At 48.8% G+C, this 142,603-nt stretch overlaps 1 protein-coding gene across 4 annotated transcripts; it reads left to right on the top strand.

Annotated features, from left to right (window-relative positions):
- The first annotated feature begins 30,856 nt into the window (after positions 1-30,856).
- Positions 30,857-140,923, top strand: CNIH3 (cornichon family AMPA receptor auxiliary protein 3). 4 transcript variants are annotated; one of them, XM_008528622.2, is made up of 6 exons: positions 30,857-31,792; positions 79,575-79,643; positions 85,007-85,054; positions 127,797-127,909; positions 132,068-132,211; positions 136,679-140,923. In XM_008528622.2, the coding sequence occupies exons 1-6, from the start codon at positions 31,712-31,714 to the stop codon at positions 136,704-136,706; spliced, it is 483 nt and encodes a 160-aa protein (XP_008526844.1). In that variant the 5' UTR covers positions 30,857-31,711; the 3' UTR covers positions 136,707-140,923. The 4 variants fall into 4 exon arrangements, with proteins under 4 accessions (XP_008526844.1, XP_008526846.1, XP_008526845.1 ...); XM_008528623.2 differs by lacking the exon at positions 30,857-31,792 and adding an exon at positions 76,670-77,245; XM_008528624.2 differs by lacking the exon at positions 85,007-85,054 and having other exon boundaries at positions 30,863-31,792.
- Positions 140,924-142,603: the final 1,680 nt, after the last annotated feature.

The following is a 142,603-nucleotide window of genomic DNA, read 5'->3' as shown; positions in this document are numbered from 1 at the left end:
TGTATTATTTTCTAAAAGCTTTTTGTGTTTTTAATTTGTCTTTTTTTGTTCTTTCATATTTTTTCTTTCATGTTTAGTTCTAAAATCCACCTGGAACTGATTTTTGTGAATGTTGTGAGAGGAAATCAAGTTTCAGGTTTTTTTCCTTATGTATATTCAATTGACCCAGTACCTTTATTGAGAAGATTATCTTCTCCCCATTACTATGATGTTTATGCTGAGGCCATGCTGTGCCCTGTTAATGACTGAAGACAGCGAGGGTACTGAAGCCAGACCATTTCTGCCCCATGTGGGCCTCCTATAGCGGGGACCTCTGCTTGGAGAGTACCCATCAGTCAACTGAGACTTTCTCAGAACTGCACTGTGGTCTGAGGCTCTTCCCGCCCAGTCTTCCTGCCTCCTCTCACAGGCGTCAGACCTGCACTGTGGTCTGAGGCTCTCCCTGCCTCCCCCACTCCCTCCCTTTTTACCCTTCACATGCATCTCCCCAGTCAATATCTTGCATGCCTAATCCCATCTTGGCATCTGCTTCTTGGAGGACCCAAACTGACATAGAGTAGGTAGATCCTAGAGTAAGAGAGTCATACTTCAGTGTCAAAGTCACAGAGGGCTGGGCTGAGTTCAGGGCAAAAGAGAATGTATAAGGAGAACGGACTGAAGGGCTCTCTGAAAGAAGAGTGAATGGAAATGTGTGCCTGACAATGTGGAGGGCAAGGAAGGGGATGGAGTTGAAGATGACTTCAAGACTGAGACTGAATCACTATGTCACGGAGCTGGAGCTCATTTGAGGGAACCAATTAAGGGATTTTTGTGAAAAAAAATTAATAGCAATGTTAAGTTACATTTGTATTGGGCTTGAACAGTTTGCTGAGTGCATTTGCACATTATCTCATTTACTCTTTAAAAGGGCTGTTGAATAGGGGAGAAAAGGGAACCAATTAAGGGAGGTCCTATTTGTCTCTTATTTCCCGTGGTCTTTACCGCCAACCCTCCCATCCCAGGCTGTCTTTCCTCACTTTTGTTTCCAAGGGCAGAAGATTCAGCTGAAGAAATTGATCAGGTTAGGTCAATTCTAGGCAAGGTAGAAGGTCAAGGTAGTGTCAGCACGTGGCAAACCTATGTGTGCTGAGAGAGATCCAACTATGCGATGGTTGGAAATGGGGATTTGGGGAGGAGGTTCTGTGATATACATTGATTTGGCTGGCTGACACCATGTTTCATAATACTGAGGGGTGGTCATTTCACACAGTGGGATGAAATGTTGAGTTTTAGGGGTCACAGATAAATTGTATCACTGCCAGAGAAACGGAAAGAGAGACAATAGAAAGTGGAGAGGTGTAGGTCCGTGAGAAGGAAAGTCCATTAGGGATGGGTTGGCGGAGGACAATAATACGTTGAAACATTTTAGATAGGGGTACATACAGTGTGTGTGTGTGCGTGTACATGTGTGTGTGTGTTCCAGCCTCAGGTAGGGTGTAAAAAAAAATTTGGTGGAGGGAAGAGAAGAGAGAAAGATATGCTGGAGTCAGGAAGATTCCAAAGAACGTTAAGATCCTCAAGATTGGTAGCCGTTAATGTAGGCGCAGTCAGCTAGTCCATATTGAACATCTCCGGTGGCTGTGGGGCACTGTTGATGGTACAGATGTTGTGTTTGAGGAGGGAGCTAGAGTTCCAGGGTTTTTTTTTTTTTCTATTCTAGGATTGGACAGACAGGTATTTATTTAAAAGAGCCAGATGGTTCAAGGGAGTTTCTAACTTTATACTGTTGGGTACCAGGTTTCAGTCTAAATTTGGGCTCTGGCTTCCAGCTTTCCTGTTGGCCCTGAATTGAGAATAGCCTCTCGTTTACCAGCCATCTGGTCCCTCCAAGTGCCTGCTGCTGAGCGGCGTCTCCAAATGTCTTCCCACAGAGAGGACAGAATCTCAACAAAATCTATAGGGTGAATATGTATTTTTCTAATAGGGGATCCCCAGGTGGCATCTCGAAGAGGGATAGGTCCTCACATTGAAAGGTTCCATGCGATACAAGTCCTATTTATAGGTGATTCAATAGAGTGAGCTCCCTTGAGCAGTCGCATGTTGAGGTGTGCCCTGTATGGGGAACAGAATTTGCCACCCCGAAACATGTCTCTTTGTCATAGGGATTAATTTAGGCTGTTTATTTTTTAAGAAATAGCAGACATTCAGGGAGGAGCTCTGAAAACCAAGTGGAAGTTACCCTTTATAAAAGACATTTACATGTAGAAGGGAAATCTCCGTTTATAAGGGTGTCTCCCTCGCTGTACTGGAAGAGGAGGATATTTGGACCTCTGGAAACTATCATCAGTGAAGAAGGCATGGACTTGAATCTGCATGACAACCTCATCCTTGTTTACTGTGCTTCTCTTGGTAACTTCTCATAACTGACTCCCCACACCCAACGTCTTCTTTTGTTTTTCCTGAAGGTGGTATTTAAGATGACAGTGTCAGCCATTTTGGCAAGTTACTCAGTTTCCCTGGGTCTCTCCCATGTATACAGGAGGTGTACATGTTATTAAACATTAATTTGTTTTTCTCCTCTTAATCTGTCTTATGTCAATTTGATTATTAGACTAGTCAGAAGAACCTCGAAGGGTAGAAGGAAATTTTTCCTCCCCAACAGCCCACACAGGGTAGCCCACGCCTGTGCTTCTGTCTTGGTTTCTTGAAACTTCCTTTTCTAAATAAGCAGACTCTGGAGCTGATTTATGCATCATCTAGCATCAATAGATGTTTATAAATACCTGCTATGTGCAAGGCACTGGTGGCATAAATTGGTAGAAGAAACAGTCACTACCAGTTTGGAACATATCTCTGGTTTTCTGGGATGACAAAAATACAGAATGATTTAGCTTTAACCATAACATTAATTATTTTTAGGAAAATAATCCATTATGTTTTCCATCAGGACCGTGTCTGGACAGAACAGGTAAGACTGTCAGCAGGGCTTGTTGAGACCTCAGGACAAATCACGCTATTAACTTTCTCTCCTTCCCACTCTCGACCTCTGTTTCTGACAACCCATCATTTTTATCCTGGTGAGATCAGGTCAAAATGAATGTCAAGGGCTAATTGGAAGAGGATGATAAGTCACAAAATGGACCCATGTGACCAGAGGGGCTGAATAGGATTGAATGGAGGTGTTACCACTTGGTTTGTTTTGGGAAGTCTGGAGTTTATGGGCTTGGGGTGGATGTGTGAATCTCAGGCCCTTCCTTCTAAGCCCCAAATGGCAGAGCCACCTCACTGCACTCTGCCTGCTGCCTGGTCCACGCACCTGGGTGAGATTGCCCTGCTCTGTCTTACACCAGGATGCCTCTGTCAACATGAAGGAATAATTATAGTTGAAACAAATGTCTGACAATACCTGGATGGATATAGCCCTGTTGGTTCCTCCCGACAGGTCTCTGGCTAGGAGAGCCTGCAGCAGCTGTGGTGCTGGACAGGGAGGGTGGGATAGCTCAGGACTAAACAAGCAGACTTTGCTCACACATTCTAGTCCTCTTTGGTCTCACATTACTAATGCCCTAAGGCTATGTTTGAGCAGATCTGAAAATGAAAAGTCTAGGTGAGTCAATTCATCAGAGGTTTTCTCAGTAACAATGGGTTGGCTATAAAACAGGTAATCATTCCCCAAAATAGATATTGCAATGCTTGGAGTCTCCTCTTAATATATAACAGGGATGGGAGAGAGGCATGGGGGAGTTCTGGGGGTAGTAGACCTGAGTGTGTGTATGTGTGTGGTGGGGGACTCACTGCAAATGGTTTTTCTTGCAAAAATTTTAAACAAGGCTTGTAATTGTGGTCTAAGTTTGTATTGTCCAACTGCCTACCCTGAGTCACTGTCATGTCACAGCTGTACCTCCCAGACTACATCATACCCACAGCCCAGTGTGTTATTGTTGCAAGAATACAAGACACAGTAGAAAGTACAGTGAAGTGTGCGAATCATGAAGTTCTGCTCTTAAGGGATAAGGCTGTACATTTTCCAGGCTTGTCCAGTGGGCCTGAAACCGTGGAGAGCATGAACCCAGCACTGCCCTTCCTGCATTCTTTGCTCCAGGTCTCCTGGTCTAGTTATCCTTCTCCTGTGCACTGTGCCCACTTGCTGAGCCTCCACACCTGCCGTTCTCCAGCTTGGGGCTTTCTGCCCCTTGCTTCCTACCCCTGCCCCCATCCCATTATGTCAGGCTAACTCCTACTCCTCTTTGAGTCTAAGGTTAGTGTTGCTTCCCCTGGGAAGGCTTTCTGAGCCCCCAGGCCTGGTGCCGCGTGCTCCTGTGGCAGCCCCTGCCTCTCCTGTCATGCCATTTATCACCCATCTGCTTCTCTCTTTCCCCTACTAAGCTGTATTTTCCACAAAGCAGGGACTGTGTTTGTTTTTCCCAGCACAGAGCCTGGCATACACAGCAGGTGCTCAGTGATTGAATGTGTAGGGGAGAAAAAAATTTTCCTCTACCCTTCTAGGTCCTTCTGGCTGTCTAAGAATTAAATTGACATGAGAAGCAATAATGGGAGAAAATCAAGCAGAGTTTAATAACATGTATACATGGGAGAAACCCAGGGAAGCTGAGTAACTCACCAGAATGGCCAAAGTTGCCACCGTAAATACCATCTTCAGTTAAAGACAAAGGAGGATGTTGGGGGTAGTGGTTTGGGTCTTCAAAGGGGAGGAAGGCAATTCACATGGAGACAGAAAAGCAAATGTTTGGTAAACAAATGTTTGCCATGCCTTGCAAAGACAATGGGACATGGGGAGGACTTTGATCAAATGGGCCTTGCTGGGTTCCTCCCTGTCTACCACACTTGGTTCATGTTATACTATAGTTATCCATGGTGATGGTGCCTTCCTGGGACAGGCCTATTGTATATTCTTTTAGGCCGTTAGGGGGAAGGTCAAAGTTTCTTCCTCAGTCTTTTGTTCTTAAAAATAAGCAAGCCAAAGAGACACATTTTGGGGTGGCAAATTCCGCTCTTCCCACACGTGAATGAATGAACTGTCTCAGTTGTCATTTTCTTCCCTCCCACTGCGGAGGTCTGGCCAGCTCATCATCCTTTTCTCGTCTTCCTTGTTTGCTTACTCTGTCTTTCAGTCCACCAGGGAAAATGCAGTCCTCGTCTGGCCTGTTTTTTTTCTGCTCCTGGTTTTAATTACCTCAGAAATTCTACTGTTTGTCTCTATAGCATACCTGCCACTTCTCTGAAGTCTGTTTGGATGAAATAATGAAACCTTGTATGTGTTTGGGGTTTTTTTCAAGCTGCTTCATGGTTATGAAAGGAGAAAAGCAAAATTGTAGGGAGAAGACCAACATTAGAGCCGTTATTGCTGAAATGTCAATATTAGCTGCAACTCTCTTTGATTTGGGGCTCTTGTGTGTGACAGATGACTTCAAATTGATTTAGGGATTTGTAAACTTTGGGCCAGAAGGTAATCCAAGGGCAGGCATTGAGCAAGCCATTATCTTTACTCCTTTTCTGCGTGTTATATATCATGTAATGATGCAGAGCATCAGGATGAGACAGAGTGTGCTGGCTTGCACGTGTCCTCTGTGCCTCTATTTTTCTTTCTTTCACCATGAGGCTGTGGCTTCAAAAATGGGCAAAGGACTTGAATAGGCATTTCTCTAAAGAAAACATACAAATGGCCACTAAGCACATGAAAAATGCTCAACATCACTAGTCATTAGGGAAATGCAAATCGAAGCCACGAGATACCACTTTACACTCATTAGAGTGGCTACTATCAATAAAACAGAAAATAACAAACATTGGCAAAATGTGGAAAAATTGGAACCCTCATGCATTGCTGGTGGTAATGGTGTAGCTGCTGTGGAAAACAGTTTGACAGTTCCTCAAAAACCTAAACATAGAATTACCACACGATCCAGCAATTCCACTTCTGAGTGTATACCCCAAAGAACTGAGAACAGGGACTCACATACTTGTACACCTATGTTCATGGCAGCATTATTACAAATTGCCAAAAGGTGGAAACAACCCAAGTGTCTAAAATAGGCAAATTCAGAGAGAAAGTAGAACTGTGGCTCCTGATGTTGGGGGAAAATCTTTCAGCCTTTCACCCTTTAGTGTGATGTTAGCTGTGGATTTTTCATATATGACCTCTATCATATTGAGGAAGTTCCCTTCTACTCCTATTTTTTTGAGTATTTTTAGCATGAAAAGGTGTTGAATTTTCTAAAATGCTTTTTCTGCATCAATTCAGGTGATCACGTGTTTTTTTCCCCTTCATTCTGTTAATATGATGTATTGTATTACATTGACAGATTTTCATGTTGAAACATTCTTTCATTCGGGGAATAAATCTCACTTGGTCATGGTGTATAATCCTTTTAACATGTTTGCCGGTAGTTTGCTAAGGAATTTTGTATCAATATTCATAAAGGATATTGGTCTGTCGTTTTCTTTACTTGTAGTGTCTTTGACTTTGGTGTCAGGGTGATGCTGGCCTCAGAGAACAAGTTAGGAAGTGTTCCTTCCTCTTCAAGTTTTTGGCAGAGTTTGAGAAGGATTGGTATTAATTCTTCTTTAAATGTTTGGTAGAATTCACCAGTGAAGCCATGTGGTCCTGGGCTTTTCTTTGTTGGGAGTTTTTTGATTACTGATTCAATCTCCTTACTAGTTAAAAGTCTATTTAGACTTTCTATTTCCTCATTAGTCAGTTTTGATAAATTGTGTGTTTCTAGGAATTTGTTCATTTCATCTAGGTTATCCAATGTGTTGGCGTACAATTGTTCATAGTACTCTTTTATAATTCTTTTTGCTTCTGTAAAATCAGTAGTAATGTCTCTCCTTTCCTTTCAGATTTAGTAATTTGAGTCTTCTCTCTTTTTTTCTCAGTCAGTCTAGCTAAAGGCTTATTAATTTTGTTGATCTTTTTGAAGAACCAACTTTTGGTTATTGACTTTCTCTATTGTTTTTCTATCTCTGTTTTATTTATCTCCACTCTGTCTTCCTTTTCTATTTGCTGCTTGCTGCAAGGAATAGAGTGGGCAGAATTGGGAGCTTAAAGCACAAGCCATAAGGTACAGCGTTGGAGAATGGCCGGACATTCACTTGGTTGGGGGCAGAGGAGAGACAGTGCAGCCCCTGCCTGGGCTGTAAGATCTAAGCTGGAAGGGAGGTGGCGTGTTACTGGGAGTTCCTCAAAGGGCCCGAAGCTCTGGACACCTTATCAACGAGAGAGAGCACGCGGAAAGTCCTCCCCTAAGGCAAAATTAGGAAAACTAGAATGAAATTAAATGGAAATAGGTGATAGTTTAGCAAATTAACCCAGGATCAGAGGTTCAGCAGAGCATTTTATGTGAAAATACAACACTCCGGATCAGAGCTCAGGCTCCCGGATTCCAGGCAGATGTTTATCTTTTTCCATGTTTCCTATCGGAAGGAAGCATTCTCCCACCAGGGGTAGGAAATGGGTGATGAAAAAGGTAAAGAAGAGGTGGCTACAAGTAAGGTCTTGTTAACAGGAAGGTAATTCATTTTTTGTATATGCTTGCATTTCCTTAAATTTTTTTTTGTAAATGGTATTTGTCTTTTTAATATGTTCTAAGTAGAAAATACATAATTCATTTTAGACATTTTAATAGTATATTTGTATGTAAAAAGCATACAGACTAGACCATATGCTAATTTAGTCTCTCTAGGTATCCATGGTTGGGAAAAGCCAGGCTGGTGGGTCCCTGTGGCCACAAGAGGAACCACTGCTTCAGGTCAAGTACCTACAAGAAAACAAGCAACCTCTCACCCGATGGCTTTGCAAATATTAAGTGGCCTCACTGTCAGAGTAATACCATCTTTTTCTTGATTAGACAAGGTATTCCTTCAAAACAGAACTATTTTAAGTCACTTAAAGAGTTACTGAGGCAAAATTATGAAGATCTAAAAGTTTGGAGGAAAGTAGAACGGCCTTTGGACTAGTTTCAAATCTTGGCTCTATCATTTACCAAACTAGTGCCTATAAAAGGGACCTTATTAAAAATGTATGCATCTCACAGAATCCAAGGGACAAGTGAACAACCAGGCCCGTTCTTAACACCATTTGTAGGAAACCGAGGTTGTTTCTCAACTGCTGAAGCCAGTGGGGAGCAGATCCATGGGGTACTGAGCCCTGCCTAGGGATGAACCAATTCCATCATTTGTACTTACATAAAGCTACTATTTTTCCAATGTATGTAAATGCTACTCTGATTAAGGAAGTTCAAATGTATTTTAAAATGTTGTTTTATTGGTAGTAGCTTTTATTGTGTTCTTTCTCCATCGATTGGCATTAAATGTGCATGGGGACATCTATAAAATTTCTTTTCATTTTAAAAAATAGTTTTAAGAAAAATTATATGTGTACATAGTTTAAAGAGTCAAACAGTAAAAGGGAGAAGCTGGATCAGTATCCTTCCACTCCAATTCCTCCTCCTGTTTTCTGCTCTTCAGAAGTAAGTATAGTCATGCCTAGCTTAACGACGGGGATCTGTTCTGAGAACGTCCTTGGGAGATTTTGTGGTTGTGTGAGCATCTTAGAGTGCACGTACACAAACCTAGAGGTATTGTCTCCTCCACACCTAGACTATATGGTCCTAATCTTATGGAACCACAGTCATATGTGTGGCTCGTTGTTGACCAAAATGTTGTTATGCGGCACATGACTGTACAATACAATCCTTTGGTATTTACCTCCATATCTCTAAATAACGCATTTTTCTTGCTCTTTCTTGATTTTTGTTGTTAGGAATAATCTGCTTATTTCCCATTAAGGAAGAAAGGAATTTAGTTTTCTTCACATACGACCCTCCCGTTCTATTGCACATGTGATTAGATCAATAGTCAATGTTTGCATTCTTGTGACTTGAGTAAATGCGGTTCGCAACCGAGCCATGTTGTGTACTGTAGTTACTTTTTCCTTCCTTCAAAACTTTTTGTTTTTCCTGAAGATAATGTTTGCATCTGTTTGGTTGGTTAGCTTTCTTTGTACATACCACTAATTCGTTCTCCCAACTTGCTCCCAGTGTATAAATCTGCTCTCAGTACTTAACTACATTAGGTATTTCTCTCAATTTCATCTTCTTGATGATTCCAGAGCCTCCTTTCCTGCTCCAGGCTGGGCGAGTTGTGCTCTGTGCCTACTGCACAGCTGCCATATTCAGGGCTTTCTTCACCATCATCCCAGAAATTTCCTTTGCCTTTCTTTTGTGTTTCATTCTGTTTCTTGGATCCAATATCTTCCTCTTTCTTAGTTTATTTCCCCATTTTGGTGGAACGTGTCATCTACTACCTCCCCGAAAAAGGATGCATGGGAAGCAAGTGTTTGTAGATCTTGCATGTCTAAAACTATCTTTATTCTATCCACACACTTAATTGTAGTTAGATTGTATACAATTTTGGATTGGGAAACATTTCCCCTGCTTCCTTATCTTCTCATTTCCAGTATTGCTGTTGAGAAACCCAACATCTTTTTGATTCTCTACAGTTTTGTTGAACCCCCCTCCCCCTGCCCTTTTTCCTTTCTCTGAAAGCTTGTAGAATTTTCTCTTATCTTCAGTGGTCTAAAATTTCACAGTGGATGTTTCTATTTTCATCTGTTGTGCTGGGCGCTCAGCTGGCCCTTTCAGTCTGGAAACTCATGTCCTTCCATCCTGGGAAATCTCAATTATTTCTTTGCTACTTTCTTCTTTTCCATGTAGAAAGTAAAGAACAACTATTCGAAATCCTTTTTTTGAGATGTTGGACCCCTTAACGGGTCCTCTTTTCATATACTTATTATTTTTTTCTTCTCTTATTTTCCATCTCTTTGCCTTTGGCTCTATTTCTGAAAGATTCTTCATTTTTAACTTCTTACCCTTCTATTGGGATTTTCATTTCTGTCACATTTTTAATTTCTAAGAATATAGTATTTTTTGGAATTTCTTCTTTTTTCTCTTTATAAGCTCTGTTTCCTCCTAGTTGCTTTTTTCTGCTTGCTTGTTTTGGCCTCTCTTTCGTCTTACACATTTCCCTCAAATGCCCAGTGAGCCTAGGCCCTTGTTTATATTCATGAGTGGGACCTCCACAAAGCCCATTGGGAATCGTGTGCATGTTGGGTGGGGCTTGTCACATCTGGGCTTCTTTATGGCGATCTGGCTGGAACATTTCCCTGGGGAATCTCTTGATGTTGGTATCTCCTAGGCCAATTTTTTATTGGGATCAGATTCTATAGGGAAAGCTCTTCTAGTCTCCTGTCTAAGGGGTAAAAGTCTGAGCAACAGTGTCTAGGAACTGAGTGGAAGTTGGCCTGAAGTGGGGGAGGTAGTGGTGTCTCAAAATTCAGTCTGTACTCCTTCAACTCATCCCCCTTCATGTTTTTAATAAGGTATCCCAACCCTCAGCTGTGCCAAGTGTCCTGGTTTATTACCCCTTGCAGAGAGAAAGCCTTTGGTCTTCAGCCAAGGTGGTGCTGACGGAATGAGGGTGTGGGGTTCTAACTGTATTCTAAAGAGACCTTCAGACCCCTCAGTTTAGCCCTGCTTCATCTCTACTCCAAAGGCGTCTGGAGCTGCATTAGGATTCAGCTTTCTTGGGTTTTCTAAGTCAGTCACTGCTCATCCATCTCCTTTGCAGTTTCCGTTGTTGTGTTGCTCTTGTCTTTGTCCTGTTCTCTTTGTCCTGGGGGTTTTGCCTTATCACAAGTCTCTTTACTGTTCTTGTGGGATTTTCAGAGGGAGCGGAGGCTAATGAGTGTGTTTAGTCTGCCATTTTTAACCAGAGCCCCAAAATTTCTTGAAGTAGAAAAGGCATCCTGGTAGGGAAGAGATTGGAAATCATTGCTCCAGTTCTTTTGTTCCTTTCTACCCCTCGTTTAAAAACCTTTCACTTTTGTGTCCCAGTTTCACAGGTCTCTACTATCTGCTAGTTAATTTGACTATGTATTTTGACTAATTGGTACAAATAATAATCAGACACATGACAAATTACTCATTGCTCTTGAGACTATAATATGAAGAGGCCAAAGCATGTTGATTACTCCCCAATACGAGAAAGTAGGAGAGGTAAATTGTACTACTCCTTTGAAAGCAGTGCTACTGCATGTGGTTTGCGTCATGGGGAAAAAAAGAATTGTCATTCTTATGAGCCCATTATTTTGTTGTTGATTGAGTGGCTTTTTAAAGATGACGGGCATCATTTTTCTTTTCTTGGAAGATGATTTGTTAAGGTCATAGTTAGCTCATCTGCTTTGCTAAGGATCTTTAGGATAACATTTGAGTCACTCTAAGCCTGGAATTTGAGAGACAGACTGTTCATATCCAAATGACAATGGGATAAGGAGGACTCTGGGAAGCCTGGAGAGGAGGTCGCTGGAGCTGTGTGTCCTGTATGCCTTTTCACATCTCTGGAATCAACTGGGTAGGAGAGATTGTGACGTTAAACATTCATCCATACAGATGATGGGGCAGATGGGCACAAAAAAGGAATGAAGACCGATGACAAAAATTGGCCCAGAGGATGTGAGAGGACTGGGGGCTCCCGATGATCTTTGCATTTGCATTCATAAAGTTAGCATACTATTTGGCTTTGATAAGCTACAGGCCTGGGGTTTCCTTTACCCTCTCTGTGCCTCCTCCAGCTGTTCCTGTGTTTCTTTATTTCTTTTAACTGCTATTTATAGTTGACAGATAGCCATAGATGGCCAGGCCTTAAAGTGTGTTAGTGTGTTAACCTAAAGTTTTAGAGGCAAATGTTTTCTTATTATGGTATGGACAGATGTGGCTGGCTTTTTTTTTTTTGTAGGGTTTGGCAGTGACAAGTATGTCACGTAAAAACAGAAAAGAACAAAACGTTTAATTTTTTCTCCCTCCTGTAGCTACTGATCTAAAATAGTGGTGATGGATCTTGAAATCTCTGGGGCGGTGTCCTGTGGATGACATGTCTGGCTGAACCACTGCAGAATTTCCTTCTTACAGATGGAGGTAATGAGACGGAAGAAACTTTATTCACCCAGATTCCTCTTGGAGAGAGGGAGTATGTGTTTGGAAGGAATATTTTGAGGAGCCTGATGAGGTCAGGGTTGGGGACCCCAAATGACATGCTCAGGAATCAGAAGGGGTTCCAAATGCCTTCTAAGAATGGGGAGTCCTGCTAACCAGAGGACTTTGTCTTTCTGAATATGGAAATGGTCAGGTCTGTGAGGTTGGAGGTTAGAAGTTCATTATTTCAAACAGCTTTGAATCCTTTTTCTCTGTTACTCCACCATGTGACTTCAACTGATGTATTCCTCGGGGTACACGGCACGTGCCTGGGGTAACAGAAGCTTCAGAATAAACATGGCACATCTTTCTGAGGGATTGATGGTCTCTATAATAGATTGTGGAGAATTCAAAACTTGCATGCATTTTAAAAACATTAACTTTAAAGAAATTGCTCTGGGACACTTGAGTCTGTGCTCCTAGACACCCCCATTCCCACTATATTATGTACTTACGTTCCCCAGGCACACACAAAGTGCTGTAAGAATTCCCAGGACAGAGAGAACATTTCTGGCCGTGGACAGAGTCCTGAGTGACCACGGCAGGCTTTATGGAGGTGGGACTCGAGGTGAGTCTCAAAGGATAGGGAGTGTTTGTAAGGGAGGGGTTGATAGATGTGTTTGGGGTGGATGGGGCCATGCCAGGTGAGAGGAGGCGTGAGTCTCAGCTCAGCGGTGGAAATGCCAGGCAGAGAGTGGTCCGGTTTGGCCAAGTTGTGGAAGAGTGAGGAATAATACCTAAATTGTATATGGGGGTCAGTGGGTGAGAGCCAACAATTGACTGTCCTTTCATTATTGGGAATTTCTGATGCTTTTGGATATCATCAAAGGGAGGCTTTAGGGAGGTTAACTGGGGGAGGGGACGCAATGGTGGAGGGTGAGTTTAGAGACCAGGTTGTTTAGTTTAGTGATTCCTAATCAGAGATGCACCTCAGAATTACCTGGGAGCATTTTTAATTACCCATGCTGGGACCCCCACCATTGGACATTCTGATTCAGGAAGTCTGGTGTGGAGCCCAAGAAATCTGTATTTGGAAAAAGCTCTTCCGTGAATGTTGTTGCATCCCCTAGTTAAAAAACCCTGAAATAGGAAATAATTGCAATAGCCTACTTTTAATATAATGGTACCTGGATTTAGGGCAGTGACAATGGAGATGGAAAAGAAGGGTTCAATTTGAAAGACTTTGCGAAGGAATAAGGAGGACATGAATTGGTATTCGGCCACTCCCTGCCCCAATATGCGTGATGTTCGGAACCGTACCCGACTGGATCCTCCAAATTAACACGTGCCGGCTTCCCCAGCTCGCTTGCGATTGTGTTAGCCTCACTCATAACCCCTTCCTGGGACATAACCCCACAGAATACATAGTTCTGTGAGATCTTTGTGGACAATTTTTAAAAAGCATATTTCTGCACATTGTATTGCTGACATTACCATCATTATTAATGTTCTGAAAGCTATTTTATTATAATTTCCAGCTTCAGTTTTGTCTAATTCTCTCCTTTAAAAGAAAGTTATTATATACACAGAGGAAAGGCATTAGAAAAAAATCCTCAAGTTTCTGTTGCATAAAGGTTCACAATCCCCATAAACACTGCGTGTCTAATTTGTCCCTGAACATCCTTAGAATATGGGGAGACTCAAAGACAATGTCATGCCTGGCGATATTTAAGATAGCAAGGTACTTCTTGGTCTTGAACAAACTGGATTCGTCTTGTTTGGGGACTAGAAAGAAATAACTGGTTCCATCACAAACCCGTTATGCCAGAATAGACAATGTTTCATTAAAAGGCAGAGGAAAAAGTGCTGATGTTGAACCTTCCTTTTTGAGAAGCTGATCCTTTTTGTCTTGGAACAAAGGCTGGTAAAAATATTCACATTGCATTCATCAGGACTGCAAAACTTGAATTTGATGAACAAACGTATTTATCATTTGAGATATATATATTTTCTTGGCTACATCATTCAGCATTTTGATTTTCATTGACCATTTGGAAAAAATGAAGCTTCTCTTGGTCATGAAATTTGTTTCTTTGGGATATTTCTACTTTGTGGTGTAGTTGACTGTGTGGTGTTTTCAGCCATAGTCTAAGATAAGAATGTGGGAATCTCAGAAACGTCAATGTGGGTTGGCCAGCATTGAGTCTATGAGGAGAGGACGAAGGGGCATGTTTAGGAATGGAGAGGACACAGCTACATCTGCTGACATCAGTCTCAAAAGGCCAGGGGAGAACCCCCTGTAATGCTCTGCTGGCCTCCCCAGTAATCTGGTACAGACCAATAAAGCATTGGAAGCACACGCCATTTTTAGCCTGCGTCAGCTCCCTCCATTTCCTTCCCATTGAAATCCCAACTATGCAGCTTGTCATTCAAGTCGTTTAGTGTTTGCCTCAGTGTCCCTTTCAGTCTCGTATCCCACGACCCGCCTATCAGGCTGGGCTGCTCACCATTCCTGAACATGCCACTCTCTCCGATGCCTCCATGTCTTTGTGCTTTTGCCCTTTCTGCCCATTTCCCTCGATCAAAATCCTACTCATTTATTTTTCAAGGCCTGACTCAATGTCGCCTCTATCATGAAGCCTTCCAGACCCCTTCAACACACGCATAATGAGCATCTCCCATATGCCAGGCCTGTGGCTGGTGTTGTAAATAAAGATGGCTAAGACACAGTCCCTGCAGCGGATCACATCTGTGCTTCCACAGGCCACACAGCAGATGTGCCAGGTGCTGTACTGGTGATGTTAAACCACAGTGCAGTTCTTTTCTTCCAAAAAGGCCTGGAGCTGCGCACTCACTGAACCAGTGGCTCAAGAGAGGGTGGAAATAACCCAGAACAGAAGGATCATGGTTCAGTTTTAAATTTCAAATTAGATTTTTTTTTAATCTATAGCCAGGCAATAGTCTTGAAAGCCAGACTTTGTTGAAAGAGAAAAGGACTTTCTAGAGACTCAGATCATCCCCGAGAGCAGATCTGGGCCTACGCAGGTGATGGACATTTTACTGTGAGTGTAGAGAGAACTCAGGATACGACATAGGGAAGATATCTCACACAAAAAAGGCAAGTCCCCCCTCCCCCAGTGCTGAGGGGAGAAATGGGGTGGTGTGATACTGTAATTTATAATAAGAAATATGTATTTGGTCTTCATCCACTGCTTCTGGCTCACAGCTCCCGAAACCCTTGGCATTTCCTAAGCAATAAGAGCAATGGGAGCACCTTTTGTTATAATATTTGTTTATTTGTCCTTAGTTCCTGAAATAGCTTCAGAGCCATAAAGGTGAAATAGATGTCTTATTATTTATAATAAGTCCCTTTCAAGCACACCTGAATTATATTAATGAGGTGACATTTGGGAAGCCCCTAGGTAACCTAAGGATGAGGGCTGGTTTCCAGGAGAATGGACCACGACTAGTGGGCTGGGACTTTTAGCCCTCTTTCCTCACCTCTGGAGATGGGAGCGGGGCTGGAGATTGAGTTCCATCATCAATGGCCAATGATATAATCAATCACAGCTGTGTAACGAAGCCTCCACAAGAATCCAAAGGGATGAGGTTTACAGACCTTCCAGATTGGTGTGTGCCGGGAGGGTGGTGTACCCCAAATTCCGTGGAGACAGAAGCTCCTGTGTTCAGGACCCTTCTAGACCTCGCCCTATGCATCCATGCCGGATGCCATCAGGATAGGAAGTTTCCCCTGCACCCCAGCGCCATCTTGAGAAGGAAGCGGGAGTGTGGCCCGAGCTCCTTTGGAAAGGGGAAGCAGACCTGACAGGGAGTTTGAACCGGGAAAGTGAGTAAATGTCTACCTGAAAGGAATGAAGAGCCTAGAGGAACCCAAGTTATTTTTTACTGGAAAATTTAAGATTTGTGTATGTATATTGTCATTGGGGATTGAGCACAAGCTAAGAATAGTTATAGGAAATATATTTAAAGTTTTTGCATATTTGAATTTTAGTATATAAATGTTAACCTCAATTCCTCTCCACCCCTAAATATTTACCATATTCTGTGTTTTTCCCCTGCTGTTTGTTTTCTCCACTGAACTGTGAACTCCTTTTGGGCAGAGATGATGCGAGACATCTTTGAATATACCTTTGAAGATCTGTGTCCCCAAGACCTAATGGGACAATCGTGACACATAGTATGTTCTCATTCAATATTTGTTGAATGAATTAAAAAATTCAAAATGTGTAATATTTCCTTTTATTTTTCCTCAATATCTTTCTTTCAAGTTGTATTTTTTATCATGTTTTTCTGGTTTTATTGAGATGTAATTGACATATAACATTGTATTAGCCCAAAGTGTACAGTATAACAATTTGATATATGTATATGTTGTGAAATGATTACCACAATAACATCCATCATCTCACATAGTTACAAATTTCTTTTTTCTTGTGATGAGAGCTTTTAAAATATAATCTCTTGGGAACTTTCTTTTTTTTTTTTTTTTTAAGATTGGCACCTGGGCTAACAACTGTTGCCAATCATTTTTTTTTCTTTTTCTGCTTTATCTCCCCAACCCCCCCCCCCCCCCGCGTACACGGTTGTACATCTGAGTTGCATGTCCTTCTAGTTGTGGGACGTGGGACGCCGCCTCAACGTGGCCTGACGAGCGGTACCATGTCTGCGCCCAGGATCCAAACCCTGGGCCACCGCAGCGGAGTGCGCGAACCCAACCACTTGGCCACGGAGCCGGCTCCAGTCTTGGGAACTTTCAAATACACAATAAAGTGTTGTTAACTATAGTCACCATGCTGTATATTACATCCCAGGGACTTTGTCTTATAACTGGAAGTTTGTACCTTTTGACCACTTTCACACACTTTTTCAAATTTTAAAGAGTGTCCAGATTTTCTTAGGGCCTTCCTCTTGGACCTGGATGCTACAAGATTGTGAGGTCTGGGGAGCAGGCACAGGGTCTAGGAAGACCCAGGCCGATGGCAGTGGTCCCAGTGATGATGTCTGAGTGAGAATTTTTGAGAATTTCTGTCTAGATCTCTCCAACACAAAAGTCACGGCCCTCTGGCAGGGTCTCCTGCATCTATGAATAAATCAGAGATGGAGAAGAGGAATTTTTCAGAAACAGCAATTTCTGGTAGGATCTTTGCTGCTCTTTAAAAAAAAAAGTATTTCAAACTCCCACAGTGTAAATTAATTCAGATGTAAATAACCATTCAGACAACCAGGAATTTGACAAGCAGAGGTGTCTGCCAACATGTCCTGAGTAATTAACTAGATTTTTGCACTTTTTTCATTTTGCTGGCAGCACCAGACAACACTTACTAATTTCTCAGCTCTGACTTGATGGTGCTGATCCTAGGAGTTAAAAAATGGTTCTGGATTTTGGTAGCTGGCTTCTTAGGCTGTGGCACCTGCTGTGAGAGTAAAGGATGGCCCTGGAAACTTCTGTTCTCAATTTTGAAGTTGATTTAACATTAAGCCTTGGGCCAAGCCACTAGCTTCTCCCTGACCCTTTTTTTCTTTTTCTGGAGCAGGTTTACCAGGGATTGTAATATCTATCAACTTTCCAGACCTTTCTCAGAATCGATTAAAGAGCCTGAGCTCTGGAGATGAAAGTGGCTAAGTGAGCACAGCTATGGCTGTTCAGAAAACCTGAAAATGCACGAGTCGAAACTTCCTTTTCTAAGTTTGGATCCGCTTTTCCTCACCTTTGCCTGGATGTTAGGGCAGCAGAATAATTCTCCAGAGCAGAAGCTTGGTGCGTCGCTGTTCACAGGCTCTGCCACAGAAGGTCTCTGAATTCCAGCATCTCCCAGCTCGCTTCCTGCTCAGGGGCACTTGGAGAGTCTAACCCATCCTTGTTAGTATAAATCTATATTCTGAATCAAAGTAACGGTCTGGTCTCCTCAGAGGAGATGGAATGTCTGGGGTTACATGAAAAATAAGTTGCATACCTTTCCCTGTGCAGGCAAGCTGAGTTTGTCCTGGGTGAGCTGCAGGCTGCAGCCTCTTTTCAAAGCTGACTCTTGGAGGGTTTGGTGGGAGCTGTTTTTTGTGTGAATTGTTTGTCGACATTTGGACGCTTTTCTCTCTGATGGCTGCTCTGTAGCTTAAAGTGATATTTCTGCCCTAAACTCGAGTTCCAGGGCGGGAAAGACTTCTAACCCAGAGTACATGTCCTAGCCGCCCAGCCCCAGGGAAGGACTCCCTGGGCTGAGTGAGAGCTCTCCTGTGCATCTCTAAGACTCTGGTAGCCTCCTCCAGCCCGGACTGAGCCTGGAGAAGTGCAGCCCTGGGGCCGGGAGGCGGCTTTCCAGGAACTCCCAAGTGGAGCCTTGCCAGTGGGACCTTACCGTTTGGCCTGGAGGTTTCAGAATTATCAGTCTATCAGCAGACTCGCTTTTAAATACCAGCACAGTACTCAGCATACTGTAGACCATGACTATTGTTTGTTGAATAAATGGAGAAATAATTGAAGCCCACATTCCACCATATGATCTCAGGAAAGATTTTTGGGTTATTGGTCCCTTTGGGTTGTTTTCCTGCTATGACTTGCTGCCCTCTCGCTGTGACTGCTCTGCATCTGCCCTGCGAGCATGTGTGTCCCCGAGGATGGCCCTGCCCTCCACCTCCCTCCCAGGTGACGGGTCCTGGCTGCATTTGTGACAGCTGTGTCTGGAGCCTGGTGGGACTTCTGGGGCTTCATTTACGGCTACATTTTCCTGTGAGATTTAGGGGGATCTTGCTGCAGAAACAGGTCCTTCCCTAAAGTTATGTGTTTGGAACACGATGTGGGAGGCGATTGGAAAAGGTAGACCCTGAGTTCTCTTGGCGCTGTTTTGGTTTAATCCAGGTTGGCATTCAAGGCCACCAAGCCTGCGCTTCTAATTCTACTTCCTATCTCCCTCCTCTGTTAGCTCCTGGCCAAACAGGTCTGTTCAGCGGCACCCTGCACCCTGTCACTTCCTTCAGTCCTACCTGCTCTTCCCCGTGTGGCTGAAGGGCCACCCCCTCGGTGCCAGCTGCCATTCTCTCTGTGCTGTGAAGTCACCTTAGATCTGCACTATTCGGAGCAGTTAGTCCAGGCCCTTTGTGAAGTGCGGGGTTTGGGAACCAGCTCTGCGGTCCCAAATTGCCAGATTGCCTGGGTTTGAATCCTGACCTCTCCTTGTCCCAGCTCTGTGTCCTTGGCAAAGTTACCTAACTTCTCTGTACCTCTGGGCCTTACAAATGGCATATGGGAGGAGCTCGGTCTCACTGGGGAGATTGGTTTCTTAGAGGCCCGTTTCAAAGGATCAGGAGAGCCCACAGACTATCAGGCCCGACTCTCTTGGCATCTGCTCCCTGTCCTGCACATCAGGACATAAAGGTTGGCATGGTCCCAACTGGAGAGTTTCGTTTTTGTAGATCCCAGATACCGAACTGTAAAACTGCCCATTTGTGCTCTCAGAGGCTTAGCTGCTAGGTTTTTTTGATCTCTATCCAGGGAGTCAGCATCCAAGGCCTCGACCACTGGGCTACAGTGAGTGCGGTTTAGAGCTCAGACTTTAGAGTCACAGAGATTTGGGCATGAATCTTAGCCGACCCTGCTATTTTGTGTGACCTTAGGCAAGTGCCTGACCTCTCTGAGCCTTAGTTTTCTCATTGGTAAAATGGAGCTGATAATACCCACATTGCAGAGTGTGAGAATTAAAGGAGACAGTTAATGGCAAATGCTTGCCCAGGATCTGGCACCCAGTAAGCAATCAACATTGATTGTTAATAACCACCCCTCATCAACTATTTTCACAGAACACATACACAGTTGCTGTCATTATCTGGGGGTCACTGTGACATCCAGTGTTCATTCAAATGAAGCTTAGAGGACTTCTTTTGTCCAAATAGGACAGAGCTTATTTCATTCCAAGTGTGCGCGTGTGTGTGCATTGTGTGTCTGTGTACGCACATGCATGTATGTATACAGATGCTCTGATCTTTATAATGGTTTCAGACATCCTGCACGTGAACTGAGAAATGGAATAATTAAGTGACTCCCAGCTTTTAAAAGCTGAAATTCTGGTAGAGCACAGAGGGGTGGAAGACGAGGCGAGAAGAGAAGAGACAGTCAGGGCCTGGGAGGGGTCCAGAGGAGAAAAGAAAGTGTGGCAGTAATAGTCAGACTCCATAAAATTAGATCCAACATTCATCTTGGGAGTTACAGACTCATGAGCTGAGGGGCTAGACTGAGCAGCCTCCGATTTTCTGCAGGCCACCTGAAGTTGTTGTCAAGAACGCCACACCGGCTCACGGCACGTGGAGGCAGGGGGAGATATTTCGCATCTGATGGGAAAGCTCAGGCCCCCTCCAGTTTCCTGTCTGAATTAGCAAACAGAAAAAATTAGGCACCACGGAGTGGTCACGTTAATAACAATGCCAGCCCTGGCCATTAAGGCATTCACTACCAGAGCTTCAGCAGCAGAGAGAGTCACACGGGGGAGGGCGGTTTCCGGCAGAGAGCGTGTGGGCATTTCGGATCCGCAGCACACACCATTAAGCTCCTCCCGAAAGCTCTGCAGTTTCTGAGTCAGACAATCCCTCCTGACACGACAGCTGCCTCTTGAGCAGTGTTGTTCAAGTAGATGATGCATTTCCAGGTGTGGAAGGAGCCAGGGCCCAGAACTAAATGTGGGGTTTCTCACCAAGCCCTGTTGTTTGCGATCTGTTTACAGTGCTTGTTTGACGGTGCTAATAATAGGAAGATCACTTAATTTCCACAGAAGGCAGTATGGGTGGGAAGATGACATTTAGACAAGTTCGGACGCGAGCAGGAAGCTGCCTCCCGTTGCTCTGCCTCCCTGACCCAAGGACGCTCTGAAATTGTCGGTTCTGGGGTTGGAGGCCTTCCTCTGCCCTCCCCTGCCTCTCTCCCCACCACTTCTTTGTTGAAAACGTAGCTTCTGCCTTTGCTGAGTCCTGTCTGCACAGGCCAAGCTGGCTTCCACCTGGTTCTCATGGCAGAACCGATACACATCTGTGGGGCCTGGAGAGATGACGTAACTTGCTAAAGTCACACAGCTGGAGAGTGGGAATTTAAACTCAAAGCTAGCCAACTAGCTTCTTATCTGATTCAATTCAGTGAAAAATACGTCTACTGAACATACTCTGTGTCCAAAGCCTTGTGCTAGGTGCCTCCACGGACATTTGTGCTCCTCTGTTGAGGTTCCTATCAGTCAGAGATGGCTCTGCTTCTCTGTTAGATTTTGAGGTCCTTACAGGCACAGGTTGTGCCCTGTTTATTGTGCCTGCAGGGTGGAAAGTGCTCTTAGGTACACGAGTGAAAAGTAGACACAGTCCCTGCCTGCATGTTGCCCAGCATTTAGTGGGGCAGACTTGTTTAAGTCAGCACGATATCAGTCAGACTGTGGTAGCTGCATCCATCCATCCATCCATCCATCCGTCCATCCATTCACCCATCCACCCATCCATCCATCCATCCATCCATCATCCATCCATCCATCCGTCCACCTATTTATTGAACACTTACTGGACATCTATGATATGCCAGACACTGGGAGGGGTAATGGGGATTCAAAGATCAATAAGAAAGAGTCTCTAATGTCAAGGACCTCCCAGTTTATAGAGGGAGGTAGATAGAGATTCAATGTATAAAGAGTTGAATTATAAGACAGTATGGTATTCCACTTATATGAAATATTGAGAATAGTCAAATTCATAGAGACAGAAAGTAGAGGGTGGTTGCCAGGGGCTGGGGGCAGGGGAGAATGGGGAGTTAGTGTTTAATGGCTATGGAGTTTCAGTTTGGGAAGATGAAAAAGTTCTGGAGATAAATGGTGGTGATGGTTGCACAACAATGTGAATGTTGTGTCGCAGAACTGAACACTTAAAAATGGTTAAAATGGTAAATCGTATGTTATATATATTTTACTGGGCAAAAAACCTCCAAACAAAGAGGGTGGTAGTAGTCTTCAGCCCGAGGACAAGAGACCCCTGGGGCCTAAGCCTGGCCCAGGTGGCCTGGACGCTGCACCCTGGCCCAGACCCCAGAGCCTTTGTGCGCCTGCTCGTCTGGAAGGGGGCTTGGGCAGCTGTTGGAATCAGAGCAAAAGGAGGCGCATCTTATCTAAGCTATAGGGTTGTTTCCTTCATTCTATACTTGTCCTTTCCAGAAGCTGTGAGTTCTGTGCACAGTGGGCACCAGATTAAAAAAGTCACTTGGTGAATAAAGAAGATTTTCAGTTATCTATCACTGTGTAACAAACAACGCCCAAACTTAGTTGCTTAAAACCACAGCCCCCTTTCTTTGCTCAGGACACAGCTCCGGGCTGGGCTCAGCTGGGCGCTATCTCGGCTGCAGGTGGGGTCGGCTGCACTTACCTATGGGTTTGGGACTGGAAAAGCCAAGAGGGCCTCCCCACACGTGTGGCCCCCCCAGCTGCGTGATTGGGAGAGCTGGGGCTGGCCGGGCCTCTCTTTCCTCGTGGAATATCATATTTAATGAGTCAGATTGATTTGTATTCTGTTTTCATCACCTTCAATCTGTGGAGCTTTGCAAACATCATTTGGCAAAGTTGCAGCATTTAATAAATAGAAACAACTTAAAAATTCCTTATGCTTCTTACTTTTGTCATCAGTCGTTTTGCATAATTTGCTAGATATTCCAATAGCTTTCTTAGAATTTATAATTTGTTTCATTTCAAGTGCTAATCATGTTTCTTTGTTTCTCTATAGTTTCTTTTGCGTATCCTTATATGCTTAATTACTTTTATTGATTGTTGAATTAAATTGATTTGATAGAAACTTATTTCTTGTAAACCATAGAAAGTATAGATATCACTGTTAGAATATCGTTTATTAAGGCTAATTCTCTAAACTCTTCTTTTGTTTTCAAAGTGTTCCCATTCTATGAGTTACATTAAATGAAGACAAAATTTCTAAATTCTTTTTGCATTACGGCATCATAGGCCACCCACCGAGGTGCAGACATCCTTTCAGTGTTTAATCTCCATTCCCAGGTCACGAGAGAGATTATTTCTCTTTGTGTATTTGACGTCTGGAGTTGTGGACTCAACTGTGTCCCCCCAAATTCAGAAGTTGAAGCCCTAGCCTACAATGTGACTATGTTTGGAGACAGAAATATAAGGAGGTAATAACATTTCAGTGGGGTCACAAGGTGAGGCCTTAATTGGACAGGACTGGTGTCCTTCTAGGAAGGGGAAGGGACACCAGGCCGCTCCCCTGCTCTGTCTCCCTGTGTGTGCACGGAAGAAAGGCCGTGAAGACAGTGAGAAGGCGACGTTCTGCAAGCCAGGAAGACAGTCCTCACCAGAAACTAAATTTCCCACCACCTTGATCTTGGCCTTCCATCCTCCAGAACTGTGAGGAAATAAATTTCTGTTGTGTGAGCCACCTGGTCTGTGGCATTTTGTGATGGCAGCCGGAGCAGACTAATACAGTAATAAACACAAAGCTTATCAAGAAAAAATTCAAAGTGATTTATTGAATTTACATCTTTCGTTACATCATCCAGGGATAATTTAATACAGGGACTTAGTGCCAAATTAAAAACATTTAGAAACGTTTCTAAAATTTTGGCTGAAATGCCAGATTTTCTCCCCAACATATAGGCACCAGCACTGTCTGAACAGAAAGTTTCCATGGAAATATTTTTCACTGGTACCATTTTTCTCAAGAATTGACAATAAAGTTTGGTCATTATTTCAAGTATTATTCCTTCCAACTCCACAAGATCAACAAAATTTTAAACTTCTCAATTTAAAATAGATTATTAATATGCCTTTATGTGAAACAGTTGAAGTTTCATAGAAAATGAATATTTTACTGTCTTGATTTATAAATTTTCAAATAAGTTGTTTTCTCTTTTCAGTAGATATATGTTTTCCAACAAGTGGGATCATAAATCTAGAATGCAATGTATGTGTATATATATATTATTCTTTTTTTAATGGCTGTTGAATATTTCATGTTTGGAAATGTTTCCAAATATTTCATGTTGGGAAATGCTTAAGTCCATGCTTGCCAGTGTTAACATTTTTAAGGGTACTTTCTTAAAATTTTTTTTTGCTGAGGAAGACTCACCCTGAGCTAACATCTGTGCCCGTCTTCCTCTGCTTTCTATGTGGGTCGCCACCACAGTGTGGCCGCCGCCAATAAGTGGTGTAGGTCTGTGCCCGGGAACTGAACCTGGGCTGCCGAAGTGGAGCACACCCAACTTAACAACTAGGCAATGGGACCAGCCCCACTTTCTTAATATTTTTAATCATTTTATCAACATTTTGTTACATTTAGAAGATTTTGTTCTTTCAAATGCATTATTGTGTGAAACTGATCTTTTGATTGTTTTTCTTATATAATTTTTTTTTTTAATTGAACCATGAGTTTTGGCAGAATGTGACTGCCATTCTGATGAATATCTAAGTCTTTTAACAATCAACTCTGGGCACCATCTGTATCTCAGATTTGCATCCCTACCACTGAGGAGACACTCATAGTTTTGTCGAAGTAATCTAATTATTTTGTATTAAAGAAATAAAAAGTATCATGTGATTCTGTACCGATTCTTGCACACGTAAAAGATGTTCAGGTTGTCTGGATTTCTGTGTGGTAACAGAAGGTGCTCTAGGCTGCTCATCATTATTAATATCACTGCTTGTTCTCTGCAGACTCCAAAGATTGAGGCGGATGATATTTAAATGGGACATTAATAAATGGATCCACACTTGGTGGTCTCTATTCTGCAAGCTCGTTTTTAACATTTCATTTATAAATTCTTACGTTTATCAATATTGAAACACTCCCTTTACCACTTACACAAGAATTACAATGCACAAATACAACTAAAGCAACAACTATTTAGGATCAGTGGCAGCCACACGATTTCAGTATGGTGATAAACTGGGGTGTAAATTGCACAGTATGCTTTGTGGGAGAGGCTCGTTTATCGATGGTCCTTGTGACATCCAATGACGATCAGCCTGAATGAATGAGTTTAATTTAGAATTTTAAATTATTTATTAATTTTACTGTTTGCTGCAATAACTATTGTAGTATTTGCCAATCAGAACAGAAATCTTTCGATATTATTATCACGATCACTGCAGTTATACTCATGAATATTGGCTAAATAAATGGAGAGGTGGAAAGTAGATCTTTGAAGTTAAAGCTTCTTTCTGGTTTTGGAGAGATTCTGGGAGATGTCCCTGAGACGGAGAGAGGAGAGAAAATGGCTTTGCCAACAGCAGGAGGGAAGCAGGGAGCAATTTCCTGCAGACTGGAAAGAGGCTGAAGTTGGGGTTCTGGAGGGAGGGGACCCCTACACTGCTTCGTGCCAGCGACTTGTGGGGGAGGCAAGACCTCAGAGACATGGCCCTGTGGTGCCCAGGGAGGCTGCAGGCAGACAGAGGGGTTCCCAGGCAGTCCAGCTAGAGAGGGCAGAAGGCCGGAGTTGGACGGACCCAGGACCATCCAGCCAGCACGTCTCAGCAGGAACCAGTATGGACCGATGACCAACGGCAGAGCGGGGAGCTGCAGGGTGCTTCAGCGCTCTGTAAGCCCCCCAGAAGCTCTGCCTGATCTCACGGGGAGCCCCCTTAAAGGCTGATACTGAATTTCTTGCTAGTCCTACAAGCACGAAGAGGGCACAAGTCAGATTTAAGTGATTTTAAAGCAAATGAAGAGGTGATTTATCCAGCACTTGTGAGTCTACAGTTCACGGCGAGCTTCTCCACACACGTGAATGTGTGGCGGGCAAGCAAACATATTCCCAAGGCAGACGACACCAGCTTAGACATAGGAGGGCACACAGAACGACAAACACTGGCCACCAGTGAAAGAAGTCGCTGTGCTCAGCACAGAGCCGTCAATGGCAGGCATTCAACTTAAAAAAAAAAATTATTGAATAAATTATATGCAAGAAAAAGGTTACAATGTCTTGAGGCATGAGGACTGAAGGGAGAATCTGAAGATCCCGGTTTGAACAAACCAGCTGTAAAATACCATTTGGGGACACAGGAAGCATGCATGGCGAAATGGAAACAGTGGCTGAATCTGGGTGATTCTTCAGTGAATGTGCACGATACTCTTTCCTCTACTGTTCTATCTGCTTGAAAATTTTATAATAAACAGTCATTTAAAAACCCCCACTTCTCAGGACATTCTAATTTCCAAATCCACCAAAGAGAGAAACAGAGAGTCTCCGGGGAGGTGGACTGGCTGGACATAGTCTCTTTCTGGCAGGATTTGTGGGAGCGTTTGGATGGTGGTGAGGGCAGACTCGGTGGACTGGCTTTACCCTGGAGGACGGGGAAAGCCTGCCAGGATTCCGACACACTTGGCTGGGAAGCAAGGGAGGGACTGGACCCACCATGTGGCACTGAAAAGCTCACGGTGTTCGTTTATGGGGGAGAGTGCCAGTGAGGAGCTGCTCCTGAATTCTGTGCTAAATAAACGAAGCGTCTGGTCAGATTCTGCCGTGGGTGGGACGGGGCTGGGGGTGGGCTGGAAGGAGCGCATGGACCACTTCACCACCCTTCCCAAGGTTGACGGGTGCCGTTCCATGGGCACCGTGCCAGGTGCCTGCGGGCCAGGTGGGGACGGGGTGGAGGGGAGGGCGGATGGAATTTGCCTAAAGTTGTCACCTTGTCTATGACCCCCACCCCTGCACCCCAATCATACCACCCCCAAAGCTGTCCCTTGTCTTATACAGCGCTGTCAGCACCACTGTGACACCCGGAAACTGTCTCAGGCTGCTGGGAACAGGAAACCCCACTACAGCTGTATGGAAGAAAGGTGGATATTCAAAGCCACTCAAAACCCTTTTCTCTTTGCCTTCCTATTTTATAAAGGCCAGGAGGAGAAAAGATTCATCTCCTCAGACTCACTTTCAATGAGGTAGAGGTGACCAAGTGTCAGAGTTCAGGCCAGTGAGATGCACGACATCCATGGTGAGGGCTTCCTTTACTCTCCCCAAAAGACATGCTGAAACCTTTTGGCTCTTTTCTTTCTTCCTGCCTGCAACATGGACATGATGCCTGGAGGTGCAGCAGCCTTCTTGTGACCGTGAGAACTAAATCCACATGGAAAGGACAGCAAGCCAGGAAGGTAAAGAGCTGGGGACAGTCATGGTGACATGGAGCTGCTACACCAGCCTGAATATCCCCATTTCATGTCATATCAGGAAAACAGCCCCCACCCCCCCATTAAACCATGGTATCAGTTAAGAATTGTGTTCACCTGTAAGTAACAGAATTCCATACTTTCATGGCTTAAAAAAGTGGGAAGTTTTTTGGTCTCATTCAATAAGAAGTCAGGGAATAGGAAGTTCAGGGCCAGTGGGGTGGCTCAATTATGTTGTCAATGGTTCTTGCTCTCTCTTTTTAGTTTTTTCATTCTTAATGTTTGATTTCCTTCTCATTGTCACAAAATGGCTGCTGTACCTCCAGGCATCAGGTCTGAACTTCAGGCAAAAAGAAGTATATATCTCATGGGTTCAAACTGTGTCACATGGCCACTCCTAGCTGCATGGTGGCTAGGAAAAATCAAGTAATTGGCTTTTCAATGTCTATAGTAGGTGAAACAATGTAGGTTGGTCTCTCAACATGCATTCTTTTTTTTCTTTTGGTGAGGAAGATTGGCCCTAAGCTAACATCTGTTGCCAATCTTCCTCTTTTTTGCTTGAGGAAGATTGTCGCTGAGCTAACATCTGTGTCAATATTCCTCTTTTTTTTTTAATTTTATTTTTTTAATTATTTATTTTTTACAAAGATTAACCCTGAACTAACATCTGCCACCAATTCTCCTCTTTTTGCTGAGGAAGACTGGGCCTGAGCTTACATCCATGTGCATCTTCTTCTCTTTTATGTGGGATGTTGCCACAGTATGGCTTGATGAGTGGTGTGTAGGTCTGTACCTGGGATCTAAACCCATAAACCCTGGGCTGCCGAAGCAGAGCACATGAACTCAATCACTATGCCACCAGGCTGTCCCCTCAACATCCATTCTTAATCACTTTCTCCCTTGCCTTCCTCTACTGTGTCACAGGCTCTTTTTTTTTTTAAACACTGCCTTGTGACGATCTTTGTTACCTCCCTAATTAGACCCGGAACCTTGTGGATCTCTGACAGTGTACACCACGTATAGGTACTAAGTAATGTTTGTTAAAGTAATAAACAATGACTGTTTGGGGTCCTTATTTTCTGAAACTCTATTATTGCAGTCACCTTTACTGAGATACCATTCTGTACCTGATAAAACAAGATAAGGTGGGGTGGGGCAAGGGAAGCCATTTTTCTGTGATATGGGTGGAGACTTGAAAGGCAGAGTGGCGGATGATGGATTCGTTTTTTTCCTATGAAATTTTCTTCTGATGTAGAGACTCCTGATTCTGGTAACACTGGGCTAGATAATTCAGATCAATTCTCCCACTGAAAACAATTTAAAAAGCTGAATGAAATATACAAACATCTTCCTAAAGGCATCAAAGACTTAAGAGAGTAAGCAATTATTGGGGCCAACTTCTGATGGTGTTTGGGAACCCAGAGAGGTCAGCCTAGCTTGGGGCCAATTGTACTCTAGGGCCATGTGCTAGTCTGGAGGAGGTGGCTGAGAGGCTCAGTTGAGGTTTTCCTGCTTTGTAGGGCTGGGAGCAAAAGTCAGAGTCCAGGGACCACCAGGGCATGGGACTTCATAACCTGCCTGCTTTGGCCTGGGATCCACAAGGATTGTTCCATGTGAATGAGGGGGAACCTGACATAAACCAGCCTTCTTACAGACCAGAGTCATCTGGTTAGCCCAGAAAATCTCACCCTGAATACGGATCAAGGTAATTCTTGAGTGCTGGTTTCCCCCAGACACCTGGCAAAAGAAGTAGAAAATCCTCCTTGCAGAAACATAACATCATCTTAGACGTCAAATTCCTGCAAAGAACTTTTCAAAACAATGTTTGACATACACTAAAAAATTACTAGACACACAAGGAGCTGGGTCTCCATGAACAAAACCCAGCAGAAACAAAAGACAGCAGATCAGCCCTAAAGGGCCTCGAAATATTTGAATTATCAAATTTTCCTTGATATTATCTCATTGTTTTGGTGCCACAAAAATTTATACAGCATAATTAACAACTATTACAAGAAATGATTGACGTGAAATAAAAAGCAAAAAACAGAGATAGAAGGAAATATTACCACTATTGTGCTGGCTGGCAGTGTCTGAGAATGGCACACTATGGTGTTTGTTTCATCTTAGTCATTTCTGCATTTTCCAAATTTTCTTCAATGAGAATTTAAATTAGAAGGCATACTTAAGTAAAAGAGAAAGTGATAAAGAAAATAACAGAGAGCACAGCTGGATTCACAGGTGTGCAACCTCTGCAGTTGCCCAGGGTCCTGTGGTCAGGAGGCCCTCATGCTTGGTTTAATGCTCTGCTGTTGCTATTTTGAAATTCTTAATAATTTTTTAACAAGAAGCCCCACATTTTCATTTTACACTTGGCCCTGCAAAGTATGCAGCCAGTCCTGACCCAGAGGCAGCTAAATGCTGATCTGTTGACCACTCCGTCAACAACCACTGGACTTGCTCTAGTTTCCCCACTTCCCATCAAAAGGCTTCCAGATTGGAGGTGCAGCCAAACCTCTGCAAGAATGTTGGGGTGTAGTGGAAAAAGCGCCGGATTAGGAGTCTGCAGACCTGATTCTAGTTCCATCACTGGCTAGTGGTATGACTAGCTCTCTGTAACTCCTTTCTTCCAGCTCTAAAGCCTTTGCAATCCTATTTGTTTACAGGGCAGCTAGCCCACCAGGGTTAGAATACCCCAACAGCTATTTATTCAGCACGCACTCTGTGCAAGATACCAGGTGCTCTGAGACTCACTCCAAACCATGATGTGGATCTGCCAATCATTTTTCAGGATATCTCACCTTGCTTTCTGGACTCACTGCCTTATCCGAAACCCAAGTTCTATCTGGAATGATTGGCGCCTCCTTCACAGCTGTATCAGAAATCCCTTACGAAGGAAGGCATTGTGCTTCCAAGACGTTGGGCCACTGGGGCCAAATGTGCACATAACATTCCCTACCCTTTACTGAATGTGCACCAAGTGCCAGGCTTTCGGCTACGTTCTTTATTTATGTTCCCACTTAATCCCCTAAAATGGATCGGTAGTACTCTTATTCCTATTTTTCAGATAAAGAAACCAAGGTTTAAAGAGGTTAAGAAACTTGCAGCTTCTAAGGGGTCTGACTCCAAATGCACACGCTCTCGACAGTTCCACTAGACCCACACCAATTGCACAGGGCCATTGCTGCCGCCTCTTCAGCCCAGAACAGACCACAAAGTCTAGTTCCCAGTTCCAAGGTCAGACGGTGGGGGAGGGTGCAGGAGGCGAGGGAAACGGAGAATTTTGCAGGGGCTGGGAGCAGCGCCGCAAACACAGCTCGGAGCCTTCAGGGCGCTACAAGTTAGGAACCGCCCCCCGCCCCCCGCCAAGGAATCCCGGGGGCCAAGGGCTTGTCCGTATCCGCAACCATCACAGCACTCAGCCCCCACGGCTCCCACTCAGCTGGAGAAACTGCGAGAACCGGAGGGGCGGCTGCCGCCGTCGCGCGAGGTACACGCCATACCCTTCCGCGGCGTCCCACCTCCTCCCGACGCACGTGTTTAAAGAGTCCCCGCTCCGCCCCGCGCGCCCCGCTCGCCGCGGCCGCAAGTTTCCTGCGAGCGGCCGGCGCGCCCACGGCCGCCGCAGCGCCTCGCCGCCCGCCCGTCCCCGGCCCCCGCCGCCGCAGCTCCGCCCGCCCGCCCACCGGAGCCGGGGGCGCCGGGAGGGAGGGGACCCCGGGCGCGCCGCTCCCGTGCTCGCAGTGCCAGACGCGGCGGCAGCAGCAGCAGGTGGAGCGCGCTTGGCGGCGAGCAGCTCTTGGCCTGAAACCCGCCGCTCCTGCCGCCCGGGTGGGAGCGGGCCCGCGGGGCTGGAGGCCGGGCCCACCCCGCGCCCATCCCTAGGCTCCGGGGAACTTGGATTACCGAGGCCGGGGCCCGGCGCGCACAGGAGCGCACAGCAGCCCTGGAAGCCGCGTCCGGGGCGCAGGACCACGGGGACCTGGTCCTTCCCGGCCACCTAAAGACCTGTTCCCCCGGGAAGGCGCCGGCGGCGGCTCTGGGATTCGGGAGGAGCTCGCCGTCCGCCCGGGCCCCGCGCTGGGCGCTCTCCGTTTGCGCCCCGGCGGCGCAGGGGGTCCTGAGCGGCGCGTTCGCCTCTGCTCTGGGGCTGGGGCGCGGAGAGCGGAGGGCTCTTCCCTGGGGTTCCGGGGGCCCCGAGCCGCTCACGCGGTCCTCCCTGGAGTCCTCGCGCCCCTCGCCGTGCTGGTCTCGAGAGGCTCCCTGGCGTGCAGTCATCTGAGGAGTTCTCCACTGCTTTGGTTTCTTCTCTGATTTGGGGACAGTTCCCGCCAACGACGCTTGACGCGCCTTTTCCTTTTTTCGCGGGCGGGCTGGCATCCCGTGTCGCCGGAGCCTGCGGGAATCCTGTCTCTGTTCGCTGACCCTTAAGGCTCTCTCCGCTTGGCGTGCCTCCTCCTAGCCACTCGCCTCGAGGGCAGGGTGCAGGCGTGGCTCCTTTTTGCCCCTCTTTTGAGGGAGTGCGGTCGCCGAGGGGGACACCAGCCTCCTAGGGGCTCTTTGTGCGTGGCGGGATCGGACCACCGGCCATGGCCTTCACTTTCGCTGCTTTCTGCTACATGCTGTCCCTGGTGCTGTGCGCTGCGCTCATCTTCTTCGCTATCTGGCACGTGAGTAACTGGCCCAGCCGCTTCTAACTCTTTTCTTTGCCCCAAACGCGCCCCTGTCCACCTCCTTCCCCAGTTCCACTAAAATGCCACCTCACTTTCTCCGCATTGCGAGCGTGGGCGCACCGGGAGGCCAGCCGCGGCGCCTCCTGGGGTTGGCCCCCCTGGGGTTGCCCCCCGGCCGCTCCCGTGTCCCGGGCAGGAGACGGTGCGCGGCATCCAGAGGCCCGGCGTGCCTTCCGTGCCCAGGCTACAGGCTGGAGGCGGAGGGACCGCCGGTTCCCAGGCAAGGCACCCTTGCCAGGGCCTAGCCTTGAGTCCCGGGCCCCGGGGAGTGGCGGCTACAGCCCCGTACCCCCCACCTCGCCTGCCCCCTTCTCTCCTGCTCGCGGGAGGCGAGGGAGAAGCGCCGCTGTCGGGCCCGGCAATTAGTCAAGTAACTATAACAACTAAACATTTAAAATGTCAAAATCTGTGGTGGGTTGCGGTTAGACATATTGGAGACAAAGTGGAAACACGACAGGAGTGCCTTGTAAGAGGAAGTGGGGAGAGGCCCGGGGAGGGGAGCGGAGGGGACCCAGGTGATGGGGGTTGACTTGGGAGCTGCGGAACGGCAAGGGAGAGAGAGAAGCGAGAAGACGAGGGGGCCGGGGCAAAGCCAGGGATGAATGGGGCCTTGGAGGAAAGTCGAGGAGAGCGAGTTTCGTCCTTTGCTCTCCTGGGGCCCCAGCTGTCCCACTCCTGAAAGACTCCGGGGCTGCAGGTGGCAGACCTCCTTTCCCAGGCCCTCAGCATCCCCAGCGGGCACAAGCTTTCCTGCCCCCTTCCCAGGGCGACGCCAGGTGGAGGGCAGCGTGGTGGGTCCCAGTTCTGCAGGTGTGGTATGGGAATGGGGGAGCGAATGCTTCTGAATAGAAGTAGGAAGAAAGGGAGGGAGCCGGCCGGGGGAAGGCTCGTCTTCTCGTAGAGAGCGTGCCCGATGTGGGAGTCGATTGTACTGGAATTCCTCCTCTGAGGTTGTTTAGGTTCCCTCCCCTCACCATCAGAGGGCTGGCAGGGAGAATGTGTAAGGTCAAGCCTTTGAGAAGGAGCTCGGTAGTGCGTAGTCTCCCCCCATTAACAGCCTTGCCCTGCCGGGCAAGTCCGGGTGACTGGCAACTGCCCTGAGATGCATTCCTGGAGGCGTGGTCCGGGCGCCCCTTCGAGAGCGGAGCGCCCTGGGAGAGGACCCCGAATAAAGCCCGAAGGAAACTGCAGGGCGGGTGAGATGCAGGTGTTTTGTATAAGTGGTTACTGGAGTGAGAGGGTTTATCTTAAAATAGAACTAAGCAGCTAGAGCTGCTCCTGTGACAAGGCTCTCTGGCAGGGAGGACAGGGAGCCCCCCACCCCCACCCCAGGAGCGCTTTTAATCATGTCACCTTAGGAAAGTCGCTAGCTGGGCTTCCTTCCACATCTCCCAAGTGAGGAGGTGGACCCGGATGATCTCCAAGCTTCCCCTTCTGTCTAACATGGTGTGAAGTCCGGGAATCAGTTGATTTCGGCATCTGGGGGTGAGACAGAAGGAATTCAGACACAGGGCTCTTGGAACTGTTCAGAAATCCTGCGGGTGAGAAGCGGTGGGATTTCACAGCCTCTCCTCCTCTGCCCTGGAAGGCTGGGTCTCATCTGTGGTAGGGAGTTGAGCCTTGAAGTTGTCGACAGTTGTTAAGGGAAAAGGAAACTTTACCTAATTTAGAACAAAAAAGGATGCAGAACACGTCACGCCCAGACAGTGCCGCTGACCCCTGCTAATGTGTTTTAGAGGAGTTTTTCTCTGCTTTTTTGGATTTGGGGAGTTGTTTGCATTCTAGAAGGCTAACTACTCCCTTTTTCCAGAAATACTTCATTTGCTGTTTCTGTATGTTTTTGCCTTGACCAGAGGGTGGCAGGAACCAGAGCTCCCTCGAACTGTCAGGCTTGGAGTTCTCTGAACCAGCCCCTGAAGCAGAGCAGGTAACCAGAAAGAGTGATTTTTCTCTCCCTCAGGGGTAGATGATAAATAATTCAGGAGCAGTTAATTAAATGGACAGTTGGTGCTGCTGGATGACTAATAGATGTTTGCATCACAACCAGGCATTGCTCTGATCCGGTATTGGCCTCCGCTCTCCGGGGTCCCAGTGCTTACCCCCCTGTGCAGGGGAGCTAAATGCCATCAGATTCCTAGTCTGGCTCAGGTCCTGACCTGAATCCCAGTGGCAATGGCAAGATTCCAGTTTCTAGTAATAAAAGGATTTGTACTCTTTGAATTCAAGTTACGATAACAATTCCCCAGTCTCAGCCCTCTTCCTTTCCTAGTCTTTTCCTCCTCCCATTTTCCAAATCAAACCACCCAAAGCCCCACCACATTGATTAGGTTCCGAAGCATCGAAAGGGGAAATCTGAGACCGTCGATTGCAGCGCACACATTGTATGTGTGGGAGTTGAGTATATGGCCGTAATTATTTCCACCAAAACTTAGGAGAGTTAGTTTTGTATTAGATTCTGTGTTTGCTTGCTTTCCAGCTTCGTATATTCCTCGTCTGTTTCTTGATATGACGAGCCATATTGATTGCGTAGATGTAATGACACCCCAAATAATGAATTGGGCACTTAACACAGAGCGGTTAGAAAGCCAGCCTCATCGCCATCCCCAGGCCGAGAGATAGGAAGAGGGCGTGTTTTCCTTATTTAATTGTACATTCCTACTCAGGGGTAAGGATAGTAGCTACTGCTCGGTGAGTGTCTACGGTAGGCCAGTTGTTGCCACTATGGACGCCCTTTCAGGTGTTCCTCCAATTGTTTACCTCTTTCTTCCCACTGGAGGCCTGGGAGCGGGGATGCATGTGGCCAGCCATAGGCACGACATTTCTTGCAAGTCTTGTCTTTTTACTTTGAACATGTATCTCCATTTGTTTTCAAATGAAAATGTTTCGAATTACCAATTTGTTTTATATCAGCCCCTATCTTTGAGTACATTTGTCACCTTTGGACGATGCGGAATAAAACTGAGGGGTTTTTGTGGCTTTGCATACCTTCGGGCACGGGGCTTCTTACTGCCCAGGAAGCCATTTAGTCCTCACAACTGACACTTTACAGATGATGAAACTGTGGATCAGAGAGGTTATGAAATTTGCCTGGGGTTACACAGCTGGTATGTATTGGAGCTGGGATTTGAGCCGAGTCTGAGACTCTTAGGCCCATGACTTTTTTCTAACCCTAGTTACTGTGTTTGGCTTAACTTTGATGAGAGTGGATAACATTTCTATCCAAGGAATTACGTTCCTCTGTATAAATAAAATACTCAGGGTTGGAATTTCTGATGGAACAAGAAGACACCAAACACACTATTGTATCCTTTTTAAAAAGAGGAAATTCTACTTCATTTTTTTTAAAATTAGTTTTTCTGTTTATAAAATGATGCAGGTTCATTGCCAAAAATTTTGAAAATACAGGGACATGTAGTGGAACAAAATCACCACTAATCTTATCATCCAGAGCAGATTTGGGTGTGTCTTCTTCCAATCATTGTGTATGTGTGTATTTTTAAAAGTTGCGTATGGATGTTTAGAAGGAAAAAAAAATGCTCTGTGGGGTTTCACCTGGGAAGTGATATCTCTTTGCAGCCTGTATAAAATGAACCATGTTTCCTCACAAGAGCCCTTTTGGCTCCAGCTTGGTTGAGCCTGTTTGCAGACGGTCTCATTTATATAAACACAGACAAAACCACTCTTTGAAAAGATCAAACATTCGTTACTAGTTATTTCAGGTTTTTAGCTTTTAAAATTTCTTCTATCTAGGGTTATTTTTAAAAACTCTGAGTTTTGACAACATACAAATGAAGTTAATTCTTAATAATATTTTTTTGGATTCGTAGCAGCAGTTGCTATTGGAGAGTTTTAATGGGCCCTAACAGATGATAACAAATACAAATTTACGGCGAGGCAGTTTTAGTAGGCGAAATGTCTTGATGGCTGAACGTTTTAGCCAGTTCCACCGGCACAGACTCAGCCACTGGGGACCGAGTAAACTTTGCAGTTTCTCAAATTATCCATCTGGAAACAAGAAGTGGGTTTATGTAAAGTGGTTGGATGCTTGGGGTTGACAGTGGCCTGCCCTTTGAAGACCTTCCTTGTGCTACCCAGGTGGGTCTGCCGAGCTCTTAGCCGTGCCTAACCTGTCTCCACTTTTGGTTCTGTCTGGGACGTCTCCGTCCCCTCTGGTCTCTCCCTTTTGGATTTGATGTCTGCACCTCCAGCCCCCCTGCTCCCTCCTCTCTCGTCCCCACCTCGTTCTCCGTTGCCTCCTGGCTAGCCTAGAAGGAAGCTGCCTGAGAGCATGTTCCCTTTCTGCCTTACCGTTGTTTCTCGAGGCTAGAACAGTGCCTGGCATGTAGGAGGGGCTTGGTCATAGAATAATTTCTTGTTCCCTTCTGGCTGATGCGGCAACTCACTTCTGGTCTGGCTTCTGGCTGCTTCTCAGTGCCTGCTCCCCAGGCAGTATGGACACGTGCATTTTCTGCTGAACCCCGTTACTTGAAACCTTGGAAGCTGTAGTTGTTACAAAAGAAGACTGGCCGTCACTGGCGTGCCGTCTTGAGGACAGTGGAGCTAGTTACCCCACAGCGGATGGCGTGGGAGCGGTGCCAGCCGTACCTGGAAAGCGCGCCTCCCTTAGGTGTGATGTCTGTGCTAACTCGTGCTGCTTACCCTTGCTGGCCTTGAGGCAGTGGCTGGCGATTTTCGGTAACTACCCCTGGAAGAGAAGGCTTATGCATCATTGTATTTCTGCCACAGTCAGCTGGAGAGAGAGGAGAGGAGGATGCTGAATTCAGAGACCAGCTAAAAGGAGCGGCCGCTGGCCCGTCACCCCGCCTGGGGAGGTTCAGGGTGGGGCTGGGGTCAGCTGTTGCAGGGGCACTGGAACCTTTGACTTTGACGTTACAGTTGCTGAACAAGCATTAAAGGCAGTGGCTGTTGCCAGGTCTCTGCCAGGTGCTTGGGGTGTGCGCCTCTGTTGGCCCTGAGGCCATGCCTGGGCGGAGTTCCCTCCTGAATCGTGAGGTCTGATGACTTCACTTGGCTCATCCAGGCCCTTTGCCCTTTGGCCAGCTGGCCCGTTCTCTCCTTGCATACACCTGGCTCTGTGCTGTCTCCTCTGGGCTTGTGTTCTGTTGCCGCTCTCCCAGCCGCAGAAAGTCTGCAAATACATTCCTCTCCTGTAGACGGCTGTCTGGGGAGGGCCCTCGCCAGGCTTCCTGGTCGCCATCATCTGGCTCCTGTCGGCCGTTCCTCCAGGGATGCAACAGAGAACTGGCATCTGGTCACAGTCATGTCCGCATCCTGCGTCACCCGTTGGGTGCTGTCACTGATCTGACCTCACCTCCAGTCGCCACTGGTCACCTCCAGTGACCACATCCATCCCTTCAGCCACACACCCTGGCTCTGCCTGTCCAGGGCGAGCCCTGGGCTCTCTCGCTCCCGGCCGTTTCCTCTCGCCCTCTCCGCGGTCCCCCCGTCGTTGAGGAGGAGAGGGTTCAGTTCCTGCTCTGTGCCATCCAACCTCATCATCCTCCACCTGGCTCTTACGCTGCTCTCAGCTGCTGGGTCCTGTGTCCCATCGCTCTCACCTGGAAGCCCTTGGTCTCCGAGGAATCCACTCATTTCCCCCTCTGCTCTCACCCGGGTGCCTGGGGGCTGCTGGGGCTGACATCACTATTGCCTCAGAAGTCATCAGCGTCATCCCGGTCCGTTCTCTCAGCTCCGACAATACTGTTCTAGATCTTTGGCATTTTCTCAGAGCCCCATGAAGCTCCGCAAAGCCCCCCTACCATCTCCTCTCAGCAGATGACGTCACCTCCAACTCACAGAGAAGATGGAGGTCATCAGACAGGGACACCTCCATTCCTGCCCGGCCCCCGAGCTGCTCTGATTCTGCCCGTGCGATTTCTCCTTCCTTCCCAGACTCCGAAGGAGCAGAGTCTTTCCTCCTGTCTGAGGCCGATGCCCCCCTGCCTGCTCCCCAGGGACGTTGCTCCATCCCTTATCCCCGCTTCCTGTGTCCTCGGCCACTGCCCCTTGCTGGTCCTCACCCCTGGCAGATGTGGCGTCTCTGAGCTTGCAGACAAGCCTCTTTATCCCCTCGTCAGGCCACCCAGCCTCTCTTCCCTCGCAGACAGCTTTTGCCTCCCCACATCCTGCCTCCCGTTCCCTCTTTTTATTCTTACATCAAACATACAGAAAAGTAGAGACTCATGAAACCTTCTTCTGCATCCTCCACCAAGAATTAGCAGATGTTAGCATTTTGCCACTTTTGCTTCCTTTCTGTCTTTTTAAGGCATTCGTTTCCTCCTTGGCCACTGCCTTGTGTCCCCACCTCTTCTCAGCCCTGCTCTTGGCAGTGGCAGCACTGGTCTCCCACTGGCCAGTCTCTGAGTACCATTTAGTGCTTATTGGAACCTCTCTGGTTCTGACACGGTCCACGACCTCCTTGTGGCTCTCTCTGCACGCTGCATCTGTGTTCCTCCCCTTCACCTGACCATTTCTCCCTGTCTCCTCTCTGGGCTCCTCCTCCTCTGCCTTCATTTACCTGTTGGTGGTTCTCCGCCCCAAGATACCGATGCTTCCCGGACCTGTCCTCCGACGCAGACTGTCTATCGGGCTGCCTACCCGGCGTCCCCCAGTCGGTTCCAAACTGAATGCATCCACGTGCCCTCCTGAGCCCTCACGGCCTCAGTGGACCCAGTACCCACCAGTGCCTCGCCACTCCTGTCCATTCTTTCTTCGCTTCCTGGTCATATCCATCCCCTGTTCTCCCTGCATGTGGCCCTGCCTTGGTTCAGGCTCTCGTCTGCTCCTTCTCAGAGCGTTGTGGTCCCTTCCAAAATGGCCTCCTTGGTTAAACTCTCACCTGAATGAACTCACCCCACCGCTGCCGAGAGTGGTCTTTCTTGGCAGGATCTCTTCCATACTAACCATTTCTCTGGCTTCTTTCGCCTGCTAGATCTGGCTGTTTGACTGTCGCCAACCCAAGCTTGACAAACTCTTGCTCAGGGAATGGTTTCCCAGATGCACCTGGTTATAGCGGTCATTGGATGCCTGTTAAAAACACAGTTCCTGGGCTCCACTGGAGGCCCGGAGTCCCAGGTGCGGTGGGAGGATGCCGGAGCCCAGTCCAGCATTGCTGGGTTGAGGGGAGACCCCAGATGACACAGGTCAGGCTGGTTGAAGGTGCGGAGGGCTCTGCTGGGCTGAGGTGCTGAACAGCGGGCGTCAGAGAGGAAGTGCTGTCCTTGGAATAGGCTGTCAGACAGTGACCACATCCCACATGGTTGTCCCGGGGCAGAGATTGATGTCCAGGCTGGCTCAGGCTGTGTTGATTTTCTGCTTCAAGGTAATGGCCCCACGGTATCTTGTGGCTCCCGTTTTTGATTGAGGATGATTATGAAATACACCATTCTCCCATCCTTTGATGACCAGGTGTAGATAGTCCCCTCGTAGCTTAGATAAGGCAGATATTAAATTCCAGGCTGATGTGTTTGCCCGTCGTCTTGTTTCCTCTTCTTGTAGATAGAGAGTCCTAAGAAACAAAATGCCCTGTTAGTTTAGAGAAGAGGCGTTAAGTGAGTCCTGTACAAACACTGAGGTCGTGCACGTGACGACAGACTCCACGCTGAGGGGTGGATGAAGGAGTGCTCCAGGAGTGACTGGGACTTGCCCGCCCTGCTTCTAATGGCACTCGGAATCTGACTAATTCCCACGAAGGTCACCGAAAACTCCAAGTGCACGATTAAATCCTGAATTGGTCTCGAATACCAGTCCAGAACTTAATGATGAGTCTGGCAAATATTTTTCGTTTGGCATAGAAAGTGAGGCAAACATGAGACAGTCTTATGCTAAAATAAAGCCAAAATATAAAACACTAAAAAAGATACCTAAATCAAGATCAAGCTGGTAGGCCATAACGGAGCCACCAACATCTCTGTGTGCACAGGTATTAAGACTGCAGAATCTTGGTTGGGACAGTCCCTGCTACAGGACTTGGGGATTGAAGACAGGGATCTCATAGGATAAAGTCTACATATGTTTGGCGTTGGAGGCCCATTACAATGAGTGTCTCCCTGCCTTTGCAGGCAATCTCCCACTCGCCCACTTCTCACTGCCCCAACTCCACAGGTAGACTTTTTTTTTTTTTGCTGAGGAAGATTCACCCTGAGCCAAGATGCCCTGCCAATCTTCCCCCTTTTTTTTTTGTATGTGAGCCACCACCACAGCAGGGCTACCAACAGACAAGGGGGGTAGGTCTGTGGCTGGGAACCGAACCCAGGCTTCCGAAGCAGAGTGTGCCGAACTTAACCACTAGGCCACCAGGGCTGGCCCACACAGGTAGATGTTACTGCCTGCTAGATATGTGTATTTATTCTTCCCACGAGGAAAGACTTTCTCCCTCTTGCATCTAAATTCTGCACATTGTTTCACTGTCTGGCTCAAGTGCCACCATTATCAACTCTGCTCCCTCCCGCCTACCACAGATTCCTAAAAGCTCGTGTGGCTTGTTTGCTCCTGTGCGCATACGGCCTTGTGGCAGTACACACTTTCTCGTGTGTCCGCCAGCTCTCTAAGTGAAGTAGAAGCTGATGGCAGGCAGGGCCCTGCTGTCCACGTCTTGCATTCACAGAACTTAGGAGGACACACGAACCTGTGTGGAGCCCATGGCTGGTTGTTGTGACTCTCAGACTGGTGGCGAGAGGAATGCGAGTCACCTCTTAGGCAGTCTTGTGTGGCTCGTGAACCCAGAAGCTTGCAAGTCTCATCTCTTCAAAGAAAAGCAGGAGCCTGTGGCTTTGGGGACGGCGGTGGCCGGCTGGGGGGCAGCGCCCAGGTTTCGGCCCTGCCATGGTGGGCTGTCTGGCAGTGTGCCGGGGCTCCTGTCCACCTGGGCAGAACTCCCAGGTACGAGAGCTGCTCCTGCTGTCAGCCCTGGGCCTGGGCTCGGCAGGGAGAGTCAGCGCAGTGCGGTTTCCAGGACCCACCCGTCAGTACGGGTTGGGCGCCGTTGTTAGAGGGGACTGCCTCACCCTCCAGGGGTGCCCCGCGCCACCGGCCTTGGTACTGCCGTCTGTGACGGGGCTCCGAGAACAGAACCTTCCATCACCACCTGACTCTGAGGCCATTGTCGTAAGTGAACAGTTACTCAATTACTCCAGCTGAAGGACTGATAAGGGCCTCAGTTACACACAGGCATGTGGAGGGCCGGGGCTCGCTCTTAACCTCTGTCTCAGCAGGGCTGTGTAGACACTAATTATGTGTGTGTTCAATTGGACCGGGAGAGAGAGAGAGAGAGAGAGAAAGGGATCTCACGTAGCCCTGAGTTTCTACTTTGGGCTCTGTCTGGCTCCTGTAACTTTTTGATTTTATCTTTTTGTTGTGGAAAAATATACATAACAAAATTTACTATTTTTAACCATTTTTAAGTGTGTAGTTCAGTGGCATTAAGTACGTTCACATTGTTGTGCAACCATCACCACCATCCATCTCCAGAACTTTCTCGTCTTCCCAAACTGAAGCTCTATACCCATTAAATACTGACTCCGGTTCCCCCTCCCCCAGCCTCTGGTGACCACCACTCTGCTTACTGTCTCTGTGAGTTGGTCTCTTCTATGTACCTTATATGAGTGGAATCATACAATATTTGTCCTTCTGTGTCTGGCTTATTTCAGTAGCGTAATGTCCTCAGTGTTCATCCATGTTGTAGCATGTGTCAGAATTCATTATTTTTTAAGGATGAAGAATATTCTAGTGTATGTCTAGCCCACGTTTTGTTTATCCATTCTTCTGCTGGGTCCACCTTTTGGCTATCATTGTCAATAGTGCTGACACGAATGTGGGTGTACAAATATCTCTTCGATACCCTGTTGTGCATTCTTTGGTGTATATACCCAAACGTGGAAATGCAGGGTCACATGGTAATTCTACGTTTAATTTTTTGTGGCTCCTCTAATGTTACAAGCAGAAACTCTCTTGCTCCTTAGTCCTTGGTGCACCAACCCTCTGACTTTTCGTGACCCTTTGGCTCCTGTTGGTTGCCTCCCTCTTGGATGGACCAATGGCAGTGCCCCACACATCCCAGGTCTACTTGTTCGCCCAAATATCTGGTCCGTTTTATTACATTACTCTGGAATGCTCAAGTCCTTTAGGTGAATAAAATAGTGATAGCATCTTTCTTCAAGTCTTAGCATTGCCTCCTATTTGTCAGGAGTTATAAATGCTCCTTAAACAGATTTTACTGGAGGCAACACTTGGGCTCTGCCAGGCAGATGGCCCCATGACCACAGCTCTTCCTTCCAGGGGTTTTCATCAGGAAGAGACATCAGTGTTTCCGGAGATTTTAGGCCTGAGAAGGTTTTGTGTGTGTGAGAGAACTGAGAAACGCACCTGATGTTAAGAACAAAGGGATCTTGTGAAAAATTTTGTTGTTGTCGTTCATTAAAACTTTATTTGCATTTTTGTAAGTGCAGATATTCATGGTGGCTGCATGGGGCGGACGGGCAGCCTCACGCGGGCTGCAGAGGAGCCGAACACCCTCTGTTTGTTCCTGCCCCTCTGCTGGGGACTGCTGGGGCCCGGAAGTGAAGCAGGCTGTCAGTGCGCTGGGAAATGCCTGGAGCATGACTTCATTTTCTCGTTTCTTTAAGCTGCCTTCAGTCACAAAAGTGGTTTAAAAAACCAAACTAGATTTGTCAAAATGTAATTTCACACACACATACACATGCAGTTAGCACCACAACAAAAAATATTCCGCAGCATTGCAGATCCCACCCTTTCCTGGCCATAAGTTTTGGGAGGGTGGGATTTGCTTTTCTCCGTCCTCCTGGGTAAGAGTGGGTGGTGGGCTGGTGCAGGAGCTAGGGAATGGCTGCCTGCATGGTCCAGCCTTGAGTGCCACGGACACCTGGAACTGCGCATGGGGGGTTGGGTTTCTGTGATGCTGTCTGACCAGAACGTCGCTATAACTTCTGGTCCTTTGCAGTGTCTGTAAAAGCTGCAGATGTGTGCCCAGGACACGTTTCTGACTGAACGACACACTGATTTCGTTTCTCTGGACACCCTTCCTCCTAGCGAGGGGGGAGCCGCAGGGCAGGCCACTGGGAATCCACGGTACGTCCCCCTCTGCATTCCTCAGCTTTTCCATTCACGTTCTTTGGTTTCCCACTTTTATTGTTTCCTCTCTCTGGCCAGTGCTGTACCCAGAGCTCAGCTCCCCAGCCCTGCCCAGCAGGTAGACCTGCTGCCTGGCTGGTTCAGGAGAAGTCTGCGGTTGTTGAGTCTCTGACATTGCAGACTCCCAGGCCTTGACTGCTCTCTCTCTCTCCTTTCTTCTCGTCTGTCTCCATTACCTCCTTTTATTCCTTCCCCTGTGCGTATATCTTAGATCTGCCAGAGGCTGCACAATGTTACTTAGCCCAGCTGGAGGGCCCAGGGGCTGGGAAGTTAGTTGACACCCCTCCCTTCCCCAAGGTCTCTAGAACCATGGGCTGACATTTCCAGATACCATCCTCCTTAGGTGTCTTTTCTGCTTTTGTGTTCCCATGGTCCGTTTTGACTACGGGATACAGTTCTCCTGCTGGGAAAAAATGCAGGGGAGGAAAGCAGAGTCTTGGAGCTGACTTCCTTTTTTTTTTCTTATGGCAGCTGATTCATGAACCCTAAAAAAAGAGTTGAGAGCACATAGCCAGCTAGCTGTAGCAGCCCAGATGGCCCCCTATATAATAGAGACATTTGTACCTTCGATAAAAAGTATTTAGGTGTGTGCTGTGAACCTTATTGAGAGAAGGAGTTAGCACCTGCATTTGAGGGGTGTGGGTATGGAAATAGCCAGATGATTCTAGTCGCCCAGAGCACAAAGATTAAGAAACAGGAGTTGGGAGGTCTGAGGCCCGGATATGGGGGAATCCTGTGAGGGGAGGTGGATTCTGAGGGCACTGACCTGCTCTGTCCACAGGCCTGAGGTGTCCCACTCTCGGGTGTGTCACAGGCAGAGGCAGAGGGGTCCGGCCTGGATGTCTGTACCTGTGGAGATGGACTGCACGTCCAGCTTGTGTGTCCACCTGAGGTCCTGCCGGCTGGGGAGGCGTCACAGCAGCTGTAGGCAGACCAGGGCCAAAGAGAACAAATTTGTGCCAACTATTTCTAAATTCCACACTGAATAGATGCCCAGATCATCCTGTTTCCCTTCTCCTTCCTTTTTCTGTTCATTGGGAAAGGGTACCGGCCCAGCGAATCCCATGGCCCTGCCTGAAATCTTTATAGGACTCGTTCTCATTGTCGTATATCCTAAGTGGGCCATTGGGTGGGGCTTGGAAGTCTGTCTGAGAGGGATTCTGAATTGAGGTGGCATCAAGCTGATGCTGGCCACTTTGCGAGGATGGAGGGGGAGGTGACGCTGGGAAAAGAGGAGTGACAGCCCCCCGAGCTGGAGCGGTTTGGGGGAGAGATGGCCCCTGAGGGCATGTGGAGTCATCTGGAGTTGGGAATCGGAACCAGATGCAGCAGAACTTGAAGTCACTTCATCATTACTGGACCGTGACTTATCCTGGAATCATTTTTCTTGGAGGTTCTGGAGAGTGATGAGGGACCTGAGCCGAGGCCAGCAAAGCATATGTGCTGACTGTAGAAAAATGACTGGAGGAAAATGTGTTCGGTCTTGACATCCTTTTCTCTCATTGGTTGGCAGTTTTAGAACTCAAAGTGATGCCCTGGAAAGGGGCTGGCAGCTAATGGGGCTGCTGCTGCTGCTGAGTGGCGCTCTCGGCAGACTGCTCTGTGGCTTTAGACACATCCCGGCATCTCCCTGGGCGTTTTGTTTTTTGTGGGTATAAAATGAAGGAGCGGGGGCCGGCCCCGTGGCCGAGTGGTTAAGTTCCCGCCTCTGCTGCGGCGGCCCAGGATTTCACTGTTTCAGATCCTGGGCGCGGACATGGCACCACTCATCAGGCCACGGTGAGGTGGTCTCCCACATGCCACAGCTAGAAGGACCCACAACTGAAAATACACAACTGTGTGCTGGGGGATTTGGGGAGAAAAAAGCAGAAAAAAACAAAGGAGCGGAACAAAGCCACCTCTGAGCTCCTGTCCAGCTCCAGGATTCTGTGGTTCTGCTGCTCGCTACATGCTTCTCGTTCTTTTTCCTGTCTCCTGTTGTGGTTTTTCTTTTCTGATGGTCTTCCCAGCATTCAGTGTCAGCTTTCTGTGAAGGGAATGTATTAGTTAAGGTTCTTAGAAGTCAGTTCTGGCCACCTTAATCAAAAAAGGAATTTATGGAAGTGGAATTGGAGTGTGCATAGAATGGATGGAAAGTCCAGAAATCAAGACTTGAAGCAACAGAATAACCTAGACTTAAAGGGCACTCCCTCTCCTGTCCTTGGTGCGCCTTCTAAGGATGGAGTCTTGTAGGCTGAGCTTGCGTTGGTGCCCCCTGCTGGCCGTACTGAGTGGTGTGTAGAAGGATGACAGTGATCCCCAGGGACCCTTTGGTCTCCCCAGTGGAAGGGCGGGCACGTGGATTTACCCTCCCACCGGGAATGCACTCAAAGGGAGAGAGGCAATTCCCCAGAGGAAATCAGACCTGTGTAGGAAGTGGGCAGAGGTGTTGGGTGACCCCGACATGGCAGGTGTTCTCTATCTGAGCTCCTCAGTTTAGCTGTCACCTCACCTGTATTCAGAGAAGGCAGAATTTTTCCCAAAGGTTGACTTCTTGCTGTCACAGCCCCTGTGATGTGTTAGCCCGTGTGAGCTACAGAAAAAGATCTTATTTCTCTTCATCCTCAGCTTGATGAGGAGCAGCTGTGCTCTGGCCAGGAGGTTGGTCTGACTGGGCTGGTGGCCCTGAACGTGTTTCTCTGAGTGATGACTGCCCGCTTACTCAAGTCTCCATTGTCTCGTTGTTAAAACGTTCCGTGGAGCAGTGTGACGTGCTTCCGTGGACACGTCTTTCCTTCTGAGCCTGCAGCTTATACAGAGTCCACTCGGATGCCAGCTTTGCAGGAATTTAGCAAAGCACATGCTCACCAGTTATGTGAATAAGAAAAACAATGTCTTGCCTGTTTGGTGTCTCCCAGCCTGTTTAGCCCCAAATTCTAAAGGAAAGAGGTAAAAATGAAACCCAGCTCTTCCTTTTCCTGTTGCAAAATCTACCCCTCACCCCCAGATTCCCTCCCCTTCCTGAGAAATTCCCCATGACCCCACATCCAGACTCTGCTGAGCAGATGTGCCCAATTTTGGTTCCAGGAGCCTCCCCACAAAGCCCTGTCTGTACCACTTAATATGCCCCCCCCGCTGGCTTCCCACCAGGAGCCATTCTCTTCTAATGAGCAAAGTTGGCAACTTCTGCCACTGTACAGAGTAAGTTATCTTGCTCTGTAAATGGGAGGCAGCATCAGTGGTGTCCCGAGGAGAGGGACGATGTTAAGGCTCAGAGCTGTGCTGTGTGCTGGCACCTCCATTAAAATTAGTCCCTCCACCATTCTAGGATGGTCCTCAAGGAGCCAAGTAAGGTTTGCTGTGGCAAGATTACTAAAGCCATGGCAGCAGTGGCTCTGAGAACAGGGTGGCATCTTCAGGAAGTCAGTCCCACCCAGGCAGGAGGAGGCAAGCCCAGTGCGGGGCCTGGGACAGGGACACTGACCGCAGAGGGGGAGGTGGCTGCAGCACCACGCAGAGAATTTGGTTGCTGGGAGCTACTTCTTAGTCCACGGACTCTCTCTTCACTTTTTCCTTTCTTGTCTCAAATTTTTATTCAAGAAAAAAACCCAATGAAACAGACCAAAACCCAACCAGGAAAGGGTTTGGGGTCAAGAGCTCCCCCAGTGATGTCAGAGAGGGTGTGGTTGCTCCACATTGGCACACGGGGACTTCTGCACTTAGCTGACAGTGCCCTCCTTCTGGAAACGGGGCAGAGTGAGTGGGTTTGGTTTTCTGTTTGTTGATTTTTCTTTTTCTTTTTTCCCAAAGCCCCCTAGTACGTAGTTGTATATTTTAGCTGTGGGTCCCTCTAGTTGTGCTATGTGGGACGCCGCCTCAACATGGCCTCAGGAGCAGTGCTGGGTCCGGACCTGGGATTCGAACCAGTGAAACCCTGGGCTGCTGAAGCAGAGTGTGCAAACTTAACCACTTGGCCCCCGGGCCAGTCCCTGATTTGTTTTCTTTTAATTTTGACTTACATTGATGAAAGGGGATAGATAGTCTCATATAAACATCCAGTCCTTGAATCCCGCCACCTAAAGGGACCGCGATCATCTAGTCTGTCTTCTCCTTTGGAAATGAGGATACTTCAAACCCTGAGTTTTCATCAGGCAACCTACTGTGTTTTGTAGCAGCTGAAATAAAGAATAAAGAGTGTCTCCTTGATCTTTACAGTTGTGCAGACTGCGTATTCATACTTCTTCCACAAGTCATAATCGGATTTTGTGACGTTTTGCTGTTTTCTAAATAGGGCGAAAGAGATTATTGATTGAATTAAGAAAAGAGGGATAGATGTAATATTCCTCCAATCTCCATATTTAAGATATTGTGTAGCCCTGAGGAAGATGTAAAAAAATTAGAGGGTGGTTTTACCATTTTTATTTATTTACTTCGCTGTCTCTGAGAGGTGCATTCTCTCCTTGTGAACAGAGATTTCCGTCCAAGAGGCCTGGCACACACATGCGCTCCTAATTCAGAGGACTGAGCCAGAATGGGCGTTGCCCCGGGGCCAGCCCCAAACCACCCCTCATAGGTCCATTCACCTGTCTCTGGGTTGCACTCTGTTTAATTGTCAAACAAGGGGTCTTCTGTTTCTCCTGGTGTTCTGAATTGGGGGTCACCCTCTCTGCTGCATCAGCACAGCTTTCATAACGTTCAAAACCTTATGGTCCTGCATTCTCAGGAGTGGTTTGGTTTAGCACTGGCCCCCTCCTTGCCTTTAGAAGGTCTCTAAACCATCAGCGAAGCCACATCCTTTCTCCCTTTGTCATGGTGTCTGTCCTCTGAGTCAGTACAGTCTTAAAGGACATGAGGTCATGAGCAAGGTAATGGCTGTCATGTCACCAAGTGGCCAGTTGAGGTCTAGTTGCTGTCAATGAATATGAGGCATAAACTGCAAGGGAAGCAAAAAGTTTATGTGGAGTCTCAAGAATTGCAATTCTGGGAGCACAGATTCAGGTAGAAACCTAAGTAGTGTCCTGTAGGGAATAAAAGTCAGGGGCTTTTAAAGGCAAAGAAGGGAGGTTGCATTACAAAGAATTTTCATTGGAGTTGGAGGCAGAAGCTCGTCTTGGCTAACCGTTGATTGACTATTGATTCTATCTTCAGAAAGTCGACAGTCCTCAGTCTTTGTGATCAGGATGTCTATTCTCTGGCTGACTTCTCAAACAATTGCTTGTAAAACAGTTGCTGTTTTGGCTCAGTCCAAAGGTTTCGCCCCGTCCAAGGTTCAAGACAGCAAGGCAGGTTCTCTGGAAAGGCAGCTCTGACTCCATTTTAAAATGGCTTCACTAAAGTCACTTGTGACATTGCTCACACTGTGGTGGTCTTGCTCACCACCAACCTCTCCACTGGGGGGAGACAGCACTGTGGTGGTGCATGCTTGGGGGCCCCCTCCCAGGCCCTTCGCTGTAGCTTTTCAGTCGATCCCTTTGGCCAGTTGACACCTTCCACCTGCACCCCCACCCCTTGTCCCTCCCTTGGGCTGCCCTCCCTGCCACTGGCTGTGAGACTCTTGCCTTGCAGAGGTCAGTCAGGTTTCCATGTGGCTTCAGTGCTTTTCAGATGGATGAATAAGAAAGAAACAAAAACAAAGCAAGTGCATTTCCTGTTTATGATGTTTCCAACACAGAAACTCTGCTTTTGAGTATAACCTAAGTATTGCCTGCCTGAACCATAAAGGAAATAGAAGCTTATGTAGTGAGATGGGAAGAATGCTTTGCAGCTGTGCCTGTGAACGTGCCAACACACTGGTAGCCTCAGCAGGGCTGACCTGCACCTTAGACTCCAGACAAGTGTCGGCCCCACCTCTGTGAGGCTTTACATCTGTCCCCGTGATGCTGAACTGCCTGGGAGAGGGCAGGTAGTGTCTGCAGAGGATGCAGGCGAAGAGATGAAAGCCACGGGGAGATTCTCTAGGGGCAGGGTATGGGGACAAGGCTTCAGCACAGCCCCTGCCTCCAGGCCGGTCAGGCTCAGCCTTTTTTGGAATCTCCAGGAGGCTTTGCAGCCCCCCTCTGAGCCCCACCCACCAGGATGCTCATCCTAACAGCCAGGCGGATTCTCTTCCGCCCCTTGTGGACCATTTTTCCCGTGTCGTGTCAGCCTGACATTCCGAAGTTGGGCTCTAGAACTCTCCTTCTGTTTGCCTTTCCTGGTTTTACCAACCTCGTTCCACTGCTCTGGGCCTCAGTTTCCTGCTCTGTAAAGGAGGGGGTGGCAGAGTTAGTGGTTCCCTTAGCTGCCTCACTCCTAGATGTTATTTCTCAAGAGATCTCTGTGACGTTCTAGACTCTTGACTCATTCCCTCATGATTCCTTCCCAGGACCCCACATTAAGTAAAGTTCATCACCTTGTCCTTTCGTTACACTCAGTTTGGTCCCACATGTGTACCTCCAGCATGTAATTCTTTCCTTTATTTGCAGCCCTTTTTTCCTACCAATCCATATTTCCAATTTCCTTCCTTTGGAAGGTTTCCCATGGGTTGCTTCCTACCTGCTGGTTTCTCTTTTGACCCAGGGCTCCCTTCCATCCTCAAGGTGATGTGTATACCGCACAACAGGGAGCAGTCCTTACTGTTTTGCTCACGAAATGTATTTCTTGGTGGTTTAGTCTGTGAATTTTCTTTCCCCCATGAGAAGGAAAACTCCTGACCGTCCTCCCCTCCTAGCAAGGAGCCCGTAGTCGAAGGCTCAGTGACCACTGTTGATCTTTGACCTTTGTCTTCAATGAGAAATTCTCAACCGCTGCCTAGCACTCTCCTTGAAGCAGACTTTCATATACAGGAAGCCCCATTATCTGATATTTTGTGTTTCAGACATTGATGGGGTCCCCTTGTCTCCCCTCCTCCCCAAGGCCTACTGGCTGTCTTGTACCCTGTGGCTTCCTCTGGTGCTTCATCGTTGTGTGAGAGCAGGCTGGAACCCCCCTCTGCTCTGTGACACACGTGTGTATGTGTGTGTGTGTGCTGGCTCACATCAACTTGCCTTCCCTACCTCACTGGCCTCAGCCCCGCTCTCTGGGCCGTCGTTTTCCCATCTGCAAATCGAGGGGGTAGACACGGTGACAGCTGAAGCTCCTTTCAGCTCTTTGCTGAAGAGAGGCCCCGGCTCCCCCGTATGCCTCACTGTTCTGCGCCCTGAAGCAACAGGTGCCCTGAGAGGCGAGTGCTGCTTAGAAAAGCTCTTTCTTTGCAAAGGATGTTGGTGTCAGGTTTGTCTGGGGAAGCCACGTGTGTCCTCTGGTGACTCAGACTCTTGGAGCCTTTGTGACTCCCGGTTCCTGTGGTCCTCTGAATAATTTATTTACCCCTCAGCATCCCCACTGCCTTTTGCAGTAATTCTCTGCTCATTAGTGCCTGTGCCCTGAGTGGGCAGGGGCTGGAGGAACAAGGGAAGTGATCCCTTCACACGCCGCCCACTGTGGTGTGATTGGTGGTTCACAGCCCCGCCCACTGTGGTGTGATTGGTGGTTCATGGCCCCACCCACTGTGCTGTGATTGGTGGTTCAAGCCCCGCCCACTGTATTGTGATTGATGGGGTGGGAGCAGAGTGAGCCAGGGGACCAGAGGTTTGGGTGATGGTGGAGGACCTCAGCCACCATCTGCCAAGATGCCATTTGTGTGTGTCATCACCCAAGGGATGGCTGAGTGGTTGTTAAGGGGTAGGGGCTGTTTGGGGTGGGCTGAAGGCCACTGCTTGTCAATTCCTACGCAGCAGATCCAAAGGTGAAGGAAGAGGATCCTTGGATTGTGAGGAAATGTGGCGGTGACACGTTTCTCGTGAAATAAGTGACATTTGGCAAGCATTATTTTACTTTGTGCTCTGTTTGCTTCCTTGATCAGGCAAGTGCGATTCCCCAGGCCCTCTGAGGCTCGTTTTCAGTGTAATTGGGACACGAAGACACTGCCGATAAGAGTCTTCGAGGCGCAGCATGAGCTGAGCCTCCCGGGCAGACCCTGGCACCACCCCACAGCTGCCCTGAACTGCGGCCCCTGCTCATGGCAGGATAGGCCTGCAGGAGGAAGGAGGAGAGGGGACTAGAAGGTTCCCTGCCGGGGGAATGTGCCTCCTTGCCCACCAGTCATTTCCCAGAATAGTGCCCAAGCACGACCATGTGCGACCCGGCTGGGCACTCTCCGTTCCGTCCTTCCCTGGCTGGCCTCTCTAGAGTCCCCACGTTTATTCAACGGTGCTCTTTCCAAGCACCCAGCCCTGGAGGCACCCCCGGAGGACTCTTCCTTGCCTCTCCCTCCCCCAATCCCATCTGTGGAGAGGCATGACTTTATCTATAGCTACTGGCCTTTGCTTCCTCTTCCAGCCCATTATGACCCTGATTTTTCAGGCCCCGAAGGAAGCCAGGAACCACCAGCCCTGTGACTAATCAATATCATGACGTCTGAGTGGAAAACGTTGCTAAGAGCACAGTTCGCACAGGCGTGGCCTCTGCTCAGGCAACTCTAGCTGGATTCCAGGGTCTATTTTGAGCACTGGTGTATTTCTCACTGAAGGACAGCCAACTCTCAGAGGCTACGGGCCTCTCCCCACAACACACTTCCTTTGTCCTCTGTCGTGTTGTCTTCATCATGTGCTAGCATCTCTCTCATGGGATGGGGATCTTGGCCTGTCCCCACCTCCAAGAGTTCTTGAGGCTGCCAGGCCCCCACTTCCTTTCCTCAGTAGTTAATGGAAAATAAATGGGTTGTTGGTGTGAGAGTCCCAGGGCAATACTTTCTGATTTGTCTAGAAAGTTGAAGAAGCGGGCACACGGAATCACCTGTTTGTCACCTGAGGTTAGGACGGTGAGCCATCCCGTCTGCTGTCTCTCTTCTCCCTGCTCTGCCTCCTTCTCTGATGACGGATAACTGATGAGAGATGGAAAGTGGAGTTGTCTTTGTAAAACCAGCGACAGCTCCAGGTTTCATTCCTCCTGCATCTTGCTGTAGTTTCATTTGGGGTGTTCATTACCAGTGTTCTGGACCAGCGGTTCTCAAACTTCAGTGGGCACGTGAATCACTAGGAAACATTCACAAAATTCAGATTAATTCCTGCCCTCGGGGATTCTGGTTTGGGCGGGGGGCTGCTGTGCTCAGTTTGCACGTAGGGATTTGTTAGATAATGATATTCTACCTACATCGCTATTTTGTGGAAGGGAGTGAAGTGTAGGAATCACTATAATAATAGCTAATATTGATTGAATACTTACTCTGCCAGACACTGTTCTAACTGTAGCAACTCATTCAATCCTCACAGGGTCCTATTATCCAGATCCTATCACTATCTCTATTTTTCAGATGGAGAAGTGGAGGCACAGAATGTTTGCCTATGGTCACTTGGGTAGTACATGGCCAAGCCCGGATTGATGCCAGGCAGGCTGACCCAGAGCAGGCTCTGTACGCTGTGCTGGCCCACCTCTGCTCTGCTATACCTTTTGGGTAATTGTTTCAAGCTCTCTGTGCTTGGTGGGTAGAGGTTTTTTTTTTTAAAAAAAGAGAATGATTGGTATTTCTGATTTTTCATCGTCCTAGAATTGCACATAGCTATGTGTAGCTGTGGTGAAAGAAAACTCGAAGATGGTTGGGTCCTCCATCTCATGAGAGAAAGCCTGACCCTAGGAGGTAAGAGGCTGCGGGTTAGGCAGGAGGAGAGGTTGGGACGCTGAACGGATGCTGCTCTGAGCTGCCAGCTCTCCTAAGAGAGCTCTGAAGGGAGACTTGTCAATGCAGGTGAACATACAAGTCAAGACGCAGCCCTCCTCCGAGGCTCCGGAAGGGTTCCTGATTCCTACCAGTGTCAGCCAGCCATGACCAGGCAGCTTGGACGCATCTGCAGGCCTTCTGTGGTCTTGGGGTGGTGTCTGTAGTGCACTTGGAGAGCGTGCACTTTGATTTTAGCTCTTATATTGCTGTCCTCAAATGCGTTTACTCATTCCACAATTATCAAATACCTATCAAGGATCCTGGGCCTTGAGAATATAGGGAGGACCAAAGCAAGGGCTGCTCTGAAGACGGCAGTCCACTGGCGGAAATGCATGTAAGACGAGCAATTGCACCCTAGTGTGGTGGCTGCTACATCCACAGAGCATCTTATTTGCAGTGTCTTTTGGAGATTGGTTGCAGCCATGTCTACGTGGAGTCTCATCCATGCTTAGGGAAACTAGAGAAAACACAGTCGGTATTAAATGTAACCACAGTGGTCCTGCTCTGGCTCCCGCAGGCCAGTCAGCTTGATGGCAGTGACCCAGGCAGGATAGTGAGTCATGGAAGCAAGACCAAGTGAGGCAGGTTGGTGAATGAGGGGGAGCCCTGCCTTACTGAAGGCCAGGCAGCCCCCTCACTGTGGCCCAGATGCTTGAGCACCTAGGGAGAAAACTCAGCCCGGCTAGGGCAACTCCGGTGTCTCCAAAGCTGGGAAGTGGGTGTTGGCACAACCCTGGTGAATCCAGTGGGATGTTTGAATTGTGGTAGAGGCTGAGTCACCCCGGGGACCTCTTAGATTGACAGCTCCATGAAGGTAGGGCCCAGGTCTGCCTCGTTTTTAGCCATTGCCTAGCACCTAGCCTGGGGCCTGCACACAGCAGGCAGTCAACATGTCCTTGGCCACTGAATATGTGGAAGAGATTGTAAATATCTCTGGTGGATAATTTCACATCCAAGGTGGTAGCTATGGAGATAGATGACAGAATATCAGAGAGGGTAGGGTTGCACTAGATGAAGTCTGGGGGACCTTTCGGCTCTAACATTCTGCCTGGCATAAGGGCAGGATGTCTTTGCTGAATTGCAAAAAATTCTGCAATTCTAGGGAGGGAAAAAGCATCTCTATAACCCTTACCCATATCTTTGATCTCGTCCGTTCTTAGTTAAGTTTCTCCTGGCTGCTGCAAGTGGACGACCGTCCGTTATCCCATAGACACGTGAGTGTTCTAAACAGCCTTGTCGTCAATTTGAGACCCAGTTTTTTTCTCTACCAAGCTGCAATGCTCATCCAGTGTCACTAGAGGGCTGAGATTTTGCACAACAACTAGGAGCCTTCCAGTTGAAGGGGCTGAGAAATCTGGAGAACAGGCAGATGCTAGTCCTGAAACCTTGCTGAAGCAATAGATGTGGGAGCAGCCAGGTGCTTGCACATCTGAGCTGGGGGTGCAGGAGAATGACGGTTACACCTGTGCTAACAGACCTGGTGTGGGCAGTGGCTGAGGTCTCCGACTGGCTGACCGAGGGAAATGGGACGGTGGTAGATCCTGTGTGAGGAGTGCTTATGACAGGTGGCAGTGGCTGTCTCACCACTTTGACCAGTGAACAGTGAAACTGCCCTCTGTTTCTGTGTGTCCTTGCCTTCTTTTATTTTAAGGGAGCAGAATACTCAGAGGGCGTGGTCTTTACCAAGGAAAACTGTTTTCTCTCTAGGTCTCTCCGCCGTGTTTGAGCCCTTTCTCTTTCTCCTGTCTCCCCACCTCGCCCTCTGCCCCGCTTCTCCTTTGCTGCTTTTGTCCCCTCCGCCATCCTCTCTCCTGTGTTACTTTCTGGGTTTTTGCCTTGTTTGGTGTCTGGTCACGGCTGGGTGCTGCTATGGGTACTCAGGTCCCAAAAGGTGGTGGCTGACCCAGCTGTGGAAGGCAAATCCGAAAAGAAGTGACAAAGAGACTGGGTGTGGCCTCATTGCCCTTGCTCCTTTTCTCAGCACTGTGCTGGATTACATACCTGTTCCGGAATTTGCCATGGAGGATGCAAAGCCAGCAGTCTCCAGCATTTTCAACCTGCTCTGAAGTCAGGGCTGTGCCGCTCATCCACTAACGTGTGTGTGACACGGTCTCTGGGCTCCAAAGTATACGTTTCCAAAGTCTAGGGGCTGGTGAGGTTTAGGCCCTGGTCCAGTTGAGGTTGTTGACACGTGAAACAGCCCCTGTCTGGAAGCCTCTGTTATGGCAGTGTGTGGCCGCTGTGGCCAGTGGATGTTTACATCTATTGTAGCCTAAAAATCTAAAGAAAAGCACATCTCAAGTCCGGTTTATCTGCACCATTTCCCACCATCCTCCCCCCAAATGGAGGAATTTGTGTTGTGGTATATTCTCTGTTTCCGGCCATCTTTCCCTGAAGGAGTTAATAAGGACCAAAATGGCCAACGGGCAGGAAACAATGGGGAGATGCAAAAGAGAAGCATGGACCATGTTTAATTCATAAATCAGATAATCTCTTGCTTCTGGCAACGTACAGGATATTTTTAGCCCTGTGCTGGGTGGCCCTTTCGGGAAACCAGTTGTGTTTCATTCTGTTCATATTTATTGAGCACTCGTTCATCAGTCTCTGTGTTTGAACTTAGAGGAGATAGGAAGAGGAAGATAAAGGCCTGGTCCTCAGGGATCTGACAGTCTAAGATAGTAACTGTAGCATAAGGCAGCTGAGGTCCACGTGGACGTTCAAATCAAGGTCACGTCTGATCAGGGGCATCACAGCGAGGTGGCGTCTGCATGGGCCTGAGCATTTTGACAGATGGAGATGAGGAGAAAGAGAGATGAGTCCACATGGTCGGGATTTCTTTGGGAGAACTCTGAAGTAGTCTGGTTTGGCTTGTCCGTGGAGTGTGAACTTTGAGTAGGGAATGTTGACGTGAAAGAGGAAGTGTCTGACACCCCCCTGCCTGGACGAGGGGTGGGCTGAGTTGACTAAGCTGTCCCTGGCGGGGGCTGGGTTCTGTGTGCCCAAGGCTGCGGCAGGAAGTTCTCAACCGAGACTGAGGGTTATGACGAGAACCAAAGCAGCGAGCTGGGTCAGAACCACAAGGAGAAAGTGAAGCTCAAAACCTGGGGGAACTTAAAAGAAATGAGCTATCAAGCCATGGAAAGACACGGAGGAAGCTTAGATGCATGTTACTAAGTGAAGGAAGCCAATCTGAAAAGGCTACAGCGTACTGTGTGATTGTCACTATGTGACATTCTGGAAAAGGTAAACTGTGGAGATATAAAAACATCAGTGGTTGCCAAGGCTGAGTGGGGAGGGTGGGTGAACAGGTGGAGCACAGAGGATTTTTATCTTTTTAATTTTTTTCAGCAAAATAACTTTATTTTTTCAGCGGTTTTTAATTTACTTTTTCAGCAAAATTATTTTTTTAGCAAAATAATTTTTGTTTTTCAGAAAAATTATTTTATTTTCACAAAAATAAGTTTATTTTTCAGCCAAATAATTTTATTGAAAAAAACTTTTTTTTCAGCAAAATAATTTTATTTTATTTTATTTTTTATTGTTTTTTTTTTTTCCACAGAAGATTTTTAGGAGAGAGAAACTATTTTGTATGACACTATAATGGTGGTGGGTACATGTCATTAAACATTTATCCGAACCCAGAGAACAAAAAAAGTGAACCCTAATGTAAACTTTGGACTTTGGGTGATTATGATGTGTACGTTTATCAGCTGTAACAAATGTACCACTGTGGTGGGGGATGTTGATAGTGGGGGAGGCTGTGCATGTGGGGGACAGGGGCATGTGGGAAATCTCTGTACCTTCCACTCAATTTAACTGTGAACCTAAAACTGCTCTAAAAATTAGTCTGTTACAAATAACAACTTGGGATAATATGTGTTACCCCCAATTCTGGAGAAGACAGAGGCTGGGATGGAGGCTGAGGCCCCCAGAGCCAAGAATTTGTGCCTGGGTGGCAGAGAGGTCAAAGAGAAGGCAGGATGGAAGCAAGCATTGTGGTGGCGAGAGAAAGGAAATATCCTCTAGAGTAGAGATGTCAGAGCACCGTCTGGTGTTCCCAGATCAGTGTAATGAGCCTGCAGGTACAGGGTCTGGGTGCGTCAGGCTGGCTTAGGGATCAGTAGCAGGTGGATGAGAAAAGAGTTAAGAGTTAAGAAAAAGAGTTTTGAAGCTCGCTATCAGAGGGGTGCCAGTTACAGAAATGGGCAGGAACTTTTGGGGAGGTATGTTGGTAAGTTCTTTCCTGGGCACGTTGAGTTTGAAGTTTTAGAGGAACTTGGGGCAGAAGCTTTGGGTCTGGAGCTGGCGAGAGAGTGCAGCTGTTCAGCCAGAAGTTGTCAGTTTAGAAAGGATAATAGAACCTGTGGGAGGGATAAGTTCACCAAAGGCGAGAGCATAGGGAGGATATTTTCCTGTTAGTTTCCTCATCCATCAAATGTCTGTTTAATACCGCTACTGTCATGGGCAGGGCTCATTCTTGAGAGTCCTTTAGGAGCAAAAGCACTGTTTGGACTTGGGGAGAAGTTTCCTTTAAGATGATGTTAGACCAGCGATGCAGGAATATCTGAATTTTCCATCACTTGTCCTGGGGATGTTTCTGGAGGAGATACAGATATAAGGAACACTAGCACAGTGGGAAACGAGGACTGACTCCATGCTGACTTAGGCCAGCCCTCAAGACTCCCCAGTGCAGAGGGCTCCAGCTCAGCTGCTCTGAGCCCGAGGCTTATGTTTAATGCCCAAGTGGGAGTCGCTACCTCGTCTAAGCTCAAATTCCAACTTTATCACCGGCTGGCCTCCACGCCGCCCAAAGGGTGGAAGGGAGAGCCGAGTAAGATGGCAGGGTCTGGCCCAGGAGAGAGGACCAACATGGGAGGGCTTTCTGAGCTTTCAGCGCCCCGTGCCCCTGCCCACCAGTAAGCAGGACCTAGTCAGGTTCTGTAGTCAGATTAGTAATGGTTCCTTCCGGGGGAGGAGCAGGGCGGGTCTCAGCCCCTCTCCACGGGTGAGCTCCCACACCCACCCCAAATGCCCTTTACTGGAGAGGGAAGGGGGAGGCCTGGGGTCCTGAGCTACGATTTATCCTGAGCTGTGAATGACCCATGTCCCTTGTTCCCAGAGTTTCTTCCTTTGCGAATCCCTGGTCTTGGCAGCCAGCCCGTAAGTGCTGGGGCTCCCCTCATTTATTGTGCTCACCAATTGTGAACAGACTAATACCCCAAAGATGTCTGCGCCCTAGTCCCTGGAAGCTGTGACTATGTCGCCTTACAGAGCAGCGGGGACTTTGCAGGTATGATGAAATTAAGGATAGTGAGGTGGGGGGATTATCTGGGTGGGGTGAATATAATCACAAAGATTTTTAAGAGGGAAGGAGCATCATCACCGTCAGAGAAGGGGATGTGATAACAGAGCAGGTCAGGGTGGTATGGCGGCTGCAGGCTGAGGGCCACAGCGGGGCTGCAGGCCGCTTCTAGCAGCTGAGATGGACAAGGAAGGGGATTCTCGCCTGGAGCCTCCGGAAGGAGCATGGCCCTCTTGATGCTTGATCTTAGCCCCGTGCGACCCATTTCAGAATTCTGACCTCCAGGACTGTGAAATAATAAACGGGTTGTTTTAAGTCACTAAATTTGTGGTAATTTGAGGTACCCGCTAAAGGAAACGAATACACTAATAAATACCTAGACTCCTTGTACATAATAGCTGCTCAGTTTAATTTGTGGGATGAATAATGAATTCCTTATTAACTCACACCCCCAGGGTGGGGTGCTTTATGGTGCTTTTTGAAATCCACTTGGCTTCCTTTGGGTGGGTAGAAACGTGGGGGAGACTTTACCCAAGGAAGGGAGTCCCCAGCGGCTTCTCCTCTGTTAATTGCAGGATGATCCATCCTCCAGCCCTGGCTGCCAGATGCAGCGTCTGCCTGGGCAGGGTTTGCGCTGGGAGGGCGGAATTGATTGCCTCCACTCTAGCTTGCCCTTCACCGCTTTTAAACTCCCTCCATTGCAAATCGAAACCGAGGAGATTCCTCCAAGCTGAGAGAGCCAGGTGGAATGACGACCGCACATCAACTTTGTCTTTAGTGGAAGCTTTGAGGTCTTTGAATCAGCAGAAATTTTGAGTAAGCAGGGTGTGGTTCCTGCTCTCACGGTGCTCACACACACAGAGCGGGAGGTGTTCTGTGTAATTCATTATCTACAAAGGCGCTCTGCTGTGGGCACGAAGTGTTGGGGGGCAACAGCTGAGGCTCTGCTTTGCATGCAACCTCAGTGTCCTGAAAGAGACGGTTCCCCGACACCACACTGGCCACGCGCTCAGCTAGCTTCTGAGGCTGGGTAAGCTATCCCATCCGATGGGGAACCTCCCCGTAAAGACCCTCAGGAGTGTGGGCCAGCGCACTCCCTGCCTAAGTAGCAGTTTTCAGGGGGACAGAGGTGACCGTGGATGCTGACCAAGCTGGAGGCTAATTGGATACATACTTCCAAGAAGTTGCACACACTAACCAGTTTGATTTTAAATACTTGGAATTAGGCCTCTGGAGACCAACATGTAAATTTATGTAAAATCATATGTGAATAAGCCCCAGAGCCTAGCGGCCTGGCCCTGCTCTGTCCTCGGCTGCTCCGACTCTGCTGCCCCTGTGCTCAGTTCTGCTTTTGGCTCTGGGACTCTGGGGCTGTTGTGTTGGCAAAACGTGCATGGGGGTGGGCCGTGGAAGGAAGGACTGTTCCAGTTTAAACAGCCACAACAACAAAAATTCTTTTAGCAAACTGGCACGCTGTTCATAAACAGCTTTCCATTCACATGGGGTTTTAGAGCCTTATAAACTCTTCTCGGGAGTAAGAAGTTAGGAAAAGATTTGTCAGAAGCCAACTCCTGAGATGGTAATGGAGGAGGAGAGTCCTTGGCTCTCTGGTGGAGCCCCAGTTATTGCCGCCGGCACTCAGGCAGGGCCCCCCCACAAGCCCGGTTTAAGAGCTGGGCTCTTTGGGCAAAGATGAGGGGGTAGGTATGGAGCCTGTGTTTTCAGTATAGACGTTGGCTCGATGGGTCTTCTGGCACGAGTCCTCAATATTCCATTTGCTTGTTCAGATGGCAGTGGGCTGGAGGAAGAGAGGGAGAGAGAGAGACACCACACACACAGACACACACACACACACACACACATCAGAACTAATGAACACTGAGCTCAGTGCAGGGGGCAGCTGCCTCTATGATGTGGTTTATTTGGTTGGAAGTAGTGACTTTGGCATGACAATAGAGGTGGAAAATCAGGTGAATAAAAATTAACAGTAAAATAGCTTTGGGGGGTGTGTTTTCCTGATTATAAGAATAATTCATACTTATTGTAAAAATGCAGACAATACAGGAATGCTGTAAGGAAGTCGCCTAGTGCTCACCTCTCTAGGCATTCTGGTGACTATACTTTCATGTATCTTTTATGGACACACATTTGCATAATTTTACATAAATGGAATTACATCATACTTTTTTTTTTTACCACCACTTTAAAAAGTTGTGGTTTTTGTTGCTGTTCTTGCGTAACTGTTCCCTCCACCCACAGGGACCCGCCTTCCCTCCCAACCAGTGTCACCTCCCAACCAGTGTCACCTCCCACACTCAGAGTCACCAGTGTTACCAGCCTGGTGTATGGCCTTCATATATTTCTTCATGGTCATGAAATCATATGCAGACACAAATACTTCTTTAAGATGTGTCTTAGTTTTAAATTTTTCTGCATCTTGATTTTCTCACTAAGTAACAGCTCGAGGAAGCCCCTCTAAGTTCACTGGTAATGGATCATATGCCGTGGGTGGGGTGCATCGCCACTTACTCTGTTCTTCTCTTATTGATGGGCATTTACTGTGTTTCCGGTTTTTTGCCATCTCCAAAAGTGCTTCTACATCCTTTCTTACCTAGTGGTGCATTTATTTCAACGAGCTACATCCCCAGGAGGGGCATTGCTGGGTGAAGGATGCGTATGTTTTCATTGACAATAGGATCCTCGGATCGCTTTCCCAAGGCTGTACCAGTTCACATTTTCAATGGCAGTGAGTGAGGGTTCCTTTTGCTCTGATTCTCCCACAGCAATTTACTTATCACAATTAAATTTCTTTTTCCGTCTGAAAGGTATAAAATAATATCTCAGTGTTACCTTCATCTGCATTCCTTAGCCTATGAGTGAGTTTGAGAAACTTTCATAACTTTATTGACCCGTTGGCTCTTCTTGTAAAGCAGGAAGATTGGCCTGGAAGTTTGACCTGTAATTTCTGGGTAACTGGCCTGTCACTTCACCTAGGTCTTTCTTCTCTGTGTGCTGCCTAAGGCCAGAGGCTGGACCAGATGCGAGTGAGCAGATGGTGCCTGTATTGGAGCAGATCAATGGGGAGGATCGGGGTAACTTTTACATGCCTGGACTGGGACTGGACATAGGGTGGGGGGAAAGAATCTGGCTCCAGTCCCTGGTTGGTCTGTGCACAAGAGCCAGCAGGTTTGATGCGTTATCATGCAGGACCCAGCAGTAGGGAGATGCTACTGAAGGTGAAGCTGGTACAGGTATCCGTTCCAGGTAATCAATCAGCTTGCAGTCGACTGGACTCCAGCCAGTTGCTTGGTGCAGGAGGAAAGGGGATGGGGTAAGGGGAATGGACTCAGGGTCCCAGGAGAGGAGTAGACATGCGCTAAGCAGGTATGTTCCCATTACGGCAAGCAAGTCCCTTACAGGGCAGGGTGGCTGAGGAAGGAGCCTGCTCGCCTGGTCGCACAAACCACGTCAACAAGGAAGGAGCAGGAAAGACAGCAGAGATGCCCCATGGGGGTTCTGTCTGGATTTCCAGAAATCAAACCCAGGGAAGCTAAATAAATCCAGCTTGCACCAACTGGGGGGCCTGGGCTCCTAATGTGCTTCCTGTCCCTGGTGAGGATGGCACAGGCCCTTGGGCTTCTGTTCTCTGCTTGAGCCCCCCTGGGCAGGGGCTTATAGCTCTAGCTGTGCCAGAGTTGAGAGTACAAAGGCGATGGAGACGAGGCAGACGCACGACTCACCAGAAACTTCCTTATGCACTAATGGTGAAGGCCAGCTCAAGGAAAGAGAACATCTCGTGCCAGCCCGGTTGAGTGACTAGCCATGTTTTGATAGCTAAAGTGAATTATCGACTAGCTTACATTTTCCTTCTAAATCATTTTTTTGGGCAATCCTATTTCAGACCGGAAGGATGTCCTCATTAAAAGCAACTGTAGCGTATGAGACATTTCGTCTACATTTCCTGTTTTTCTTCCTTAAATTGTGGGTCTGCATTTCTCAACCAGTATTTGACATGAGGAGCAACTGGATTTTAGGCATTTCTACGTTTTTCTCGATCACTTTTATGTGCTTCTCTCATGAAGGCATCTATTAAAGAAAACAGAAGACCATTTGCCATCTCCATTCACTTTCACCTTGAACTCAGTATAAACTCCCCGTTACTGTTGCTTTTAACCCCAGTGCACGTCAGGGTGGACTCCACGGCCCCCTGGTAGGTCAGATTACCTGTTTTGAACAAAGTGAGGCAGCTGCCTTTCCGTCCCTTTTCTTTTTTTAACCTAAGCTAAAGATTTGGAGTTGCTTTTGGATAATCTCCACGCGTGCCTCCTTGCTATAGAGTCTTTTTTGTTGTGGTTGTTAATAGAGAGGATCTTCTATCTGCTGATGATACAGTTTTCTTCTTTGGCCATAACCTAGGAATGGCCTCAATAGACACTTATTTTAGTCATTGTCCGAAACCTAGTTCTAAAACTGGCATCGGCGGATGGGCTGCAAAATTTAATTGGTTAAATTCAATAACTGCATAGAGCTGGTCGCTTCCTTTAGTTACTCAGGGATGCACTTTGCAGAGTTCATCCTGGGGAATTCATTAGGAAGCTGTATTGTTCAAAGCCAGATGTCCCGCAGGAGCACGACTGAGATTGAAAAAACAAACAAACAAAACCCCCTGCTGTGCGACTAGAGAAACTACTAACTGGTAGTGCTTGCTTTGACGTTTTTCCAGGCTACCGTATTCCGTTCTGTACGGTGTAGAATGTTGAGGACTTGATCGCTCGTCTGCTCCTGTCCTGGAATGTATTCCAGGTCTGTATTTAATTTTTAGGAACAGCAGCGTGGCGTAACCCTGAGGTCTCTTGTTGGCTCCCGTGTGAGTTAGGGTCCCGGTAGAAGACAGAGGGCACATTTAAGGAGGGTGATCGAGGAGAGTTTGTGAAAGGACTCTCTGCAGAGGAGGGGCAGGGTCAGAAGCCGCCAGGGAGGGGGGAGTACCTGGCTCTCACAGAGGGGGAAGCTCTATGGCCCTAGGTCTGAAGGGGCCAGGGAGGGAGCAGTCACCGGAACTTCATGAGGGTTATGGGGTGGGGATGTCTCCTGATGGCTGCTGTGGCCTCCTGTGGAGGAGCAGAGACACTGCCAAGCCAGAGTCCAGCAGGAAGGGAGCCGGAGAACGAGTACCCTCCTAGGATCCTGCGGTCTTCTGCTGGTGCCTTCTATTGGCCTAACATGGTGGGAAGCCGGAGGCAGAGAAGGCCAGCGGGTGCCTTCTTTAGAAGAGGCCAGCCTCCCAGGGCCCAGAGCAGGGTGGAGAAGGCTGGAGAGGGTTCTGCAGGGCTAAATGGAGACTCTCCAGCACAGCTCACCTTTGGGTGGAAGGAAAACGGACATCGAGGCAGGAGACAGAAGCCTGGTTGGACTCCTCCATTTTCACAAGTCACTGTCTGTGTCACTGGTGGTGCACCGACCTCCGAGCTGTAGGGAGCCCTCCTAATGAGCAACACAGACCACCTGCGGTCTAGGTCTTTGAGGCAGAACCTAACCTCTTCTTGCTTGTTCTCCAGCTGTTCAGATGCCTAGTTGGGAGGTAGATTAGTGGGAGATTTTTTGAAGCACATTCAAAATCTGGACCATATTGTCTTGCCCTCCCCCTTAAAATGTTTTTACTGGGTCACATTTTTGTGTTGAGTTCTCGGCCACTATTGAGGCATGCTACAATAAAAAGTCTAATCCTATTGTTCTGCTCTGTGTGTGTGTGTGCGTCCTCTACTGTAGTTAAAATATATGCAGTAAATGATTTTCAGATGTGAGTGTTGGGGATCGTTTGTTTCCTTCCTCTGAGGAGCTAGTACGCTGTGTCTCTGTGGCCATGAAATCTATGTAACTGATCTCTCTTCCCGCTGTAGCTTCTGGGAAGCTTAGATCCAAATTTTCAAGCCAACTAATTTGGCTCTTTGGGGTCCTAGGGTCTTTGTGTGTGTGTGTGTGTATTTCCTTCTCTCAACTTTTACATTTTATTCTAGCTTGAATTTTTTTCTGCATCCGATTTTTTATTTTCAGTTATTTTCCACTATTTTATAGTGAATATTTTATTCATTATTATAATAAATATTTTATAGTCACTGTTTTTATTTTGTAGTGAATAATATTATTTTGTCATTCTGATAAGCCACTTGAAATAATTTTTTATAAGGTAGAGTATTCTTACATGCTCCTGAATATGGGTAAGTTCAGTTAGTTAGTTACTGATCTGGAGGAAAGTGTTCTGGATGGAGGTTCTGAATCCTGGGACCTGCTGCACGATGGATGGACATGTGACTGCCCCTCAGGGAACTGCCATCCTGTACACTGGATTCCCTTAGGGCTCCATCTTCAGCACAGAGGTAATGGTCCTTAAGCGCACACACACCCTCCTAGGAACATAGCGTGGGATAGAAGGAAGTCCTGCACTTTGTCTGCAAGAAGAACTGGGTGGGTGGTTGTGATCAGCTAATGAAGTATTTGGAAAAGTATTTTGAGGAGTTTACAATGTTTCATGTTTGTTCCTGCACTCATTTAAATTTACTGCAAGCACCGGGCCAAGGATACAAAGATGGGTAAACGTTCATTCATTCTTTCATTAGGTATTTATTAACCAACTGCTGTGTGCCTGGCCCTGATCCAGGTGCTGGGGATGCAGCTGAATGAGGAAAAACCTCATTTTTGCCCTCCTTGTTGGGTCTCCTTTACTACCCTCACAAAGCACTTCACTTCTGGGCTCCAAATGTGTGGGGTTTTTCCCCCATACCAGGCAATTCTCTGCCACACCAGCTGAGTGTCCTACAATTGAACTCAATTCTGACACTATCTACCTGGAGTTAGCGTCAGATCCCACAGGTTAAGGGCTCAGTCCCACAACAGTGCCCCCCACCACAGATGCCAATCGAGAGTAGTAAGTCCCCAGGTTACCAGCAACTTCTCTCCTACTCGGCTACAAATCGGAAGTTCCCACGACGCCCTCTTCAGGTGGGGTTAATATGCTAGAGTGGCTTGCAGAGCTCAGGGAAATACTTACTTACGTTTACCAGTTTATTAAAGCATATAATAAAGGAGACAGCTGAACAGCCAGATGGAGAGAGAGACGGGGCGAGGTCTGAGAGGGTCCTGAGCACAGGGGCTTCTGTCCCCGTGGAGCTGGGAGGCGTCAACCTCCCACTGCGGATGTGTTCACCACCCTGGGAGCTGTCTGAACCCTGTACTATTGGGGTTTTATAGAGGCTTCCTCACGGGGCAGGATCAATTACTAACTCATTTCCAGCCCCTCTCTCTTCTCTGGAGAATGGGGGGCCGGCGGGGCTGAAAATTCCCAGCTTCTAATCTTGATTTGGTTTTTCTGGAGACCAGCCGCCGCCCAGGAGCCCACCCAGAGTCGCCCCATTACAACAGAAGATGCTGCTAGTGCTCTTAGCACTTAGGTATTTAGAAGGGTTTTAGGAGCCCTGTGTCAGGGATGGGGTCAAAGTCCAAATATTGGAACAAGAGATGCTCCAAGGATTCTTATCACTTAGGAGATGACATGGGTTCCTGTGCTAGAACGGAGGCAGAGACCAATATATGCATTTTCTATCGTCTCACAGCAGTGATGAACAGAACAGTGCCTCCTCTCCTACAGTGTTGCGTCCTGTCTTCCCGGGGCACTCACAACCTAATGGGTATGTGCCAGGACTCACTTTTGAGATCAAAGCTAGGTTTTAAAATTAGGGTTTATAGATGTAAGTTGCTATGTTAAAGATGCTTGTATTTGCAAAGAGATATACAGCTTTTTTCCCCATTCTCCCAACACTGTAGAATGGTATCTACAGGTCAGAGTCAAAGACTTGGTGATAATCCTGAGGATTGTGTCTGTACTTCCTGAAGAAGCTAGTGTGGGGCCAGCCTGGTGGCTTAGTGGTTAAGTTTGTGTGCTCCACTTCAGCGGCATGGGGTTTGCACGTTTGGATCCCAGGCGTGGACCTGGACACCACTCATCAAGCCATGCTGTGATTGTGTCCCACATACAAAATAGAGGAAGATTGGCACAGATGTTAGCTTGTGCCCAATCTTCCTCTTTTTGCTTGAGGAAGATTGGCCACAGATGTTAGCTCAAGGCCAATTTTCCTCACCAAAAAAAGGGAAAAAGAAGCTAGTATGTTGGAATTTTATTGTCTGAAGGATGCTGCAGGTGACGTGTCGTGATAACATTCTTCAAGTCACGTAGAGCACATTAGAGCTGGAGAGAGAGTCAAGTAGTTCTCAGCTGGCCGCAGCAGTACCAGCCTGCAGTTGATTTAGCAGATCCAGAGTGGGGGCTGTGCCCCCTTGTATTTTGACAACTTCCCTAAGAAATCTGAAATGCTTACCATCCCTGTACCATGTTCAGAAACGCTGATCCAACTGAATGCACTAATTTCGCACATGAGGAAACTGAGGCACAAGGGGGCAAAGAGATTGCCCAACATCACACAGTCAAGAGCAAAGTCAGGACCCAAACTCAAGTTCCTAACTCCCGTGCAATGCCCTTTCCACGAGCTCCGGCTGTTCACCTTCGTGAACGTGCAGATGGTGGGGGTGGGGAGGTGGGGTGGTGACGTGCACTTGCTGAGAAGTGCTCCATCCTGCTTTCTGCCCTGCTCTGGAAAGCGTGCCAGCAGGGGCACAGCCTGTGCATTTTGGTTTTATTCTCACTGGCTGCTGTGGTTGCTGTTCTTCCGTTGAAGTATTTTAATTATTAAATTTTTAGTGCTTGGTTCTTAAGACTTCTCAAAGCAGATGGTGCTATTTAAAAAATCTTAATAAACAAAGTGTGTAAGTGTTCCCCTGGTGGGGGAGTCTCCCTGCAGGAGACCGTGACGGGGCTTTTGCTACCAGAAGAGTCTTAGCAGCTCATGGAGGTCTCCACAGAGGCTCAGCCTCCCCTTGCCCAACTCACTGATGGGTTTGTGCAGGTTTGGAGGAGATCGCTTTACAAGGAAGGGTCTGCCCGTGGGGTGCAGCCCTGGAGGCTGAGCTGAGTGCATTCGATCAGTTTCTTCTTAGTGGTGGATTCCGCTTTTGGTTTTGAGGACTTGAATGCTATCGAACACTAAAGTCCTGGTACAACTCCTTCTAGACTGAGAAAGGAATTCTAAAGCTGGAAGGATGGTCCTCTCCAGGCTGTTGTTGGACCCCCGCAAATATTTGCATAGTCGTTTTCATCTGACTTGCATATGATTTACATATACCTCCTGAGACCAGTCTCTTCCAGGCAGTTTGCGGGTTGAAATTTCATTCCTTCTCTTTAGAGTTGCCCTTTCCTGAATCCTCTCATCTGCTGTCATGTGGAGTTCTTACTCCACTCCTGTCATTGAGTCCAGGGACCGTGTCCTGTCTTCTATCTGTAGCTCCAAGCGCGGTGCCTGACATAGCAGGTGCTCATTAATATTCGGTGAACTCTGATGCCCTGAGTTGACTCAGCACAGCCCCAGATACTGGTGTTGGAGGATGGGAAAGGACCAGTTAGAGTTCTAGAATTTCATGAAGGAAATAGAAAATAACGTAAGAGTCTATCTGTGTGTCTTAGGGGCAAGAAAGGACTTCTTAAACAAAACTTGAAAAAGTACATCATGTAAGGCAGAAATGGATTGATTTCCATTCAATGAAGGATGCCTCAGAGAGAGTGAATTGACAGGTGACAGAGGAGAGAAGGGATTCAATATGCCTAACACGGAAAGAGGAGTCACATCTACGACAGACCAGCAACAAGTCAAATCAAAAAGAAGAAAGGCGGCAATCCCATAGGAAAATGGGTGGAGCATCTAAGCAGGCGATTTACAGCAAAGGAAACCCAAAAGGCTAACCCTTATATGAAGAGAGGCTCTAACTGGAGAAATGCAAGTTAAAGCAACAAAAAGAGCACTTCAAACATGTTATACTGCAAACCCTCGAAAGCTGGATGCTGCCACGTGTTGGCGGGGATGTGGCGTGCACAGCCTCGGCTGTTGGATGCTGCCACGTGTTGGCGGGGATGTGGCGTGCACAGCCTCGGCCATCGGATACTGCCACATGTTGGCGGGGATGTGGCGTGCACATCCTTGGCCGTCGGATGCTGCCACGTGTTGGTGGGGATGTGGCGTGCACAACCTCGGCTGTTGGATGCTGCCACGTGTTGGTGGGGATGTGGGATGCACAGCCTCGGCTGTTGGATGCTGCCACGTGTTGGTGGGGATGTGGGATGCAGAGCCTTGGCTGTTGGATGCTGCCACGTGTTGGTGGGGATGTGGGATGCACAGCCTTGGCTGTGCTGGCGGAATGGAGCCACTTTGGAGGACAGCTGGGGAGGACTTAGTTCAATCAAAGAAACCGTAAGTGCATGGCCCAGCAGTTCCACTCCTAGTTATAAATCCCCCAAAATTGCTACACTAGTCCCTAAAGGGACATGTGTGGGTTTTGTGGCATTATTTGAGGTGCAGAGGTGGGACCAGTCTGGGTCTCACTGGGAGTGTGGATAGGCAAGCTGTAGTGGCTACACCCACGGAGCCCCTTACTACGCTGCTGAGTGCAGAAGGCAAGGAAGAGAGTGAGATACAAACTACGTAAATTAAAAATAAGTGTGCACAAACATATACATGTTTTGTAAGAACCCAACAAAGAGAAAGATACATGTTAAACATAATCACCAAAAATCCACCTTGGATGGAGGGAAAGGACTAATGGGATAGAAGGAAATGAATGAATGAATAAATGTAACAGGAGAGGGCCTTGCTCAGATCAGTGATGATCATGTGTCCTGAACCAAGGCGTATGGTTAATTCACCCTCTGCCCTGAGGATCTCAAAACAAACAAAACGCAACCAGCCACCACCAGCTTTTAAAAACTTCCGTTCTGGCTCAGAGCTGGGAGTCCTACCGTCCTTTATACACATTCTACCTTCAATTTGATTAAATAATTTACATTCGTGTTCAGAACCATCCACGCCTTGCTTAATAGGCTGCTACTCCCAGAGGCTGTTGCTTTTTCAGAGTTAACACAAGAGAATGAATAAAGGTTGGTGTTAAAGAAAAAGTGATTCTGACACTTGTTCAAGTGGTAAGGAAGATTTTATTCAAGACTATTGCAAAAGGGGAGAGAGCTCCGGCTCGATTCTGAATACAGCAAGGACAAGTGGGGATTTAGAGCCAAGAGCAGGGTGAAGGGGTGGCAGGTGGAAAATACTAAGAGGAGACACCAAGTGGGGGGGATTCTTACTAAACTGACTTAACAGGGTTCTTACTGAAGGCAGACTAGGGGGATCAGGTATCAAGGTGGGGATTCTCTCTAAGCTGACTTAGCAAGATTCTCGCTAAAACTAGACTCTGCGAGGATGGACATAGGAGCCCAGGGGGGAAGCCTAGTTGAGAAGAGGGCTCAGAAGAGCCTGGTGGGTGACGGAGAGAGTCTCTGTCACTGGTAGATGCCTGCGCCTCGTCTGCCTTGCTTTCGGTAGTAGTTCCAGTGCCCACCACAGTGCTGGCAAATGGTCGATGCTCAGTAAGAACTTTTAGGAATGAATAATGATAGGTCTTCCTGGAAGATAGTTTGGGATGTGGGCGCCCCCCGATGCACATCGCACTGACTCATGGGCGTGCATTCCCCAGGAGCGTGGGCCCTGCAGGCTCGGCAGTCGGAGCAGGCACTTGTTTACTCAAAGGAGCAGAGGACATTGGAACCATGAGGAGCAATTCCACGAGCCATGTGGGAGGCTGAAGGCCAAGGCCCCAAAGGTGTCTGGAGGGTCACCAGACTGAGCTAGAAATTGCTCCTGAAGTTTCCTGTTTGAGAACCAAGGCTGCTGGAGCAAGCCCAAGCTGCGGGGGAGGGGCGGAACCCTGTGGCTGGGAACAGTAACTTAGAGCGAGCAGGCTCTGTGGTTCCCGGCTGCTTGACGTGGTGGGCCGTGGTGCTGGGCGGGCTGGCTGCCTTGGGGCAAGGTGGAGCAGGGGTCTGTGGCCTGACTGAGTGGGAAGGTCCCCCAGTGCTGCAGGCTGCCACACTCTTCCCACCCCTCCCTCTCTGTATGCTTTCTTCGCAGTCGCTGCCTCACCCACCCCAAGTCAGCAGAACCAGAACGTGAGCCCTTCCGTTGGCCTCTCCTCTCTGGATTGTCCCCTGATGGGGATGGCTGCTGGCTGGAGCTGGGGCCTATCCTGCTGAGTGCCAACGGGAGCAAGTCAGCTGGGTCTGTCCTGTCTCCTGCGCTCTTGGCTTCCGTCCCAGAAGTGCATGGCTCTGGGACGTCTTTGTTTTCTGTTAACTAGATGGGGACCAGGGAAGCAATGTCACAACCAGCTGTGTCTGCAAATTCTGGTGCAGACAATGGCAGCTAAGCTGTGTGCTGTGTTTCCCAATTTGTACTCATCATTCAGGTCTAGGGACCGGTCTGGGGACAGCAGATGCCTCCTTTCTCATCTCCGCTGCTGACCCCAGCCTCCTTCCCCACATCCGGGGCTCTGCCTCCCACCTGGGACAGGATGGGCTCTGCTGCTTTCTCACCCACCCGTGTCCTCAGAATGGCATTGCCCTTGGCTCCTACCCACATCCTGCTGCCCCACTTTTTCCCTGAAGTGCCTGGATCTCCTGGACTCAGACTCTGATGCTAATGATCGTGCTCAAGACCAGGGAGGGAGGAGAGTCATAAGACCAGAGAGGTGGGCCCGACATCTGCATGATATGGTAATAACTACAGTCATTAAGTAACAACTAATATTTATTGTTATTATGTGCTAGGCACTGGCCCAGTGTTTTATGTACGTTTTTTGATTTAATCCTCACAGCAACAAGATGAGGTAGGAACCACTACTGTCCCCTCTTTATTTTGGAGGACGCTGAGCTTAGGTTAAAGAATTTGCCTGCAGCCACGCAAATAAATGTGGTGGAATTTGGATTTGAACTGAGACATTCTGACTCACAGGCATATGCTTAACCATTAGGGGATGTTGCAACTTTTATATAATGGTGGTTTCCGCCTCCTCATGCAGTGTCCTCTTTATTTCTCTCTCCTCTAACACTTTTGTTGATATCACCTCATTTCACACTGCAGCAGCCAGTTGAGGTCAGCTGGTGGTTGTTATCCCCATTGTATAGCTAAGGAAATCACAGCCTGGAGGAGTGAAGCGACACACTCGCCTCCTGCAGGGGCCAAGGGGCTCTTGACCCTTAAGTCTCTGCTTTGGAATTGGCCCAGCCCCACCCTCTTGTGAGGCTGGATCACACACTTTTTCCAAGTTATTCTAAGGCAGCTTCCTTCCTAAGAGAAGCTCAGTGACAGATGCCAAGATTCACCATGGTTTCTCACATGAGAATAGGACCCATGGGGACCATCACTCTGTCATGCTCCTCTAACCAAGCCCCACTGGCCAGGACCCAGCACTGCCCAGAGCCTGTGATAGTCCCTGGTATTAGGGGGTTGTGATGGTTAATATTATGTGTCAACTTGGCTGGGCCATGGTGCCCAGATATGTGGTCAAACGTTATTCTGGATGTTTTTCTGAAGGTGTTTTTGGATGAGATGAACATTTAAATCAGTGGACTTGAGGAAAGCAGATTGCTCTCCATAATGTGGGTGGGCCTCATCTAGTCAGTTGACGGTCTAGATAGATCAAAAGATTGACCTCTCCATGGGCCGGCCCCGTGGCGGAGTGGTTAAGTTCGCACACTCTGCTTCGGCGGCCCAGGACTTTGCCAGTTCGAATCCTGGGCACAGACATGGCACCGCTCATCAGGCCCTGCTGAGGCAGCATCCCACATGCCACAACTAGGAGGACTCCCAACTAAAAATACACAACTATGTACCCCGGGACTTTGGGAGAAAAACAAAAAATAAAATATTAAAAAAAAAAGATTGACCTCTCCAGAGCGAGAGGGAATTCTGCAGCAGACAGCCTTTGGACTTGTATGGCAACGTCAGCTCTTCCTGTGTCTCCAGCCTGCCAGCCACCTTCAGATTTTGGACTTCTTAGCCTCCATAATTGCATGAACCAATTCCTTAAAATAAATCTCTTTCTACTTGTACACATCCTATTGGTTTGGTTTCTCTGGAGAACCCTGACTAATACAGAGGTGGAATGGGGTGAGTTTAGGGCTTGGAGTCCCTTTCCTGGTTCAGAGTTTATTCTCCTTTTCTAAGCTCTTGGCCATCTAGGGCTAAGCAGACAATTTATTTGATTGGCAGCCTGTTGAAGGCAGGGCTCTGGATGCTGAGCCTGCTGTTTCATGCTCGGTGTGGCACCCCATGCTGATGGGTGCTTTAATAACACTCCTTACACCCCCTCCCCACGGAAAGGTGAGCCTTGGTGGCCTGCTGGAGAAGCACAAGGAGGAGAAGCAGAGAATGCCAGTGCTGGTTTCAGCTCTGCCTTCTGCTGGGCGCCCCTGGACATCCCAGTGACCTCTCATTCTCCTTGAAGCTTCATTCGGAAAGTGGGTGTCACGCCTACTTGGGATGTTACCTAAAATGAACGTAAAAAATAAGACATGTGAAAATACTTTGGAAAGTTTAAACCACGCTGTGACGCTGGGCATTGCACTTGTTAGAGAAAGGGGTGAGTGGTGGGGTGAGTGTCAGAGACTGAATGGTTTCACGAACCACGTGGCGCCAGGGGCTGAGCAAGGGCCGGAAGGAGGAGTTGGTCCCATGAATGTGGAGCCGATGCTGCTTTCTTCTTGGGGGCTCAGAAGTGCCTTCGCAAACGCTTGCCTGGAGCAGTTTAGAATCAGTGAACAGAGAGGTGGAACTCACGGCTGCACCAGTGTCAGGCGAAACCAGGACTAAGCATGAGCCGGATGTGTGTTACAGTCAATAAAATCTTTCCCATCCGTCGTCTTTCTCCCGTCTGGCGGAGCTCCTGACCCTCAGAAAGGGCCCCAAGGCTTGGGCTGTGGTTTGAAGGAGGTGCTCTTGTTGGGACAAGACGTGGAGAAGTAAAACACCGACTTCTTTCTAAATTATTAGTGCATTCTGAGCATGGCTTTGGGGGAGTTACAGGAAGAGTCGGGGTGAGTATAAAAGCCTGCTTCCCTGGCGAGGTGTGTATTTTGCGTTAGAAATGCTTCTGTTTCTTCTTTCACACTAACATTTGTTGGTGGCATCAAAAGCCATTGTTTCCTGATAACATCTCAGGTCACACAGGGAACAGTTCGGCTATTTTGCAAATCGAGTGTTTCAGTTTCCCTGGGCTGCCTTACAAATTACCACACACAGTAGGAATTTATTCCCTCACGGTTCTGGAGGCCAGAAGTCTGGAGTCAAGGTGACAGCAGGGCCCTGCTCCCTCGGAAAGTTCTGGGGAGGATCCTTCCTTGCATCTTCCCAGCTTCTGGTGGCTCCCGACATTCCTTGGTGCTCCTTGGTTTGTAGCTGCATCACTTCCATCTCTGTGTGTCCTTTTCTGTTTCTTATAAGGGCACTGTCCCTGGATTTAGGGCCTGTAATCTAGTATGACCTCATTTCAGCTGATTACATCTGCAGAGACCCTGTTTCTAAATAAGGTCATGTTCTCAGGTTCCAGGTGGACCTGACTCTTGGGGGAACATTATTCAACTCACAGTGTGGAGAAATCGAGAAAGGTCGGCCCAGGTGGCCCTGCTGCAGATAGGAGTCTGGACGAAGCCCTGGTGGGGGTAGGGGGAGTTGTCCCTGGTGATAGATGGGTTGGTAGGCAGAAATTCTTGGGGGCTCAGTCCATGTGCCCTCTTGTTAGAAAACTGGACAGTCTTTCTCAGTGCCCAGTTGCTCTCTGGGGTGGGTTACCCCAAATTCGTCCTCTGGCTTCCTGGAACTGACTTGCCAGCGTACATGATCTCTTTCCATATTGCCTTGAGCACTGACTTCTCATTTGGTGAATTAGCGGCCTCGCAGACAGGACCTGAGAATTGTCAGCCCACCACCTATTCCTCAGTATGCGCACACGATGCTGGCTCCACACTTACTGGCCTGTCTCATCACTGTCCCCTTGGTCCTGTACACCAGAAGTAGCAGACACGCTCACTTCTTGAGTCGCCTAAAGGCCACATCATCAGTGGAATACGTGGGCTAAACGATGTCTCGCCCACAGGTCTACTGTGCAGAGCTGCACTTGGGAGAGTCCCACATGGGGGCTGGTCCTCGCTCTCTACCTCGTCTCCTCCCACTATCTCTCTCCATCCCTGGGCTTCAGCTGCTGTGGCCTTTTGGTGCCTCACCCCGGCCGAGCACATTCCCCTCTTAGGGGCTCTGCAGCATAACTTCCTTCTGGAACTTTCCATGTCCCGCTCCTGGACATTCAGCTCTCTCAGCTGAAACGGCACCTGCTCAGAGAAGCCTGCCTTGACCGCCATTGTGTGTCTCCGTATCACTCTGTTGTGTTTTCTTCACGCAGCCCGCCATTTCCAGATATTGGTCTTGTTCATTTGTTGATTCTCTACCCCACCCCTGTCCCGATGATCACCTCTGTGAGGACAGGGACCTTCTCTTTTTGCTCGCTGCTGCGTTCCAGGGCCCAGAACAGGGCCAGGTACGTTGCGGGTGCCTTGTCGATTTTTGGGCATCTTTAGTAACTCAACTCTTTCTTTTTACCCTTTCATATCACTGGAGGCACCACACCGTGCTGGATGGAGCACTGGCTGGTTCAGGATTCAGCACCGGGTCCCGTGCGGCTGTCACTCACTCATCGTGCCCCGTAGAATATGTCACTTGACGCTCTGCCTGGGGCTCAGTTTCCCAGACTGTGCACCAGGGGACACTGCTATGCACTGCACAGAGTTCTTGTGCAGGTCAGATACTGCAATAAGAGAATGCAACACACGTGCAAGATCATGAGGGCTCCACCAGCTCGGATCTTTCAGAGACCAGAGGACCCTGTGGAGCGAACACAGGAGAGAATGTTCCAGAGAAAAGAGGCTTCTCCTAATGCTGAACTCTCTGACGGGGCAGCCCAGGGGACTCGTTAGCTAATGGAGGTTGGGATCTCAATGATTTCTTACTCTTCCTGGAAGCTGTTTGCCATAGAACAGCACAATTATTTTTAGCAAAATCACTGTTTCAGACAAGCAAGGTAACTTTTAATCTCTTGACTATACATGCTGTGGGCCTAAAGAAGGAAGGCTTCTTGAGAGGTTTTTTTTGGAGGATTTTTGTAATTCCTTGCTTCTTGAGGGGGGTCCAGGTGTTCCCCGACCCTGGTGTTGAGGCCTGATGGGGTCAAGGTTGTCTAGACTTAGGGCAGACTCAGCATGGGAGGCCGCTAGGCTCTGGTGAGTCCTCTCAGAGGGGGCTTCATTTGGACAATGAATCTTCTGCACCAAAAAAAAAAAAAAAAGAAAAAATCAATAAGAAAACAAACAGCTAAGTTAAAAAAAAAAAAAAAAAGATGGGTAAATGATTTGAACACACGCTTCACCAAAGAAGATATTCAGATGACAATTAAGCCCATGAGAAGATGTTCCACATCGTTAGTCACTGGAGAAATACAAGTTAAAACAGGGAATTTTACCATATGTAAATTTAAAGATAAATTTTAAAAACATGTGTGGGACTTGAAGGGATTTTAAAGTTCACCTTGTACTGTCAGGCTAGGCTCCACGGCTGGAGGCTCAGAGAAGCTGGTCTGTGCATACGGCTGAATTAAACTGGCCGTCCTTTGATCCTGGCATTGTTGTTATGCTTGCCACCCTCCCGGTCCATCCCTGATGCTCATGGCTCGGCTCCAGGTAGCAGCCTGCGGCCCCCAAAGGGTTGTGCCCTGCTGTGCTGCCTGTGTCTTCTGTTCTCAGACGCGGGTCAGGGGGCTGTGACTGGGAAACTAGGAATTGGTGCTCAGAAGAGGGTAACCTAAACCTCACCCCTTCCGGAAAGCTTTGCTTTCCTTCCACAGGGGCAGTTGCTCGTCCTATATGTCCTTGAAATCCTTCCTTCCTTCTCTCTGCCTGGGAGGCAGGATAACGTAACGGTAACTGCACAGGTTTTAGCGTCAGAGAGCCCTCGGTGAGAATCCTGGCACCGGAGCAGTGATCTTGGGCACGCACTGCAGCCGCTTTTGGTCTCAGTTCCTTCATCTCTAAAGTGAGGACAATAATAGTGCCTACCTCATGGGGTGGCCGAAGGATTCAACAGTAAAAAGCATGTACAGCATGCGGCCCAGTGCCTGACGGAGCGAAGCACGCAGTAACTGGTGGCTCTTATTATAATCATCTTGGCCACAGCATTTACCACGTTGTAATGCAGCGATTATTACGTGCTTGTCTCTCCTCTCGGCCGGAACCTGATGAGGACTGGAGCTGTGTCTTGTGGATTTTTGTATGTCCAGGGGCTAGCCCTGTGCCTGTGTGTAAGAGATGCTCACTGAACGTCAAGTCCGTGGATGGGTTAACTAGTGGGTAGTTACCGGGATGGGATGCTGAAAGCTTTTATCCCTGTCGTGTCCATTGCTGTCGCCATCATCAGAAAGCCCTGGGAAGTAGCTGTTACCTCATGGAGCTGAAAGGGAAGCCACGCCTCGGAGCCTTCCTTCCTTCACGGCTTCCTCCCGGTCAGGAGGCTGCCTGCCCTCCGACTCGCTCGGCAGCTTGGAATCCCCAGGGGCTCCTGTCTTCTTCCTTCCAGCACCAGCTGCCTTTGTTCCCTTCAGTCCAGACTCGCCTCCCAGCACTTATCCAGGGCCGTGGGCACAGGTCAGTGCTGGGGATGGGCCTGTACCAGTGTGTCTCCAGTCACAGCCATAATGTGGGGGCTTGACTGGGTCAAAAGATGGTGAATTGTCTTCACAACTGGATAAATAATAGGCCCAAAGATTGCTGACGCCGGCCTCGTGGGAGCTAGGAATAGCGAGCTTCGGGCTCTGCTGTTGGTCCAGCTCAGTTTACATTTATATCAGGGTGAATGTGGATGTGGATATTGAGGACCTTATGTGCGTTAGGATTTGTAGTTGGGAGATAGATTATGTCTCAATAGATTGGCCTGATGGACCAAACTGAATAGGGAGGAAGTGAAAGGAACAAAGGTCAGTTCCTGCTCTCTGGTCCACCAAATCCAACAACGTGTATGCAGAATGAGGTGGACTGAGTTTAACTGAAGCACATGAAACAGACACAGGGCTTTTAGGCAACGCAAGGTCAGTATGAGGCCAGGGATGTGATGTGGCCACAGAAAAGCTAATGAAATCAGGTTGCGTTAACAGAGGCACAGGCTACAGAAGAGAGGAGGTGAGTGTACTTTTGTCTGTGTGCCAGCTGACCTGACCTTGAATATGGTGTTTAGCTCTGACAGTCACATTTTAGTACAGACATTTACAACCTGTAAGGTCAATGGAGGGCAATCGGGATAACGAAGCACCTTAGCGCCGGTTTATGTAAATAACAGTCGGAGAGATTAGCTTGAGGAAGAAAGATTTGCTGGGGTCATGATAGCAGAAAGTACTTAAAGGGGTTCCTTGTGCTTTGAAGAGTGATTTGCTCCATCTTATGTGCCTCTGAAGCAGTGCTGTACAATAGGACTGTCTGCGAGGATGAGAATGTTTTGTATCTGAGCTATTTACTAGCTACTAGACAGGTGTGGTTTTCTGAGCAATTCATATGTGGCTACGAACTGAATTTTTAACTTAATTTTAACTAATTAAAATTGAAATAGCCAAATGTGGCCCCTGTATTAGTCAGTGCAGCTCTAGAGGGCAAATAAAAAAAATAGACCAGAGGTTGGCAGCTTTTTTGTGTAAAGTGTAAGAAAGTAACTGTTTTGGGCTTTGCAGACCATATGGGGTCTGTTGCAACTACTCCACTCTGCGGCAGGGTGAAAGTATACATAACATATAAACGAATTAATGTGTGTGTTCCAATAAAGGTTTATTTATGGAAACAAATTTGATTATAATTTTTACAGGTCACACAATATTATTTTTCTTTTGATTTTTTCAACTATTTTAAAAGTGTGAAACCATTCTTAGCTCCCAGGTTGTACAAAAATGGGCGTCCGGCTGTGTCTGGCCTGCGGGCTGGAGGCGCTGACCCTGGCTTCTACTGTGGGTGGAAGCCAGGGGAGTCACGTGTAGGGTCAGCAAAGGAAGGCAGTGATCAATGAGAGGTAGCCGGAAATGGAATGAGCATCCTCAGTTAAGTGACGAGTTTCTTGTTACTAAAAGGTTCAAGTACAGGCTGGATAATTACCTCTCTGGCAAGGGATGATATAGAAATGTGTCTGTTTAATCCAAGTTATACTAGAATTTTCTCCTAATTCTGTAGGAGTATTGAAAGCAGGGTGACGTGACTGCTTTACAATTATACTGCTTCATAGAGGGAAGTAAGCCGTTTTTCCTCTCTTGCTGCTTGCTCTCAGCCCCATGTTGCTGGAACAAGGACGCTCGGGGGTGGTGTGCTGGCTTCATGGCCGTAGCAAGTCCCCAAGTGTTCAGGGGCCCATTTACGTGCAGCCTAGGAGGGATGCTGCTGACAGTCCACACCCTAAGAGAGGACACTGCACTGGCCAAATACCACCTCGTCCTGTCATTGAGTCCCCTTCTGGGGACGAGGTGTCTGGGATTGGGAAGTTAGCTCTTTCCGTGGATGTGCTGTGTCTCCTGCTGTGGCTGCAGAAGGTTGCCTCCAACATTCTCCCCTCTAGACAAATGGGGAAACTTGTGGCTCTCTGGGGAGCTTGGAGTCTCTGTCCAGAATGAACTGGAGGCCCCGAGTCCAATGGATCAAGCTGTGAAGCCTGGACCCGACTGTCCAGCCTGTGGACAGCTCGAGATCCGGTTATTGTTGTTGACTCTGCTTTCTTGTTTTTCTCTTCTCCCTTTTGCTTGACTTTTGTCTATTTTACTTCCAATCAGCTTCTGCGCCAAAATAAACAAAAAAACCCCCAGCCCTTCCTGTAAGCAGAGAATCTGAAAGTGCTGGTTTGAAGTTTCAGTTTTTTGTGCCTTTATCCAAACTCCAGCCTGCCCTCGCCACAGTAGAGTTTTCTCGACATCTTTGTAAAGCACAGAAGGCTTAAAACGTTTATTTGGGGGATTTTTAAATTGAGATATATTTGACACAAAGCACTGTGTAAGTTTAAGGTCTACACCACATTGATTGGATATGTTTCAATTGCAATGTGGTTGCCGTTGTAGCGTGGGCTAACACCTCTATCCTGTCACAGAATCATCATTTCTTCTAGTGTTGGGAACAATTAAGATCTAGTCTCTTAGCAAGTTTAATATTTATAATATAGTTTTGTTGTCTATAATCACTGTGGTGTGTATTAGGTCTCCAGGACTTATTTATCTACTAGTTGGAAGTATGTACCTTTAAGCAACATCTCTCCCTTTCGCTGTTTTGGGGGTTTTTAAGCATACACAGAAGCAGACAGAGAGTACAGTCAACCCCAAGTGTCCGTCACCAGCTTCGACAGCAACCAGCTCCTGGGCAGTCTGGGGTCATCTCTTGCCCTCTTCCCACCTCCTGCGTTGTTCTGGAGCAAATCTATAGAAAGCTTTGACTTGCTGTACGGACTCACCTTGGTGCTAATATCTTGATTCTGTGTATTCTGTTTCAGATAATTGCCTTTGACGAGTTAAGAACCGATTTTAAGAGCCCCATAGACCAGTGCAACCCTGTGCATGCGGTAAGTAGTGGGTGCTGGTGACGGGCAGGGTGGCATCACCACAGGCCACCCAGGGCCTGTGAAGGAGGGTGAGGATTTGATGAGTTGGAGGAGTAGAGCATGTGCTTGGCACTGGCTGGACCTCCAGGCTTGGCCTAAGGTTGTCTAGGAGACTTCTCATTCTGGAGGCCTGCTGAGGTCTCGATTTATCTTGCAAGTCAAGTGTGACAGTCCCAGGAACCCAGGTGGGAAGGGTCTGCTGTGCTGTGGCCATGAGTCCTCAAGGCCTTGTCTTGGTGTTTTTTGGTTACGCATCCTGAACAAAGAGACAGGCTCCGTGTTGGCCAACATGTTGGTAAGGGTCTGGGAGCATCCTTAGTGGTCGACCCCACTCTGTGCTATGCCAGTTTCTCCGAGGGAGACTTGCCGGGTGGGTGGAGGTACAAAGCTCCCAGCCCCATATCTACTACCCGTGAGGCAGTCATCTAAAGGGCCTCTGTAGGCCCGAGGTCAGCTCACCTCCCACTGGGGAATCTGAGGCCGTCTGGTGGTTTGCTCCAGGTTTAGCATGTGAAGGACCCTCTGCCCCAGCGTGCGCTCCTCCAGGGTCTTAGTGCTCCATCTTGCTTGCCAGCCCGTGCATGCTACCCTCCCTTCTGTCCTGGAAGGGATGTAGAAAGAGGCCCTGATGCAGGGAGAGAAGGACCTCACTTCTGTGCGGGGTGGGTGTTGCTGTCCAGTGCAGCCCATGTCCCAGAGCCCGGGACCAACCCTGCGTGTGGACAGAGGCTTTTCCCAATCATTCTGGACCAGCCCTGCTGGGCTCGCAGGATGGAGCACACCAGTTCGTTTGAGTGTGTCTCTCAGTCTAAACTCACGGCCTGGGGTTGGTTGAATTCCTTCCAGCCCCTGGTTTCCAGGGCTAAGGCGAGTTTTGTTTGAATAGCTCTGTTGATATTTTCAGTCCAAAGTCGTGGAGAGAACACCAGCCTCTGCTGGTATGATACCATCATAGCCTGGAAGGCTATGGCGTCATTCTTTAGCGACAAGGACAAAGAGCTCTAGTCGCCATAGCTGCAGGCTCCATAAAGAAGGCTGTGCTCTGAGGGAGGCACCCAAAGACCGTTTGGTGGGTCAGTCCTCAGCAGCCCCCTCTGTAAAGTAGAGGCTTATTACTGGACTTGTAGTTCTTTTGTTTTTACTGTGTGCTAGGAACTTTGTATGTGTGGTCTATAATTCTCTCAACTGCCACACAGGCGTCATTGACCCAAAGTATAGAGTCTTATCCAAGGACTCTTGGCTCATGGGTGGTGAAGTCAAGATTGGAACCCAGCTCTGCATGTCTTCCAACCCTGTGTTCTTCCCACCGACTCAACATTGTCTCTTTAAGAGACTTGATTTTATCATACCCGAGGCCCGTTTTGGCATCAGATTCTTTGATTCTATGAAATAGAGCCAAACTCTTTCAAAATCAACTGTGTAAAGCAGAATTTTGTTGCAAGTTGAAAGAATCCCTAAGATCCACTTGGAAACTTACTGTATCTCGTGAAACTTATCATTGTTAAAATCTGTTTTGTTTCCCTCTGCTGGCCTCCCCACCCACCTGTGATAACCAGGCTCCACCAGGCCTGAAAGGGTTGCATCCTGGGCCTCGTTTCTTTCCGGATGTTTTTGTGTTTGGCACCGACATCAGACACCTGGCTCGTCTATATTGACCAGGTGCACGGTGCTGCCTTAGTCCGAGGGAGCACTTCCCTTTTGGAATGCCAGGAAAGTCAAGAGCCTGCTTTCCGTCCCTCCCAGTTGTTTGGGCTCAAATTAGAAAGCAGCTCATGGGGCCTGTCTGGTGGCACAGCGGTAAGTTCGTGCGCTCTGCTTTGGTGGCCTGGAGTTTGCTGGTTCAGATCCCCGGTGTGGACCTACGCACCGCTTGTCAAGCCATGCTGTGGTAGGCATCCCACATATAAAGTAGAGGAAGATGGGCATGGATGTTAGCTCAGGGCCAGTCCCCCCCAGCAAAAAGAGGGGGATTGGCAGGGTATGTTAGGGCTAATCTTCCTCAAAAAGAAAGAAAGAAAGCAGCTCACTTAGGACACCTAGAGGTTTCTTGTATGATCCCAGGGTAAATGCCAGTGAAGAAATGGGTATTGCAGGTGACTGCTGAAACCATGAGGCGTTTTCATGGAGCCCGTTTCCATCTTACCCTGGCAAGTTCCTTAGTTCCGACAGAACAGAGAAAATTAGGCCTAGCGTGAGTTCCCGGGAGCTTCTGTGAAAGGTTGCAGCCAGGACAGAGCTGCACACAGCTGGTGATCGGTAACTGTTGATGAGAGAATGAATGGATGTTGGAGGGGGGAGCTGTGTAGCATGGAAGCTGGAGCACAACTGTTTACTCCTGTTATTAAAGCCACACTTCTAATTAGTTGATGAATTAATTAAGTAGCCTGGGCCCTGAAGGCCAGACATCTCCTGGACAGACGGAAGCTGCGAGGGAAAGGATTCTTGCCTGAGATTAAAATACAGTCCGTAAAAACCCTAAATGGAAGAGTATTCGACGCATTTCCCCAGTTATTAACGATGTTACTCCCTGGCAGGAGGTGAAACGCTTTGACGCCTCATTGAACTCATATTTGAGCTCTTTAGGCCTCTGAGGAGCCCCTGCAGTAGCATTTCAGGATCAGGTGGCTTGAAAAAGCTTCTTCGCTGGTGGGTGACTCCAACCCTGGAAGGACTTGTGCTACAAAGAATCGCTGATCGATGTGATGCATTTCGAAATGAGCGTGCCTGAGGCCCGCTGGTTCTTTGGGTTTAAGGTCCCCTAAAGCTCCAGATATGGCTGCACCCTTTGGGTGGACCCCGTCCAGGAGGAGGAATGCTCTGTTTTACTTCTAGTTTCTCATGTGAGTGCTTTCCCTCCCTCTTGCTCCTGGGCATTCGGTGTCCCTGTGACGTAAGGAGAAAGGATGTCCTGCAGAGAGGCTCTGACTTGCGGGGGAAGGAGCTAGTGTGTGTCCTGTACCATTTTGGTGTATGCCTGGTATCTCACGCCTTTTCCCATTATTCTCCATTTAGGCAGCCTCGATGCCCAGCTGCGGGTGTGTGTTTGTGTGTGTGCAAGTGTGTGTATGTTGAGGAGGACGTGGTCTGTCTTGCTAGCCACATGGACACTCTTTCCTCTGGGCTTAAAGGATGCACAGGAATCACTGTATTTATGATTCCGTTAGGCAAATTGAAGCGTCCCAGCCACCTGTCTTCTCCAGATCTCTGAGGAATCTCATTAGCATCACAGCTACGCCAACCAAATTGCCTCAGTAATGAAGCACCGGGAGACGCCACAGCTGTGTTCCGAGTGGCTCCAGAAATCGAGACAGTCACTGCGAGGAAAAGAGAGCCAGCATTTGTGTGCGATGTGAGCACTATCACCTGCCCAGCCACGGGGCATCTTCCCTCGGCAGGGGGCCAGACTCCGGAGGTGGACTTCAACATCTTGAAAAGTCCTAGCCCGGGGGTGCTGCTGGTGTCTAATTTAGGGGGGAGAATTCTTCCTCTAAATACAGTCACTTTATAAAAATAAAAGCGGGGCCGACCCGGTGGCGCTGTGGTTAAGTTCGCACGTTCTGCTTCTTGGTGGCCTGGGGTTCGCTGGTTCGGATCCCGGGTGCCGACATGGCGCCGCTTGGCAAGCCATGCTGTGGTAGGCATCCCACGTATAAAGTAGAGGAAGATGGGCACGGATGCTAGCTCAGGGCCAGTCTTCCTCAGCAAAAAAGAGGGGGATTGGCAGATGTTTGCTCAGGGCTAATCTTGCTCGAAAAAAATACAAAATAAAATGTTAAAAAAAAAAAAAGAAAAAGAAAAGCAACGGGCAGAGAACTTCCCTCCTTTAGCCGCTAATCAGGGCACACATGCCCTTCGAGACCCGAGTCGGAGGGCTGGCTGTGAGCTTTAGGGCATTCGGTGAACACATGTGCCCCGTCTGCACTTTCGCCATCTTCCGGGTCCGTGGAGGCTGAGCCAGACTTTGCCTGTAGGAAAACGTACAGAAACCTCCCCTGGGCTGAGAGAGAAGCTGAGCCCCTCCTGTTTGCTGGGAGAGTTTGGTTAAGAGCAAATCACTGTGACAAGGTAGATGGAAAAAAAGCCAGAAGCTCTTTTTTTTTTCTTTCCGTTTTATTGAGATGTAATTGATGTACCTTGCTGTATGTGTCTCAGGTGTACAGCATAATGACCTGACTTACATATATTGCAAAATGATTACCACAAGTTTAGCTGGCATCCATCACCTCCTATAGATACAAAAAGAGAAAAAAGAAAAAAGTTTCGTTCCTCGTGATGAGAACTTTTAGGATTTACTCTCTTAACAACTTTCAAGTACACCACAGCCGTGTTAACTGGTCACCACACTATGCCTCACATCCCCAGGACTGATTTACCTTCTAACTGGCAGTTTGCACCTTTGACCCCCTCCCGCAGGTCCCCTCCCCACCCTCTGCCTCTGATAACCACAAATCTGATCTCTTTTCCTATGAGTTTGGTTTTTTCAGATTCCACATATCAGTGAGATCATACAGTATTTGTCTTTATCTGACTTATTTCACTTCGCATAATGCCCTCTGTGTTGTGGCAAATGGCAAGATTTCATTCTTTTTATGGCTGTTTATGGCTGAATAATATTCCATTCTGTGTGTGTGTGTGTGTGTGTGGGTGTACACCACATTTTCTTTATCCATTCATCCATCGATGGGCACTTAGGTTGTTTCAATGTCTTGGCCATTGTAAATAATGCTTCATTGAACATAGGGGTGCATACATCTCTTTGACATAGCGATTTCATTTCCTGTGGATGTGTACCCAGAAGCGGAATTGCTGAGTCACATGGTAGTTCTGTTGTTAATCTTTTGAGGACCCTCCATACTGTTTTCCATAGTGGCTGCACCAGTTTACATTCCCACCAACTGTGCACGAGGGTTCCCCTTTCTCCACATCCTCACCAACACTTGTTATCTCTTGCCTTTTTGATGACAGCCATCCTAACGTGTGTGAGCTGATATCTCATTGTGGTTTTGGTTTGCATTTCCCTCATGATTAGTGATATTGAGCATCTTTTCATGTACCTGTTGCCCACCTGTATTTCTTCTTTGGAAAAGTGTCTTTTCAGATCCTCTGCCCGTTTCTTAATTGTTTGGTTTTTCTGCTATTGAGTTGTATGAGCAGAAACTCTTGTTGGGAAAAGCCACTGGGCGCGAGCATGCAAGCCAGCTGGCTGGGAGGGGTCTCTGGCGGTTCCTGCCTCCTCTACTGGGGGCTGGATGTGGGGGCTTCTCTTGGTCTTTCAGCAGAATCTCTAACCTCCCCTCTCCCTTCTTTCTTGTGCATTCTGATAGAGGGAACGGCTGAGGAACATCGAGCGCATCTGCTTCCTTCTGCGAAAGGTCAGTGCAAAAGCTGCAGGCCAGCGGGTGGACAGTCACATGGTCACGGGTGGGCACAGAGTGGAAGCGGCCAGCGAGGCTCAGTGCCTGCTCCAGTCCTGTCTCCCAGGAAGGCGCATGGCGGTGGGGGCGGGGGAGGTGGGAGCAAGTGATGATCCATTCTTTGAAAAGCTCCAGAGGCAAGAGGAGCTAATTAAAAGGGGCGGCCATCAATCAAAGTGTCAGGGCAGCACTGGATATTTGCAGTGCCCTCTGGTCGCATTTAGAGGCTCTTTCTCTTTGCTGGATGATGGATGGCGATTACAGCTGGCGCTGCCTCACAGCCTTTGTTTCTGTCTGGTGCTGGGCTCGGAAGTGCCCCCGCCCTACTCAGGGAAGTCTATCTCTGGATGCTGGGTTTCCTTTGAGGTTTCAGCCTGCCCCTCAGCTTTGCAATCTGATTGACAGCATCACTGGGAGTGTCAGAGGGGCGGGAGGGGAGGTGTTATTATAAGGGGAGCCGAGCATTCAGAGTTGCTCTGAATGGATGGGTAGTAATTTGCAGCTGCCCTACATGCGTTCAGGAATAGTCGTCTGTGCACGTGCAGCTCCAGCTTAGTATTTAGCACAACTCTGTGGCATAGCTGGGGAACCCCTGTGCCAGAAAGACCGATCTGTCACTCTCCAGTCAGGAAAGTGCGTGATTTTCAGCAAAGTGTAGAGAACAGCCGCTTGCGAGTAAAAAAAGCAGTGTCCATAGCCTTGAGCCAAAGGACAACTCTGACCCCTGTCCAGAGTGGATGGGCTACAGGCCATGGGAAAGCCACCTGCGGACCTAGAAGGAGTTTTTGAGGCTTATGTGAATAGGAGAGAAACCAAATGCCATGCCAACATTGATAGGAGGGAAGCAATTATGCAGGCTTTTGAAATTTTTTCTGTATTTCAATAATGATACCTTTTGTTGGGAGAGAGAGCTTAATCAAGAAGTTAATTTTTCTAGCTAATTACTTGTACTTTAATATTTTCCAAGAAACTCATTATGTTAGAATGCCGCATCTTGTATGTCAGAGCAGCAAAGTATTCTCAGGTAATGAAAATACTAGTGACCTGAGGAATAAAGAATGATTAAGAAAAACCATATGACATTTGGTATTAAGGGTAATTCATGAATTTGTCTGTTATTTTCCCAGATAGTATCTTGCATACCAGTAACCTGCTCCAGCTGTCACTTCCATGGTCTCTGGTTTGTTCTTTAAGCCTGACACCTAAGTGGCCTAGAGTGGATGAAGACTAAATCAGAGCTTTGTCTTTCAAACTCCACGTTGCCCTTTTTTCCCCATCCTGGGTGTAGCATCCCGATTTCTCTGCAGAGCGGTAATCCATATCCATCACACTGTAGCCTAGCTCATCCTTCTGTATTCCCTGACCCTTGACTGCGGCCAGACAGTAGGCGATGGCCTGTGATGGCCTCTGCCACGGTCCTGCTGCCCACAGCCCTGGACCTTTCAAAGATCAAAGCCAAGGATATGAAAAAGTACACAGGCTGTGCAAGAATTAGCATTACTATTTGCAAATTTGCATATAGTTTGCATAAGTTTCTGTAAACAGTAGACTGAAGTGTTTTCCTTCAGGAAACATGGTACCCCACGTACCTTTTTCTGTTTTTTGCACTTTTCATTTATTTCTTCTTCCCATGCTGCTGCCACTGCTGCTTCAGTGAATGCAATTGCTATTCATTGTTAGCGGGAAAGACCAGGGAGGAAAGTTCGAGAGAGACGCACGAAACACTGCCTTCAAGACTTTAGGTGTTGTCACTGTACCTCACCGTCCGTTCTGCAGCCTGACAGTTTTCTCCCTCCCGCGGGAGCCACACTGGCCAGTGCCCCTTGATGACCTTGAGGCTGACATAAGCCGCTTTCCTTGTGGCATCTTCTTCCTGCTCCAGTGCTCTTGTGGTTAGCACACCTTTCCTTTCAACACCTGGCTCTGTTGGCTCTTCACTTCTGTGTGTCCTGGATACCTGAGGTCATTGTCATTGATGTCCACATGATTTCTTTGTGGACGTAATTTCAAGTTTTCAGTGTTTCGGATGGTCCGTCCATTGAGGTCTTGCTGTCCCTCACATGTTTTTTAGCTTAACTGGGTATCTGCATTCTCACAGACACATTCAGTACTGGGCATGCGGGTCTGACTCCTCCCACTAGAATGTAAGTTCTGGAAGGACAGTGACTTTGTTCCGTTCACTGTCACATGTCCAGTGACACAGAAGGAAGAACAGTGTGTCACCTGCTGAAGGTGCTCAAAAAATATTTATTCAATAAGTTAATGAAGGAGCGCTAAACTCCCGGCACTTCTAGAATCTGAGTCCTTCTTGCTGGGCCCACTGGGATAACAATCAGTAAGCTTTTCATTTCTTCATCTCCATAGTGTCCGTGATGCGCACAAAGCATATATGTTGCTGCGTGTATGAGATTTGTGTTTTAAAATCAAATTGAACTCCGTATTGTATTCGTTATGACGCAGAAGGTTACCCTACAGTTTCTCCCATCCCATCGCTTTTCTTCCTGTTTGTGCCCTCTGCCCTCTTTGCAGTCTGTTTTGTACTAATATCTTTTCTCAGCCGATTCTGGTTCCTTCCACCGGAAAGGTCATGTAGGGGGTGGTGAAGTGCGCAGCTTTCTGCTGCGTCCCGATCCGGCCTCTGCCCTGCTTATCTGTGTCCTCTCTGAAGTGGGGGAATAAGAACAGAAACCTCCGTGTAGAGCTGTTGTGAGAATTAGATGAGAGATACATTTGTCTCTAGCCCATAAATGCCCCGTATGCATTACATGGTATTATTCTGATTGCTGTGACCCTCAGCTGCTGCCTGAAGCCCCTTATACCGTCCCCAGGCACACACTTGGTTCTGAGGCAGGCCGCACCCCCCAGCAGCTCCTCCTGTCTTCTTAGGTCAGTGCCATTTGATGTTGGGCGCATCACGAGGTGGGGCCCCTGGGCCTCCGCCCTCTCGTTTCTCATTCTGGATGGGCTTCTGTGCTCAGATTCCCGAGCCGTGAGCACACGTTGGGGATCGTGGGGAGGGTTAATGGGTCTAGTTGGCACTACCTTCCGAGAACTGTACCTTCCAAGAAATTTCTTGGAACTCATCTCCTAAACACCCCGGAATGTGCTGCATCTCAGCAGCTGATTGTTGTTAAACCACCTCCTCAGCTTTCTCGGGAGAAGGGAAGGGATTTTCAAAGTGGATCCGTTTTTAGCTCTGTAATTATCAGAAAATGTGTTCTTTGGGTAATTGTCTGAACCGCAGGATTCTTGTGTCGACTTGTGCTTGTGACTCATTTTTTCATGGCAAGAGCCGCTTGCTTCTTGCCTGCTCTCGCGCCTGGGGCACGTTACCGGCTCTGTGGGTCGCTGTGAAGTACAGGTTTGGGGCAGGAAGCACCCTGGAAGGCAGAGGTGGCTCCAACGGCTGCTTTCAGGCACATAAAGGGTCCTCGTTGGGGAGGAGACTGACTTGGGGCCTCCTGTTGCATCCCTAGAGATGCAGGGAATGGTTAGAGGAAATGAATTTGAGAGCCCGAGGTTGGAATGAGAATAAAGAGAAACTTTCTCAGAAACGGAGGTCGTCAAACCTTGGATCGGTTGCCCCTGGGCTGTGTGACATGCTCGCCTCCCTCAGGCTGAGTTAGACAACCTAAGGTCTGAGGTGGTTTCCAGTTGGCCTGCCTGAGAGGGGTACTTAGTTGCATAGTTTGGGATGTCCCTTCTGGCATGACAATTCTGTGATTGTCCAGCTCACCCCCGATTTCCCCAAGAGTGTGTGTCCTGTCTTACCGCAGGTTTTCTGACATTCGTGGCTGTGAAAAGCTTTAGCGGATGGGTAACTTTTACTCTGTCCGTTGGGCAGTCACGCTGGGATGTGGAAGAGGATGGTGAGTGGGCAGAGGTCGGGGTGGGTGGAGGCGTTAAGTTTATTGGGGAGGTATAACCAGGCTGGATGGGGAGCAGGTGCTCCACGCTTAGTTCTGGAAAGAACATGGCAGGGATAAGGCCACAAGCGTTATGGCTAATGGCCACCTATGTCCCTCCCCCTTTCATGCTTCTCAAGCTCACACCTCTGTCTTAGGGGAGGTGTCGTGGTGTGAAGTGAAGCTGAATGGTCGAAGCCTGACTCCACTGCAGGAATTCCATGCTGTGGTTCTGAAAGCAGGAGTTGGAGGCCGTGGGAAAGGGATATGACACTTCTATAGTTCAGGGTCAGTTTGTTAAATGAGAAGATTGCGTCATCGTGCCCACTTCTTCACCCTCCCCTGTTTCCGGGACTGGCTGTATAATTTGCAGGGCCCGGTGAAAAACGAAAGCGTGGGGCTCCATGTCAAAACATTATTAAGAATTTTATGAAGCTGGCAGCAGAGCACTCAACCAAAGGCGGGGCCCGTCCGAGTGTGGAGCCTTGTGCAAGTGCACAGGTCACATGCCCTTGAAGGCGGCCCTGCCTGCATCTGTGACCTTTGCCATAGGATTCACAGTCCTGCTTAATGCAGAGTATGTTTCTCCTCCCCACTGGCGTTGGGCTCTGCCATGTGATGAAATTTGTCCACTGGAATGTGAGCGGGCCCGTGAGTGTGTACTGAGGCTTCAAGAGTCCCTGGGTGTTTCTGCTCTCCCTCTCGCACTTCTGACATTGCCGAGGCCAACCCACTGGTTCGAGGAGCCTGAGGGGCCCCTGTAACTCAGACAAGCCTGCCAGCTCAGGTGACCCCCAGTCAACCTTTAGATACGTGAGCAAGTGTAAATGATTGTCATTTGAGGCCCTGAATTTTGGAGTGATTTGTTATGCAGCATTCTATGGCAATAGCTAGCCGAGACTGTGCCACTCTGACAAGGGGGAAAATCTTTTCTTTTAAAGTGGTTTTATTCTGTGCCACAGATCAGCCATTTGCTGACTCTACAAACTTATAAATAGACAGTTTTAGACTCTGTCCCAATTTCTTTGACCTGAGAGGAGGCTACTAAATGCATTTCTATACCAGAACTCAGAGAAGGACCTGTGTCGCTTCAGAGCACAATACTTGTCATGCATTAACTACTTGGGAAAATGGTGAAGACGGTGCCTTTTCTCTAATTACGAGCACTCCCTGTCACAAGGGATTGACTTGACTTCCAGTCCTTGGGGCGTTAAGGCAGCTCTTCCTGCTGGGCTCTGGGGGGAATGGTGGGTTTTAACTGAGAGACATAATACAGTGACAGGGATGCAAACTCACGGGCTGCTGTGCAGAATGCCTTAGAGAGAGCATCCTTGTCTCAGCTCCAGATCAGGATTCTCTGCTGCTTGGGGGATTTCTAAAGCATGACACTGGGGATGGCTGCTTACATTCTTGAATGACTACTGTGTGCCTCTTTTAATCCCCACAACCACCCTATGAAGTGGTCACTATTAATAGCCCCACTTAACCGATGAGGCAATCAAGGCTTAGAGAGGTTAAGTGTATATCCTGGGGTCTCATACTTCATCAGTTGGTAGAGCTGGACTTTGAAGGCAAATCTGTCTAATCAGAGTCCACTTTTTTTTTTTTTTTTGGTGAGGAAGATTGGCCCTGAGCTAACATCTGTTGCCAATCTTTCTCTTTTTGCTTGAAGAAAATTGTTGCTGAGCTAACATCTGTGCCAGTCTTCCTCCACTTTGCATGTGGGACGCCACCACAGCATGGCTTGACAAGTGGTATGTAGGTCCGTGTCTGGGATCCAAACCTGTGAATCCTGGGCCACCAAAGCGGAGCATGTGAACTCAACCACTACACCACTGGGCCAGCCCCAGAGTCCACGTTTTTAATCACCGCATTATAGGGGAAATTGTTGATTCTCATTGAAACAAAACACCCTCCTTAAGGACCAGCACTACAGTCCTATTCTTGAGCTGTTTTAAAGGGAAGATACGAACACCGGAAGTCACAGAGGGCCTCAGAGACCCTGTGATATGCTTGGCTCACCCTTGATGGGGCCACGTGCATCCTTTTAAGGCTCTTTTCTAATTCCGTTTTAACTTCTTGGGAGGATGGTTCACCCTGGAGGGAATGTTTGAAGAACAACAAAAATATCCTGGAACAAAACTTGCCACTAGTTCAGAAACTGTGTCTCATGTATAATTTATTCTCAGACGCCTTCTGTGGCAAAGTCCTTGTTAGTCAGAGGGAAAGGTGGGACACTCTACTCGCTCTGTAAATAATGGTGCCGTCACGCTGTTGCTGAACCCGAAGCCAGAGGGGCTGGGGCAGCGTCCTGGCTTCGCTTCACTCTCCTCCATGGCTGCAGCCTGGGCAGCAGAGGATTCACGGCAGCTCCCGACCACGTGGGCTCAGCTTCTTACTCGACTCTGGGCAGCTGGCCGACCCTGTTCTCTTTAGCTCTCTATTGCCTCCATAACAGAATATCAAACAAGTTTACAACAACCACAGTTTATATTTCTCATGAATCCCTGGGTCATCTGGTTGGTTCCACTGATCTTGGCTGGGCTTGTGGGGAGAAGGGGTGTTCTTCTGGTCTTGGCTGGGGCTCCTTCATCTGTCTGGCCGTCGGCAGATATATTTGCTAATCTAGGATGGCCTCAGCTGGGACAGTTGGTTCTGCTCCACATAGCATCCTCCAGCGACTAAGCCCAGGCTTGTTCTCATGGTGTCATAAGACGCAGGAGAAGTTGTGGAAATGCATAAGCACTTTTTCAAACTTTGGTTTGCATCAAATCTACTGGTGTCCTATGGGCTGAAGCAAGTCACATGGCCAAGCCCAGGGTCATTGTGGGCGGGGCTAGAGTTATAGGGCAAAGGGCGTGGGTAGAGGGAGGCCATTAATTGGCACCGTAACTGCCATCAATCTGCCACATATCCATAGGAAGGGGATTCCGGTTCAGCGGTGGGGAATTTTGCAGACTTTCTCTAGGATGGTAACGTGGACTCTTAGATGTAGGGGGCCGCATCTCTATTACACTTGCTACACTGTATTATTGTCTCTGCGGATGCCTTCTTCTCCCCTTAGTTTGTGAGTTCCCTGAAGGAGGAACACAATGTCTTCCTCATCTTTGAACCCCCGGAGTTTAACACAGTGTGGGACACGAGGTTGATGGCCAGCGCACGATCAGGAGGTGAAATACTAGAACTGGAATGGCCCTTAGAGGACATCTAGCCGGCTCCCTCATTTTCAGGCGGGGAGATTGAGACCCAGCAGATCAAGTGGTGAGATGACATCAGAACCGGTGTGTATGGGCTCTTGGCCAGCTCGTCCACAGTGCCCTTTTCAGTGTCTGAGGTCCCTGAAACTGGACAGAACCCCTCTCCACTGTAAGCTCTCCGGGGGCAGGAACCAAACCTTCCTTGCTCACGATTGTTTAATAGGGCCAAGCACAGTGTTTTTGCGTGAGTAAATGCCACTTCCCTCATCCCTGCCCCATCAATGGCCATTTCACTGGGAGTGGCATTTACTGTGTCTTCCCCACAGGGTACTAGCCCTCACCAGTTTGGTATCTGATGGGCCTGGGAATAAGGCCTCACACCTTTATATTCTGGAATTCCAGACAAAGTTGTGGACAAGAGCCTTGGTTATTTCCAAAGGAGCAGATCCCAGCGAAGTGGTCTGTTCTAGCTGGAGTCTTGGGAGGCAGGCCCTGCTCAGGCGCGTTATCATCTGCCGCAGGATCACGAGTATGAGGGGAGGACCGTGAGCCGTCCTCCGATGAATGTGCTGCGTCTTCTTCCCATCATGACGGCTGTGCGGGAAGCTCGGTCCTACCGTCGTAAGCGGTGGCCTCATTAGCACTGTGGCTGTTTAAAGACTTGGCTTTCACACTTCTGACTATGTGTGAGCACCCCTGAAGGTCAGCCACACGTGGTAATCTGCAGTATGTCTGTGCCGTGAATTTGATCCTGCACGTTCTCAGGCTGGTGGCACGAATGTGTTACTTAGCTGCTGAGTGAGCCTATAGCCAGCTGCCCTGCACCCTTGTTTCAACATGGCTTTGATGTTCTCCACTCATTATTCTGCACCCAGGAGTTCTCGTGAAATGCCTACAGAGCACTTGCCATTTCCGGGGAGACTTTGCTTTTGTTGTGAAAAATCATATGCCTGCGTAGTATCAGGAAGTGGCAGATGTCAGAGTCCCTGTGCTTTTGTGTTGTCATTAGTGAAACTCGTGGTTTCTAATCATTTTGCGTATCAGAATCCCCTGTGGAGATTTTCCAAGTCACATCTGCTTAAGAACCACTTCCAGAAATTCGCTCCAGTGGCTTTGGGGAGGGTCCAGTCATCTGTATTTTGAAAATGCACCCAGTGTGCTTCTCAGGGGTGGCGGAGGCGGAGAAACACTCTGGGAAATGTTGGGTGACGTGGATGGTTGGTGGATGTGCTGGTGATTTCTAAGCAGCTCCCATGATGGCTCCCTGGGGTCTGGAGAATGAGATCTGTGGAGGGAGAGGGAAAAGGGAGGAGAGCTCCACCCAGAGAGGTTGGCAGTTAGCAGACAGATGGGGCCAGCTGCCGACTCCCCTGCGGACCGCCCCGGATGAGCTGAGCCCTGGGCTCCCGGTGCATCTCCCCAGCCTGCTCTGTCCTGGCTGTGTGTGGAGCGAACATCTTCCTGACCCAAGACATGATGGAAGGTTGGTTCTGATGGAAGGCACAACCAGCTTCACAAAGGGAGGAAGGCCAGTGGCCCTCGCGTTGGTCGGGGGAGGAATCCTGAAACTGTCAATGACCTTAGGGTGCATCATCGAGAATGGCCCCCAAACTTGGCTGTGCCTCACATCGTGTCTGGAGAGGTTATTAAAAATACAGATTCCTGAATGCACCCCCCCCCCCAACCCCTGTGATGGTTAACTTTATGTGTCAACTTGGTTGGGCCATGGTGCCCAGATATGTGGTCAGACATTATTCTAGATGTTTCTGTGAGGGTGTTTTTTGAATAAGATTAACATTTAAATTGGTGGACTCTAAATAAAGCAGATTGCCCTTCATAATGTGGGTGGGCCTTGTCTAATCAGTTGAAGGCCTCGATAACACAAAGACTGACTTCCCCTGAGCAAGAAGGAATTCTGCGGTAAATGTCATTCAGACTTCAAATACAGCATTGGCTCTTCCTGGATCTCCAGCCTGTGAGCCTTCCCTGCAGAATTTGGGCTTCGCAAACCACTGCAATCTTGTGAGCCAATTCCTTCAAATAAATTTGTTTCTATATATATGTGTTTGAGTGTGTTATGTGTGTGTATACACATCCTGTTGGTTCTGTGTGTCTGGAGGACCCTAACTAATATACCCTCCTCGATCCTGGGAAGTTCAGGTTCAGTAGGTTTGTGGAGGGGCCCTGGGATTGCTGTGTAACCGAATCTTCACACCGACCCTCTGAGTTGGGTGAAGTTATCTACCTTCCCCAGATGGTCAACACCTTGCTCAAGGTCACCCAGTTCATGGGTCTGGTTCCAGAACCCACGCTCACCCCTTTTCTCCCTTGCTGCTTCTGTCTGCTTCCATCCATAGGAGCCGGTAACTTTCCAGGCCTTTCACAGAGCTTCTTGCCCCTACATGAGGGACCAGCCTCTGCAGGCTGCTAACCAAGAATGATGATCACTCAGTTTCCCCTGTAGTCTCCACAGACTGTGTGGACCAGAAAAAGGAGGCCAGTCAACTGATGGCATTCATTGGCAAAGCAGATTCTCGCAGCCTGACCTTCTAAGCAATAAAGATTTATGGACTCTCGGCAGTTTTGTTATGAGAAGTCACCAAATCATTGCCCCTTCTGACAGAAATAATTTGGTTTTCTGTAATACCTTTCTCCTCTCATTAATACAAAAAGGGACTCCAGGTATTGTAGGATGTGTGGGGGGCAGGAAGGCGTACTGGGATTGGGTTCCGATATGAGTAAAGGATGCACGATGACTGTGGTGGAAACGTGAGGGAGCTCGGTCTGTCTGGGGGACCGGTCCAGGCTGGCGGGGGGCAGGGATGGCGGGGACCCTGCCTCACAAGGTCGTCGGGACCCGGGCTCCTCCTGCCTTTGGAGCTCTGCCATCATTAGGGCATTTTCTTGTGCACGTGGTCCATGAGGGCATCACACCATGATGTCCTTTCCTCAGCGGGATGGAGGAGGGAAGAGGAGAAAGGGCCATTTCGGTGAAGGACGTGACCCAGAAGTTGCACACATCACTTCCATTTGACTCATTGGCTAGATCTTAGGCAAATGGCTGCATCTGGTCTTATTTTGGGAGGCTATGTGCTCAGCCAAAAATCAAGGATTTTGTTCCCGAGAGAAGGGAGAGTGGGCACCGGGGGATGACTGTAGATCTTGGTCTCGGGGGATTCTGGTCAGCAGGGCACATAGCCAGTGAAGCGGCTTCAAGGGCAGAACTCCAAGGTCAGTGGGAGGTGGAGGTGGGGAAGGAAGGACAGGACTAGGCTTTAAAGGTTGAGGTGATGTTAGTCGGTCCCTGGAGGAGCAGGGACATGGTGGGGGTTGGAGAAGAAAGCAGAGTCCTGGCTGTTGGCCTTGGCATGTTCCAACGGGTGCCCACTTGAATTCGCTCATTCATTCAGCTGGAATTCATTTAGCGCCTGCTCTGCGCATAGTCCTGTGTTATGTGCTGAGGGGGATCAAAGTGCATCGTGTGACGTGTCAGTTGTGAAGACCAGCTCAGTCCAGCTAATAGGCATCTTGTTTTTTCTCTGAGTCACACAATACCTTATATTACAGTCGCTGAATATAAAGCATGTCTTACACAGTTGTATTCTTGAAGGTAGGGCTGGTGCCCTCCTAACTTTTGTATCTGCTGCATTGCCTAGCGTGGTGTCAGATTCACGTTAATTAGCTAAACGGATTAGTGGACGTGAGCCCGGCACCCACGTAATGGCTTGGACTGTTACTTTCATAATGCGTGAGGCAGAATTCTCACTGCTGAGCCTGGGCTTAAGGCAGGTGGAGGAGACCAGAGAGAGGCCAGGGGCCGATGTGACAAGCTTTGCCTTATCAGAGTATCCTCACTGCCCAGTGGGTGGCGTGGTAATGGATGCAGTTAGAGGGCTGGTTCTCAACCTTAGCTGCACATTGGAATCACCCAGGGAGCTTAGAAAATATTGTTCCTGGCTCCCACCCCCAGAGTTTCTGTTTCATTGGGCTGGAATGCAGCCTGGGCATGGAGGGTGGTGGGGGGGGGGTGGGGGGGGTGGTGGGTAAGCCCCCCAGGTGATCCTAATGTGCAGTGAGGCTGCAAATCACTGAGTTGGCGGGTCCGCCAGGCATCGGAAATGCAGGCGGGGAGGCGTTTGCACTTTCTCAGGCCCATCGGGGATGATTTAGAGAGCCATCATTTTCTAGATGGTACCAGAGTGAAAGCAGTAATTTGCCCAGGGGCTGCCCAGGTGGACTGAAGGAGCGGGCGCCTGGCTTCCTGCTTCCGAGGAGAGGGTCGCCCCCGCGGGACGACTCATTGCGAGCAATCCGCAGACAACTTGTTCTTCTTGGTGGAGCTTTGCTTCCAAATGCTCCCTTTTCCAAAATGTGAGGAGCAGTAAAAATTCAGTTTTTCAACCCCCCCACATGCTCACCCTCCCAGATCCTCATTCTTTTCTTTTTCCAAATTGCTGAAAAAGCAAGAAATGTTTCTGGGTTGTGTTTGTAGGCCGCAAAATGTGCCCATATCGCCAAACCCTAATAGGCTCGTAGTCCCTGTAGGGTTACCCAGTCTGCACCCAGGCAGGGCCCCGAGAGCCCTGAGACCCGGATGAGAATTCCCATGGGCTCCCAGCGTGTGCTGAACTGACTCGTGTGCTCCAGGTGTGTCTTCTTCCCTCGGAATAGCTGTATTGCCGCATTATCATGCTGCCTCCGTTTGCAACTTATATGGGCTTTGTTATTCTTTAAGCAATTTGGGGCATTGGGCCTCCTCCAGCCCACAGTTTCACTGGCTCTGATTCCTGAGCCGTCTCTATGGCACAGACAATTACAACACACATGGAGTTTTGTTTCGTTAGGATAAGACACGGCAATAGACAAGGAAATGCACTGAATAAGTTCAATGTGCTATACAAATGCAAAGTGCCATTCTTAGAAAGAGATAGGAGAAACCATACTGTTCCCTTTCTGCGTCTGCCAAATGGTCAGAGCAACGATGAAATGCTGGGGGACAATGATGGCCGATTATAGCACAGGAAGGTGGGCGGGAAATATGCAGCAGGAAGAGCTCTGCTATTGTGGCCTTTTAGTGGTGACATCACTGCTGTTACCGCTCAACACATCAGCATAAAGTGGTGCCAGTGCCACTCGTGTCCTGGTAGGAAGCAGACAAAGGGGCCACTTACGCAAGGCTCCTGCCCTCGCGGAACATAAGCCTTGTTCAGATTACATCAGCAGGATGTACGGATGAAACAGCAAACAATACATCTTCTGTGAGGGTCTGTATAATCCTCTTTGTATAAGCTAGACTTTAATACACATCACTGTGGTACTTCTGATATCTTTTTTTTTTTTTTTTGGTAAGGAAGATTCACTCTGAGCTGACATGTGTTGCCAGTCTGCCTCTTTGGTTGCTTGAGGAAGACCAGCCCTGAGCTAACATCCGTGCCAATCTTCCTCTATTTTGTATGTGGCTTGCTGCCTCAGCATGGCTGGTGACTGGCGTAGGTCTGCGCCCAGGATCCAAACCTGTGAACCCAGGCCGTTGTGGCAGAGTGCGCCGGACTTCACCACCATGCCACTGGTCCGGCCCCTTCTAATGTCTTTTGATGGTGGATGTCAATTGTTAGTAGAGACCAAGAGTGGCGGACATTGGGGTCTTTCAAGTTATTGATAATTTCAAGCACAAGTGTTCTGGACTTTAAAAGGAAGGCAGTGTGGGAGGGTAAAGTCAGAGGTGTAACACTGTGTAAGATGTTTTCCTCAGAGACCGAGAGTTGGTGAGGGCGGGTCTGTGTATCTTGTTTACTGCTTAGCATGTTACCTAGAAAACAGCACATATTCCTAATGCTTTGCTGACAGAAGGAATGGATGAGTGGAGCCCCCTCCCTGGTGGCTGTGTAGGCCCTTTGCCCACAGTATGTTGCTTATTCTCACAGCTCTGTGTCGGGGAGATGGCACACTGAGGCTTGACTTGTAATTCCTTACCTCAGAACAGGACCGAAAGCAGAAACAGCCTGTTGGCAAAGGACTTTCCCCTCTTGTAAAACATTAGGCCATAGAAGGAGGAACTTGCCCAGGTCGCTCAGGTGGTAACTGCTGGGTCTGGATTCAGATCGTGCTCTGACTCCTAAATGCCTGCCCTTCCTAGGAATCCTTATGTTTCCACACAGTAGGGATTAAAAACATGTTTCCCTCCATTTCCCTGGACAGTTCCACACTGTTGAGTTTTTCATAGTGACTTAGACACCGCCTCTGACGCACCAGCATTTATCCATTCCCATGGCCACCATCAGCCACATGCACGAGTGCGCCATGCTGTTCTCTAGTCTGACTACCGTCCCTTCTCAACTGACTCTCACCCTCCAAGTCAAAAGCAGGCTAAGAGGTTTTGACCAAAGGCATCTTCTCAATTTCAGGAGACTGTTGGGCCACGGAAGGCTTGGGAGAACGAGGCTTCAGAAGGTGCCGCCCCCTCTAATGCTGGTCCCCTTGGGATCTATGCTCATCTGCTGGGGCTGCTACAACCAAGTACAACAGACGGGGTGGCTCCAACAACACAAATTTATTTCCTCAGTTCTGGAGGCTGGAAGTCCAAGATCAAGGTGTCAGCAGAGTTGGTTTCTTCTGAGGCCTCTCTCCTTGGCTTGCAGATGGCCACTGTCTTGCTTTGTCCTCACATGGCCATGCTTCTGTGTGTCTGTTTCCTCATCTCCTCTGCTTATAAGGACACCCGTCAGGTTGGATCAGGGCCCATCCTCATGACGTCATTTAACCTTAATTACTGCTTTAAAGACCCCATCTTCAAATACAGTCGCGTTCTGGAGCACTTAGGCGTTAGGACTTCAATATATGAATTTGGGGGGTGGGCACAATTCAAGCCATAACGGGATCCATGCTCCAGAAAAGAGTTTTTATGGAAATAGCATGCCTTGATTAGGAGAAATGATTGGCCTTAACTTGATTTTCACTGGTTGGCAAACAGCAAACAGAGTGAATAGTGAGCCCCTGAGTTTAGATTTTACTACCATTTTCCCATCGTCCACAGGTATAATCCAGTGAAAGAGAGTGTAAGACTTTTATCCTTTCCGTTGGACTTTATTGCATGTTTATCAGAATAAAAAGCAAACTGATTCTGAGCAGAGCCAGTGAAGAATTGCCCCTGTCATTCCCTGCGGGGGATGATCCAGACAAAAGGACAGGACCCCGCCTGTTCCTGCTGCCACATCCCCAGCAGGGAGCGGCGTGCAAGGCCAGTGGCCCGAGCCTGGACAGTTGGCTCAGCACACAGCGGACAAGGCACGGGTCATTCGTCATTCTAATTAGCTGTGGTTCCTGTCTCCCCAGCAGACATGGGGTCAGGACCAAATCCATGTCTGTGACATGAGCTCTTGCACAAGTGCCAACTGCTGAGGTGGGCTGAAGTTAGATAATTATTGTAACTATTTTTGTTTATAGGACATCCCTTCCCAGGAGATCCCAGACACTTCCCTGCCCAGAAGTTGTCACTTGCAGGACAGCATGACCCATTCTGGGGCTGGAGGCAGTAACAAAGGACTCTGCCCACCCAGAGTGCCATGCAAACTGCATGAGAGAGGCATTACGTGCACGGCTCTGGGGAAGGCGGAAGAGGCATGTCCCTGTGCTGTGCAGAGAGTGGAAAGGGAGCCTGGGTTCTTTGCTAGAGAAAGTCAGCTTACCTAGACTTAGAAGATTGATCCTGGAGCTGGCCCCATGGGGTAGCGGTTAAGTTTGCACCCTCTGCTTGGGCAGCCCGGGGTTCGCCAGTGTGGATCCTGGGTGTAGACCTACACACCACCCATCAAGCCATGCTGTGGCAGCATCCCACATAGAAGAACTAGAAGGACTTACAACTAGACATACAACTATGTACTGGGGCTTAGGGGAGAAAACAACAAAAAAAAAGAGGAAGATTGGCAACAGATGTTAGCTCGGGGCCAATCTTCCTCAAAAAAAAAAAAAAAAGAAGATTGGCCCTTAGTGGTTTAGGAAAAGTTTTTTGTGCAAGAACAACTTTTATTAAGTTACTGTATGTGGCATAGAATATGCCAGACATTGTGGACAGTGCTTGATTGCGTCGTCTCACTCGGTACTCACCCTCTGATGTGACATCACTGTGGTCCCCTTCGCTGATGAGGAGGATTGTGGTGGAGGGACTGAGGAACTGAAGCCAGGACGTGCAAAGCCAGGAGTTGAGTCTAGGTGGTCTTAACCCAGAGCTCGCTCTTTGTTTTTTCTTTATTAATTGTTTTAATTATAAAACTAGTATGTCCTCATTTTGACTAGAAAATGATGGTAAGTTAATATGAAGGGAATATTAATAAGCACCCCAACCCCTCTCTGTTGCTAACTCTCTGACATAACTAATGTTAAAAGCTTGGGTCTCTGTCCTCATGCTCGTATCTCCATGCGCATTCATGCACACACAAATACACACACACACACACACACACACACATATGTGTTCATACCCACACTCAGGATTGGCTTTTGTTTGTTTCTTTTTCCCAGTAATGGATAAATTGTTTTTCTGTAATGTGTTTCTTCCCCACATACTGTTACATCATGGACACCTGTCTAGGTCAATGCCATAGATCTGACTCCCTTAAAAGTAATTGCACAAACTGTCTTAACATTCCACAGTACACACAGTTTATTCAGTAATTTCCATATTGATGGACATTCTGTTTTCAGTTTTGTTTTTTTGGCTCCTACTAATAACTCTGCAATATACACTTTGTGTGTTTATATCCCAGGAGGAAGATCATTGGGTGAAAGAGTATATGAATTTGTACTTTTCTAAAAATTACAAGATTACTTTCCCAAAAAGGGTGAAGCCATTTGTAGTCCCACCGGCAGTGTCAGAGGGCGTGTTTCCCCACATGGCCGTCACGAGGACTGGATGCTCTTGGGAGCCCGCGGGCTGGCCTGTCCTCAGCTGTGGGTGCAGCCCTGGGCAGAGGCACATTCGAGTGGTCCGGAAGTTGTTCTAGACCAGACTTTCTCAGTCCTGGTAACGCATTCGAATCTCCTGGGGAGCTTTGCGAGTCCAGGGCCCTACCTGTAGGGGGTCTCACTGAATTGGTCGGGGGGCACGGGCAGAGGTGTGCTCGAAGCTCTCCAGGGGATTCTAATGGGCTGACAGGGTGCGGAGCTTCTGAGACAGACCCTGCAGACACCGAGATCCAAACTTCCCCCTCCCTTCCCCTCCCTTCCCCCGTTCCTTCCTCCCTCCTCGGAGTGCTCTCCTTACAGTTCAGTGGAGACTTTACTGGAGGCTGGAGGCCTTTTCCTTCAGCCAGCAGCCTCTCACTCACGGCCCTGGTCCTGTGGGAACACACCGGCTGTAAGGACTGACTTCAGCCCTCGCTCTAGGGCCGTGCGGGACCACATTGCCCTCGAGAGAGCCAGTGTGGAGCACTGTTTCCAGGAGAGAAGGGGGAGGGGTGCATCCACTGCTCTCTCATGACCAGAGAGGCATGGACGTCCCAGGGGTGTCCTTGGCTGCATAGGTGACGTGACTTACGTCATGTTCTTCCACGTGGCACCCCACCCCTTGTTACCTGCAGTGTGCACTGGCCTGACACACATGGCTGCCTCCAGAACAGGAGCCCACACCCTCACTCCACTGAAGGTGCACCCCCGAGAGGTGTACAGACCACATGCAGAGGCCAGGACACTGAATCACTGGCCTCTTTCACGGTGTGATTGCTACACTGCTGTTCACTTCCATCCGACGCTCACCCTGAGTCGGGGCAGCTCGAGGGCTGATGTGGGAAGCCTGCAGACCAGCAGCGACTCAGGTGTTTCCTGCACAGTGCGGGTGTGTGCCTCAGTGGGACGAGAGCCTGCCGGTGCTTACCTCCGTCTGCCTAAATGGCGTGTTGACCCAGCGTGCTGGTATTGGGGCCAGCAGAGTCCTGCAGAGCTAGGAGAGGGCTCACATGTATAAAAACACTAGGAATGGCTTTGCTTCGTGAAAAAAGATGAGCCTCCGTCTTTCAGGAAACAAATTGCTACAGAAACGCTATTCTTAGCTCAAGAACTACTTAGGATGCTTGAAAGAGGCAACTGGGCAGGTAACGACCTGAGGTACTAGAATATCAGTGGATGGCCATTGTCGTTGTCATCGCCAGGCCCTCATAATTACTAACTGTGATGTTGAGCATTTGCAAAGTGCCCTTCAGGGCACTGTTTTTCAAACTTGGCTGCACATTGGACTCATGTGGGAAGTTTTAAGAAATACTGATGCCTGGGTACTGTCCTCAGAGAGTCTGACTTAATTGGTTGGGAATAAATCCTGGATGTCAGGATTTTAAAGCTTCCCCTGGGTGATCCTACTGTGCAGGCAAGTTTGAAGCCCTCTGCTAAGCAGGTTTCATCACTCACGTCCATTCATGCATTCAACCTGCCCTTTGTGGCCTGGCTGCTGTGGCTCAGCTGGTCTGGTGGCCAGCGTCCACCTTGGCCCACCCCCGACCCCAGTGCAGGGCCGTATAGGGTGCACAGACACCTGTCCTTAGCTCCCCTAAATCTCTTGGCACCTCCACTGGTTAGAAAAAGCCTTGGAGCAGCTGGGATGAGTGGGCCTTTAGAGGTCGGAAGTGTTTCCAGATCCAAAAAGAAATAGGGCCGTGGTTCTCCCTCCTGCCTGCGCGTTGGAGCCGTCTTGGCAGCGCTCATAAAATGCTGAGGCCCTGGCCCAGCCCGCTGAGTTCCCAATGCCATGGTGAGGATTAGACATCAAATTAAAAAAAATATTTTTTTTTATTTTGAAAAATGTCGAATGTAAGGGAATGTTGAAAGAGTCATCTAATGCATACCTATGTAGCCTTCCCCACAAGTCATCACTGGATGATTTGTTGCTCACATTATGATTATTCACCCCAAAATACACTCTCTGACATAACCACAAGACTATTGTCACACCCAAAGACATTGTGATAATAATGTCATCTGATTATAGCTCATAGTCATTTTCCCCCTAATTTCCGATAATGTTCTTTATAGCTTTTTAAATCCAGGATCCAATCAAGTATTACACGTTGCATTGAGTTGTCTTGTTTCCCACAGTCTCCTTTAATCTAGAACAGTCTGTTCACTTTTTTTCATGACAATGACCTTCTGAAGAGTTCCTGAATGGGGGCAGTTTTTTTAAAGTTCCGGAGGAATTTTCCGTGAGCAGCAGCAGGATTTGAGAAGCGCCGTAGTCGAGGATGGCGTAATTTGTTTTCCCTGTATAAATATGTATGTGGGAAAACAAACAAGCGGATCGGATGCTGGCCTGGGGGCCGCCCCCTTCCGGCTTCTCAGTTCTCTGAGCCAGTGGCAGCCATGCTCCTGTCTGTGCCGTTTGCTCTTTGAAAGGGGTGTGCCCTCCATGTCCAGCTCTGGCCCTCGTCGTGTTTATTCGTCATTGCTCCGGCGTCCCAGGCCACTCTGATCAATTCCTTTTCTGGTTGCTCAGCATCTTCACCTCCTTCCCTCTCCCTCCCAGGGTCTCCTCTGCCCATTCTGTGGCGGCTGTTCAAGCTTTGAGCCCTTTGCACTGATTGCTTGAGGCGGGTGGGTAAGTGGCGGCCTCTGCTCTCTCCCTTAGCAGCAGCGGTGGGTTGTTGAGGATGCTCTGTGGAGGGTGGCCCTTCCTGGGGCTGCCACAGTACCCTGCTCAAGCCACACCCAGTTAAGCCTCATTCACCCTCTCCTTTCTTGTTCATTCCTCCTCGACTTTTGTTTTTGACTGAACCTACCCATTCTTTAAAACTCAGCTCACGTCACCACTTTTGGGAAGCCTTTTGCCTCCTTCCATAGTTGAGGTGTGTGCCCTTCTGTGGGCTCCCCCAGCACCCTGGGCTGAAGTCTGCCCTCACGCTTACCCGGCAGCCCTGCATTTTTCTCTCCCCAACCAGACCCTGAGCTGATGAAGGACAGGGGCTGAGCCTGTGGTTAGGAGCTCCCCGGCCCTTAGCATGGCGCCCGCACGTCGTGGGTGTGCAGTCAGTGTGCCGTGAGCGAACGGAAGGAAGCGGAAGGAGAGCCGGATCCAGTTCTGAGAATCCTCCGGACGCGGCTCTCAGGGGTAGGATCATGGCTTGTTACAGCTAGAAAGGACCTTAGTGAATTCCGGTCCAACTCCTTCACTGAAGATAAATAAAAAGTACAGGGAGACAGAGACCCACTCAGCGCCCCAAATGGCAGAGTTAGGTCTCACTCCATCTCCTCTCTACGCTGAGTCCTTTTCCCCATAACTCGCCCTGATCTCACTGGGCTATTTATTCATTTCAGATGTCCAAATCCCCTTGACTTTCCATCATTGACATGTGGATAATCCTTCATATTGTTATCTACTGCAAATATCCAGCCTCTGCTTGGCCACCTCTCCTTTCTGACCACAGGAAAGAGAAGTCCATTTTAACACCAGCGTAAGCAAGATGCAACCAAGAGACCAGGTCTGTTGGATGAAAACAAACAATCTCAAAACACCATTCCACCCCCCTCTAACCTTGAGTAAGGGCTTCTGTGCTGCTCTGGGACATCACAGGGACCCCCTCTATCAGTGTGGATGACTGAGCGTTAACCGTGAAGCTCACAGAAGCAGATTTTCTTCTCTCCCTCCTCCGTGTGGAATTGGGCAGCTAGTAATGAGAGTCCTGGGAGGACAGCTCCCAGAATGTTGCTATTCACGTGGCCCACAGACTAGCGGTGCTGGCATCATCTGGGGACTTGTGATAAATGCAGAATCTTAGGCCCTGACAGACCTATGGGATCGTGGTCTGCATTTTAACAAGACCTCCAGGGGATTTGTATGTGTGTTATTTTGAGCAGCATGGCTGAAACTGTCAAAAACAGTCTGGCTGTCAAAAACAGAGCCGACTGGTTACACTGCTCTTCAGCACTGTCTGAGCCCCCACTGTGTGCAGCCTTGTAGGAAGGTATAGTAGGAGTGGACGTCTTGCCTTATTGACCTGTCTTTCCCACCACATCCATTACACACTTGTGAGTGAACCCCAGGCGCTGCCAGAGACCATCTCTGTCCCCTGCATTCCTGCCCCCTCCCTGCAGCTGGGTCCTCACTGCTGTGCAGCTGGCCTCTGATTCATTCCTGCACCGCTCCTCTCATGCTGCCCCATCGGCTGCTCCTGACTTGCTCTACTTCCCTGAAGTGTCCCAACTATTCTGCCGTTTCTCAACAGCGACCACTTGTGCTCAGGAGTAAGTGGGGCTACTGATGTTGGTTTCCCCATCTCTTTCCTCTCTGCTTTACGTCTCGTCTCTCCTGTCCTTCTCTCTTATCTCAGGGCCCTCTCTGCCCCATTTGAAGCCCACCCCTTCCATGGGTTCCCTTGATTGAGTTTCCTTCTAACTCATTCTGGAGCATATCCAAACTAACTCCCTCTTTCCAGAGTACCTTCTAGCTCTCATTGCTGTCCAGCTCTTTTTTCCAAATCTTCAAACACATCTAGTCTTCCTTGTTCTAAAAAATTTCGTTGACCTTGGTAACTGTTCACACTACCAACCCACACATTTCTTCTTTCATGTATTGCCAGATTCTGGAGTCATCAACACTCTTTGCCTGTACTTCCTCACTCCTACTCATCTCAGAATTCTTTGCAATGTGGCAGATGCTCCTTTCATTCTATTGAAACCGATATCTTGAAGGTCACTGATGACATTTCAATTAGCAAATCCAATAGATTGATTTCTTCTTCCTTATACCCCTTGAGCTTTCTGTAGTGTGACACTGCGAATCACCTTCTTTTTGGCTTCCTGGCACAGGACCATCTTAGTTTTCCTTCTGTCTTGTGCACATGCATCTCCATCTCCTTTTTGACTCTTCTTCCCTCACACCTTGAATACAAGTGTTCGTTCATTTCTGCCCTTGACCTTGTTTATTCTTGTTCTATACTAAGAGTTGCAGTCAGCAGCCTGTGGGTCATATATGACCTGCAAATTTATTTTGTTTGATCCATTTAATATTTTAAGAATCTGAAAATTTCACACAAAAATCTGGATTTTCAGCTTCTTTTGAAAAATTGCACAGGATCTGGCAATATTGGAACCCGATTCCTGAAGGCAGCCATCAGCTGGTGTTGGGTAGTGGAGGTGTGTCCCTCACATCATTTTCACTCCCACCACACCCTCATCTGTCTACCACTTGTACACACTGGAGTGTAAGATTCTGCTTTCTCCTGAGCTCATCTGCTCTGGTACCAGAGCTTCTATCATCATTCATCTTAGCGGCCCCCAAATCTATGCCTTCTCTCCTGTTTCCTCTCTCTCTTGAATTCCAGGCAAGCATTTTTAACCATCTATTGAGCATCCTTACCTGGTTCTGCTCCTTGTACCTCAAACTCACTATTGGGGTTAAGAGTGCTGATGAATGACACTTCTCCACCTCTTTGGGTTTGAACCAACTGAGAACAGACACAAGAGTCTCGATGAGGATTAAAATACAGTGTCGTACCCAACCAGCTGCATGGACAGTCATGACAGGACTCGGCACCATAAGGTACAGGAGAGAGAGAGAATGAGAGTGCCAAAGAGGGGTAGGCTCCAGCCTTGTGTTGCCAAGGAGGCAGGCTTTGGACCCTGACCGCATGAACCTACCACGTGGTTGCAGGAGTGAGGAAAGAAAATGCAGTTTAGGGACTGGCAGGTCGCACAGCAAGAGAAGCCAGGCCACGGCTTCCTCCCCATACTTCCCCAAGATGTAGAAATGGTTGGTGGGAATTCCTGTTGTATGGGTTGAAGCGAGAATGCAGAGGGAGGAGTTGAAGGGTTCCATGCTTTTAGAGACACTGTCTTCCGTGTCACTCAGGTTTAATACCCCATCTGTCGTTCATCTGTAGATTCTGTTTCTGAAGTGCTTCATGAATGACAACCCTCCACCCCCAAGCCGCTCCTTCATGAGCTCAGACTCTCATTTCTTTTGTCTGGACTATTGCAGTAGCTTCCTAGGTGGCTTTTCCCCCTGGGCCTTTGGTCTGTTCCCTAGACCCCCTCCCTTGTTCACCTGCATATTATTGTGGAGTGGTGTAGGCAAACCTTCATCACATATGACCTTATCCAGAAGCCTCCTCTGGATTCCAGTTTTGGAGAATGAATGACCAGTACTTAGTACTGCTCCTAAGGCTCTGTGATTTCCTAGCCTATCTTTTAACTTACTGAAATCTACTTTCTTTCAAACACCCGTTTGCTCACCCAGCATTCATTGAGTACCTGCTGTGTACCAGGGATTATGTCAAGTCCTTTGAATAGAGATATATACGACTCTGCTCTGGGATTTCCTTTCTTTGTGTTTTTTTTTTACACTACTTTATCACCTGGCGTGTTCTTCTCTGTTGGCTAAAGTATAATCTTTCAGTTTCAGCTCAAATGTCGCCTCTTTCATGAAGCCTTCTCTAATCCACTAAGCAAGAAATAATCTCTGCCTCCTCTGTTTTACTGGATTTTTTACAATCTTCCTGCAGAACGATGTCTTGTCTAAATGTTTGGTTGTATTTTGTGGCTCCCATCTTCCCGAGGGCCAAATCTACGTCGTCTTCATCCTGAGTTCCCTGAGGTTCTCACACGTTCCTAGCTCATAAGAGGCACTCTGTCAATGAGTGTTCATAAAATTGCATTTTCTCCAAAGTAGGAAATGGAATGAACCCTGAGAAAAGTGCTTAAAAACACAAATAAATTAAGCATGATCCCAGGTATTACTAAATATAGCTGTACAGAGACAAAAATGTCATGGTTAATTAACAACACACTTGTGGGCCACCTACAATCTGTTTTGAAATAAAGCAGCATATAAAAATGTGAAATAATATTTCTTCATCTCTTCCTCTTCATTCCTCCTGCAACCAACTTAGGTTTGTATCTCTTTGCCCTCAAGAACCAGAGGTTTCCTGATTGGTTTTTCTAAAACCAGATGCCAACCTTTGCCGATCTGTCCATCACAAATCTGCTAAATTGTTTCTGCTGACGCCACTGTGTGTGTCACTCCGGTGCTTAGGTCTTGGATGGTTCCTCATTGATGTTGCATCAAGTCCCAACTCTTTCTCCTGACCTTCAGGGGCTCCTGCGCTGTTGTCGCCTTCTCCCTAGCTTGAACCCAGGCCATCTAATAACATGCCCTCCATTTGGGTGCCGTGTCTTCCCTAGACTCTAAAGGCTCTCCTAGAGCCCACCCACTTCCCTGGGATCTTTAACTGTCATTTCAGCTGTGGGTAAGTCCTTCCTCTCACCTAGAGCAGCTGTTTTCAAACCTGGATGCGCTCATTAGAGTTAGATGCACAGCATTTAAAATACAGATCCCTGGGCCCCACCCTCTGGAAATTCTGTAGTGGCGCTTAGAAATCTGCATTTCTATAAAGATTTACCAAAAGATTCTGATGTGCAACGGTTTTGGGAACCGGTGACTTTTGGGACCCTCCCATCGTGTAATGGGATCTCATGCTGCTGGTGTTGTATTTATGTATCTGCCTGACCTCTCCTTCTGGATTGTACTCTTCCTAAAGGCAGGACCGTGTCATTAAGTTGTCTCGCCTTGCATCACCTGGCAGATGTTGGTCACAGTAACATGATAAATTACTATGATGAAGTGTTTGGAGAATAAATGAATATATGAATGCACGAATGAATGCATGCGTGGGAGACTTCTCTGAAGAGGTGGACTTGAAGGGCAAAAGGAGTTTGTAATGTAGCCAGAAGTTGAGGGGAAATTCAATTGGAAAGAGGAGCTTTTAATTTCGATATTTTGTGCAAAATGCAGGTGATAATCAGACCTCTGGGGAGTCACTTTGAAATCTGTTTGCTTCCAGGGTCAAAATATTCCTCATACACTGAATTATTTCCAGTTTTGAGAAAATGCTCATCTTTATAAGAATTTCTGATGTGTACCTTATTAGTTGGTTGTTTCATTTCTGGCTTTCTGATGATCAACTGAGTGTTTTTAAAATAGAATGCTTCAGCTCTTCCAGAATCTGGTTCCTGAGGTTGCTCTGGCAACCACCTTGAAAACTCCGGAGAGCTTTATCTCAAGTTTCCAAACTTCTCAGATTTTCCAGCTGCTGTATGGCTTTTGAGCAGAAAGATTAACATTAAGTAATCTTAATTAATTAGCTAAATCTCCTAAAACTCCTTCAAAAACCCCCAGCATTCTGAGCATCATTGTTGTCACATACTCCTTTCTTGACTAGACCCGTACTGAAGACCGGATCTTCACAGAAATATCGTCTTCAGCAGTGTGTTAACCAGGCGGCAAACACACTGCCCGCGAGACCTTCCTCCGCAGCCCGATAGTTTATTTAACCGTGATCACTGCACCTCTGGCTGCCAGCATGTGTCTCCGGTTTTATTGAAAAGCCGAAAAGAGGAACAAACATGTAACTGTGAGAAGTAGGTGTGGTTTTGATGTCACAGCTGAGTCTTTGCACAGTTCCAAGCAGTATCATGGACCTCACAGCTCTCCTTGGCTCTGTTCAGTGTGCCGTGCCCACGTGTACGTGACGTGTGCACATCCAGGGTTTTGTTTTCTGTAAGTCCACACTCAACAGCCCCGGTTGAGTCACTAACAGGCTACATGACCTTGGGCAAGTTACTTTGACTTCTCTGAGTTTGTTTCCTACTCTGTAAAAAGAGGATTAGAAAAGCACCTACTTCAGAGGTGGGTGCAAGGAATAAATGAGATAATGCAGCTGAAGCACTTAAGGTAGTGGTTGGGGCTGCATAGATATTAGCTATTATTATTATTATCAACCTACATATATGCACATAGCGTGGCTTTATTAGAAGGAACGAGGAAAGCATACACTATTTTCTACTCAGTAGGAAATCTGTTTCAGTACTTTGATTCCTCCTGTTTCAATGTAATTTGTAATTGCTCTGCAACACACAGTGTTAATGTTATCTATCTTCTAAGCAGCCTCTCCAGGGCCTAGGCTCCCTGAATTAAAGCCGGCTCCAGAAGCCAGCTTGGGAGTCCCAGACAGGATGGCACCAGTACGCCCTGTCTTTCAGTCTTAACTTAACTTGCAGAGTTCTCTGTCAGGACAGTTGCACAAAAATGTGTACTTTTCTATGAACCACTCCTTAAACTCACTGAGAATCACCTTGTTGAGACCAACTTCTTGCATGGCCCCAGGGACAGTGTGAAAGATACTGGGGAGTGGAGAGCAGACGTGCACGGGGCCGTCTCCTGTGCTCTCTGCGAGGGGGTGAACACACACCCGGGACCCTCACTTTGCAGGCAGTGAGGAGAGCTGCTTGTTCTGCACTTCCCAGGAGGAAGGACGTGTTCTGACGTGTTCCGTCGTGTTCTGTTGCCTGCACCTCCCACGCACTCCATGTGCCAGGGTCGCCCAGGTCTGTGGCACATGTGAGGCCCTGATGCCGTCTGTTGAGTGAGTGGATGGAGCGAATGAGCTGGCCACCATTGAAATTCCAGGGACAAGTGATTAATCAGACCTCAGGGTCATTCCATTCATCCACTCATTGATTAAGTTATCGTTAAACGCCTACTCTAGGACACCTGACAGCACTGTCCCAGGGAGCTGCGGGGCTACAGAAGCACAGACTGTCCCCAACTTATAAGTGGATCGTTTGCATTCCGAAAATTCACCTGAAAGTTTATTGAAATACAAACTGATTTTCCACCTGGTGTTGTCTTTAGGCAATCCAGAGATTCATGTCCCCTTGTGTGCTGAGAGATGGGGTCATGATTACCGTAGGACCCTCCTCCTTCCGTGTAAAGTTGTGTTTATCTCATGGGCCTTCTTGAAAACAAACAGAAGAAGTCCATGTTCCCATGTGCCTCTCTAGCTGTTTCCCCTCACCAGCCTCCTCTTCATGGTCAGTCTTCTCTAAACAGGGTATGAAGTGGCAGTGACTTCTGTGCCCCTGAAGCCAATGGGCATTTTTCCTTCCTGTGGTGTTCGTCTTCCTCAGCAGCATTTGGCTGCCCATTTCTCCATCCATCTTTAACAACAGAGTTCCCCTGGCTTTCCTGACACCGTGCCCTCTGGTGGCTCTTTCTTAGCCTTCTTGGTCTGCTCTTCTTCCTCTGCTCATTCCTTGCATGTTGGTGAACCCAAGGACTTAATCCTGGACTTTGTTCTTGATTTTGTCTCACTCTGCTCTCTCCCACCAGGCAATTTGAATATCGTTTACCGTCAATGTTCCCACCACCTCTAAATCCTTCTTCTGTGGACCGGTCCTCTACACCCAACTGCCTTGGGGGTCCTACAGACACCTTAAACACTGGCCAACATTAGGCTAATATCTCTCCCCTTCCCAGAATGTTTCCTCTTCCAATGCTACTTATCTCAATAAATCTGTCACCCAGCTGTTCAAGATTTCTGAGAGTGATCCTTGACTCCTCTCCCTCACACTCATCTCTCATCTGATCAGTCACTAAGTTCTACAGATAGAGCCGTCTAAGTATTTTTCAAATCCACCAATGTGGCTCCATCCCTCTGCCCCTGTCCTATCCCAGCCACCATGGTCTCTTGCCTGGACCACAGTAAAGAAAGGGTGAAGCCAGAGGATTACTCTTCTCCTTCAGCTTCGACTCTTCTTCAGGGCAGCCTTCCCAGACCCCCAGACCTCTGACCATCAGCTTTCCCTCCCATAGGGTCACCTTCTTCTCCTTCATAGTAATGTGTGTTTTCCACACTGGGACATAAGCTTCGTGCAGACGGGGAATGGTGTCTTAGTCCCAATTGTATACCCCTCACAGCACATAGACCTGGTATATGGTGAATGGTGAATGAATACGGTGGATACATGTCCTGAATTTTGTTTGGGAGTCACAGAAGCCATCTGTCCCACTGTAGCCTTAGCTTCTCCAGGGACGCGTCTGTGTCAGTAGCTCTAGGAGTGGGGTTGTTGGGGGCTGGGGGAAATGCGTAGAGGACACAACTCCTGGGATTAGCAGCAGGGTTGGAGATTTGGGGAAAGAATGGGGTATATTGTGAGAACTCTGGAGGTTTGAAAAGCAGGCTGAGAACTGAGGAATGAAGTTTTGAGCAGCCTAGAAGGGAATGGGGAGGGAGTCACAAGGTGAGGAGTAAGGACCCCAAGTAGGATCTGTCTTCCCATCCTCTCCTGCCTGTCTCTGCTGTTTCTTGGTTTCCCAAGGGTGGGAATGATGAGAAGTGGAGATGAGAAAGGAGAGGAAGTGTTTTGTTCTTGCAGTGACCCAGTGCAGCTCCTCGATGGGCCCCTTGGGGCTCCTACTTCTGCCACAGGAGTGATGGGAGCCCCTGCTAGGGGCCTGGAGTGGGGACCTTAGAAGCAGGAGAGGGTTCTGGGCAATAGCTGGGGACAGGTGCCCTTTCATCCCTTTCTCATGATGTTGGCCAGCCCATTGTGGTCCTTCAGACCTGTGCCCTCACAGTAGGGAGAAGCAAGACGAGGCTCCCCTGAGGCACTGTGTGTGTGTATGTGTGTATCTTAGTCTACTCAGGCTGCTCCAGGGAAAGTACCGTAGACGGAGTGGCTTATAAGCAACAGACATTTATTTCTCACTGTTCTGGAGGCTGGGAAGCCTGAGGTCGGGGTGGCAGAGTTCTAGAGAGGGGTCTCTTCCTGGTTTGCAGATGGCCACCTTCTTCTGTATCCTCACATGGCAGGGAGACATCATCTCTCTCATGTCTCTTCTCCTGCGGGCACTAATCCCATCACGAGGGCTCCACTCTCATGACCTACTCACCTCCCAAAGGCCCCTCCAAACACCATCACACAGGGGATTAGGTTTCAACATGTGAATATGGGGGGACACCAACGTTCAGTCCATAGCACTGCATATCCTAGCGAGGGCCAGTGTTGGCTAATGTTCTCTCTTCCTCCTTTGAACCTCCTGGCTTCAATTTCTATCTTGTTTCTCCCCGTATTCTGCCTGGGATTTATAGTCACTTAGGTGTTCAGCTTCTGTCTCTGGCCTATTGTAAGCTCTTTGCGTCCTCCTCCTTGCTAGGCTCCCTGCCGTATTGAACCCTGTGCCTTGGGTGCTTGGAGCTCGGAGAGCTGAGCTGAGTTTGAATTCGCACTGATTCTTCTCTCCTCAAACTCCTCATGACCAGTTGCACACATCTGTAAAGGGCCAGCCATGGCTGGGGCTAAAGTCTAGGGATGTGGGACAAGCGGATACTGACACCAGATCCACTGAACCTGAGGCTTGCTAAATTAGTGTGTGGTGCACCGTTTTTTAGTCTACTGATGTGGCTGTTATGGTTCTTCGTACTCAGAAATTATCTCGATGATGGTGATAGCTATGCTTGTGTGGACCAGGTTATTTATTCACTCAACAAAGAATTGAACTGTGTGCCAGCCACTAATCTAGGCACTGAGGATAAAGTTGTGAACAAGACAGGCTGCCCTCATGGAACATTCTAGTGTGGGAAACAGCCAATAAACAAATGCATAATTGATATATTTCCAGATAATGATAAGTGCCATGAAAAAATTAAAGGAATAAAGAGGGAGACAATATTGCATGGAGAGGGAAGGCTGATCCAAGGAGGTGGTCTTGAATGGAGTGGATTCTTGAATGATGAGGAGGAGCCAGCCATGAGAAAGTGGGGAAGGACTCTCCAGTTAGTGGCAGCAGCACATGCTAAGGCCCTGGGGTGGGAACACACAGGCTGAGTTTGCAGAACAACAAAGGGATGAGTAATGGCTGGAATGGAATGAGCAAGGGAGCAATGGTGGGGTGTGGGGTCAGAAGGGCACAGAGTCCAGATCACATAGGGCCTTAGGGGTCATTGTAAGGAGTTTGGGTTTTATTTTAGGAGCAATGGGAAGACATTGGAAGGTTGAGCAGAGAAGTGACATAATCTAATTTATATTTCAAAACGATCTCTTTGGCTACTGAGTGAAAACTAGATTGGGAGTGGGGTGGGGGAGGGGAGTCTGGCTAGAGGAGGCTGCCGTGGTTCCCATGAGAGGTGATGGAGGCTGTGCCTGGCCCAGGCTGTTTCTGTATTTCTGCAGCAGGAGCCTTTTCCCCATGGCTGCCTGTAGGCTGCGTGCTTGCCTCTGGTTTTCCTGCTGGCTGCAGTCTAGGCTGTTCTCTTGGCCCTTTGCTTACCATTACACAAGTGCCTTCTGCAGCACATTCTGTTGTCCAGCTATTGGTCCAGCTATTGGTCTGCTGCCAGCCTGGGGATGCCTGGAGCATCGTGACGGTGCTCATCCAGTTCGTCCTGGCCCCTCCAGTGCCTCTCACAGCATTTGACACCTCGTAGTAGACTCTCAGCTCATGTTCGTTGAATGAATAAATGGTGGGTTTGCTGAGCACTCACTATGTACCCAGCACTGTGCTGATAGAACAATTGTATGGAGAGAGATCCACGAAGACACACAGGCAAACCGATGGTGTAGACACACACCATGCACAGCAGTGGCTCACGAGCATGGGGAGCTTTATTACTTAGGCATAGTTATTGTTGACACACAAAATGATCAGCTTCTCCAGAACACGTGGCGTTTCTGGGGATAGAGATTAGTGGAGGAAGAGAATTAAAAAAATCTGCAAGCACTGGACATAGATTGGAGAGGGAAAGGGAAGATATGTTCATTCGGTTTTCAAGAGAGGTTAATTGCTGCTTTGTACGAAGCATATGGAATATTTGAGTTGAAAAGAACCATAGGGGGTGTGTGGGTCGTGTGCCTCCCGTTACAGATAATGGTGGTATTTATGGGGTGTTACTGTGAGCCAGATGCTATGTGAAGAGCTTCGTACGTATTAACTCATTTAATACTCATGGCTGTCCTATGAAGTAGATACTATTATTATTCCCATTTTATAGATGAAGAAACTGAGCCCACTGAAATTAAATGGCTGGGGTTCTGTAGCTTCTTCCTGGGCAAGTCTAGAGCCCAAGTCTCTTGTTCCTTCATCTAACACCATTTTCACTAAGACACTGACGCTTAAGCCCTTACTGGGTGCAAAAGTTACAGTATTATTTTGTCTTTTCTTTAAAATGTTAATTTGCTCAACCAAACTCCTGGCAGAGCTCGGCACGGTCCAGCAGACTTTGACAGACACATTTGCATGCGCGCCTGTTCAGACTGCCTATCTGGGCGGTCCGGGGGTGGGGCCTGCTCGTTTGTCTCATCTTTGTACCTCGGGCTCCGCATCGTGCTGTTTAGCAGACCGTCCACTTCCCTGTACGTGCGCCAGTGGACAGTCAGCAAATATTAATTGATGTGATGATGACAGTTTGCCCCAGTGCCAATATTTGCTCCCTCATTCAGTTCACCCTCTTTCGCTTGTTTTGAGAAATATTTCTCCAACCTGCTGAAGGTAATAGGTAATTAACACTGCTTAATAGCTGTTAAGTAGGATAATCATCTGTTTTTATCCTGGAAAAGGCTGTCCTTTGGATTCGAACGGTGCTGCTCAAGACCCCGGCTGCTCCTAGGCTAGCTCTATTAAGGAGCAATCTGTGGTGCAACGAGATAAACTCCCTCCCCTGGAAACAGCAGGTTCCTGTTACATAAAAGATGTGTCAACAGAAGCTTCGCTGGGAAAACAGCGCTCTAGGAGGGCAGTGAATTAGGAAGGTGCGGACCTGGGGCCTGGAACCCTCTTCCCGCAATGAGAGTTGGGGTTCCTTCCCTTCCCTCTGGGCTGGGAGGGCAGTGTGGGTGGGACAGACCCGAGAGGGGAGAGCAGCGCTGGCAGCTGTGTGGAAATTCACTGGTGAACTTGACGAAGGTGAGTCCAGCGTCGAGACTAATTGTCATCCACCATGTGCAAAGCTTTCTGCTCAGGCCGTGGAGAAAAATGAAGGCAGAAGATGACACGTATTGTCACTGTGGTCTTCCCTGGTCAGGTGAAATGGTGACTGTTCCCTGGAAGTCGGGCAGGTTGGAAGGGAGGCTGGAGTGAAGGATTTCAGGTCTCAATGTCATTTCTGTGGCAGATTTGGAAGTGATGGCTTCCTAGGACATAAAGAAAAACATGGCCGTCTCAAGCACATCAATCATCAATGAAGGATGATGCTGAGCATCCTTTGAGGATGCCCTTTGCCTTGATATTCTGCCTTCCCCAATACAGCTCATTGTCTAAGCCTCAACTCAGAGGCAGTTCTCCTCCTCCGAGGAGCCCTCCTTCCTTTCCTCATGCAGAATGAATGGTTTCTTCTCTCCTTTCTTCCTGTGCCAAATGCTGGCTCTGTCGGTACCTCGTGTCCCATTTTTGTTGTGCTGTCGAATCTGCGGTACAAGTGACCACTTCCATGGGAGTCTGCCTTAGCTACACTGCTTTGCATTCACTCTCTAGTAAGTGTTTATAATAAATATTTGCTGAATGAGTGCATAAGTGGGGCTCTTCAGCACTAGAAGTCTTGTTAAACCCTTACCCCTCTGCCTTCCTCATTCTAGAACATTCCTTTCTACTAGTGTCTCTCCTCTCAAACAGTCTGAACTTGGGCTTAATCACTCCCTATATTCTGAACACGATTCCTACTCCCACCATCCCCGGATTGAAGAAAGAAGAAAAGGAGTGGGTAGCTACAAGTGTTAACTTAAGATGCCTCTGAATTGCCAGCAAGTTGTAGGAGAATTCTGTCCCTTTGAAAATATGGCATTACTTGAGAGAGCGCTCTTATCCCCACATCCTCCCTGAGTGGGTTCTGAGGCAGTTCAGTAATTTAACAAGTGTTTGAGGAAACAAGTGAGAGAGGCTTTTGAGATTCAAGTGTGTCTTGAAGCTGCATGAAAACAATTATAAAAGGCAGGCGGGGAGGTGTGGGCAGGGCAGGGCCGGAACCCAAAGGTTTGGTTCTAAAAGGAACCAGTCACCTCCCAGGGATAGAAAGTGTCACCAGGAGGGCCAGAGACAGCTGGAGGTGCAGGGGTGGCCTGCCGGGCACAGGCAGAAGATGGCGGGACCTGGAGACTATGGACTTGTGTGGTGGAAGGCTGCTGGAGAGCTGAGCTCCATCCCTGAAAGATGCCAAGGCCAGCCCTCCAAGATGAGAGACTGGCCATGGGGACAAGGGAGCCTCAGGGGTGTTCTCCCACGTGGCGGTGGCTGGGAGATCCGGGAGCCGGACACTGCTGCTCTTATCTGCAGGCGCTGCCTGCCCAGAGGAGTCCGTGAGCCGTAGTTGGCAAGCGATGCTCTGTGAGTGCAGGATGGTCACGACCCTGCTGGGGGATGGGGGTGAGGACTGGGATCCAGGGTCTTCAAAAACAAAGCCTCTGCCCCATGTGTTCAAACCCCTGTGAATCTCAGTTCAAATGTTTGACACAGTCCTCTGGGATGCTTCAAGAAAATGCAGGTTCCTGGCCCAGCGACTGGGGTGGAACCCAGAAGTCTGCATTTTTACAGCTGCCCCAGGCGATTCTGATGAGGTGGCTGGAGAAGCCTATTGGGAATCCTTGCTCCGCAGCCACTCCTCCAACTTTAATGTGCATGTGAATCACCTGAGGGTCTTGTTAAAATGCGAGTTCTCATTCAGAAGGTCTGGGGTGGAGCCAAAATTCTGCATTTCTAAGAACCTCCCAGGCGCTGCTGCTGCTGCTGGGGATGCTGGTCCTGGGACCACACTTTGAGGAGAAGGTTCTCAGTGGTTCACCTGGGAAGTGGTTAGAAAAGCAGAATCTTGGGCCCCACCCAGACCTACTGAATGTGAAACTCTGGGGGTGGGACCCAGCCATCTGTGTTTTAGCAAAACCTCCAGGTGATTCAGAAGTACCATACAGGGGCTGGCCCGGTGGCACAGCGGTTAAGTTCGCACGTTCTGCTTTGGCAGCCCGGGATTCGCTGGTTCAGATCCCGGGTGTGGACATGGCACCGCTGGCATGCCATGCTGTTGTGGGGACCTGGAAATGGCCACCCCAAGATATGTCTCTTTGGCATCAGGATTATTTGAGGCTGATTGCTTTTGATAAACTGGGACAGGGAAGGAGGCTCTGAGGAATGGAACTTGCCCTTCCTTAGGACACATTTACATTTGTAAGGTAAATCTCTATCTATAAAAGGTGCCTCCCTCTCTGTACCAGGAAGAAGAAAGGAGATGACCTTCTCTCTAAAAACTCTTAATCAATACCAAAGGCAAGGACTTAAATCTGCATTTTATTGTGCTAGTCTGGTAACCTCCTGTAACTGACTTCCCTCCCCCTCCCAACGCTGGCATTTCTTTAAGGATTAAGCATCTTTCCTTAGGCAAGGAACTGATTGCTGCGCTCACCTGTGACCTCCCAGCTCCAGACAATAGACTTGCCTCCTGCTACACCCACCGAGATAGCAGACCATTACCTGCTGTGTCCATCAAGCACTGTGCCGACAGGGCAATCTTGTGACTATTGTGGGAGGGACATTTCAATCACATGTGAAACACCCTGTTTGGGGGTATATAACCACTATGTGTACCCCACTTCTTCGGTGCCCTTTCTTCCTTCAGGAAGAAATGCCCCGGGCCATGGTTCCTCATAAAGCTTTGTTTAATTTTCTCTTGCTATTCTGTCTCATGTGAATTTAATTCATTCTCCGGCCAGATGAACCCCCATTTGGGGAGAGGAAATGTCCTCCTCCCCTACAGTTTTGGCGTAGTCAGCAGGATCAGTTTCCCTGGCTGGACACTGCTTGCTCCTGGACTGCTGCGGCCGAGAGATCCCGGACCCCTGACGAGAGCCGGCAAGAGGTAAGAGTTCTTACCACGTCAGTCTCCCGGATCTCTGCCTGCAGGCTCCAGTGGAAGTAAGAGTGGTGAGTTTTTTGCTCTTCTAAATTTAGATTAGCAGGAGAAAATGTTGGTGAGGCTAGCTTCTTGGATTCAGCGACTCTAGGATTTGAGTACTCACTGGTTGTAGATCCTTTTCCTCCCAGAGATAGACTTTTCCTTGTCTCTGTCTTTTTGTTTGTCATAAGACACAGGCATCTCTATAAGCCTGTTGTCTGGGCTTTTTGTTTTGTTGTATGTCTTGAGAGCTTGGCTTTGTGACCTTTCTGGTCTCCGCCATTGGAGGATGCATGTACCGGCACGCATCTTGGCGGCCAGTCACATAGACTGGGGCTCTGGGAAAGTTTGTCTTGAGAGCTTGGCTCTCTTTGTTCGGCTGTTTAAGCTCTCAGGGAGTTTGTCATAAGAGGTCCCAACTGCTTTCATAAGGGGCCTTTGTCGTCTCAACCTTTGTTGCTTGCCTTTACTTTCTTAGGCTATTTTTGGGAGTGAATTTTCTGGATCTCTTTTGGGGACGCCTCTTTGTCCTTGGTTAAGCTTTGGTTAAGTCGCTGTTAAGATCCTACTCGTCAAATCGGCCAGACGATGGATCATTTAAATTCGGAAAACTTCTAAATTGGGGAAAAAAAATTGTGAGAGCTCTCATCATAATTTTTATTGGTATCTATGAAAAAAAGCCAAATTAAAAAGGAAACACAAGAAAATGGTAACTAAGTTTAAACCCTGACTCAGGTTATAATTGAATTGGTGAAATATAAAGGTCTATGTGTTAAGATTGTAAGGGTTGGAATGCTTGAGCTGATTTTCTTTTTATAAAGAAGTTATATCAACTTTGCTTGAGTATGCTTTAAAACGTCTTCCTGGGAATGCTTCCTTATGCAATATTATAAGACTAAGACCTGTGAAGTCCTGGCCATGGGTCCTGTCGCCATGCTGCAGCTCTTCCCTGCCCATAGGCCCTGTCCCCACGCTATTTGAATAGAGGAGCGCTACTTCCAGACCTTGAGTCCAGGAAGTCTTTCTTTTGACTCCTTGGCTTGCTGAGCCCACTTGCTTCACCAGCTTGTGAGCTGAAGTTCTAGTCTTCCTTGTGCCTTTCTCTTTTTCAAGGATGGATCTAAATTCACTGCTCCATCGGGAACCTTCTCGGACAGCTGTATGAATCCATGTTTGCTGCCCATGGCTACTCTCTGGGGCAAATTGTGGCATTCAGCCTGAAGAGAATCAGTACCTTAAGCCTGAGGGTGATGGAAAATGAATTAATCCATTCCTTCCTGACTCCATCTCTAATAGACAAATTTTACGTGGGCACGGGTCGGCCACTTAAGTCATTAGGACGGCTGCCAATCTCCAAGACTCCCGTGAGAGGTTTCTTTTCCTAAGGCTGGATTAGGATCCCTTCCTCTGGCACCTGACCACTCTCTGAACTGCGGGAAAAGTCCCAATTGGGACTCCAGTTCAAGGAAAATACCAAACTCTAACCTTTGGTTGAGTATGGGAACCCCTTCTTGGGAGAATGGCTCCAGGATGCAATTGGGTAGAATGTCCCCACACTGTGGTAGGCGTCCTACATATAAAGTAGAGGAAGATGGGCACAGATGTTAGCTCAGGGCCAGTCTTCCTCAGCAAAAAGAGGAGGATTGGCAGTCGTTAGCTCAGGGCTAATCTTCCTCAAAAAGAAAAAAAAAGAAGTACCATACAGTTGAGAACCACTGCCTAGATGATGGGGAAACAAAGAAATGGGCTGGAGGAGGAGGCAGAGTGGAAGTGTCAGGACAGTAGAGTGGTGAGCTAAGTGCATCTGTCACCTCTTTTCCCGGTTCCCTTCTCCAGAAACGAAGCTGAGACCCCTGTGAATTCTGATGGGGGGAATCTTCTTCCTCGTGGTGTTGTGCATGCACACGTTTCCTCCTGGATCACAGTGGAAGGATTTCCCCTATTGGCCGGCATCCCCGGTGCATGGCACAGCTGGTGGTGGGGGCCCACAGGAGACAGCAGTGGGACTAGGGGTGCCGGAGCTGATGGGCATCAGTCAGCTGGAAGCTGGTCCCCGAGGAGCAGTCAGGACAGGGAGGATCAGGTGGCTCAGAGGGCTCAGAGCAGGGATGAGGGTAGCCAGAGCGGTCCACGGTGGCGGGGCGAGTGTCTGGAGCCCGTGGGATCAGGCAGTCCAGGTTTGTCAGGGCACAGTCAGGTCCCAGCACGGGCCTCTGGGCCCAGCTGTGAACTGGGCCATTCGCTTGCTGGGTAGCCAGGAGCCGAGGGCAGCGGGGTGTGAGTTTTGCCCCCGACCTTCCCTCCCTGGGTGTTTTCCTCTCTGAGCTTCCTTCTCCCATGCAGAGGTAGAACTGAGTCCATGTGGGTGCCACAAAAGCAGCAGAAACTTCCCCAGTGTGGATTAAACGTGCTCCGGGAGGGTGGGCGAAGGAGAGAGTGGGAGGAAGCCAGAGGGCCCTGGGTTGGAAGGTGGGAAGCCTGGAGAGGAAGCCCCTGTGGAAACAGCGCTCTGTGGTCCCCCGCCACCCACCTCTGCGCCCTTGCTGCCGAGATGCCCTCCCCAGGCTGGAAGGAAAGTTCTGTGTCTTCAGGTCCTGGGCCACCCGGGGAGGGCACCACTTCTCTTGCCATGTCCCCCTATTTTCCCCATGTTCTTGGTGCACAGGAAGAGACCCATGGAGAAAATGATCTGTGACTGGTTGCCCTTGAGGCCTGGCCCCGTACCCTGGGACCGGCCGCGGGGGTCTGATGCTGATCACGACAAGGGCAGCAAAGCAGTACTCAGCCCAGGCGTTGATGAGAGCTGCTGGCAACGGAGGGCTCAGGGCCATGTCCACGGTTCCTGGTGTACGTTCAACAGGCATGCGTCAGATTAATTTTATGGTGACATTTTAAATTACAATTCTAGACTAGGTGATTCTGTGCGAAGTTCCTTGTGTACCAGAGCCATCTGCTCACCCCTTCAAAGTGTTTGATATAAACATTAGCGCAAGATCCAGGAGGTCAAACGGTTTAACACGCCAGCACTGCTGTGAAATAGGCAATGCTCAGGCAGCCCAACCCCAGGTCCTAGGGTTTGGGGTGTTCCTGCTTGATCGTGCCATCTGAGATGGGGTGCCAGTCCCCGGCAGGAGGGGATCCGAGCATGCAGGGAAAGCACGCCCCTGGGGGAGGCAGGCCTGAGCTCGGCTGCCTTCTCCCAGAGCAATTAAAGAGAAAATGGCCTCCTTCCAGCAAAGGACAGAGAATAAGCTTTCCTGATGATGCTTGGGATGCTTTTCTCATCGTCTTCTAGTTCAGCAAAATCCCCAGTCCCCAAGCATGCCATCCTTTCCTTCCTTTCCACTGCCCCTCCCCCCACTGTGAATCATGTGCACGATTGTTCATTTGGGGACAAATGGAGAACGGATCTCCACGTCGGACATTTATGAGAAAATTCCCTCCACCTTGCTCAGCCCGGAGAGGGTCCTCTGTTTGAGGGCCAGTTTAGTATGGGCCTGGGAGTCAAATGAAAGAGACATCATCCTTTCCTCCTTCTTCACACGTGTCAGCTCCCGGGCCAGATAAACCTTAGGACAGACACACAGGGAACAGGATTACTGTTGTTGAAAACAGGCAAGGACTGGGGTTTTATGGTTTGAGAGGCAGGCTGTTAAACAGGCTTCGTTTTCTCCTCCCACTCGGGGAAGCTGGAAGCTCGGTTTAATCAGACCAGGGTCAGAAAAGACTGGGTGGAGAATTGGGAAACCAAATTTGGTTCTGGGCCATTTCACTGACTTTCAGAGGAAGAGCAACAAGTTACCCACCTGAGAATGGCGATGAGCCGGAACGCGATGGTTAGCAATAATAATGGTCCCGTTCATCCCCATGGTGCCGTCTTCCTTTGCTTGGTGCTTCGCCACCTTTGAGGGCACTGTCATTCATAGGACATCCTGTATCCCTTATAGCATCCTTGCTGGTAGCTTGTAAATGTTGGCATTTACAGATGAGGAAAAGAAGGCTCAGCGTGGTTAGCATAGATTGATCATTATGTACCTGGTAAGAATTTATATAACACTTTGAGATATTAGGCTAATATTTTTAGCCCAAGGTGATCACAGAAGAAAAGCTTGTTGCCTGAGTTGATGGTCCATTCAGAGATGGGTGAAGACTGGGTCTCAAGCTGCCTCTCCCTTCAAGCTACCCTCAGCCCTGGGACCTACCCCATGGCTTCCGGGGCTTGGCTCTTAGTGTTTGGTCCCTGGCAGGCTTATACCAGCCCCTCAGAAATCCTGTCCCTCTGGGATGGATGGTGGGAGCCGTGAGCAGATCTCCAGCACTAGGGACATTTGCCATCACCTCTCCATCTTTGCCACCTTCCCTCTTCCCAGTCTTAGAGGATCCCCTTTCTTCCCCAGGGAGCTTCATTCCTTCGCTCCAACTCCAAGTGTCCTCTCCCTATTTCCTGTTCCTGCCCTCCGATGCCCCTCTCCACCGCAGCTGTGAAGTAAGGTAGAAGTTGTTCCATCACCACGTTATTCCCCCATAATAGGGAAAGGTTAGCGGTCAGCTGCAAATCATTTGTGGGCTAAAGCAGCAAATGAATGGATACATGAATGAATGAATGAAAAGATGCATAATAATAGAAATAAGATCTTTTGAGCACAAAATAAAATAAAATTCCTGGAATGGCAAAGTTGTGGATGAAGGCTTAGAGCTGGACTGAGTGTGGCATATATACAAGGGAGAGGAGGCAGCTGCTCTGTTGGATGGAAGGAGCATGTGTGCAGGGACAGAAACCTGCCAGAAAGTTCTTGCACCAGCCTTGGGAGGAGGTGCAGGGGCCCAGACCAGTAGGCGGCAGTAGAAATAAAAAGGAAAGAACAGATGCAAGTGGCTGTGAAGAAGAAATGGCAAGGTTTGGAAACACACTGAAGTGGAAATGGATGAGACAGAGGAGTCAGAGATGGCTCTTGTCAGCAGAAATTGGAAATTTAGAAGATAAAGTTTGCAGGTACTGGAAGGAACGCGAGTTTTCAGCATGCAGTGGTTGTGGAATATCTGGATGGAAATGTCTGCCAGGAAATGGAAATTGAGGACTAGAATCTGGGCAGAAAGTCAGGACAGGTGGTCCTCACCAGAGGCCAAATGCATCCTCTAGGAAGTGATGGAAGAAGCTGGGGAGTGGGTGACATTTTTGAGGTCTTTACTGATAAACGTATGAGCCTACCTAGTGTTCTCCAAGAACTGCACCTGACGTTTCACCTCTGGCATGCATCAGAGAAAGGGGATGGGGGAGGGGAGGGGCCTGTTGTCATCATACTGTTATGACAGGTCTCAGCCCTTCAGTTGATGGTGGTGACACCCAAATGCTCCAGCACCAGGAGATGAGAAAGCGGGTTCTTGCAGGAGGGGAATAAAACTGACATTTACCCAGCCCTCAGCTCATGTCAGGCCTGGCCTTAATGCCATTAAGTGGTGAATAAGTGGCCCTGTCAGGTGGGCTTGTGCAGAACCCACATCAGGCAGTGCCTGCCATCTCTCTGCTTTAGTCTCACGGTTCTTCTCCCTGTAATGCTGACCTCTGGCTTTCGTGATTAAGTTTTACTCAACCTTTCCAAGCTTCCTTGGTTCGCTGGATCACAAAACCTTCCGTGAGCTCCCCTGGTTGGAATGAATTCCAGTCTCTCAGCAATCCCACAGTCCCTAAGCTGAGGCCACTTATTTAGTATTTACAACTCTATAAAGCAGGGCATAATAAGACATGAGAATTCAACAGACTGTGGCCTGCGTGAAACAGTTCCTCTGTTTGTTGTATGAAAGATTGAGATTGGCATCATTTGACGGCCTCTCTTATGAAAAAACAGTCTCCCAGTGCTGACGGATGACTCAGGCTGCTGGGGGTATGGTCAGAGCTTTTCTCAGCGTGTCTGTAGTTTGCCTGGCAGATGCAGGGGCATCTTTAACACTTAGATAAGCTCAGGGTTGGGAGGGGACATCCAGTCCAGCTGCCCACACACATGAATAAGCGTCATGCCCGCCTGGCGGTCATTTGGTCCTAAATAAGCTTGTTCAGTGCTGGTGAAAGAAAACACTAGATGGATGGTCGGGGGCGGATGAAGAGGGATGAACACGATTTTGCCTTTCCCATTGATTACTCATTCTGCATCTGAGAAGATTGGTCAAATTATGCTGTCATAAGAAACAACTCCCAAATCTCAGTAGCTTAAAACAACACAAGTGTCTTTCTTACTCACACTGAGTCCATCGTCGGTTGCTGGGGGGGGCCTCTCTCTTCACTTATAGTTTCAGGATGATGGAGTAGCCCCCACCGTAAATGCGTTTTCTTACATCAGAGCGGAGAGAGAGACTCTGGAGCACTTTGCCTTGGCGAGTAACAACTCCAGCATTCTCTCTGCATCATTTCTGCTCAGAGCCCGTGGGCCCCACCCAGCAATGGGTTTCTGAGCAGTGCAGTCTTCCTGGGTTCCCCAAGGCAGGGTGTGGAAGTGTGTGGAGGGCAGCAGCAATGCCCACGGCGCAGCCCCGTGCAGAGGGCTGGCTGATTTTCATTCGGTCTGGGGAGGGATAAGTTCCCTACATCTCCCACAGCGTCGCGACAGGGACAGGCTGGGGAAGGAGGAGGGAACCCGTGTGTGTCTGCACAGGGCACCATCGCTCCTGAACGTCTCCCTGGATGAAGTGGAGAAGCGTCTCCCACTTGTAAGGATCCTGTTCCGTGATAGGAAGAGGCAACTGGGAGAAGCCACTCAGAAGAGCAGGATGAATTCTGTAGCTTTTTTCCCACCCCCCAACAGGCTAGGGACCTCTGGAACCAGCTGGCCTCTATTAAGCAGTTTTCCTCAGCACGGTGACAGTGACGAATCCTCCCAGCTCAGAAGGTTGCAGCCACCACGATAAATCAAGCCCCGAAGAGGAAAGAGGCCATGGTGATTAATGGTGGGACCTGAAATCCAAGCTGTAATCAGTCAGATTTGTCACTGGAGTCGGAGACGGGGACGGTGTTATCGTGGATGATTCAGGCCCAGAGTGGCTGTCTCTAAACATGTTAATTACCTTGGCATAAGTTGCCGAAACTGCTGATTAAAAAATGTAGAGATGTGCATAGCAGAAGTCGCAGCCACCGCCTCCAGGACTGGCACGCCCAGCTCTGAGGACGGGGCTTTCTCTTTAGTGGGAGGAGGTGTGGTGGTGCCTTGACCAGGTGTGGGTGGGCTTCTAAGGATGGCTCTGAGATCCTGGGAGGAGAAATGATAGGGACACATCCCCTTCCTTGCCAGGTGGTTGAGGCTCACAGGGGCTGGCTGTTCCCAGTTCACCCACGGAGGTCTCTGGAATGACGGCGCTTGTATGCAGGGTGACTGTCTGAGAATTCTGAGGCATGGGTCAAGGCAATTCATTCTTCATCAGACTTTAAAGAAGATGTCACTTACTTACAAAATGCATTTCTTACATGTATTTATCTTTAATGTGTGTCTCCCTCTGTATCTGTCATCTGGGGCAGACAACTCATCTGACTAAAGTGGGAGATGAATGGTGTTCTGTACCCAGATGCGACAGCGTGAGGCAGTGTTTCCCACCCAGAACCACAGGCTGCATCCCTAACGCCAGCCAGCCAGGCTGCAATCTGCACTTGGTCAGTTTGATTCGTTTCATCGCATATTTGTTACCACTCTTAAGTGCCAGGTACTGTGCAAAGCACTTTCTAAATGGACATGAGAAAACAATAGAGCTTGGCCGAGATGGCTTATGGAAGAGTGGAGTAGATCCGCGTGTGCTGGGAGGGGGCAGTGGATAATGACTCCACGATGGATAGGTTATGGAAGGTACCCTAGACGAGGGTAGGAAGTGTGCTGTGGGGCTCAGAGTTGCAGGGTGGGGTGGGCTGGGGTGAGGCGCGATAGGGTGGGCAGAGCCTTCATTAGGAAGTGGCATTTGAGATGGGCCTTGAAGGATGGTTAGGAAGATTTTGCTCGGAGGACCAAAGCATTCATGGTGGTCTAAGCAATACACAGAGGCTATACCCCCCATCACATACATATATATATATTCCTATATAACTTGGAAAGATGGGACATTTGCGTCTGAGTCTTCAGATTTTCTTACTACTGGCCTAGGGACCAAATTTTTCCTTTACAATCATTTTGATTTCTATGACAGCTTTGATTTCTGTTAAGATGTAAACAGCCTTGGGAGGGCATCACAGTCATTTTAAGCTCTTTTTACCCACGTATGCCTGTGTGGGTAGATGGGGTGGGGAGCTTAGCCTTCCTGCTGGTCACCTTCCACCATCTGACCCTTCTTGGTCTGGGCTGGTTTCTTTCCCATTCCTCCAGATGCCACACTTTCCCTCTTTTATTATGACTACGTGTTCTTTCTCTGGGGTTCCTCTTGATCCACTCACCATCATGCAAACAAAATCCTGTTTCTCAATTTTTTCCCGACCCTCCTGTATTTGAAATAAACGCACATACTCACTTAGGTTGGTGAGTTTCTGCAGGAAGATATGGAGGCGCTAGAAAAACAAGAATGACAGAATCACTGGAAACCCCACCAGTATTTCTCCTCGTGGGTCCTGGGTCAGGTCAGACATCTCAGGGGCTGGACAGCCTCCTCTAGTCTTCCCAGTGGTCATCCATGGGTGACCCCCAGAAGCAAGTGCAGTATTCTGGTAAGTAGGGTGCCGGAGCCTGTGTCCATTTGAGCTTGAGTATAAAGCATGACTCCAGGACCACAGGGAGGAGAACTGGGCAGAAATGGATCGGTTGGGGGCAGTGAGTCTGTGCTGCTGCAGGGAGCGCCTTTGTGTCACCAGCGTGATGGAGGCAGTGTCTGGGGAGAAGTCAGCTGCTGTAGAGGCAGGAGTGGCTTTTCCTCCCTTTAACTCTGGCCTGTGTCTCTGCTCCCTCTTCAGCTGGTGCTGCCAGAATACTCCATCCACAGCCTCTTCTGCATCATGTTCCTGTGCGCTCAGGAGTGGCTCACCCTGGGCCTGAATGTCCCTCTGCTTTTCTATCACTTCTGGAGGTAAGTCTGCCTGGGGCCGGTCTGTCCTTCCTCTTTTCTGCCTGGGCAGTCTGCCCTCCAGAGATGATGTCCCCCAAACAGACCAGCCACCCAGGGCCTTCCTCGCATCCCTTCCTTTTGGGGACTTTCTCCCTAGAGCCTTCTTTCCAAGCTGCTCTCGGACAGCAGTCCAATAAGGCCAGGCCTTTCTCATAGCCTCCAATAACTGCAGCCTCGACCCTCATGGGTCAGTGTTAAAAGCAGCTGCAGCATTATTCGCAATAGCCAAATGGTGGAGACAACTCAAATGTTCATCAGCAGATGAGTGGATGAACAAAATGCGGTCCATCCATATAATGGAATGTTATTTGTAAAAAACACAATGAAGTTCTGATACATGCTACAATGTGGATGAACCTTGAAAAAATTACGAGTAAAAGAGGCCGGTCACCAAAGGCCATTTACATGAAACATCCAGAATAGGCAAATCTATAGAGATGGAAAATAGATTGATGGTTGCCAAGGGCCAGAAGGGAGGGGGAGTGGGGAGTGACTACTAATGGGTACAAGGTTTTCTTTTTAGGGTGATGAAAATGTTCTGAAATTAGATACTGGTGGTGGTTGTACAACTCTATGAATATGCTAAAAACTACTGAATGTATACTTTAAAAAGGTGAATTTTTTTCTTATGTGAATTATATGTTAATTAAAAAGAAGAAACCTACCAGATGGGCTGGATTTTCTGGGCCAGTTCTGATTTTATATAGTCTGTTCCCTGCTAAGACTGTGCCTCAGATCATGTGATTTGGGCTTTTTGTAAAATATAGTCACCATATGGATGTAGGAGGCAGGGAGCGGGAAATACAAGGGTAGTAAAGAATGCAGTTATGCAAATAAACTAACCACCCTTTACCCCTGCTCCCAGAGCTTTGGTCCCCAAACATTCCATCATTGTCATTTTACCATAGAATATAGCCTGTATTTCATCACGTCTAGAACATCCACTCCTTCGTTTAGGAAACATATAGAGCACACACTACATGCCAGACATGGTGAGGGATTCCAAGGTGAACGTAAGATATAATCATTACCCTCCAGGAACATACACCCTAGTGGCAGAGGGAAAGATATTCTTAACAGAAATATGAGCAATGTATGTAGGAGTGTGGAGAAATGAGCATTGAAATTAGGTGGGAAGAGTGACACTGGAAAATCTGGACAAGCACACTCCAGGTTGAAGGACTAGCATATGCAAAGGCTCAGAGGTACGAGAGCACATGGTGTGTCTGGAGAACAGCAGCTGTGCAGTGTGGCTGGAGGTAGCGGTCTTGGAGGGATATGAGCAGAGATGGGGTTGACAGACAGCTGGGGATCCGTACGGAGGGTCTGAAATGATTTGATGGGGAATTAATTTATTCTCTAGGGAATGGACGGCTCTCAGAAGCTTTTGAGGAGGAGAATGGCATTACCAGATCTGGTTTTTAGGAAGGTGATGCTGGCAGCTGTGGGAAGGATGGATTGGAGGGTGAAATTTTGAGGAGGAAATCCGATTAGGAGGTTATGATGAAATTCCCGGTGAAGAGATGATGGAGGTTTGAACTGGGTGGTGGAAGTTGGAATGGAGAGAGAAGGGGACAATCCGTGGAGGTAAACTGGGGGTGGCCTTGGCCAATAATTGGGTGCAGGAGGTGAGGGAGAAAGAGTCTGTAAGCTGAGCACCTGGGAGAGTGAAGGTGCCATTGGCCAAGAGCAGGAGGAGAGGAGAATTCGCAGGTTTAGGGATGAAGGAAAATGAGTCAGTTGCATAAGAAAGTCCCGCGTATGTTAAAGGTAACCCACTAAAGTCTGGACTTAGAGAGAAGTCAGATAGAAGCATCGTGGTGTTGAAATGTATTGCATACCCACTCAAGACTTTCCGTGCCTTACCTCATCCAGTATCCACAACATCTGGGTGAGTCAGGGTTCCTTTTCCGTTTTACACATGGGGACACAGTGACTCACAAAGGTTAGGTCACTGCCCCGGAGTCATTCAGCTAGGACATGGCAGGGCCAGGCTTTGGTCCCACGTCTGTATGGATCATAGTCCACATCCTTGTCCCCTGGCATGCCACCCTGGGGGCCGGCCCTTCTCCCTATAAAAGGAATTTATCCCCAGGTTCCTCAAATAGTGTGCTGTCAAGCCAGGGTATCGAAAACGTGGTGAATTTCCAGAACTTTGGTTGATGCACTGCTCCTTAGGGCTGTCGCTCTTCCAGAGGGAGGAAAGGGAGAGCCAGCCCGGGTCCTTACGTTTGGCAAGTTTACGTTTGTTTAGGAAGAGAGTGACTGCAGTCTCCTTGCCAGTAGGGACTTCGTCTTACTTTTTTTGAATCCCTGACAGGGTCTAGCCTAGTTCCTGGCAATTTGTAAGTGCTCAGAAGATGAAAGAGAAAGGAATGAGGAGGGAGGGGTCCTTTACACACCGGAGTCCCTGAACACCTTCTTTCTTCCCTTCTCCCTCCCCACCACAGCAGGTCCAGTCCAGGGACGCTTGTCACGCACGTGAAGCTGCCTTCTGCTCTAGCTCTCAGTTTGCTTAAATAAAACTGGAATTGCCTGCCATTTATCTGGTGCCTGTTCTTTGCAGATGATTTGCATCCATCAGCTCCCATAATCGTCACAACAGCCCTTTGGCGTAGGCAATTTCATCCCATTTTATAGATGAGAAAGTTGAGGCTCAGAGAGGTTAGTGACTGACCCGAGGAAAGTCAGTCTGGTGACCCGTGTGCGGCAGATCCCTGGCTTTTTCCACTGAGCCGCGTGGTCCCCTGCCCCATCCCCTGCCTCCACTTAATAGGTCACCTGGGAACAAGGCCACAGCCAAGGCAAATAGGTTTTGAAATCTGCCCCTGGGAAGAGGAGAGGTGAGTGGCCTGGAGGGCTCTGAGCTGGCAGGTGTCATTGAATCTGGCTTGTGCCTTCCTCTCGGCAGTGTCGGTGACAGATCCTGTCAGGGTGCTCCTAAGAAGAGGAAGCAAGAGGGAACTGAAACCCCAGCTCGGGGAGTTGCTCCGTCCCAGGGATGTTCTTCAAAGCAGTGTGATTAATCGGGGCCTTGCTCACCATCCAGAACCACAGCCTGTCCCAGAGGCTCACAGGGCCATTAATTTGCACGCTGGCTCCTGATTCCTCTACCAGGATGACAAAAAAGCAGCCCGCTGAGTGATTTCAGCCCGGCTTTGTTCTTTAGCTTCGAATGAGGCTGTGGCCCAGGGCCCGGGGCCAGTGTCCTGTTGAGGGCCAGAGGATGGTCCGAGGACAGCACTCGCCTCCTGCCAGACCACTTTCAAAGGGCCTCCGCCCCAGGTCTCCCCCAGCCTGAGAGCTGCTGTCGGCTTGTGAACATGGAGCCCACGTGATGTCTGAAGCAGGCAGTTTGCCTCAGCCTCCCTCCTAACCTCCCCCTCCCCCTTCCTCTCTCCCCCCTCCTCCTCCTCCCTCCTCCCTTCCTCCTCTTCCCTCCCCCTTCTCCCCTTCTCCCTGCTCCCTCCTCTCTTCCACCTGCTGTCTTTGGCTTACCCAGTTTCCCCCCAGGGCTGCTCTTGCCCTGCAATGGCCGCTGCTGTTCTTTCTGCTGTTCTGGGTCCTTCTATCAAGAAGAAAAGTACCTGTGAACTACTCCACACTCCAGTGAGAATATGATGTCCCTTCCAGAATACTCAGAATTTTAAAAGAAGGTCTGGGAGGGGACAATATTTATCCAAAGTAATTAATGTTTAGGGCAGAACTGTGGTCCGGTGGCATCTGGCAGTGGAGATGCAGCTCTCTGTCTCCCCACACCTGTGCCTACACTGGAGCCGCTATGGACACACATGGCGGACTCCCGTTCCCCCGGAGAAAGGAGGCTCTTCCCGTTGTCTCCCAGGTGCCACCAGGTGCCACCTCTCCCTTCTGTCGGGGTAGCTGTGGATGCGGTGGATCTGAGTATTGGGGGAGTTGCTATCTGCTGGAAGATGGCAGCTGGGCTGCTCTGTGGCAGTGTCCGGGCCATGTACAGGCAGGGATGCGGGCAGAAGGCAGACAACGGCTCAGGAGAGATTCCTCAGGGGGAGTCCGGCATCAGGAGGCCTTGGCCCCGACATCTTCAGGTGTCCCTTCCAAAGCTCAGAGCTGATGACGCTGTGTGCTCTTTCCCTGCAGGTATTTCCACTGTCCGGCAGATAGTTCTGAACTAGCTTACGACCCGCCGGTGGTCATGAACGCGGACACCTTGAGTTACTGTCAGAAGGAGGCCTGGTGTAAGCTGGCCTTCTATCTCCTCTCGTTCTTCTACTACCTTTACTGGTGAGTTGCTGCCCCTCCTGGTGGATTTGACTCCTGCAACCAATGGAGGGAACTTCAGGCCGGCCTCTTGGTCTTTGGGAGATGGCTCATCTATCGGGGATGAGCCCAGCTGCCTGACTCTGGTTTGGGAGCAAGGGCTTCTGTATGAGGGACTAGGAGGCCTCACCTGCTGACAGGTGCATCCTTAGGGCCACACGGTGAAAACACATTCTGCCCACACCTCTCAGGACGTTACTGGTGCATGTGGTCCTGTGTCCCCATGGGCCTCCGGCCTCTAGCAACTCAGCCAATCAGGTGGCCTGTGGCCTCATTGCCCCCTGCCCCCTCGCCTGTGTGTAAGCATTCTTGGGGACCGTAACAGAAACCTCCGGCGGCAGTCATGATTCACAAAGGGGGCATGTTGGGTCATTAAATGCTTACGCTTACAATTCTCCTACTGTTTCATAACACCACCCTAATTAAGTAAAACGTGCTGACTTTGCAATTCCATTTCAGGAATCTCCTGTCTTTTCACCTCTCTACTCAGGACATCCTAGCTAAGCAGATAGTTGTAAACAGCGTGTCTTGTGGTTTGATACCCCAGAGAGTGCTTTTTCCAGAAACGTCTCCTCCTCCTTTCTCTTCTTCTTTGGGCTTCTCTCTGGGGCATCTCACCTGTCGCCTTGCTCTCCTGTCGCTACCTGTGGCAGGGCATGGAGATCTCCCAGTATCCCGGTGTGGTCTCCAAAGGGCCTGGTCGACAGCAGCGAGTGAGACAGAGGGAGGTGGGGGGGCGTGAGGGAGGCCACCTCAGGGTTCGGTGGGCTGGGGCGGGCTGAGCGGTGGCTGCCTTTGTCCAGCATTTAAAAAGGAGCCAGGCTTTGGGCTAAGAGCTTGACGTGTGTTTCTCAGTTTACGAGCGAAACGCTATCACTACCCACGTATTAACGATGAGGACCCGGAATCTGAGATAATTAGATAATTCTCCCACGGTCACAGAATATAGTGTCACAGCTGTAAGTCCATCTCAAATCTGACCCAAAAGACTGAGCTTTTAACTGCTGGCTATCTTAGGAAACCTCTAGGAAATTCTTCATCCAAATGTGGTCTTTGGACTTCTTGCATCAGACCCATCTTAAAAATACAGATTTCTAGGCTGGGCCGGTGGTGTAGTGGTTAAGTTTGTGCATTCCACTTTGGTGGCCCCGGGTTTGCGGGTTCAGATCCCAGGTATGGACCTGCACACCGCTCACCAAGCCATGCTGTGGCGGCGTCCCACATACAAAGTGGAGGAGGACTGGTGCGCAGATGTTAGCTAAGCGACAGTCTTCCTCACTAAACAAACGAAAAAACGCAGATTGCTGGGCTTCCATCTGCTGATTCGGAATTTCGGGGCTGGGTGTCAGCCAGTTCTGATGCTCACCTGAGGGTGGGTCCTGCTGCCCAGGTGCTGCTTGGTTCTGCCTCGTCTCCCCTCCACATCCCCAGCATCCAGAAGGCTCGGAGACCCTGGAGGTACAGCTTCCCTTGGAGCGACTCAGCCTTCGAGGGGATTCAGAGTTATTCTGCCACGTTCGTCTTGGACTCAATGGTTGATCCAGGCTCAGGGTGACCTCTACCCTCCTCCTCCTTGATAGAGTGTCCTGGAACATCCCCTCCTTCAACTTCAAGTTGCTTGAAGCCTCTCTGGAGATTTCCGAGGTGCCCCACAGGTTCACCCAAGTCTTTCTGACTCCACGTCTGAACTCTATCAACTAGAGCTGGCTCCAGCTGGTTCCTGTCGGGAAACCTCTAGAGGGTGGCCCAGGCCCTCCTGGCTTAGCGACTCGGCCCCTGGGTTGACATGGAGGTTAGATTTCTTTGCTGGAGTGTACTCAACTCCTTTCTTTGTGGGGCTGCAACAGCCTCTGCTGCAGAGTTGTAGGCTGAGTGGCCTGTCCCCAGAGGCAGCACTGTCCCTTCTCAAAGCCAGCAGAACAAGGGTAGTGCTCCTTCCCCGTTAGCCTGGGATCCCCCTTGCTCTGCATGGGAACCGAGGCATATCAAGCTCCATCATTTTAGTTTTGTTGCGGTAACTGCTGGAGCCCGTTGTGGGAAAGAACACAGAAAATCGCAGACAGGGGCCTGCCTGGTGGCGCAGCAAAGTTTGCGCGTTTTGCCTCTCAGCAGCCCGGGGTTCGCCGGTTCGGATCCTAGGTGCGGACATGGCACCGCTTGGCAAAAGCCATGCTGTGGTAGGCGTCCCACGTATAAAGCAGAGGAAGATGGGCATGGGTGAGTTAGCTCAGGGATAATCTTCCTCAAAAAAAAAAAAATAAAGAAATTTTCAGACAGAGAGCAAAGCCGCTCTCAGTCTGCTGGGCTGCAGGGACAGGAGGGAGTGGGGTGGGGTGGGGTGGCGTTGGCGGCTCCTGCCGCTTAGATGGGCATGATCGTTCTGTAACGGATGATGTTCCAGACGTTCTGTTTGACTGTCTGTCCCGGAGATCCTTGGTTCAGTTTGGCCCTGCTTCATGTTACATTCGGTAATTACTTTGTTTCCAGAACAAAATTGGAAACAACTTCTCCTGCCCCGCTGGGACCCTGGGTGGCTGCCTGCGTTCCACATTCTTTGTTGAACCTGACCTCTTGTGGCTCTTCAGGGCCCCTGAAAGACCCTGCTTCTCCCGCCACAGGAGCTCCTAGTCCCTCAGGTCCAGAGCAGGTGGAGGGCGCAGGACCGTCAGCCCAAGCCCCTCCTAGGGAGGGGAGGGGGCGCTCGTGTATGGAGAGCTGCGTCTGGGCTGAGCACAGTGATGGAGACTCAAGTGACAGAAGCTGGGAACCTGTAAAGGGGGGGGTTGGCGTTTCACGGTTCGAGCTTCCTGAAGGATTAAGAGATGTGTCCCAGGTCCTAGCTGGTAGTTAGCAGTTTATCTGGCCTCAGAGCCTGGGCTCTTCCCATGGTGCTGTGCTAACCATCCCACCCTGGGGCACCCCCCTTCTCGGGTTGCCTTGTGCACCAGATGTTTGCGGGTTACACGGGATGGGGACTAGCTAACATTAATACTGACACTGACGCCAGTGGGTCAGTCCAGTGTGAGCTCCCTCTGCCTGCTCCGTATAAAGATCTTTTCACATCAAGGGTGTGAAGCAGCTGGTCTTACCTACCAACAGGAGCACCGCCCTCCTGCCCATTACTTTGGGTCGTGCCTGCCTCCCCTCCCACATATTTCTCTCACTCTATATGATGTTATTCATGGCGGATTTGATGGCAAAGACCTTCTCTGTTTCATGCTTTCCATGTGTGCACCACCCTGGCTGATGCCTGGCACACAGTAGGTACTCACTAAATCCTTGTTTGTTGTTCAGCCTGGCCATACGCACCCTCAAGGCAGGGATGGGGGCTGCGTGCTCACCCTCATTTCCTGGCACTGAGAATGGTGCCTGACATGCAGGAGGTGCTCAATAAATAATGAATGAATGAATGAGTGAATGAATGAAGTGAGTAAACAGGCATCCACGCTGAAGCTCAGTGTTATAATGGAAAGAGCATAGCTTTGGCCTTGGGATGTGGCTGTGTGACCTCAAGCAATCCCCTTCTCTCCTGACCCCTGACTTCCCCGTGTTGAATAAGACCCCTCCAGCTCCAGGCCTGACCAGCGATGCTCTGTGAACATGAGGTCCAGCAGGTTCTCAAAGACGGAACTCCGGCTGCTCGGAAGAGCTCGTCAGCTTCACAGCTGGATAGGGTTAGAAGTCAAACACTTGAGTTGTCTTCCTTTGGTTTTGTTTCTTAGATTATCCGTTTTCCCCTCTATAATGTGAAAAGGTGACTGTTTTCCTTTCTGCCAAATAGGCAAAGTGGTCCGTTTTGGTGTTGAACGTTCCTCGGCCTTGCAGAATTAGCCTGCTGTTTCTGAGAGCCCGGGGACGCGTGGCCCCCTCCTTGGGAGTGTCAAGGCCCTGCCGTAGGATACTTCATTCGTGTTTAATGCCTGGATTCTGTGCGAAACGGGAGGGCCAGGGAGGTACCCAATTAAGAATTCATGTAGTTCATGTGTTCGCACATCGGTCCTCGCAATAGCGATGACGATCGTTTCCCCAGTGCTCACACATTATCCAGGATAATCTGGGAGCCTCTGGACACGGCCATCACATAAGCATGTAGCAGCTGGTGGGGTAAAGAATCCACTGCACCCCACCCCCCGCCCAAACCTGCCCTGCAATTGCAGAAAAGAGGAAAAGCAACCATGATAATCATCCTGATGAGAAGAACGATAGGCACTTAGAGCAATCACGTCTTAATATGCTCTCGTCCCAAACGTTTAGGCCAACGTTGTGGGAAGCAGGAGGGGGCCAGAAGGAGGAGCAGATGAGTTGCTCTCGTGGCAGGAATGAGAAAGAAGCCAAGGGTCCGGCTTTTGGAAGGTCCCTTTTTTGGGGGCCAGTCTGAGTCCTTCTTGGGCTCCCACTCATGCCTTCTTTTTCCTCTTCTTTTGCCTTCAGCATGATCTACACTTTAGTGAGCTCTTAACTCAAAGACCACACACGTCATCCGAGACTGGGATGGGAGAGGCACGAGACTGCGAGTCCACTTCTGCCGGTGACTGGAGAAGGGACCAGAGCGGGATGTGTGAGGAAGACCCGGCAGACACCCCGAGGGACTCAGGACTGGAATCACACAGCAGCCGGCGGGCCAAGTTAACCGTGCGCGTGTTGTGACCCTGTGTGTCACAGTCTTTGGCCTTCGTGTCCCACAGCCAGGTTGTTGATCCCTTCTGAGCGATAAGGGCCCGGAGGAGTGGGTGACGAAACACTAAACTCCTGAGCGAGAGTGGCTGCTTCCTGAATCCACGTCATCGAACAGCTCCCTGCAAGTTCACACTGAGTTCCTGGACTGTGGAGGGGAGGCTGGAAGGTGTCTGCTGAGGAACAGACTGACCCAGGGTCAAGGCTGAGTCTGTGGGACCCGTTGAAGGCCTCGAGGATGCTGTGGGCTCTTCTTGTGTCTCTTCCAAGCCCTGGCCAGGCCCTTCAGCCCGGCGGGAGGGGCTGGAAGGTGTGTGGTGGGCTTTCTGCTGTCCTGGCCCTGAGCCCGCAGCCCTGTCTGTTTTCACGCTGTGCTGTGTGGAGCCCCGCTTAGCCCCGGAGCTGCGTTTGGGGCAGTGTGTTGGGAGAGAGTTCTGTTCAGAGTCACGTGAATGGGGGGTGTCCTGGGGAGGGGGAGTCATAGGAAAAATGATTTTTTTTAAATGTTTCCTACATGTTCAAAGTGTTAGTTCTTTACCACAACCAAGTGTGTTCTTGCCGCTCAAAGCCATCGCGGAGTCATTGAAAGCAAATCAATTGGTCATCTCTAGTCTGTGAAGCTACCTTCTTTTAAGGATCCTAAAGCAGTTCCCAGGCTGGAAAGTGCTGGCGTGTCTGCTCCCAACTGTGGGCATCCGACAGCCAAGAAGCGAGACAGCATAATCGAGCTTCATTCTATGATGCTGCATCAGCCGTACTGTTTAGTTTAATGCCAGGACATTAGCTTATTGAGAATGTTCCATTTGACATTCTCTCCTTTTTTGGGTAGGAGTCGTGCTGAGGGGTTGTAAATAATGACAAGGCTGAGATTTTTATCGTGTTTAAATTGGGCACAGTGATTTTGACCTGATTCTCCAAACCTCCCTTCCTTTCTTCCGTGTGACAGCCACAGGCTATTTATACATGTACCCCGCTTCCGTCCGAACCCTGTGACTCAGGTTTATGAATGGTGTTTGTGTAACAGTCGTGTGCTATGTTTAAAACGCCACAACATCTGCAGTGTTTCACCTACCTGGCTGTCTCATTTAAACCCCGTTACGGGCTGGTTTCATCTCCATATGGGTGGTAAACTGGTAGGTAGAAAAAGCAAAGTTTCAAAAAGGCATTTTGCTTCTATAAATTCTACAGAAAACAAAATGCAGACTTCGGCTGTGAGGGGGAAGATGGAAAGCGGAGGATTTGAGGCGAGGTATTCGGGAGCAGGCGACCCCTTCCCCATGGTCCCGCTGGCTGACTGGGGTGGGAGGGGACAGTTCCTAGCAGGGCTGCGTGGCCTCGTCTGTGACTCCGTTCCTGAGAGCACCAGTTACCTTCCTCCAGGGAAGCCAGCCCTGGGGTCCAGGCTGCAGACAGCAAATCTCACCTCACCACTGTCTTGCAAAAGCCACCGAATGGAGAGGGTAAATGGGCTGCGTTACTTCTCGCCATGAAGCTGCTTTGTTTGTTGTTTTAGATTTTGCTTCCTTTCTAAAAGATTTGAAGTGGCTTATAATAGCAGACACAAGTACAGAAAGACTGTTAACATGGAGATAGGAAATTCAAGCTTATTAAGGAGGAGGCCACAGAGATACCGATGTCCTGAACGACTCTATTTCCTGTGATGGAGCTTTAAATTTGGCATCCTTTCTCCAGCAGGAAATATCAGGAATTCACGTTTACGTAGTCCTTGACATTTTACATCTTTCTCATGTTCTCATTTGACCCTCCTCACAACCCTATGAAGTTGATACTTCTCTTTTTCCCAAGTGAGGAAGCTGAGGCTCCGAGAGGGTAAGTGACTTGGCTATAGTCACACAGCAGTCACAGACCTACCTTTGAACACAGCTCATCTGACTTTAAAAACGCCACGTCCTCTGCATCACACCTACAAGCTGGCAGAGTAGCAGGGTCCTGGTAAAGTTTGGTCAGTAGCATTAACTTTTTGAGAAAAGGAGATTTTGAAAATAGGAGCTGTAGAGGAAGTGCCTGGTTTCCTTGCCCTGTGTGCACCAGCCTCAGACTTGCTTTAGTGTGGAAGGTGGGCCTCTGAAAGCTTTTACAAGCTGCAGGTGCCTCTTAGGTGGTTCTTATGTTTATGAAAGAGAAGCGTCAAACATTTCCCTCCCACAAGTTGTGCTGGGAGATCATTCCAGGGGTCTGTTGGGAGTCTGAGCCTATTTTTAATTCCTGGGAGAAGCTGATCGTGATAAGAATGAGAGTCATGGGCACACCTGGGGGAGCCTGTGTTGTGTGCCAGGCTTTATGCCACGACCTGTCAGCCCTCACGTGGCTCCTATGAAGCAGGCTGCATGTGTCTGTTCCCCCTTTACAGATGAGGAAGTGAGGGGCACTCGTGGAAGGTGAGCCCTCCCTGGGTGAACTAGCCAGAGCAGGAGATCAGTGCTGCGAATAAGTAACCAGATAATAACAAGAGCTGTAAGTTGAGGTGTCCAGCGTTATTCTAAATTCTTCAAGTGCTTCTGTGTGATCCTCATAAGGACACCGTGAGGTCGATATTATCTCTGTTTTATAGATGCAGAAACTGCGAGAAGGTGAGTCACTATCCAGGACCCACAGCTCGTAAGGGGGATGCATAGCCATGGTTGGAATTTAAGCCCAGGTCTGCCTCTTCTCACAGCATCCGCCTGCTGCAAAATCTTTGTCTCTCCTTGTTTCTCGTGCAGAAATGATCAGAGAGAGGAGGGGAGTGAAGCAGGAGAAACGGCACCCTGGAGAAATCACAAAGTGAATGTCTCCCGTGGTGATGGGGAGCACTCCCTATGAAGCACGAGGTTGGGCACACGGAGAGTTTCTCAGGGGGCACAGACGCCACGTGGAGGTGGTGGTGGTGGCGGCCTGGGTCCTAGTTCCTTAGAGAGGCAGAGCCGTAGTCCTGGCGTGGCTGTGCCCCAGGGGTCAGATGGGGGGGGGGAGTCACCTGAACTTCCTTTTCTCTTTACTAAGTGAAGCGAATAATGGTGCCCACTGTACTGGCTTGTTGTCAAGACTAAAGGAGCTCATATTTGCCAAGAGCCTGGGAGGGTGCCCCGGACGTGGGGAGCACCACCTAACGCTTCAGAGGGGCGAGTCTCCCTGGGCGCCCTGACTCTGCCCTGTGCGCATCCAGGGCAAGGTCCTCCGAAAGGCGGGGAGTCAACTGGCCATGCGGGAAGGGAAGATTCCCAGACCCAGCTGCCCTTCTGAGGCCCGTTCCCGTCTGTAGTCCCGGGGCTGTAGGTCAGGCTGTGACCTGATGTGGCCACCTTTTGATGCCGTGGTCTCTAACCAGTGCTGATAACAACTGCTGTCGAATGCTTGCCGCGTGCCAGGCTCTGTGCAGAGCACTTGACAAGCACGGTCTCGTTTAATCCCCACAACACTGTTATGAACTATTACCGTCCCCAATTTACAGCTGAAATACTAAAGCTTATAGCAGTTAAACAAGTGAGCCAAGGTCACGATCGCTAGTGCATCGTGGAAGCTGGACTGCCACCCAAGTCTATTTTTGCTCTGGGGCCTGGACCACTTTTGCCTTCCTGGGAGGTGATGCAGCATAGGGAGGGCAGCGGGATGTGAGAAGGAAGAGAAAAGGGGATGAAGGAGCGGCAGCGGGGGGAGCCGTCCCAGAGGTGTGGCTCTGCCCACCTTGCGGGTTTCACAGCAAGCGACTCAGTGTAAATGACTTTGTAATCGGAAGGATTTGAGCTGCGGGATGTTATGCAAGCTTCTTAACCTTTCTGAGACTCAGCTTTCTCATCTGCAAAATGGGGATAATAATACCTCCCTTTCAGCGTGGTTGTGATAATCGAGGTAAACTATGTACAGAGAGCCTGTCTCGTAATGGGCGCCCAGCAAATCTCGGTCCTCAGTGCCCCACTCCACTGCCCCTCCCTTCACAGAGTTGAAGGGAGGATTGTGTAGAATAAAATGCTAAAAGGCTGCTCATAGTAGCACGTGGCAACATTCAATGAATCTTCGCTTCCTTCCTCTCCTCCCTTGATCCTGGGGGCGGACTGTCCCAGGCATGTGACATGGGTAACAGAGCTCAGCCCTCTCAAGAAAATCTCCCTTTAGCTTCCTAATTTTAGGGCTTGGTGATTGCATCAATGTTGAATAAAGTTGTCACCGTTATGACAGTTTTGTTCCCCTACATAAGAGACGAACGCAGCCAGCAAAATGCTTTGACAACAACTAATTGCGCTCACGCTGTGTGATCGCACAGATCCATTTCACAGCCCTTCCTTTTCTTGGGCTTGGGCTGCTCTATTCCAGACTGTGCTCTGGGAAGTGAGGTCCAGACCTCAGAGCTGCCTCTCCTCGCCAGATATCTTGGGACTACTCATCTCCCGAGGCTTAGGCAGAGGCTATCATCCCTGTGGGTATTTGGGGGCATCCTGGAAAGTGGCCTGTGACTTGCCTCTTCCCAGGCAGAGGGAAGAATGAGCTGAGCAGAGGAGTGATTCTCCAGGACACTACCCTGCATTTCTAAGGAATGATGGAGGCCTGTCTTAGCTTTGTCCTGGTCAGGAGCTGGAAGCAGGTCCCCTTGTTGCCGGGACCTCTGCGCGCTAATGGAAGTATTTTGTGCAGCTGCGGTTGTGGAGGCAGAAGACCTTAGTACTGACGCCTTGGGTTGCGTTTCACTTGTGGCCCGTGATCCAGAAATAGAAGCAGGGTCAATACAGCCACAAAAGAGTATCTTCCAGGCTTTGCCCCACCCTCTCCGTGATCGTTTCTGTTCCTGTTGGCTCTGCCCGGGTTCTCAGATCATTCTGCCCAGCTCGCTCTGGATGCCCCGGGAGCATCTTCCTGTGGTGGGAACTTGACCTCCAGGACACCATGTGATGCCCACACTTTCTTCCTTCCCAGCTGGTAGTGTGCCACAGCTGGCTCGTACAGGCTTTTGAGAACCAACCGTTAAATTTCTTAGGGATTTTGCTAAACAGTTGTTAAACATAGCCATTATTAAAACTGGTTATGTAAGCTTACACTTTAATGAATTATGTTAAAACAATGGTAATAACGTCAGATCTCCTCACCTCCTAATTATTTTACTACATTTTACTCTTACCTATGCTCTAGAGGTTGTGTCTGTTGTAGCGTAGTGGAAATACTGTATGACAGCATGCCACTGTGCATCTCTTCCCCTCTGTGTTCAATGCTGTCCCATTAGTAGCTTGAAATTGGCCATGGTGGTAGTATTTACACCACAGGAATTGGCAAACGCTACAGTTTAGCTGCCTCCTTCTCCCTCCCCCCTCCCCCCGTGCTAGTTGTTAAAGATTTACTAGTACTCAGTGTTCACGTTTACTAGAACACACTGTTCCTAGCTGGGCCACCCTGCATGGCTGCACTGCAGAAGCCAGTGACCAAAGTGGCAGCTGGTGGCCAGTACCTCTGAGGGCTTGGGCACCAGAACCCGACGTTCAAGACCCTTCATGGCCGGATCTGCCACCCACCCCACAGCAGTGACACTAATGGTGCTCCCAATTATGTTCTTTTTGTGCCCCAGAGATGACGGGAAAGTAGCTTGTTAAGTTTCACGCACTTAAGTCACAAGGTCTTGGGCCTGGAGATAATGTCTGTGAAACCTACTGAGCATGGACATGCTTTTACGCTTCACTCTAGCCCCACTGCCCTTGA

The sequence above is a fragment of the Equus przewalskii genome, chromosome 31, assembly GCF_037783145.1.
Source record: "Equus przewalskii isolate Varuska chromosome 31, EquPr2, whole genome shotgun sequence".
Classification (NCBI taxonomy): Eukaryota; Metazoa; Chordata; class Mammalia; order Perissodactyla; family Equidae; genus Equus; species Equus przewalskii.
This window is presented reverse-complemented; position numbering and strand designations above follow the sequence as displayed.

Bases quoted from the DNA above. Each gene is read 5' to 3' on its own strand.
- CNIH3 (XM_008528622.2), top strand. From the start codon at position 31,712: ATGGCCTTCACTTTCGCTGCTTTCTGCTACATGCTGTCCCTGGTGCTG. The intron at 79,644-85,006 runs GTAAGTAGTGGG...GCATTCTGATAG, and splicing joins AGTGCAACCCTGTGCATGCG to AGGGAACGGCTGAGGAACAT. The intron at 85,055-127,796 runs GTCAGTGCAAAA...CTCCCTCTTCAG, and splicing joins TCTGCTTCCTTCTGCGAAAG to CTGGTGCTGCCAGAATACTC.